Below are 128534 nucleotides of genomic sequence, written 5' to 3' on the forward strand. Positions count from 1 at the left end.
ATTTGACAACGCCATGGCTCAAAAAGAATGAGATCAACATACTATCGATATTATATACAAAAAACAACATAGAAAATTAAAGACTCAACAACACAAACCTTACCAAACACTGAGGTGGTCCCATGTGCTCCGGAATGGTAAGCAGATCCTGCTCCACATGTGGTACCAGTCGTGTTTAAAGTGTTTTTTAACTTTCGAAAACTCTATTTGACATCCAATGAGAAAATGGTTTAAAATTGAACAAGTTTTCACAAGTATTTTATATGATGCTTAATAGCTAGAAGACACATTTGTCTTTCAAAATACAACGTTCTTATACTGATCGTAATGAATCTATGTGGATAAAATTGGTTTTCAATAATGGCTTCCATTTTTACAGCGGATGTCCGTGAGGACTTTCCAGTGCACTGCTATTGTCTAGATTTCCATTACGTAATATTCGTTTTGGGTTTTTAACCGATCTATAAACATGATGAATACGTAGACATCACCAAGTGCAAACTAACATTACTTATCGCTTGTTATAAATTCATTTCTTAAATGAATACTCATCATTTTGATGGACGTGTCCAACATCCACTTGGCCTGCACTATTATCAAAATAATATAGTTCTACAGTAGAATGATATACAAACGCATGAAAATAATATAAACATATAACTGTTATATACAAGTATTAATATAATATATAACTATAAACCAGAGTATACTGATGTGTATCACTAAAATATGATATATATTACGATGAAAACGAATCCCCTTTCATTCATTCGTCAATCACGCACGAACTTGTCCCAGCAAAAAAAATATATCTGTACATTATCCTCACTTGTTGAACCATCCACAGGAACTTGCGGTCATCTGATGTTCAGTAATTCAGTACTTTGATTACTCAATAGTCATTAGAGGTATATTTGTGTTGTCTCCCTTTTATAACAATCTTTGGTTTGTAAACTTTTGTTTTATTTCTATCGGATAACAATTCAACAATGAAAAATCAAATAAATTCAATCTGTGTCATGTTACGGGTATATAAAAACTACTATAGGCTTTACATTCCCAGAAAGAGAGAAAAATATATAAAAAGGCGCTAAGAATATAAAATGAAAGAATTATTTTGTAAATCATCGTATAAAATAAGTAACAGTTTTTCAAAATAGTCCCTTTAGATAGAGTGATCTAGGCGTAAATGTAAGGGATCATGGTTTGTTCCTACACCGGGCTGAATTACGTTCACTATTCACTTTTCACTTTTCACTATTCAATTTAAATAGTGAACTGCGGTTTTTTTTTTATACTATTCACTATTCAAGTTTATTAATTGAATACGTTTGATATCTACATGTATGTATAAAAAAAGAAGATGTGGTATGATTTCCAATGAGACAACTGTCCAATAGACACCAAATTAATGACACAGAAATTAGCGTATGAAGTTCATCAGATTTCAACAATGAGCAAAGCCAATACCGCATGTCAGCTATAAAAGGCCCCATAAATCACATATATAAAGTTAATTCAAACTAGAATACCAACGGCCTTACTTATGAACAAAAGATAAACGAACAATAAGTATGTAACACAGCAAAAAACGACAAGTCAACAACTGAATTACAGGCTCATGACTTCGCACAGACACATATACTAGTATGCAGAATGTGACGGGGTTGAACATATTATTGGGATCCCAAGCGTCCCCTAACCTGAGTTAGTGGTGGAACAGTACAACATAATAACGTGTATACAAATCACTCAAACTTAAATGATTTAGATGGTAAAAACGAATCCGGATCCTAAATTATAAAATGGTGTTCTAGAATATCATACCGCCTACTTTAAAACGTATAATTCGCCTAGTGTTTTTATTTTTGTAATGTAAGTGATTCCCTCTTTCTGTTGAATGGTATAAATCAGAAAATCTCGCACCCGGAATTGTGCTTCAACTTGCCCCTAATCAAAAATGCGTACTAGTTCAGTAACAGGCGCAAAAATGCGGCGGGGTTAAACATGTTTTTGAGATCTGAACCCTCCCCTATACCTCTAGCCAATTTAGAAAAAAAAAACACAGCTATACGCACAGTAAAACGCAGTTCAAAGGAAGTACGAGTCCGATGTCCGAATAGGTAACGAAAGAAACTAAACAAAATCACATCGACGCATAAATTAACAAAGGACTACTAGCACTTACTGACATGCCACCTCCAGACCTCAATTAAACTGATTAAAAGATTTTGTCTCTATCATATGAATATCAAGTACAAAATGAATACAATCAGTGGAGGTCTCATATTTGAATTTGCATAGGTCTCACGGTATATCAGATCATGAAATTATGGGCGATATCTTTTTGCGCCAAAAAGTAACTCATTTGCGCCACAACTTAATTGCGCCAATACTTCTTTTGCGCCACCTTATTTTCAAAACTATAGGTATCATTGGCGCCAATAGAATAATTATCTAATTGCGCCAAAATTATTCATTATTATTTATATATAACAACTAAATGATTGACTTCCCTCCTCCTTTATCCAGGCTTGGGACCAGCAGTTATCCGCAGTTCTCAAAATTTGACGTTCTAATTTCTTGACATTTGTTTCATGAATATGATATAATTTTCTATTCAAAATAATTGTACACGAATCATCTGTGAATAACTTAACACAACACGACTTAATTGTACATCTCCACTTTATTTCTCCAGTTTTCTTTACAAATGCCTGACGGAATTTATGTTCTACAACAATGATGACCGGTTTTCCTCTATCACACTCTTTTTTCTGGAATGCCGGGTATGATCAGACATCTTGACTCGTGAAAAAATATTCTATTATTGCTAAACAATTTATTTTTGTGTGAGTTTTTTTTTTTAATTTAATGAGTGTTCTGTTAAATCTTAAGTGGGAAGGTTAATTGTAGTACATGTATGATATAGGTAAAATATGTACAGGTATGATATAGGTAACCAAATATTAACAGGTAAATGTGGCGCTATTTCATTTCCACTGTGCTTAAACGGCCGTGGGTAACTTAAGTTACCCACAGCCCAAGATGGCGGACTCTAAACTCGTTGAGATGACAGTTGATACGAAATGTACTTTTTGCAACGTTTTTCATGATCTATGTAAGTATTGATAGGATTTTTTAATAAAGAAATCACCTACCATCACTTCAAATTCGTTAATTTTGACTTCACCTTAGCGCAAGGCCACCTTTTAAAAAATGTATAAGATGTCCGTAACTTACAAGTTAAAAATAATCATACTGTCCGTAACTTTTTTTTCGGATGTGGGTAACTTTTTTTCAAAATTGTAAGATTAACAATTTCAACAGTTAAAGGACAATAAACACTATCAAACCCCTTAATTATTACATAGATTTATACAATAGCGATATGCTTCAAACTAAACAAGAGAAAAAGTAAACCAGAGTGTCACGGATTTTCCGTTTAATTTGAAAAAATTATTCCCGGGATAAAACGGGATCTGACGGTACGGCTAAATTTATCTAACATTCTTCTAGCTTTATAGATTGTTCACTGATGAGTCCTTGGCGGAAAAAAATGATATTCTTTCCTTTAAATAATTCTGAATTGTTAGCCAAAAAGGTATGGTCTCTACTATGTCTAGTGTGAATGTAGGACAGAAAGTCACAGGACAAAAAGTCACAGACAAAAAGTCACGGACAAAAAGTCACAGGACAAAAAGTCACAATTTAGTTTTTAGAATATTTTTCTTTAAGCAAGAAAAAATAATTTAAAAAATAAAAGTTTTGTTTTTTTCTTGAAGTGTTAAACCTAAAGCAACTTTGTAATTAAAAATTATTCAATAAATATCAATAATGATCAAATAATTGTTATGAAAACAAGATGTCATCATGACATGGTACTTAAATGGCTTCATGGTGCCAAGAAATATCATTTTTGAATGATTAAAATTTACTATTTTTTTATTTAACAAAGCTTATGAACAATGTCCTACACTTCAAAATGAATAGATGTAATAAAAAGATAATATTTCAAGATCTTTCTTTTATATATTCAAACAATTGTCGAAGGATTAATTGTGACTTTTTGTCCTGTGACTTTTTGTCCTATCTAATTTGTGACTTTATGTCCAGTGACTTTTTGTCCTGTGACTTTCTGTCCGTTTACCGATGTGTTGTTGATTGTGAGAAAAAAAAATGCCAATATCTAGGAGTAGATGGAAGTCTATATTATTGAACATGTGTCAGTTTATTATAGTAATAAAGGTAGATTTTATATCTTCTAACAGTTTCATTGACCTCAGGGGTTCAATAAGATCGGGTATCAAATCATACATATCTTCTTTAGAGGTTTGGACTGATTCATCTGTATTTCTGCTAAGGATTTACCTCTTTGAAAGTTACTGACATCAAGCTAAAGTTACGGACATCCCTATTGGTATAAGGAAAAAAGTTACGGACAAGTTGTTTTGAAGTTACGGACATCATAAGTGTTTTGGCAAATCGCGCTGAACTCGTTTATTTTGTAGTAACTAACCACGTTTTACATTGCAGAGTTTCCCTAAAAGATTTATATAACTTTTTAATTACTGAACATTTCTTTTGTTTTCATGGTATTGTAATTATATAGGAGCAAACTTCCTAACCGAAGCCAGGCGGCTCCATCTTGGGATGTGGGTAACTTAAGTTACCCACGGCCGTTTAAGCACAGTGATTTCATTTATTGGCGCAATTAATACCATCAAAATAAAAGATAGTGGCGCAATTAATACCTTTTCAAAACTGCAATTGGCGCAAATTGATTCTGCCCGAAATTATCATATCATAATATATATTAATTCAATAATCAAAGTAGGAATATCTTGTACAAAAAGCACAATATTATGTTTACAAAATGAACCATTTTCACAAATTGGAACTGCTAGAGAATTACATGTGTGTGTATGATGTGCATAATGCTTCTTAAGTTATTTGCTCGTAAACCGGACCCCTGCTTCTGTTTCGCTCATGTCTACACGAAGTATTAATCAGCGGTTGGCCAGTTTAAGTTGTAACTTCAGCCCCTCGATCTTGCCAAAATCAAAAAAAATATATCTAACCAATACATTCGAATTCCATACTTATATTTTCGGAAGAAATATAAAAAGTTGCTGTCTTCTCAAACAGTGTTCTCTTCACTGCCAAAACAAATTTCCTTTTCGAAATTTAAATATTACTCGATTTTGCAAGTATCTTCTTACAGAATAATCTTAAGAAAAAAATGATATTTTTGGCTCACAGCAAATCCCAAATCTAATTCCTAGTAAATGATAATTTGATATTGACTAAAGCGAGAAGTAGTTAAAAAAAATCATTGCCAGTTTATAGTTATTAATTCCTAAAGCATGTTCATTCGTATGTTCATTAAAAACTGTATCAACATATTCTGAAATGATAAAATTGTGCAAACAATAGTTTCATTAGAAAACAACTTCAAAATTACAACCAGCCATAAATTGGGCGCACGGAGAGTTTTATGATAACCATAAATTATTTACGATGTTAGTTTTCCCTCTTGAAGTCTGACTTTGAGTATTTCATGAATTATTACTGTGTTTCACCTATGTTTGATTATATGACGAATGTGAAACAGATAAACAAACCGACATTGTTTCTTCTGAAGTTATCTTGGGAACTTTTCTCAAGTGTAGTCTTTGTCCTAAAGATAGAAGTCTTTACCAAAAAAACGTGTCTGGGCTCTTCCGTGGTCTTATTCTACTATATGGACAAAATACTGTTACTTGTCGAAACATTTGATTTACTGTAATGAAACTTAAGCGCTTCTGTGGTCTTTTAGGTTGACTTAGCCTGCTCGACTGGAGTGTCGGAAGTCAGGGTTTGATCGTCGACTGGGTCAAACCAAACTCTTTTAAACTGATATTTGAGGATGTTCCTCTAGTACGCAGCATTAAGAGATATGCATCATGACAAGTCGGCTCGAAGACAGAATCATTTGTCTTAAGTATAGGGTTGTGTATGTTCCTGAAGACTAATGCGATATGAGCTAGAAATCCCGTCTCATTATGTCGTTCCAGGTATACTAGTATGCAGGGTATTCCATTCTCATTTACATGTTATATTTCTGAATACGTTTCCCACTAACCGTTAGGCAGCAATTGATAAATCAATAAAGCTGAAGGTCATCGACGACCAAAAGCAAATGTCTCAACATATACAAAGGTTAAATGGAAAATGATTATAATTTGGCAATTTTCAGAATGTACTATAGAAGCCCTCTCTATTTGTACTAAAACGATAGAGATTTCAAAAGATCGGGTTGAAATTTCAAAAACTAGAGATAAAAAAGTTAATGAACCAAGTCACATAATATATATACATGTATAGCATTCAAGAGTCATATAGTTTCTTTTCTTTTTAAGTCTGAGAAATTTGTTTAGAGTTGTATGTTTGTCTATTTAACTTATTAACTTTTTCAGTAACGGGGAGATTTATAGCTCGAAATAGCTGAAGACTGTATGCGGACCTCTATATCTCTTTCGATTGTTTGTTATTTGGGTGACTGTCTCATTTACTTATACCCCTTAATTCAATATACAAATATTCACATTTAGGTGCCATTTCTTGTTGTTTTATTGTGTTATTGCTTTGTTGTCTCATTTATGTCAATCCAAACTTCCCCTTTTAATTTCCTTTGTAAAACACTTGTGTAAACCGAAAATTAATTTTAATTTTACTTCCTTGTAAAAAAAGCTTGTCATAACGTGAGACAAATGGTTCTGATTGTTTGAACTTTATCCCATCGGGACAATATCGAAGCTTATGAATATAAGGAGCTACGGTGTATTCTTCAATAAGCCAGCATCATAACCACACAAAAAAAAAAAAACCATCTTTTTCATATATTCATATTGATGTAGAAGTTAGCAGCAGGCTTCTATAGCTGTAATCCCCAGCCGCTAACCTGTCTCTTTTTCTTGTGCTAATGGTAGCGGCGATGCTAAACTAATTAGAATCTATCCATGATACTCTATGGTCTTTGAATAAAACTACTCTGATTGGCCCGAATTTCGAACATTTATGCTTCAGAGCTATGATTCGGATAATGACATTTACAGATAATCTGATATGACGGAATGACGTACATCCTTAAATGATAATTAGGCAAACTTGGACAACACAGTCCAGACAGATATATTTCAAGCCTTCATCCCCAATGAATGCATTCAACTTCTTTGCATTGCCGGGAATAAAGCCCTTTTGAAAGATACTGGAATTCCTGTGTATTTTTGAAATTCAGCTTATATCACGCATCACATAAGTAATTCCATTTTCTTTAATTATGACTTTACATGCAGTTTGGGATATATTTAGCTATGATATTCGTTTACACTGACTGGAATATAATTTCTTTCTTCTTTCAGGCACATTAAAATTCCCCACTGATTTATAAATACACAGCGTCTGCACAATAATGATACTTTTGCACGACAAGTTTCCTATCATTTTAGAATCAACTTAATTCCTATAAAAATTGATAGAAACCTTCCTCCATTTTAAACTATAATTGTGAGAAGACTGAGTTTATACTAGCTACTGAACAGCTCTAAAGAAAGTCTGTCCTATGAAAATGAAAATGCAATTGCTAAATGCTTTTATAAGGCAGGTATAAGAGGAGAAAATTACAGCCCGTTCTCTTTGATGTTAATATCATAAATTCTCATCTATTACTTTATAACTGTTTATGATATATTGTAAAAAGTACACCCTCCGTACCATAAAGTCTAAAAACTAGCTTAGAATCGTATAAATTACTGGAATTAAAGGAATTAACCTTACCAAGGATATATAGCCCGTAATATCACCAATATAACTAGATTCTCGATTTATTATGTTTGTTATTGCTTTATATAAAAGAAATATTTTCTTTGTAGATTTGAATGGCAATATTTCATCAAGTTAACAAACTGTTTTACAGTTTTGAATATTGTTTTATTTCAATATGAATGAAATAGTTGTGTTACTTCGTATTTAAGTCACTAAGTTGATTATTTTTTTCTCCAATAATTATGCACGTATATAAGGGCAAGCTTAGCCGTGCAAATAAGATTAAATGTCTGCTTACAAAATATGCCATACATTTGAAAATATCAGAATTTTCGTCATTTTGATATTGCGGAAGCTAGTTTTAAATAATAAAAATATTTTGAAGACGTCGAGTTTTTTTGGTTTTTTTTATTTTGTATTTGCAAGGAGCCTGCTTCACTTAAACTAAATAAACTTAGCAGGTATTGTCTATGTTGATTTTTTAGTTTTTTCTCTTTTTTTCCTTCTCATTAACTCCAAAATTAACCCACAAATGTCTAATATCTTTAATTGACCTATCAGAATAAGATTGCAAATAAGACAGTTATCAACGTAGATATATGCATCTTTAGGTTACATTGCTGCCTTCAACTATGAGTCAAACCAACAAAATAAGCAAAATGAAAGACCCCGCTATGATAAAACCTAAATTCATTCAATTGAAAAAGATAAAACTGGCGGCTTTATTTATTTACAAACAATAAACGGAAAAACAAATATGACAGCAAACAACAAATAACACAGAATTAAAGGCTTCTGTCTTGAGACAGGCACATGATAGAACGTGGCACCGTTAAATAGTTTGCGAGCATTCAACTTTTGACAATGGTGTACAGTACAAGCAAAGATCAAACGAAAAAATAACCTTCCTTATAAGACAGACATAAATCACACAAAAAATAATAAATAAAATGACAAAAGAAATAAAGTATCGTTTTGAGAACGCTGTTACAAAAAGCTTCGTCACTACAACTAATGAATTAGGCATGTTTCCCAGCCTAAAATATCAATCAGTACACATCCAATGGATTTAGTTTATAAAAATATCAGTATCACTATAACTAAAGCATGGGAAGGGTGTGAGAAACCCTGAAATAACACTGTAGTGAGAAGAGTGATGATATTGAAGTGTGGAGAGCGACATTACGGTAAAAAGAAGAGTGAAAAAAACTGTGGTGTGTGGAGCGACAACACTGAAGTGTCGATTGGCAACATTGTAGTGTGGAGAGGAACAACACTGTAGTGTGGAGAGGGACATCGTTGTAATATGGGGAGGAAAACAATGTAGAAATTGGCAACACTGCTGAAGGAGAAAACACTAGTGACGATAGGAACAACACTATAGTGTGGAGAGGGACAGCATTGTAGTTTTGAGCATGACAGCACTGTAGAGAGGGACAACACTGTAGAGAGTGGCAACTCTTTTGAGAGAGACAACACTAGTGTGGATAGGGAAAATACCAAAATGTAAAGAAGGACGGCATTGTAGTGTGGAGAGTGGAAACAATATTGAGAGAGACAACACTAGTATTGCTATAGGGACCAAACTATAGTATGGAGAGGAAAAACACTGTATTGTGAAGATTACCAAACACTGTAGTGTGCAAAGGGACAACAATGTATTGTGGAAGGGGTAATATTGTAGTGCAGATAGTGACACACTGTAGTGTGGAAAGTGAAAACACTGTGGTGTGTAGAGCGACAACATTGTAGTGTGGAGGGGGCAACACTGTAATAAATGGCAACACTGTTGAGAAGTATACAACACTTAAATGAGGATCCAGAGGGACAGTATTGTACTGGTGAGAGGTATTCAACACTAATTATGGGGAGATGGACAGAATTATAGTGTGGAGAATGACAACACTGTAGTGTACAGACACTGTAGTGCAGATGGGGGTAACATTGTAGTGTGGAGAGGGAAAACAATGTAGAGAGTGGAAACACTGTTAAAAGAGACAACGCTATTGTGGATAGGGACCACACTATAGTTTTGAGAGGGTCAGCACTGTATTGTGAAAACTAAAAACACTGCAGTGTTCAGATGGACTTTTGTGTGGAGGGGGTACAATTGTAGTGCAGAGAATGACAACACTGTAGTGTGGTGACGGACAACATCGAAGTGTGGAAATTGGCACTGTAGTGAGAAGAGTGACATAACTGTAGTATGGAGAGGGACAGCACGGTAGTGTGAAAAGTGAAAACACTGTTATGTGTAGAGCGACAACACTGTAGTGTCGAGGGGCAGCTTTTTAGTGTGTAGAGGAACAACACTGTAAAGAATGACAACACTGTTGAGAGATATACATCACTTCAATGAGGAGAGGGACATCATTGTAGTGTGGGGAAAGACAACACTGTTGAGAGGTATACATCACTTCAATGAGGAGAGGGACATCATTATAGTGTGGGGAAAGACAACACTGTTGAGAGGTATACATCACTTCAATGAGGAGAGGGACATCATTGTAGTGTGGGGAAAGACAACACTGTTGAGAGGTATACATCACTTCAATGAGGAGAGGGACATCATTGTAGTGTGGAGAGTGACAACACTGTAGTGTACAGACACTGTAGTGTAGAGAGGGACAACATTGTAGTGAGGGGAATGACAACACTGTTGAGAGGTATACAACATCTAAATGAGGAGATGGACAGCATTATAGTGTGGAGAGTGACAACACTGTAGTGTACAGAGGGACAACATTGTAGTGTGGGGAATGACAACACTGTTGTGAGGTATACAACATCTAAATGAGGAGAGGGACAGCATTATAGTGTGGAGAGTGACAACACTGTAGTGTACAGACACTGTAGTGTGAAGAGGGACAACATTGTAGTTCAATGTAGAGAGTGGCATCACTGCTGAAAGAGACAACACTAGTGTGGATAGGGACCACACTATAATGTTGAGAGGGACAGCATTGTAGTTTTGAGCATGACAACACTGTAGAGAATGGCAACTCTTTTGAGAGAGACAACACTAGTGTGGATAGGGAAAATACCAAAATGTAAAGAAGGACGGCATTGTAGTGTGGAGAGTGGAAACAATATTGAGAGAGACAACACTAGTATTGCTATAGGGACCAAACTATAGTATGGAGAGGGAAAACACTGTATTGTGAAGATTACCAAACACTGTAGTGTGCAGATGGACAACAATGTATTGTGGATGGGGTAATATTGTAGTGCAGAAAGTGACAATGTAGTGTGGAAAGTGAAAACACTGTGGTGTGTAGAGCGACAACATTGTAGTGTGGAGGGGGACAACACTGTAATAAATGGCAACACTGTTGAGGAGTATACAACACTTAAATGAGGATCCAGAGGGACAGTATTGTACTGGTGAGAGGTATGCAACACTAATAATGGGGAGATGGACAGAATTATAGTGTGGAGAATGACAACACTGTAGTGTACAGACACTGTAGTGTAGATGGGGGTAACATTGTAGTGTGGAAAGGGAAAACAATGTAGAGAGTGGAAACACTGTTGAAAGAGACAACGCTATTGTGGATAGGGACCACAATATAGTTTTGAGAGGGTCAGCACTGTATTGTGAAAACTAACAACACTGTAGTGTACAGGCACTGTAGTGTACAGACACTGTAGTGCAGATGGGGGTAACATTGTAGTGTGGAGAGGGAAAACAATGTAGAGAGTGGAAACACTGTTAAAAGAGACAACGCTTTTGTGGATAGGGACCGCAATATAGTTTTGAGAGGGACAGCACTGTATTTTGAAAATAACAACACTGCAGTGTTCAGATGGACTTTTGTGTGGAGGGGGTACAATTGTAGTGTAGAGAATGACTACACTGTAGAGAGTGACAACACTGTAATGTGGAGACGGACAACTGTTGAGAGGTATACATCACTACAATGAGGAGAGGGACATCATTGTAGTTTGGGGAAAGACAACACTGTTGAGAGGTATACACCATCTAAATGAGGAGAGGGACAGCATTATAGTGTGGAGAGTGACAACACTGTAGTGTACAGACACTGTATTGTGGAGAGGGACAACATTGTAGTGTGGGGAATGACAACACTGTTGTGAGGTATACAACATATAATTGAGGGGAGGGACAGCATTATAGTGTGGAGAGTGACAACAATGTAGTGTACAGACACTGTAGTGTGAAGAGGGACAACATTGTAGTACAATGTAGAGAGTGGCAACACTGCTGAAAGAGACAACGCTAGTGTGGATAGGGACATCATTGTAGTTTTGAGCATGACAACACTTTAGTCTGGAGAGGGTCATCATTGTGTAGAGAGTATCAACAATGTAGAGAGACAACAATAGTGTGTATAGGGACCACGCTATAGTTAGGAGAGGGACAGCATTGTAGTGTGGAGAGTGACAACACTGTAGAGAGGAATTAACAAGGCTAGACGCCACTGTTGTGTGGAGAAGGACAAGACTGTTGTGTTAAGACAACAACACTATCGTTTTCAGAGGGACACCAATGAAGTGTGGATTGTAACAAACCTATAGAATTGAAAGGAACGCCCTTGTTGTGTGGAAAGCGACAGGCTTTAGTGTGAAAAGTGACAAGACTGTAGTGTGAAGAGTTACAAGACTGTAGTGTGAAGAGTGACAAAACTGTAGTGTGCAGAGTGACAAGATTACATTGTCGAGATAGACAGTACTGTAGTGTTGAGAAGGACAGCACTGTAATATTGAGAGGGACAATAACTACAATATTTGTGCAGTTGCTCTTTTTCTATGAAGTATGAAATGTTTTCCACTGTATTGTTGAGTAGGACAATAACTACAATACGTGTGGAGTGGAAGTGCAACTACAATATTTGTGAACAGGACCAATATCTATATATACATTATGTGTTCGGACGAAAAACAGTTGCAATATGTTTGGAAAGGAACAATACATACACTATTTGTGGAGAGGGACAATAACTGCAATATGCGAGGTGAGGGTCAAGTAATACAAAATTTGTGGAGAGAGGACAGTAATTAAAATATTTGTAGAGAGGGATAATGAAAACAGTATGTGACGAGACAGAAACTAACTACAATTTGTTGAGAGGAACAATAACTACAATATTGGTTGAAATACTCTTATTCGAAATGTGTAAATACTTCATTTTGAGGTCAACAACAAAATATACTGTTTGCAAGACTTTTGACTCAAAATTTTTGAATTTTTCGACAGGTAACTTTTTTTGTGGTATAACATACTGGTACTCGGGAAAAATCGAGTAACCAAAATAAGTAAACTCAAGCAAATAATCGGCGTAGTTTGAGGGAAAAGTTTACTGATTCCTGATGATATTGTCTTGTTAAGAAAACTTTAAACAGTTAATTTCCCAATAATTTATACCGATTGAAAGCTTGATTTTATTTCTTTGTCTTTCTCTTAGTGGACTTTGTACCAGAATGTCCTACTACGGACAAGGTCACCTGTAAAAAAAATGGTACAATCCGAGGTCAAAAGTCGGTAATCTGAAAATAAGCTAATGGTTTTTCACAGAAAAAATCTTGCAGGCTGACATATAGTTATTGTGCATATCAAATTTCACATTTTAGTTTTAAACTATATAAACGGAGGCTTTTAAGCACTTGTGTAGCGTACAATGGTTCATGTGCATCTTCCTCATTGACCACTTCCCATAATATAGTAGACTATAATTTAATTCATGACAAAAAACTCTTTTTAGTTGATTTAGTATTGTTGATATGTATTTTCCCTTTTACAGTTTCTCTCTATCTACTATATGATTTGCCTAAAAACACAAAAGTTGGTTAAAATGTTCATTATAGTGCAATTTGGCCATGCTTGACTTAATACATATAATATTTTCTTGCTTGTTATAGCTTCTGTCTACCTATTACAGTTTTTATGATAATGGGCATAAACCAGAAATGTTTAGATCGCTTGGTCATATGGACAAGAAGAGCTTAAAACTGTTGTTGCATTTACTATTTTGTTCACCTTGAAGGACTTGAAAGTGAATCTAGTCCTCTTTATCAGAAACAAGAATATATAAATAAGGCCGTTAGTTTTTTCGTTTGAATTGTTTTACTTTGTCATTTCGGGACCTTTTATAGCCGACTATGCGATAGGGGCTTTGTTTATTGTCGAAGGCTGTACGGTGACCTTTAATTTCTGTGTCATTTTGGTCTCTTGTTGAGAGTTGTCTCATTTGCAATCATATCACATTTCCTGTTTTTATATGACAATTACAGATTAAAAACCAAACTAACTGCCTCTATTTACATGTATGTACTATATCAATTCAGTATCCTCCTATTCTGAGATTCGTCGGATAGAAATCGATCTTGTTAAAAAAAAGATACAAGCACATCTGTTAACCCGTTTATTGAATTTGTTATATATCTCTATACAAAATCTGTAATAGCTTAACATGAGAAATGATATAAGAACTCTATAAAACAGATCAATATTCATCATTTATTTCGTATTTGGATGTTCTAAAATCAAGCGAGTGCTTGGTTGGTTTTGCGTTTAAAAGGGGAGATTTTCTTGGAATTGGACAATAAGGATAATGCTTGACAACTCCCAGTAGACGGTTGAAAAAAATGAGAAAAAAAATACACCCGTTTGAAATAGATTTTTTAAAAACACCAACCTTACCTTAGTGAAAATTGGAAAACACTACCCAGTTAGTAAGTTCTTATAAGCATATGTTTCAAAACTTTTAGTTATATTTGTGCATCCAGTATAAGCAATGTTAAATTTGATGAAGTCACGATTCTGTTACTTATCTAACAAATGTTTGTTTTTGCTTGTCATCTATTTCAGGACCGTGACATTTTGTGATTCTATCTGCAATTCCCTGATGACGCCAGTATTTTGGTATACAGCATCAATATAAAAATAATGCCAGTGAGACAACTCTCAAGAGATCAAATTTATAACTATAGGTCACTGTACAGCCTTCAGCAATGAGTAAGGCCATACTGCATAGTCGGCTATAAAAGGCCCCGAAATGACAAATTTAAAACAATTAAAACGAGAAAACTAACAACAAAATACCAAAAATGAACTGAAAACAAGTATGTAACACATAATTTTGCATGGGGTCCTGGCTAATCCTTGCGACGCGCAGCTAGATTGGGCCGGATCCCAGGCTTCACATAATTAACAAAGAACAACCAATGAATTACAGGCTCCTTGAAAACACTGACATTTTTCGTTGCGTATCCTTTTATTCCTATTTCTCTGCTATTTTTATCGAAAAAGTTTAGCCTACATTTGCTTCGGGAATTGTTATCGTAAGAATTTGTAATTAGGTAATATCGATTTACATAAACACCATAAAATCAAACTATCAAAAGTGCCGTATCGTGCAAAGAAGTCGGGTGATATCCCAGAGCCTTGTGGAATATGTTAAATACTCCAAGTCATGTTGGAATAGCACTCTAAAATGTGTTCCTAGCTTATCTCCGGTTTTAAGAGGGCAATAAAAGATAGAATTTTGATGAACTGGAGAGATTTAGACCCGGTAATAAAACAATAAATTTCCAACTCGAACCTCTTGTACAAATTCGATATACTTCTAGTGTATAAACAAATACAACTTGTTGACAATTAAATAAGACTGGGCGACAGTTTTCATATCTATGGCAAATTTATTGTTCACACATTTGTATTTCGTGTATTTTCTTTATTATTATTGTCGATCTCAATATTAAATTGAATTTAACATTAATTGTTTTAATATAGAATATTATTTACAGAACATAACAATGTTTTATACAATTATTCATGTAATTGTCTCCCCTTCATATTTCTAATTAATCTCAGTCTTGTCATGGCAACAAAACTCAATCTCTGTGCACATATAGCCATCTTTGTTAAATGAAAATAATCTGGCAAGATGTTGGAAGCTGAGCTCGAATTTTAGCAAATTTCGTTCAATATGATACAATATCTTTATGATTGAATAACATTCGGAGGTTCTCCGGTGTCTACTTTAATGTTTGTCATAGTGTCCGAAACTGAGCTTGTCATGTGATGAGGAGTCTGAATGGGAGATGTTGACACGTGATTATCGGATGGATCGGACATTGGTATTTGCATCGTCACGTGAGGACCCGGATAATCGTCAATAGGATCTTGTTTTATTGTAACCTGCTGCATTGTGGGTGTCTGTGAGCTGTGAACTTGGTGCTGCATGTTGGGAATGTGACCGGAAGTTTCATTGTGATATTCTTCTATTTTGATATCATCACCTCTTTTTTTATTCTGTTTCCGCTCTTTTGCTCTGCGATTTTGAAACCATATTTTAACTTGTCTCTCTGACAAGCCTAGGTTTTGAGCAAGTTCGGCCTTTCGACGAATTGTTATATAACGACTGTAATGGAACTCTTTCTCCAGTTCTAAACGCTGATGGTCACTGTAAACAACCCGATATTTATCTTTGGTTCTGGTCTTTCCTGTAAAAGAAATAAAATAGAAATAAGAATATATTTCTATACATTGTTAATGTTTTTTCCTTTATAGAACGCTAACTTTTTAGAGACAACAAATGGTTAATTTCAGTGTCGGTTTCTGTGTGTTGTGAAATAACACACACTTACATGCCCATATTGGCATAAGTCAAGACCAGATACACTGACGTAAACCATTGTGTGCCTCAGTATTTTCTTGTTGTGTCTTTCTGTAATATACAATTTTTGTATCTATCACTATATCGGGACAGTTTAACATATCTTTTGACCAAGATTTTATTCTGCTTTTGTGGCACCAGTTTTTCTAATACCTTTTAGGGTACCTGCTGGTATGATGTTTCGTTAAAAATCTTAAACTGTATTATAGATAGTACTAGTATAAGATAGTCAAGAATTTGAGCCAATGTTTTAATCACAAAATAGCCATAAAAATATCTTGTGAATATCAGAATTAGCTCTTTCTGTAACGGTGTAAAATACCAAGATTCTTTAGAGTCGAATGGATCATTATAATTTTAATGTACAGAGGAGAAAACAAACGGTTATTACATTATTATTGATGAATATTGTCCATCGTAAAATATATCATAGTTTTACGTCCGGTTTCAGGTATGTCTTTGATGGTCGGGTTTATATACATAAAAAAACACGCCATGAATATTTAGAGATACCGTTTGGAAAATACGGGAATATTTCGGGGATTTGTATGCCCTTTATGTTTTTTTTTAGTTCAAAAATGAACCATTTGATAAAACAATCAAGTGAAGTAAGTTAGAAAGATTCAATTGCCTATAATGGTGTTAATGTTAGATTGGTGTCAAAATTATAATGCCTTTTAATTTATTGCTCGGTGTTTTTTCTATTCTTTTGAATTCGTCTTTCTGACTGGCTAGAATTTTTCATAAGTTTGGAGCAAATCAAATTGAAAAGCAGACACGGTCTAAGTTAGTATCCATGTTCGTCGAACATAAAGAGTCATTAACATTCATTTCAAGAGCCGAATGGCAAAACAAACAGAGAGATGTCTATTGTCCATTGTCATACAATAACTTTTATTTCTGTTTTATTTCTATATCATTGTTTTTTATTTTGTTCTTTTTTTTCTTCTTAGTTAGTTAACATTTAACCTCCCCCTTTAAATGCTTCACAACACGCCCAAAAGACAAATCAGCTATGATTTTGGTATATTTTGTAAAACAAATATAATTAAATCAATCGTGTACCGTGAAACGTTTAATATATTTTCTAAATCAACCTCGTGCTAATAATTCTTTTATTTGATAATAAATAAATTGGAACAAGATTGGCGTTTTTGTTTTCCAATGAATTAAATCATTTGAATAATAAAGTGGTGAATGTTACACTTCTAAGCTAGTGTTTGAAAATAATTTCATAATGACAAGCCAGAAAAAAAGCTTTCCCTTATTTTGAATAAATAAAATATGAATTTCTATCTCCGATGCTCCATTTTTAACAACATTTGTCTCTATCCCTTGTAAATATTTTTTTCATTGCGGAATATTACAAAACGATTGACACAGTCATGCTAATCGTACTAGACTCTTGGTAACAATGAACTTTTACTCGTCCCTAAGTTGATAATCTCCGTAGAAATTGCGCAATTATCTGATAAAAACAGGTGTAAATTGCTTTCATCAAACAATTTAATCAGAAATTCATTGTCCAGACTATTTTCTAATTTGTTGAGGTGCGAGTTCGATTGATTTTCTATCTGTTTGTGTAAGATATATACCGAGGTACTCGGTTTAGTATAAATAAATCAAAAGATATCCCCCATGCGTAATCAAAGACTATGATATCATTTTCTTTTACGTCGCCCCGTTTTTCTTGTAATTTATTAATATAAAATAAAGATTCCTAAATTCTTTCTGCTTTATTCCTGAAAACGCTTGCTTTCTTTAAGCACTCTGTGAACCTGACATGCATATTTCTGTTTTCAATATTTGGGTTTGCACATGGCTGTCTATACTTTTAGTTTAGTCTTCATATGACCTTTGGTGCATTTTTTCCGTCAAATAAAAAGCAACTTGATCATAAAAGTTTGATAACAACATTATTCGGCTTTATTTGTTGGCACAACCCAATATAACCAAATGCGTACCCTTTCAGAAAAAACACGCACCGAACCTATCATTGGTTTATCAAATGTAAAGCTTCGTTTTGAAAAAAAGAATTTGGTTGACAATATTATTTTAAGAGAATTAAATCAGTGTGTTTTACTTGATCTTTTAGTATACAATGACGTACAATGCAGTTTTCTCTTTTATATATATTTTTTTTCTAATATCCTAACTTCTTTTCTGTTACGACTAAAACTTATTATACTAAGTTATGTAAATATATGTAATTTTTGTTTCATCAGAATTTGAAAACCACAAAATCCATTTTAGTAAATTAGTTTATCTATTCTAATTTGTTTTCAATTTACCACCTACAACGAATCCGTTTTCTTATGTCATCATGGTCATTTCAACTAATTGAATTATTTAATTTTTGGGAGATTTTATAACTAATGAACCGTGAAGGCATGAAAGCATTCTCTTTCCCCGTCTATGTTTATGGTCTTAAAATTTGTCATCATAAAATATGTACCGTAAATTTAATTTTTATTGACGGTTTATGTAAACAAATAATCGAAGACCCTAAAAAAATTAAGAATAAAATCATAAAAATCAGTTTTATTGCAGATAAATGTTCATTTGTATTTCAAAACTTTCCGGACAATTACGACTTAATCGGTTTCATTTGGTTATTTTCTCTCATGTAGGTCTTCCAATGTACGTAACTGTACCGTATGTGACAAATGGGTGCGAATTTCTACGCGGCTTTGATGTACGGATATCACCAAACAACGTAATAGACCCGACAAAATCAAGTTAATTCGATTACCAGTACAAAAGTAAATAACACTCTTGTATTTAATTTACACATTAGTAAACATTTTGGTTATTCATAATACATTTATTGTAGTTTTCTGTGGTTCAAAGTTCAACGATACGGAGAACCTTTATTTGAGAATTGTTATAATATAGACTTTTGGCTTATTCCATCTTTTTCATGATCCCGTTGAAGAAAATCGGTTATGTTTATTCTAAATAAGTTTGTCTCCTCTTAAAAGCAGTAAAATAATTTCTGTTTAAAATTCGGAATCGGTAGAATTCTTATGACGTACATAAACCTTTTTTTCCGGAATAAATTTTTTTTTCATTATCCGGAAAACTGACCAGTTCAAGATTTTTTTTAATGGACAACCACATTCTCTGTTTTGCAATAAATGTTACAGAAATTTATAGAATTTGCAGTGCATCCTTTTGAGTGTAATAAGTGTGTTTGTCCGACTTGATACATAGTTAATTCACGTTCATTTGGTCTCGTAAATCTGAATTTATTTATTTTTTAAATCTCAATTTTAATCCAAAAACGACATAAATAGTTTGATATATGTAACATTTAAATTTTCATTAAACTTGAATTTGGACTGATTAATCTGACAGATTTTGATATTGGTTCTCTAATATTGGCAGATGGTGTACCTTCTGCAGACAGAATAAATATTGGCTGAGAAAAAAAATCTTTTTACATAGAAACCTGAATAATTGTATCACCACCAACGAAATACTGAAGGGAAAATTCTAAAGGGGGTTCAATTTCAAATCCTTTCAGCCCGTTCAAAAGTATTACATGAATTGACAATTGTTCAGAGAGAACTTATTTAAGGCAAATAAATCGTCGCGTGGCGGATAAGACTAAGCACCACAAAGATTGATGTTCCAAATTTTCACGACTTCCTATCAGAAATAATAATAGTTTAAAAGGCAATTGGTTATCCCACCGACACCTTCTTTTGATATTAATGAAATAAATTTAAACGGGAACATATCACTTAATCTGTTTTATCAAATCAAAATTCTCTTTTGAAAAACATTATTGATAGATTTAAGTCATTCTTTGATTACAAAATATTCAAAGCTCCAAGTGCGATGATAGGTGATCTATGATATAGACCATGGACCTTCTCCAAGGAATCTCTGGCCGCAAATATTGCAAAATTTTCGTTTGATCAAATATATATATAAGAAGATGTGGTATGAGTGTCAATGAGACAACTCTCCATCCAAGTCACAATTTGTAAAAGTAAACCATTATAGGTCAAAGAACGGTCTTCAACACGGAGCCTTGGCTCACACAAAACAGAAAGCTCTAAAGCTATAATAAATATATAAATGTTCATAATTGCATGCTTGTTCATTCAGAGCGCGTATTATACTACAGCACATCATATGTGAAATTATTCTCGGACAATTTCCCAAACCAAGGAAGAGTACAGCGTTACTTGCTCAAAATATCCAACCCTTTTTAAATATTACGGGGTTTTTATGTAAAAGAAGGGGGGATATATTTTTTTCTTCTCTCGGTTGAAACTTTAATTTTGAAGATTGTATATAAGCTTTTGGTATGCACATGTTTGATTTAATTTCTATTAGTATCATTGGCTAAATTACAATGCCATTATGGATCTTTATTCGTTTTAAACAACCCATGAAGGTGTGAGGCATGCTTAAAATACATATAAACAATACCAAAACACACAATTGCAAAAATTCTATATGTTAAATGTATGAAAATTCAAAATAAACATCTAAAAAAAAAGTCGACCACTTTCAAAATTATTTTAGGTTAGTTTTATGTATTTCAAGTTAAGACACATCCATTCGCAGATGAACAAAATAGCCCTAAGATACCACCATGGACATTTTTTTGAACGAATACACCACCGAATTATTTCAATTTTTGTTTTCGTCTTGCCTATATTTACAGTTGTATACTTAACGTGCTTAACGTAAAGCGGCTAATATTACAAATATAAAAACCTAAGACACTGCATGGCAACTTATATGCACCCTGTTAATAATAATAATAATAATAATAATAATAATAATAATAATAATAATAATAATAATAATAATAATAATTTTGTTTTTAATAAAAAAAATTCAATTGTGGAACTCGTCCACTCAAAGAGATATTTATAAATCATACTATAAAAATACTTTGAGTATAAATGAACCAAAAACTGGTTCAACTGTTTAAACGCTTACAAAGCCAAACATTTTCTTTGATATATAAAATCAGTAGTTCCAAGGTATGAACACCGGTCAGCCTTATTTGTGTATTTCTATACCAACAAATAAATCTTTCGAAATCCGTTTTTGTTTCCATCTTTACGAAATAACACAAATTTTAAGGGTAAATAACAGAGTTGAATTAGTACTTTTGTAAACAAAAAACAGGGATAATTTTCGTTTTGATGAGGGTTTAACAAGAAACACAAATTCTTGCAGAAAGTGGAGAGAAAAAATCCTTTAATATATCTAAACTGCTGAAACAAATATGTGTAAGAAGGAAATATGTGTAAGAAGGAACTTTCTTATAATTGTCCAACTCACCTGGTTGTGGACCCGTTGGAACATAGGAGGTTTTCTTCATCCAATCATACGGGGGTCTTATCTGTTTGTTGGAAGGTGAGCCATTGCTCCCACTGGACCCAGTTGATGTAGTAGGGGACCCCGTGGGCTGTGGTGACGTAGACATATTATTCATGTTTCCATTGCCGCAGTGAGTCTGGACATAATCGTTCCTGTATTGATACATAGCGTTCATGGAATGCGGACTGACAGTACCAGTTGCATTGTTCATTGGCGAATAGTTCATATTTCCCGTCCCATTCCATTCTTCTGGGCGCGTCATACCTGGGCCATACATAGGATAACACTGAGCCTGTTGAAAGGCCGATGATGGGTCAATGTTAAACTGTTCAAATCCATGCGGTTGAGCAGCATAATGTCCATTTTGTCCAACGTATCCTGGAAAATGTCCGAAATTGTAGTTAGCTGGGGGTGATGTTCTAGTCTGATACATTGAATTTGAAGGTGTCTCCTGACACAAAACCATAGTACAATCAAAATACTATCTGTCCATACAAATTTTTAAAATAAGTTCGTTCGAATCGCACAAAATTGGAAATTCACTAAAACACGGCAAAAAACTGTTCCTCGAAATAGATGGATATTTGACAGGTAAATCAATTGCAGACTTTCCTCATTTTCAATTTATTATTACCTGAAATTTGAATGTTGTCAGTTTTATTGATACACAAGAAGTTTATGGATATAAAATGTCATAGTAGAATAAACCACGCCTTCCTCATTATATAGCACTGTTTCATTGGATAAACACCTAACGGCCATATCGTACTTGACCGGAATTTCTTTGATCTGGAACAAATTCCTGATATAATTTTCGGCAATATACCCTATTAACCAAGACTTAAACAATTAATAACAAAATCCAAACCGTTATTTTTTTGTCATGACCGTGTCACATATTACTTAAATACTGTTAAATGATTTAAAAAATAGTATTTATTTAATTACTGTTAAATTATTAATTATATTGTTTGACCATGACAGAGACATATAATTTGGAAATTTTAAAGTGGGTTAAAACAAGGATTTGTATAGTTAGACTATGATGTGTATAGTCTAACTATACAAATCCTTGGTTAAAACTAGTAAAAAATATTCGATATAGTAGTGGTTTTTTTTTTAATTTGTATATAGTTCCGCCTTTGTAAAAAATTTATTAGATGAAAAAATATTATTTTCCAATTTTATTAATAAATAAAAAAAAAAGTTAAATCACAGTGACTGTCTTCAAACACTTTTAACTAGTATGAATAACATGTATTAAAGCGTTAACTTAAAGTAGTTCAGCAAACGTAACTTTTCAACAATAACAAAAAATTCTACTTGACCCCCCCTTTTTTTAAATGACGTTTGGTTTGATTACGCGAGGAGATTATGTGTGCCAATTTTCATGAAAACGTAAATAGTGCAATTTTTTTTTAAATTTGATAAAAATACAGCAAAAATGATGGGTTTTTTTTTCTCCATTCATGAACAATTGATAAATATGAGTTATTTCAGAATAAAAAATGTGTAATTAGAATACTTATAAAACACAGAATATACAAATTATTTAACAAACAAATATTTGTGTTTATCTTAAAACTAAAAAAAGTTATGTAGAAAATACGGCCACAAATCAGAATTTTGAGCAAATATACCAAATTTCTACCTCATTTTACTCAAAAAGTAGCTCTTGAAGGTATATTTTTTATTACATATTCCATTTAATCAGATAAACATAGTCTGCATGGAAATTATTATCAAAATTTAAACACGGGATCAAAACTGTGTCTTGCGCCCTTAAGATGAGAGAGATGCCATGTATAAGATGCGTAGAGAACATTGGTCAGAGAAAGGTAAATATAATTACCATATACTGAAATAACTATAGCACACATGTATAGAGTTCTCTGCCCTAGACGATATGGATAAGGCAAAACGATAAATTATTCCCCCTAAAGATGAAAAGATAACCATAAGGTCAAACAAATAAAGACATGAGATAATATTTAGTACAAATCATAAATACAGGCGAATTGGACACATTTTTTTTCTAAATAAGTTCCTGCTTCCATGGATTTTACACAAAGTCGTAAAAAAGTTGTTCTCTACAGATTTGTTTATATATAACAGTTTGTTATGAACACTATGAGATAGTAGAAAGCTGGAGCAGACGTGGGTTTATATTTGAAATGAAAATGCAACCGTGACACAATACAGAATATACCAGAATGGTAAAAATTTACCAATTTTTAAAGTTCCATTTCATGATTATCTTTTTGTTGTTAAAATTGAAGAAAACTAAATATAAAAAAAGTTCTACATTCTCCTTGTTATTACATTTGAATGAATCAACATGTTGAGCAACTAATATCTTTTTGGTACAAAATGCACCGGTTTGCTACTGTGCTGTAAACAATATCCACTCTCTTCATATTTTCAGCTGGGACCCACTAGTACAACTATTAATATTTATACATGTATAGTATATTAAAACTGACTGATGCCATGAAGCACTATACATATTCATTGTATTTAGAAATATTCAATGCACATGTTAAACCAACGACACATTGAATATATTTTTTCAAACCAAATGTATATTATTTTTTTTGGAACATGTAGTTGTTAGAATATTACTCCCCGAATATACATGTATTTCGAAGATAAAAAATAAATCTCAAATTTAACTCAGATTGAATGGGAGAAATCCGTTTACGCCAAAAATACGTCCTTTTGCTCCACAACTTTTTTCTCCCATGCTACGTTTGCGCAACCCTGTTAAAAATTGCATGTATCATTTGCGCTAAAAATATAACATACGATTGCACCAATTAGAAGAAAATGACTTCCCTCCACCTTCAACCTGACTTAGAACCGGCTGATTACACGGCAAATGTTTCCTTTTCTGAAACATATCTTCTTCTTACTGCTGCTGCTTGGTATACTTCTCAAATTATTGTATGTAGTAAGTTGTAACTTCACTGTATCTATGATGAGTTTATTTATTGTCCAAAAAAACACAAAAATAGAAGGATGAAATGCATATACAGTTTAATGTAATTCTTGTGGAATGCTTATGCTCCATTACTGATACGTATACGTCTACGCGGTTGTTAGTTTCAGCCCATACGCATGGTGTCATCAACTTCTCTTTTGTCATATCTTGTATTAAATATTCAGCAAAGCAATAAGTTTTCTTCTCCCTCTGTACATGGACTGTCTAATGCATTTCAAGTCATTTCTCTTCAGATGTTCATCTACATGGTGAAAAATCTCCGAACATATGATACTTTTTAAGCCAAAAAATAAGAATAAATATATATTTATGACAGATATGTGTACAGGTAAATTGGCTCAAATGAACTCCGAATTCTGGCGCAATTGATACATTTGGAAAAGAACATTTGGCGCAAATAATACCCCTGAAAAACCGTGAGTAATTGGCGCAAAAGGACTGCTGCCGATTGAATATTCTTCATCAGACTTCCGGAAATATAAGCTTAGTGCCTGGAAATTTTAGCAATAACTTAATGCCTATGTGTTAGCTGATTGCTTAGAACTAAAGCTTAATGCATAATATCATTAACATTAACAATTTTTTTTTTAACAAACTTGGATATCGTGTAGTGATTTTTTTATGTAATTCTCATTCCTTCATCAACGCGAATAATTCAGTTACATTCAGCTGCTCAATGGTGGCGGTATCGGACATAGGAAAGTCGACCTAGCTCATGGAGGGATTGACTTATTCAGAATAGCCCTGTAAATAGACAGACATGTTATAAGGTAACGTTGTTTATACAAGTAGTCATTACCAAAGAATGTTAACTGTATTTATTTTGCATGGTTATTAAAACAAAAAGATTTCAAATCAATTTGATGTATGCTTATCAATCTCTTCAAATTCAAAGCGATTTAAAGTTAAAACACTTTAATTATTTGAATGAATGGTGATTTCCAAATACAAGAAACTTTATTTAAAAAAATTACAAACGAATTGAACTTCTCTGTTCTATAAACGTGGAAGTGAAAACGTCTTTATATTATGATAAGATTCTCTTATTAAGTCTTTGATGACCACTGCAAAATTGAATATTAAAATCTTTAAATCAAAATATTTAGGATTGGCCAAGTCTTCCGTAAGATCTACGTCATATTCGTATGTCGTTTGTAATCACTTGGTTTCGGACTACAAAAAGAAATTCAAAACATGTTTGAGTTTATAGTTCTGTTAATTTTTTTTTCACACTTTTTATTGACTCAGGACTCTTCAGTGCTTTCCATAGACCAGATAAGGGCGGGAAGTCTGAATGTTTCCTTTCAAATGTATTTTGTAACACATATACATTTGAATATCTGAAGAAATTTGTATCAAAAACTCATATGATACCAGAAAACTGAAGTTCAATGAACACCCTTAAATAAAAGACAAATCTTTCTATAAACATTTATTTAAACTTCAACAAAACGCTACTTAAAACTTCCTCTTTCCAAAAGATTTTCATCAAATAAAGCGAAGATGGTAAAATTTAGAAATTAAACGGAATATCGGAGTTCCAGGTCTGCAAGCCTGATTTCTTTCAAGATGATACAAGACAAAGCTTTCCAGCAATCCAATGTTCGTATCATCTGTCTTTAGATGTAGTTTAGCTTTGAATACTTAGTTCAGATAATGTAAGGCCATTGAGATTTTCGGATGCAATTAAACAATTATGCCGGGAAAATTGGGGGTTAATTTTGCCATGGAAGATTTCTAATTCTAATTTTTGAGAAAAATCAAATTTCAAATTTTTTAATGGGGTTTCAACCATGCTATGCTTTCAAGAACAAAACAAAAAAACACGCAATTAACTGCATGTATCAGAGTAATAAAATGAAAGCGGAATTAAGTATTTAGACTGAAAAGTTATAAGATTTGTGTAGACGTGGAAAAAAGAATATGTCATGCAGATCAATTAGCGACAGTGTCGATTTGTTTGGTTTTGAATACCTCCTTGAAGTCATAAAACTTTCGCGTCATTTTTTTGTACTCACACTCCAAAATCAACCAATCAAAATGTTTGATTTCATGTGTCGAGCATGATTTTTTTTTCTACGAGTACTGAGCGAAGTTTTATGGAAACTTGTTTACAATATATATTATAAATCAATCCTTAGCTTCAACATGAGAGTGTCAATGTATGCCTTTAATAGTGATAAGTGGTGTACCAATTAGTATCAAATGAATGAGACTTTTGATTACTGTCTGAAAGCTATTGTTGGCACTGAATAAGTCTGCAGTCTGGTATAAAAGTGCTACAAGTAGTTTGGAAGTGGAGATAGAACCAAAATTCAACCATGTGTGCTCATCTAGATTATATGCCATTTTGTCAGAGAATGACAATTTACAAGACACTTGTGTCAAAGGACAAACAAAACGTATACATTTACTAATAGTCGCATGCAAAATGTGTATATGTAGGGTTAGCATATGGTAACGTTAAAATTACGCACCAATATGATCCCCCAAGGACATGAAAACTGAAAGCTGATGTTAATCTGTTTCAAAATAACTATACTACGAAGTCGCAGTCAGCAATGTCTAACAGAGCATGTACATGTACAAAATGTATATTTACTCAATGAATACAGTATAAAAATTACGAGGATCGTGCTTTTTAAGATGACTAAATGATTTTGGAAAGGGATTACTTTAATGCTTTGGTATTCATAATTATAGTTTCTGACTAAATTGTAAAAAAAAATATTTGAACCTCATAGAACGTTAAGACTGAGACTCAGTTTCAGACAATACACACAAATACTTTTAAAAATTATTATCGTTTAAATAAAAATATGCAATTAAAGAACGCAAAATTCATTTGAGTAAACTGGGGAAAATAAACAAAACAAAACAAAACAAAAATAAAATGTAAGTATTTGATGTTGCAAATGGAATTCACAGTACACCGAGAATGCAAAGGGACATTTCTTATATAGGACACCGATTACATACTGTGATTACAGATATTCTTACAAAAACTTGGTAATTGATGAGACTATATATAAAGATGTGAGCACAGAATTATATTTCGACGTATGCTCTTAATCCGGCTTCGAAGAAAGGCATCTTTCATGATGTACATGTAAACAAATGTCTTCTAGAATAAGGAGAAGGATAGTCGATGCGATGTACTATTGCTGAATTATTTTATATTAATCTTGATATATCAATATCATAAACCTTCAATACAAAAAAACAAGATTGCACATGTTGACATGTCTCGCATGCTTTTCTAATTATTGATTTTATGTTGATAGTCCTAAATATAAAGTTTTACAACAAGTATCTTATAAACTTATATTGTCCATGAAAAAAAAGACCAAGGTATGATAAACCAAACATGAAGTGCATGAACACCTTACAATCATTCTATGCATAAACTATAGTTGATCTATTGCTTATGGTCTAAGAAACAAACATAAGCAAGACAATTCACCATTGACCAATGAACCATGCCAGACAGACATACACACTTCACAATCAATCGATGCAGATGTAGTTGCCCTATTGCTGCGTGTTTCGAAGAAACAAACACTGAACTATGAAAATCTAACATCGACCAATGAACCTTACAATGTCCGATGATATCTGCCAGACAGACATATATACACATTATCATCATCCCTTACACCAAATAAAGTTGACCTATTGCTTATATTTTAAGAAGAAGAAAACGAAACACAAGATAATTACTCTGCTCAATGAACCATAAGTTTAATGTCAAATAAAACCTGTCAGACTATTCAAATACTTGGCAAGACTGACTGTACATCATAAACAATATCATACACCAAATATATTTGACCTAATGCACATAGTGTAGAAAAAAGACCAACGCAAAAAAACTGAACTTAACCCACTGAACCATGAAAATGAGGCCAATGTCTGCAGACACCTGCCAGTTGGACATGTACACCTTATAATCATTCCATACACCAATTAAGGAGACAGATTGCTTATAGTATATGATATATCGACTTGACAAAAAATTGACCTTGTTCTCTGATCCATGAAATGAAGTCGAGGTCAGATGAAAACTGTCGGACAAGCATGAAGACCTTGCAAGGTACGCTCATGCTAAATTAATTTAGTTATCTTTTTACTCATAATAAGAGAGCTATTTCAATAGCATAAGTTCTGCCTCATATCTTGTCTTACATCTAGAAATTGACAATGAGGGTCGGTTGAAAACAAAACTTAACGACAAAAGAGATGATTTTACCTTCCCAATTGTGAACTTTCCATTTCTATGTAGCAACATTCCAGCAGCACCTGCATACGTAGTATATACCTCCCAATTGATACGATATTCCCGGGCTTGTATTTCCTATAGTGATGTCCTTGATAAAGGGTTGCTGCTCACAAGGAAGCTATAAAACCAAGAGTTCCAAACCGAAGCACCTGAGATCAACCCGGTTTGTGGTGGGGCCGTTGTCTTGCTTAATTTTAAGTTTTCTATGTTACGTTTTATGAATTAATGTTTATCTGTTTGTCTCTTTATTTATTTAGCCATGTCGTTGTCAGTTTATTTTCAATCTATGAGTTTGACTGTCCCTCTGGTATCTTTCGGCCCTCTTTTCGAATCCCGGCGAGGGCTTACAAAAAATTGCGGAGTCCGATTAAACCAAGGATTTGTATAGTTAGACTTTACAAATCCTTGATAAAACATTGGAGTGTATATATAGTTATAAAAAATGCGTTTTTAGCCGTGTATCACCTTCACTAATGATCATCGAATGGATAGATCTGTCGTAGACTTGTAACTTGTTTAACTTTTCAAAATAACTATTTATGTGACTGTATCCTTCACAATAGATATGTATACCCCCACTTTAAAAAAAAAAGGGGGGTATACTGTTTTACCTCTGTCTGTCCTTCGGTCAGTCAGTCCGTCCGCCCCATGAAAATTTTTCGTCGCATTTTTCTCAGGAACTACAATACAAGGATTTCTGAAATTTGGTTTCAGGATTTATATAAGTCAGCTATACCGTGTGATGCGTTTTCAGATTCATCGCTCGACAACTTCCTGTTTACCGAACACTTGCATATTTTTACACTATTTATATAATCCACCGTTGCGGCGGGGGTATCATCAGTGAGCAGTAGCTCGCAGTTTCACTTGTTAGCTAATCTGTAGTAATTGCCATCTTCATGCCTAATATATCATGTACTGTGTTACAACTCTAGTTTCTACTGAAGAGGAAAGGTTACACTAGGCTACTGAAAGATAAATAAGCCCAGTCTTGGTGACCGTGTTGTCTATATATCATGTATCATGATAATAGTTGAAAACAGACGACCCTCGTCGTATATTTTTTAGAATTTGTTCCTCGAGTGATTATAAATTGTGACTGACATTTGTAAATATTTGTTTATTGATTTTGTTTGTGATTTTTTTATCTGTTCTTGTGAGTAAAATTATTACGGGAAGCAAAACAACCCAATAATAAAGTTTTATATAGAAAAAGGCACATTGTTTAAAATGTTTAATTAACCGAAAATTCACACCGTATTCCATTTATTTTGACTTATTATCGTCTCGAATTCGCATTAGTCGAACCTCGGATAAGTCGAATTATTTCGTATAGTCTCTTCCACCTCAATATAATGAGGTTCTACTGTATATACTTTTGAATTTATAAAAGTTATTATGTTACACATCACCTTCTAGATGCTCCTAGGTCAATTTCAAAGAGCAATTTGTTTTTGGATAAATATATTCTCCGGTTTGGCTAATAGGAAAATCAAAGAACGATAATTGTGTCCATGCACCGTTCTGGTTAATATGTAGTCAAACTATCATCAGTCTATGGAAGGTGCGATACGATAAAAACTTTTCTTATATCAATGAGCGATATTGTCTTATATCAACGAGTTGCATTGTGGGAAATTTCAGACGAATTTTAGCATTTGTACGAAGAAAGGCAGATTTCTCGGTATAAACTAAATGTCTCTTTTCTTAAAACAGGGAAACATTTAACACGACATACGTCTGGTGTATAATTTTCATGAGTTATTTCTGTAATAACAAGCAAGGTGTATTTAAACGAGAATATTGAATTATTGAATAAATGACACATAAATGAACGATTAATCATTTGTAAATGTACACATTCAATAAATATCATGTAGCAAATTCAGTGGAATGCAATTGAGATGAATTCAATTGTTTGCTACGCCAAAATCACCTATAATTCACTGCTATATTTTTAAATATCAATGCGATATTTGTCTTATATCCTAGCGATGATTTTTTAATATCAAAAATTTATGAATGCGATACTTTTCTTATATAACTGCTATAGTTTTCTAATATAAAATGAATACGATGAAACGTCACAATGCATGTCAAGAAAACTGCAAACATAAGTCACAAACTTTGATCATGACCAGTTTAATGTTTTAGGATCAATATCACTAAGATTTCGTAACTGTAACAAAATTAACGCTTACATGAACTTATCATTTCAAAAATGTTTCTTGACCCTATTGATAGTTGAAAGTGTTAATAATCTGTTCAGTCTATTGTTTTCAATCACATTGTTTAGCCGACTAACTAACGTGTTTAACCCCGCAACATAATTTATGTATGTGCCCGTCAGGAGCCTGTAATTCAGTTGTTGTCGTTTGTTTATGTGTTACATATTTGTTTTTCGTTCATTTTTTTTTATATAAATAAGGCCGTTAGTTTTTCTCGTTTGAATTGTTTTACATTGTCTTATAGGGCCTTTTACAGCTGACTATGTGGTATGGGCTTTGCTCATTGTTGAAGGCCGTATGATGACCTATAGTTGTTAATGTTTGTGTCATTTTGGTCTTTCTGTGGATAGTTGTCTCATTAGCAATCATACCACATCTTCTTTTTTATATACAGGATAATAACATAAAATGTAAGAATAATATGACTCATGATGCAGATCTTTGGATTGTGCTTTGTCTTTAGTAGTCATCGTAAATGGTGAAGATACAGATCTATTAGTGTTACTTTACTTATTCATCGTTAATCAACAGTGCAAACAGGTTATTTTTAAATCTAAAAAAAATAAAATATGGAACACAGAACAGTCTTAAGTATTTCTTTGGGAGGGTATTTGTAATTTGTTGCTCTTTTTGCATTCTATAACAGGTTGTAACTCATCATCTTGGCTTTTTGAAATAGGCAAAGGACTTCATTAAAAAAAACTTTACCAACAAGATCAAGTTTTCATGAATAAGGCTTTATTAAAGTAGATTCCATCAAAGCAGGAGAAGAAGCATCTGATTCAGGGCAATTTCATAGTCTTGCAGTCTGAGTGCTTAATCGGTGCCAAAAATGGATGTAATAAGAAGTTGACATATATCCTACAGACCATGCAGACTATGGTTGGGAAATTTCTTGTGGAAAACTTCATCCAATTTTCATATTTGTGCTGTCCTGTTTGTAATCAATTCACGCATTGTAAATCTCAAATTCCTAAAGAAATCGGATGTTTTCACCTAAAATTTCATGCGTACACAAAAAAAAACTATTTTTTTTATAATTTCATTTTATTAAAACTGAATAACATGTTGTAAAACTTTTTATTTGAAATGATTATCATCAATAATGAATGCTTAATAAGCTTTTCCCAGTTTTTCGCTATTTTTGTCAAATTTTGCTATTTTCACCAAAAAAAATACATTTTCCCACTCAGATATTTTGGTAGACTTTTTGTATTTTACAGAGGAAGCCTTTTAGAATTGAAAAATACCAAAAATAATTCTGTTGCAATTTTTTTGAGGTTGGCCACATTTTTCATCTATTTTGACTAGACTATAAGCATTGGTTTAGAGTAAACCATTATAGATCAAAGTAGGTCCTTTAACACGGAGACTTGGTCCACAGCAAACACAACGCTATATAGGAACAAAACATTACTAGTGTTATACCAATCAAACAGGAAAACCAACGGTCTAATTTAAAAAAAAAAAGGAGATTCAAAAGTACAGGTCAGATTTTGTCGAATCCATCTGAACGAGGACAGTATGATTCATCTTTGTCACACGTTAGTTTCATTGTCATCCAATGAAAGACTTCCATACGTGCGTTGCGAGCATATCGGATATATATTATTTCTGTGCGTTCATTATGAAATTTGCTAAATGATATATATGTGAACAATCATTTTGATACTTAGCTATTTGATTACGGCATTGTTTATTAAGCCCTAATTTGATTAGTTTGTTTCCAAAAACTTATTGAGAAATTTGTAAGACGTTACCAAAAACAATTTGAATTTAAGCAATGCTCCTAAAACTGCTAATTTACATACAATACTACTAAGAAGTAAAATCACAAAAATACTGAACACCAATCCGAGGAAAATTCTAAACAGAAAGTCCCTTATTAAATGGTAAAATCAAATGATAAAACACACCAAACGAATAGATAACAACTGTCATATTTCTGACTCAGTACTGGCATTTTTAAGTTTTGAAAATGGTGGATTGAACCTATTTTATAGCGCTTAACCTCTCATGTGTATTACAGTTCCATCAAATTCTGTCATATTTACAACTATGCGTCAACAAAACAGGCATAATAGGTAAAATTGTCAAAATATGGGTACAACAGGTCCGAGAACACAATTAATTCGTAGTGCATTTCTTTTAGAACATAAATGAAAATTAAAAAAATCCCACCTGCGCTTTCTCAATGAAATTTTTACAGTGTGTTGTACTACTTTTGGGACAAATTATATCAAAAATATAGAAAACTTCATCGCCTCTAACTCAAAATATGGACAATTTTGTGTTTAGAGTGTCTTGAAATCTTTTGACAGCTTCCGAAGTGCTAATTTTTAACCTTTTTCAGCTGGACCAAATCACTACTTTCCTGTAAAATTCTGGACCCAAATTTTTTTGCAGTGTAGTTTTAACCCCCTACTTACAATTTGAGGCATTAAACATGGAGAAATAAATTTGGAAGGGGTATAAAAATTATTGGCAAGTAACCCACTGTTAACACTAGGGACTATATTCTAATATTTATACTAATCGGTACTAATATTGATATAACAAAAACACCGCTATGATATTTTAAAAGTATCGCATTGATATTTTAAAAGCATCGCATTGTTTATTTATGTATATAAGAAAAACACAGCACTTCAAATTTTACACGGACATAAACTTAAGCTTCTAACTAACTTCTGAATGTATATTTAGACTCAATTGTTGTTTATATTTGAACAATAAGTTATAAAGTTAGTATTTTCTTAATTTTTCGTTGCCGAAAACAACATTTTCCGCATGGAATGTCTGCATATTTACAATTGATATTAGACAATATCACTCATTGATATAAGAAAAGTTTTTATCGATACGCTTCTTCCATAGACTGATCATAATCTAAAGATTTGTCACGAAAAATAATGAAAAAACAGTTGAGTATATGGCCAACGGGAGGACGGAGTGTGATTGACCTCGAAATTATCTGGTACCCAGTGCACAGTATTGGAGTATTACACAAAATCTTGTCTTTCATTGCTACTTGTTGGTTTGAAAAATAAAGCTATATATCAGTAATTGTTTCGAAAGCGACAACCCCGTCAAAACGGTACATATGGTTTAAATCAAATGGATTCTTCACTTGTTGAATATTTTTTTTCTTTTCTTTCCGCTTCGTTGGTCGGTGGGGATGATACACGGTGTATGTTATGTAAAAAAAGAACAAAATGTAAATACTATAAAGATCTGTAAACGCTGAAAAGATCTCTGCTATTTCCTTATTAAAATGATTTTTTTGGCTTGCACTTCCGCATATTTATTTCCATTAGTAGTGGACGTGTCGAATTTTTGTAACCTAAAATTTATAAAAAAAATCACAATTAATTGCTTGAAAGTATTTTCCTATACTAATGAATTATTGCGTTGTTGAATTATTACTTTTGTATATTTTCTAAATGATACAGTATGGATTTATAACCTTTTCTTTTTTAAAACTACGTAGTGGTAAAAAAAAAAATTGTATATGTTCAATTCTTTATTTACGTTAGTTTATATGTTAACCAAGAGACTGTGAGAAAATTGATAAGACATACTGTATAAAGCAACCAATGAGAAAAATCTAGTTGACTGTAAATTGATTAACATCAAATTTGATGCGGTATTTATTTTTTTGTAAACTGAAAATTCAAACAAACTGTGATGCATTGTAAGATTGTATTGAAACCATACTTTGTTAACAGTAGCATGTTGAAGAAGACAACACCAGGATGTACGCAGGATTATCTTATGTTAATTTTATCGTAAATGTGTCAGGTGTAATTTCTTGACGTTTTTATAATGTTCAGATATTTTTCACCTTTATGAAATATGCAAATTAAAATAATTAATTATTTAATACATACCTGTGACAAAGATGACAAGCTTTCAAAATCTTGTTAACTGGTCAATGCTGCCTTACCTTCAAATTGCCTGACAATACACAGGTATCTGTTATCCGGGTTTTTTTTTCTTTACAAATATTAAATTATAATTTACATGCGAAATATTGAAATTACTTCAGCATTTTGTTTGCCAAAAAAATATAACAATTGTTTTTTTGTTATTTTTTTTTTAAAACAAAACCCAAAATCCACAACAGCTTCAAAAAAACCACGATAACATTATTCATTGATTATCAAATATATTTGTTTCGATAGAAAAGATTTTTCCTTTACTTGACTTTATCTTGTCGCCAGTTATATACAGTCCGCCAAAAGTTAAGCACCACCCTTTTTTTTTATTGCATATATTTTTTTTTAATTTAAAAAATCAATTATTCCACGAAAAAAAGAAAACAATCATATAGCAATTTTGCTAATGTATACCATAAACAAACCAGAAATGTAATTTTAGCCACTTATGAAGATTCCATGCATGTAGGTTTTCTGTTCATAGAAATAGTGTAAATTACACAATTCAGAAACAGAATTTAAGTTTCACTGTGATTTTTTTTTTTACAACAATTGATCACCCAATATTATTAAAATTTTCTACACATAAACTTTGGTATATTCGGCAAATTTAATGTCAATATTTGAGTCAATAGCATGTGTAACAACCTCACTGCCGGTACAGTCTCATAACATGACATATCATTCTCGGTGAAAGCCTTCAAGCTTTAGTTTAGGAAAATCTGTTGCATTAAACAACAAATACCACTTTTAAATCGACAAAATATTGTGAAGGTGGATCTCTGTGATTGATATTTCCGCCAATGGCATCTCAGACATGTTTGATAGGGTTTATTAATGGGGACATGAAAGGCTAAAAAATAGTGTAAATGGCTTGTTGCTCTTTGGACTCGGTTAAAATCCTTGCCCTATGTGTTTTAGCGTTGTCGTCCATGTACAAGGGTCTTGGCAATGTAGACGCAAGTGGGGGATTATTAAAATGAGGGACTACAATGTTTTTAGGCACCAAATCTCTGTATGTCTGTCCGTTTATGTTACCCTTCAGAATATGCGTACCCAGCTTATAAGGGTATAAGAAGCAACCCCGTACTGGAACATCAACAGCACTGAATGCAATCCTTGTGCAAACATTGTTTTTGGTCATAGGCCGTTTTGTTTCCCCGCGAAATTCGTATTATGGCGTCTATACTGGCAGTAAAAGAAACTGAGTACCATCTGAACAATGAGTGTTTTCTAAGCTTCTTATGTTCAAGCATAGATAGTCATTATCCAATTAAAACCTGGCGGTAGAGTGACTACCTGTAAGTTCAGGTCTCTATATACCAAGACTTGCTCTTGTGTTGCCTCTGAGAAGTCGACTGACCAATGTACGAACACTAACACGACCACCTGGAGAAACAGTGTATTTGTAAACGCGCAGATGACCTTTGATAAGAGGTTGCTTGCTGCTTTATCGGAGTTCAATCTTTTTGGTCGTAATGGATTTTCTGAGGGTATGTTGAAGGTAATTCATAACACAAAACATTAATAATTTTTCGCAATAGTTGTAAAAATATTGCCTGTTATATTTCGGTGGTGCTTAATTTTTGGCGGACTGTAAATATAGATCTGCTGTTGTTTTTTTCTATGGTCGGGTTGTTGTCACTTTAACACATTCCCCATTTCCATTTCCATTCTCAATTTTAATTTTACTTTATAGACTTGAGCTGAAGCGCTGGATAACTGTTTGGCTTTGTTGAGTGACTTATAGAATAACCCGAACGGCGATTTGCGATCCGATGTCCCTTGTTTCTGATGGACGAATAGTCCACGAGAGTATTATCAGCTCCTTAGTCACAAGGATTTATAACCAACATTATACACGTCCATGGTAATAACATGATTTATAACATACCTTTTATTAAATCTTCGTTGATAAGAAACTAAGTTTCCGACGCTCTCGAGTTAACCTTGGACGGATTTGGGTATATTTTTTTAGCTCTCTAATAGGTTTACGCGTTATGACGGCTACCGAGAAAAGCGCTAAATGGACGCATGCAAACTTATTAAGCGTTACAATATCTGTAAATCAAATAATATATGCAATAACATATAGAGGGATTTATTTATGTGACACCATGCAATGTGACTATTACCCTTATCGAGTAATTAAATCCTCTTTTTCAAGATGCCAAGCCACTCATCCCTACAAACCCAATTTTCTTACCCTTTCTGGTCTTGAAAGTATAAAAAATTGGAAAATTTGGTTTGATCCCATTGAGATAAGTAGAGACTAAATGATATAGAACTATAACACAACGCACGGCCTGTAACAACGAACAAAATCATAGCCCTTATAAAGCGCGGTATGAAATGCTCCAAAATGACAAGTGTAAAGCAATTCAAAATGGAAAACCAACGGCCTGATTTATGTAAACAATGAATGAAAAACAAATGCGATACACAGCAACAATCGACAACCACTAAGTTACAGCTTCTATAACTTGGAGCAGGCACATATTTAGAATGTGACGGGGTTAAATTAATTTAAAAACCATCCCCTAACCTGGGACAGTGTTGAAATTTTTTTCCTGTGACTTTTTTTCCTAGGGATATTGTGACTTTTTATCCTGTGACTTTTTTTCCTGTGATTTTTTTTTCCGTTTACCGAAATGATACCCGGATAACATAATAATTTCCTAGCTCGACAAACAGCATCTCCGGTCAAACTTGAATGTGCCATCATGTTTGAAATTCACTTTCTTCAGACACCTTAACTTCAAAACGACATCTTTGAGAATCTATGGAAGGATTAAGTTAGGGTTTCGATTAATTTGGGGTAACAACAAACAACATCCTTGTTTTACCGAAACCAATTTTAACAATTTACCAGTAATTAGATATAAGAATATTTTGTAAAGGAGTAGGTCCGTTAAGGACCGATTTTTCCCTCAAATTTCAAGTTATCTGACAAAAGATTTTGACCACTTTTTAAACACTTAAATGTCTATTTCATTTGAATCAATTAGTTTATGTGAAAGATTTGAACTGATTTCGTCATTAAAAACGATCCGATTCAAGCTTAAATATTAAAAATCAACCAAATATGCCGAAAAATGTCACTTATCGGATGGTTTTTGTCAAAAATGAAAGTGGCCGCATCCGTGTTCATCCTCAACCTTTATATATGTTATGTATTATCATAAAATACAACTTCCATTTCAATATTAAGGGTGGACACGTATGCGGCCACTTTCATTTTACACGTAAACCGTTTAAAATTTAACTAAAATGCTTGAATTTTGAAGAATTCAGTAATTTAGCATGACCTTAAGGTGCCAGTACCTTGTATATGTACATTGTATAGTAAAAAATAGGCCATATTTATGTAGCAGAAGCACTCTACTGTTCAATAAATAACTAAAAGTTTACATTTTATCAATTTTGTAAAACTGCTATATTTTGAGGCCAAAAAGGGCTCTTACTGGACCTACTCCTTTATAATAAATAGTTAATTTTTAATTTTAGTAAAACTAAGTCATGTTATTTTACATCATGAAAATAATATTAAAAATAGATAATAATAATTTGAAGATATTTTGATCAGTGGCGGATCCAGAAATTTTCATAAGTGGTCAACCACTGACTGAGCTAAGAGGGGGCCCGCTCACGTCCCGCTTCAGTGATTCCCTTTATATTCCCTAAATCCGCCTCTGTTAATATGAAAATAGGTTAAGTAATGACTAGTAGTTCTTATGCTTAGTAATTCCGATCACATTTTTTAAGCATTTCAAAGTATTAACTAAAAACAGGCTATTTTTTCAATTTGGAATTATTTTTAATAGACAAGAAATAAATTTAGGTGTAAGAACGTTAAAAGGCTTCTAAATGCTAAATGGAAAGTAACCAGTAATTGTTTTAATCATACTTATTAAACTTTTTGTACAAAATCCAACATATAGATAAAAAATATAATTTTAATGAAAATCGTAGCTACTATCCGTTTAATGAAGCTCTGTGTGAGATATAGGATGAGTTACTTAAAGGAGAAGTTAATGACCTTGAAAATGACCACCGTAAAATCATGATCCGATTCTGAGGAAGTAGCGTATTTTCTTCGATATTAAATGACCCTCAACTTGACAAACAGGAGTTCCACTTCATAAGATGTATTTATCATGACACCATGCCTGTTTGAAATACGATGATATAGAGGTTGTTAATTGAATATTAAGTTATGATTAATTTGACGAGGTTTTTTTTATAAGACAGACCACATCTTAAATATATAAACGAAAATGTGTGAATCCAACATTGATATGACAATTTTTTTTAGATAATTTAATAAATTAATGAAAATTTATACTACTGTTATAGACAAAAAGTACTTTGGGTCCTACAGTAAAAGATGTCGGCCAATGTCTTATTCTTTCCAGTGGAAGATCCCAAAATTCAAATAAGTGGGGTCCCAATGACAGCCTAAGAGGGCACCAGTTCGAGTCATGCTTCGGTGATATCATAAGCTATGGTAGTCAAGGTTGTAAAAAACCACCCTCACCATTAATAAACTGGAAAGTCGTCTGATAAAAAAATATCACAAAGGGTAAATAGTCATAGCGGTATTAGGGGTGGGCTCCAATATAAAGATACAAAATTGTATGGTTATCGTATAGACTTTTTACTAACTATACTATGCCGGGTGTCCGCCCTTCAACGGCATCCATTTCAAAATCATTGATTTTGACAACTAAACTTGACTGATAAAACTGGTGCTTAACGTAAATAGATTTCTGTCATGCGAACAGAGATGTATTGACAATAGTGAGACATCTACCCTAGAAATCAAGTCCGGCAAAATAAACAAAGTGAAGAATACCAACTTATCTTCTTCGATATACAAGAGCAAGCTGAAAGTTCAATTAGGTCCATTTTAATAGCTGGAAATAGTGTTAGGTAATATGGGTACGTCTAAACATTGACATAAAAAGTGCACCTGTAAGCACTGGATTTTACATCTACAGCACTTGATTTAGGTATACAGCATTGGATTTTAAATTCTAAAGTGCTTGACTAATGTAAACATCACTGGACATCTACAGCGCTTGACTTAGATATACAGCACTGGACTTCATCTACAGCGCTTGACTTAGGTATACATCGCTTGACTTAGGTTTACAGCACTGGACTTTACATCTTCAGCGTTTGACTTAGGTATACAGCGCTGGAATACATCAACAGCGCTTGACTTGGGTAAATAGCACTGGACTCTACATCTTCAGCGCTTGACTTTACAACTACAGCGCTTGACTAAAGTATAAAGCACAGGGCTTTTCATCTAGCGCTCGACTTAGGGCAACAGCACTGAACTTTTACATCTACAGCGCTCCACTTAGGTATACATCACTGGACTTCTACATATACAGCGTTTGGCATAGGTGTACAGCACTGGACTGTACATCTACAGCGCCGGACTTAGGTATACAGCACTGGACTTTACATCTACAGCGTTTGATTTAGGTATACAGCACTGGACTTTACATCTTCAGCGCTTGACTTAGGTATACAGCGCTGGAATACATCAACAGCGATTGACTTGGGTAAATAGCACTGGACTCTACATCTTCAGCGCTTGACTTTACAACTACAGCGCTTGACTAGTATAAAGCACAGGGCTTTTCATCTAGCGCTCGACTTAGGGCAACAGCACTGGACTTTTACATCTACAGCGCTCCACTTAGGTATACATCACTGGACTTCTACATATACAGCGTTTGGCATAGGTGTACAGCACTGGACTGTACATCTACAGCGCCGGACTTAGGTATACAGCACTGGACTTTACAATTACAGCGTTTGATTTAGGTATACAGCACTGGATTTTACATCTTCAGCGCTTGATTTAGGAATACAGCACAGGACTTTACATCTACATCGCTTGGCTTCGGTGAACAGCACTGGACTTAACATTTACAGCGCTTGACTTTGTTTCTCCAGCAGGTATCCTATATCTTTGCGGATCCCTAAACTTATATAGCACTTAACTTAACATCTACAGAGCTCGACTTCACTGGCATTTGCAGCGCTAGACTTATCATCTTCAGCGCAGTGACATTTATTTTTAGATTTTTAACTTTCACAACCCGGCACAAGTTTTATACATTTTTAACTTCCCGAAATGCAATCAATAAAAAAAAAAAAAATATCTGTTAGAGCACTCAAAAAATTCATTAGTTCAATCTGAATTAAAATTTTATAAACAAAAGAGAACTGAAAGAAAAAGAGTTTATTATCAGAGTTTATGTGTTGTCAACGTATTCTATGCTCAACCAGATGAAGAAACTATCATCACTATATATTTTTCTTTTTTGACCCGGGCAAAATAAAACAAGTTCAAAGTGCATTTTAATCATGATGAACATGATTATGATGTACTGATATCATGATTGAGATGTATGATTAACAGATAAAACATATGATCAGTGTTGTTTAACAAATATCCAGACAGTTAATTGAATGGCCTTAAACCTGTCTGTAACATGATGAACGATTCATGGAATAGCTATTGTTGATATTTAATATTTATTTTAACGCTGCTTTAATAATCTTTTTACAAATATAACCAACATACTTTTTCTTGAGAAAAATCATAAAAGAAAAAAAAGAATAAGCAAAGCATACCTTCTTCTTTCTTTTTTGCACAAATAAACCAACAGAACCGACTACATATTCTCTCTCTCTTACTCTATTTAAAGTTTAGTAGTTGAGTAACTGTCGCGGACGAAAACAATTTTAGTGTTATACTTCTTAAATTTTTGCCAAAAATTAAAGATGAAAATGAAACTTTTAATTTGAGGGAAAACTTGCATATTTGCAGATAAGAAACCAAAAACGAGTTGTGTTTTTGATTATAGTATTCTCGCTTCCATTGACGAATCTATTATCTCTGAAATAAATAAGTTATCTACGATGATGTATAACCTTTAACTGGTTAATGGGGTTACTGTATTGCTCTCTTGATTGAATACACAAAAATTATTCATTAGCAAACTTTCGGACAAAAATTTTGTACGTCATGTGACGTAACGAACTACGAAGTTCTGTAAAACTTGTACCATTACTCAAAGTTATTTATAGTTAGATACAATTTGTATATGTTGCAATATTAATGTTTAAGAGGACGAATATCATTTTGTTTTATCATGTCCAGCGTATAGAAGTTTGTGCGTATAGAATTTTATTCTTTCTTTTATTGTTCTTGGCAAAATCGTCACAAGTAAGCTAATTTATCACATGCTCATTCTAAATCTCTGACAATAAACTATGTAATTATTTAAATGCAGCTTGGAAAAGTATATCACATATATTGTCATAATATTATTGTATACTCTGTAAGTGAGACTACTATCATGTGTTGTAGTAGTCTCAGTCTGTAACTACAGTTATCTGTTGTCTTTTGTTTGTCATATATTGTGTATATTTTGGTTTGCCATAGCATGTATATGCTTCTTGCAAATAAAGTATTCCTTCATTCATAGTTATTAGCTTCGAAAGTTTCAAGCTGAATTAAATAAATAAAATCATTTAGAAAAACATTTTTTTTTGTAACAAATTGATTCCATACAATTGTCAGATTCGATTGAATTTATTTTGAACAAGTCGGTATTTTCAAAGACAATATTCACTAATCAAAAATTTGATAACATGATAGATAGGGAGATTAACATATGATGTACTGATTAAAACATAGGTTTTTATTTACTTTCCTTGTAGTAAAACAATGTCTGAGACACATAATAACCTTGCCTAACTCCCGTCTACCTAAACAATATCGTAACATAGAAATGTTTAGTCCTAACCGTATGTACATGTATAATGAATATAATAATGTATCTTAATCCCGATAATCCATGTGTGAACATCAAAGAGGTTACTATTATTGATGCTTTCTGTTAAATAATTTGTGTATTTGAATACTACTTTAATAAATAAAAGAAAGGAAGAAAAGAAAAAAGAAATTATTTTTATAAGAATTAAAATTAAATATGAAATAAGATAAAAACAAATGTGTTTATTAGAATACTAATTTTGTTTATTCGGATTCAGATTCAATATTCGTGTATTTGAATACTACATAAAGGAATTCTTTAAAAACTACCAAAATAATAAACAAAATAAAAAAAAGTAATTACATACAAATATAAAAATTAAATAAAAAATAGATAACATAAAAAATTCATAAGGATTAAAATTAAATATAATGTAATATAAAAACAAATGTGTTAATCAAAATAATATATTGGCAACAGTGAATAGACTTTAATAATGCAGATTCAGATTTAGATTCTATAATGTATATTCAAATGATTAAGGAAAACAAATCAATCATAATTTTGATTTTTTCTCACGCTTTCACTAAATTTATGGCTTTACGTCAAATTTGCAAATCCGTTCGCTTCCTGAAATGAAGGTTACCTGGTGCCATTAATTTTGTGTATCCCAATTTCCTTGTGTCAAGGAGGTGTTGATGCGGAGGTATGGCTTCAATAAAAACATCTACCTTAGAATACCCCACTGTCAACGAAAAGATAACTAATTAGCAGGTAAATGAATACCTGTGTCATCTTAAGGATGTGAAGTAGGCGCCCTACTGATTTCTAATTATGCAATAAGTGTTAAGTTTCCACCGTAAAAATGTCTTCTTATTATTATCTTGACACGAAAGAAAAATTCATAACAATATACACTACGTCCAAGAAATAGAAAAATAAATAGTAAAAATACATATATTTTTTATAATGAACTTTTATATATGATAATAACGCTTGAACGTATTGAAATAAAAATTCAAATAGTGCTGAAATAAAACTAAATTGTAAAGTACAAATTGTTTCTGTAGGAAAAACAATAAACCTGCACTATATATATCAGAACAAAATAAATAATCGTACAGAAATCAAGCAGTGGCAGACCAAAAATGGCTTAACGTACGGTGACCTTTAGTTGTTAGTGTTTGTATCATTTTGGTCTTTTGTGGATAGAAGTCTCATTGGCAATTATACCTCATCTTTTTTATTAAATATTAAGTTTTATTTATAATAGAATAGAAATGCAAAGGAAATAGGATAGTCATCAATGACGCAAAATCAGTACATACACATCAGGAAAAAAGCAAAGGCACAGCGCTTTTATATCTGTTCTACATCTCTAAGTCATAGTTGGGTCTTCAACATCGCGCACAACAAAATTATCATCTCACTGCAAGTTTATGGCGACCCTAGCACCGGATTCAGAAGAATTCATTGTTAAAGGTATTTTAATAAACTATATGCATTTGTCATACATAAGAATAAACTATCATAAAAAGAGGTTGGTCATAAAATATCTCTTATACGGTTATCCTTAGGTTTAAGTATAATATGTATATTTGCACATATAAGACGTGTGTAAAGCCTGGGAAAAAATACCAATAGATACAATAGAGCATATGATTTCTTTACATCACTTTATATATATAAAGAATAAGGTATATGCATATATAGATATACAAGACACATTTACGTTAGCAAGCGAAAATATATCGTAGCTGCTGTAAATTTTAATCTCTCGTTATGAACATATTTTAACTATTTGCCACTGGACAATAAGCAACCTTCAACCTTTCATATCATTTTATCATTCAATATTGATTCCACATAAATCTCGTATTTCAAATAAAGTGCACATCAATCGATTCTACGAATCCCGCTTGAATTAATAATAATCGCAAAAAAAAACCAATAAATGAAATATATATATAATAAACAATTATTATTATTTTTTATAATAAGTCATAACAGGTAAATGGACTGGAGAAAAAAGTTGAAAATCAAAGAACAATCATAAAATACACAAATTGAATGAATTGATTGATGCTTAACGTTCAGTGGCAAATATTTCATGTACATTCAGGACTAGAACAAATCAACAACAGCATGACTTGACAAATATTTCATATTTTTTATGTCATTATATGACAAAGAACCAAAGTTGCAGTTGGTATTAAATATTTTTTTATGTCATTCTATGATAAAGAACCAAAATGTAGTTGGTATTCCATGATGGACAAGCAACATAATTATATCGCTGAGCAATTGGAAAAAGAGCCAAAAAGATCATCTTCTGTTAAATAAGAATATAAATGAATCATATAAAATTTAAAAGAAAAGATAATCATAAACAAATAAAAAATGAAATGAATGATTTTGTCATGAATATTTATTTCTCACTATCTATGAATAAAATATATATTTAATATGTCACCTTTTTTAAGGAAGTTTGATTATTACATAACATTATACAGTTAAAATATGGAATTTAAATACATCATAAACTATAAAGAATGAAATTTTTTTAAACATAGAGTCTTCAGGAATATATAAAATGAACAATTCATTAAATTAAATATTTATCCCCAAACATTTTTTTTTCTTTGAACTAAAACTTACTAAGCATCACATTGTTTTCTAAAGCCAATAATTAATTTACAAAATGGAAAGAACATTGAAAATATCATTTTCAATTATTATCTTATTTTATTTTTAATCCATAAAATCCTTTAATTATCATTAATATTGTACAATACCCTTTAGGTAATTCAGGTAAACATAACGGTAGTTTATCAAAGAATGCAATCAACCGTGAAATTTTAAAATTGATCATTAACCAATCAAAAGCCAGTATTTTATGATGTCCAATCAATCGTAGGTCAATTAGAACTGCACAGGTCGTAAAGTATAAATTCTGGCAGTGTTACATCTGCAACATCAAACTGATTTTGAATTGTCAAACAATAACTTGTCACTGAATTTGGATTTTATACAACAATTTTATTACTACTGCAATCATGGTGCTTAACCAAGAATCCACACCTACCAGCCAGTTCCAGGAGACCCAGTCAACATCTAGCTGTAGATTCAACAATCCGTTCCAGGGATATTCATCATTTCCAACACCATACATGCCTCAGCTAACAGATTTAAGCCAACCTATTGACTTCTCTCAGTCCAGTCATGACAGATATCAGCCAAGGCCTGTTGAAGACTGGCTTAGTAGCGTATACTACCAGAATACAACAGCTACCTTACCTCACAGTATGTACCACTACCGCTACAACCCATACCAGATGTATGACTACAGCAGCTACGCACAGAACTTCCATCATCAGTATACCACACCTCATCAACCTCAGCCACTGACTCATACCTCACCTGCAGCCTCCATCAGTCCTATCAGCTCTGCTGGAAGTTCCTCACCACAAGATCAGCATCATCCCACTGTAAACTTTGAATGGATGAAACCAACCAGCAGCTTTGGTTCAAGAGGTAAATAATACATTACTATTAATTATTTTTTTTGATAAAAATTAATTATCTTTTTATTAAATATTAAAAAAAATATATATTAAAAAATAATAATTATCATCAGTAAAAAACACAGAAAAAAAATGAACAGAAAAAATATCTTGTGACCTTTTCCGTATCAAAGATCCAAGAAGAAAGCATTATAGACAGAAATATGTACATAAATACTAGTACTGCTAGTTATGTACTTATATTCCTATCAAAAAAGAAAATGATAGGCAAACTGAAATTTTCAATTCATTGTTAAAAACTAATCTATTGCAGGAGTCTTAGAGGTGAAAATTAAACAAATTCAGAAATTAGTACTGTAGTACATATATCCTTACGATTTTGAAATATGAGGCTTTAAGAAGTTAGGGAAGATAACTCAAACTAATTTTCTATATGACAAAATATGACCATACTGTAAATGTAATATTTTCACATTGTATCTTATGATTTTTTTTCTCTTATAGCACCTGGTAAGACACGTACCAAGGACAAGTACCGTGTTGTGTATACTGACTTCCAACGGTTAGAGCTGGAAAAAGAGTTCTGCTACAACAAGTTCATCTCTATCCGCCGTAAATCCGAAATCGCTACCATGCTTAACCTATCAGACCGTCAAGTCAAGATTTGGTTCCAGAACCGCCGTGCCAAAGAACGCCGACAGAAAAAAGAGTTCGACACTATCACAACTACACCACTTGTTACCGATACAACAGAAGATTGTCAGAACACTTTTCTTGAGCAGTCATCGATACCTTCTTCCTCGCCAGTAGAGAAGTTCAGTCAAAGTGCCGCCACAGCTTCCGATTCTAGCTTTCTTCTGACGTCATCATTTCCGTGGAAAGACACCAACAGTAGTGACAGTGACAGTTCTCCATCTTTTATTTTGTAATTTTGTTGACAATTGTAAAACACATCTTAAGTGCTGAAGCAGGACTTGGTCCTAATTATTTTGTTAGTATTAATTGATATTATTGACATTGATATTTGCATAAAGTATATTTTTGATATGAAACATTTAAATATTTATTTTACAGGGTATGTAAAAATGTACAGAATATATTAAGACATTATGATGATGTAGATTTTGTAAATCATTAATTGATAAATTAAGCATAATAAATCATCTGTACTGTCTGTTTGTCAACTTGTGTGTTTTAATACTGATGCGAAATTTCATGCTTTTATTTGAAATGTCCTCTTTTATAACAATGCTGTAGGGTATTCGTCAATGAGACAGCAATCAAACGATACCAATGGTAGTCTGTGTTCTTCATATTGTTCCTTTGTCAGTCTGTTTGAATTTCGATATTACAAATTACAATGACGAAAAGTATATGTGCAGTATGCGCCAATGAGACAAATGGTCGGTTTTTGTTTTTATTTTTCTGTTTAGTGAAAGTCAGCTTTTAGATTTAGTTATCCAAGTATATATCTTTATTTACCAAAGTCATAACAACTATAGGCATACAACATATAAACTACACAAAAATACATAGATAGCAGAAGGTAATGTGTTAAACATATTACATCATGTTAGATCTTAATTTTTGTGCACGAAATATAAATTTACCCAAATTACATAATTCTTTAAGATTATTAGAACTCATTAATTGTATATATTTATACATAGAAGGTTTTCTCCAATAATATGGTTTTATAAAATAAGACCTAAGACCTTGATAAGTAGGACATTTTAAAATAAAATGCATCTCGTCTTCAATGTCGTTTTTACAAAAACTACATATTCTATTACCTCTTGGAATTGCAGAATAGCGACCACATTCTATAGCTAAATCATGACTACTAAGTCTTATTTTGGTAATACATGTCTTATAAATAACTGGTATTGGTTTACATAAATAATTTTGTAAACAAATTTTGAACCATATATCTATAACTTGTACATTTAACTAAATTATTCATTTGGCTGTCAAAATCTTGCTTCAGACAATCAAACAGGCGTTGTTTAATTATCAAGTAAAAACTACTGGAGAGCTTACTATCTAAAAATAAACCTTGATTATACCAAATATCACCTAAACCTATGCTGAGCAACTCATTTTTAATAAAATACAACCAATTTGTCTTATTATTTGGACATTTTTGTAAATCGTCATATAAAAAAAGTAACAGTTTTTCAAAATACAGTTTGTAGTACATAACAGCTTAAACCAGTATTTAAACATTCGACAAGTAAGAAGCTTAGCTAGCTAATAAATCAGGTTCAATTCATCGTTTTCTATATACATAAGGAAATGCCTGTACCAAGTCACGAACCTGGCAGTTGTTATCAATTAGTTTGATGTGTTTCAGATTTCGAATTTGTTTGTTGATTAAGAACTTTCCGTTTTAAATTTCCCTCGGAGTTTAATATTTTTGTTATTTTTCGATGTAGAAAAGTCACACAATTCACACAAAGCAAATACGGGGAACATGTGAATGATAAAACAATCCATCACACACATAGACATATTTCCTTCGTTCTTATTTAATTATTGGTTTCTTTCTCAAGTTCGATTTAAAGAGTGATATTTTCTTGCATATGTCGAGAGTACTACTATAAGATTCCATTCCACAGAAACAAATTATAGAAGGTTCTGTTCAAAGAGCACTTGGTCCTTTTTAAATGTATTTGCAAATATAATCTGTGTGCTATACATCAATAAGACAGCAATGCATCAACACACATAATCGTGTGTGATCTCTTGATGTATCACTAGTAAATATAAAACAGAAAATGTGGTATGATTGCCAATGAGAAAACTCTCCACCCGAGACCAAACGAGCCAGATCTTTTTATAATATTTTAGTGTATTGTTCTTTTATAATATTTTAGTAAAAGGTCTTGTTTAATTTCGATATAAAAAGTGAAATTAACCAAACAGAAATGAGCGGTATACACCAGTTAAGACAGCAATCAACCGATACAAATAATCATTATTGTTCTTGTAATAGTTCTATAATGGAGGTTACAATTAACTTCAATATTAAAAGAGGGACGTAATATACCAGAGGGACATTCAAACTCATAAGTAGAAAATAGACTAACAAAGCCATGCTATATAAACAAAAGTAAAACCAAACAGACAAACAAATAACACAAAACACAACATAAAAAACTAAAAACTGAGCTACACGAACCCCACTAAAAAACTAGGGGTCATCTCATGTACTCCGAAAGGGTAAGTTTAATTGGTTTTGTCACACAAAAAGTGCATTTTACACGTAGAACATATGGAGTCTACGCCAACAAGACAACAATTTAATGATATCGTTAATTTTTTACATATAACAAAGAAATTCGATATGATTGCCTATGTCAGAGACGACTCTTCACCAAATGACAAAGAAAATAACAGCAAGCAATATACTTTTGAATACATAAAAAAAAGAAAATAAGAACCATAGACCACCATATGGCTTTCAACAAATGAGCAAAGCCCATACCCAATCATTAGCTATAAAAGGCACTGACAAATGTAGAACACTTCGAACGAGAAAAAATAACGGCATAATTAATGTAAAAAAATGAACGAAAAACAAATATAAACTCAGCAGCAAAACGACAACTGAATAGTCAATCAGTACTAACATAGTTCAGTTGTAAAGGAAAAGTGTAATTGAATATGGAAGATGTGGTGTTTACGCCAATGAGACACCAATATAACAAAACTTATAATTTGGGTTTAATTTACGATTTTCACTAGTAAAAGTCTGTTTTTAAAGTTGGACATGAAAAGTGCCAATTTACAAAATCGAAATGTTGAAAAAACGTCAATGAGATAACAAATTACAAAACCAATAGCATAGAAAAAAATCATTTAATATGTTTTTTTTAATGATGTGAAATCTCGCCTTGCCTACGAATGAGTATATTAATCGGAAACCATCAACACAAACCGACCGTGCAAGGGCTGAATAGCCAGTCAAGGTCGTTAAAAACTTCCATCATCAACAAACACATTAAAATAAAACAACAGATTTTCTAGTAAGGGATAATTTATACATAACAATGCCTTTTTATATCCACCAAAGGACTAACTGTAGGTCCGATTTTAGCTACTAATTTATAATCATTGTTGTTGTCCAATGGTATATAACATGCTCACGAAAGAAAAAAAGCCCAATCAATTCATCAAATCTTCACATTCCATGGATCAACTGAAAGGGCAGATAATTGAAGTTTAAATACTTAACGGAAATGTCCTAGATATAGACTATCCATTTTGCCTATCACCACACTTGTCATCTATGGATCCTATCGAATCATCGTTGACGATTGGTTTTAATATGAACAACTCCATTCCTCCCAACATTTGAATCGGTCTGAATGCCCCTAATGCATTGGATGCAGTTGATGTGAATAAAGAATGATTATGCGATGTTTACTCAGAATTTGGCATAGAACCTGCGACTCCTCTAAGTTTCGTCATTTTTCTGTTGTTGCATTTTGTCCTTTATTGTGATTTAATTTTTGAAGATTTGTCGATGTAATAATCTTATCTTGCGACTATACCCTCCCCCCCCCCCCCCCCCCACCAAAAAAAATAAACCCAACAGGATTACGAAAAAAGAATATTTCTTTCATATTTTGAAATTTTTTGAAGGTTTTTTTGCTTTTCAAGTAACAAAACTATGTCACTTTTTTGCATGCACATTGCAGTTAGTAAATGCATTCAGAACTAAGGTAAAACAATGTGTATGATTCTGCTTATTCCATCTTTTCTGAAAAAAAAGTAACTAACAGACATTATGACAATAGAACACGCCCCCGTTTTTATATTAAGTATGTACTTGGGTGAGGTTAGGTGAAAATTAATAAATTAAGAAGTTTAAATTGATACTATAAGCTGGTAGAGCATCAATTAAGGATACAAATAAGCTAACAATATTGATAGGTCATGGACCTCCTTTTCGAGATATTCGAGAATTAAAATATGGCGGGAAAAGGCTGACTCAGACTTTTACCCTATATTTGCATTGGTATTATTGGTTCTCAATACAAAAGAAAAAAAATTAAGAATCTACTAAAATTTTGGTAAATGACCTTTCATGTGCTATTTAGTCATATATGAAACAAATAAATGGGTGTTATGGGGCAAAATATTTTACATTGTATTGTATGGAAAATCACCAAGGAGTCCGAACATTTGACACAAATTCCAAAACCTCACCTAAGTACATCCTTAAACCAAAAACAGAATCAGTATTATGTTGGCGTTAATTAGGTCTTTCCACTTTTCTATGGAAAGACCTATTGTTTTTTTTTCTTCCGCCTAATTTTGTTCTTGCGATAAATATTTGATTCGCAATATGTCGCTTAGATATTTGGTATATGATATCGACTAGTTAATGGGCTTTTGAAATTTACCCTATATAAACGAATACTTTTCTTTGTAGGAGTTATCTCCCTTGTGTCTACGACAAATTTATGTTATACAATTGTTCATTATATCCTTCAAATGATTTGTCCAATTTTGACTGAAGCAATATGAACGCTCCATATGAGAGTTATTCCCCTAATGCATTTGATATAAGTGATATGCTTTTCTATCTTGTAAACCATTAGTGAAAGAGACCTAGAATCTTTTGATTTGAGGTCTTTGGTAAAAAAAAAAAGAAAATTAGGTCAAGGCCAAAGGTCGAGGTCATATTCTAATTTTAGATTTTGGCTTATTTTCACTTATTTACAAAAACTGTATAAGATATCAAAAAACTGTTTTTTATACAAATGTTTATATAATATACAACAACAAACAACAGTATACTGATAACAAATTTGTAACGGTGAGGTTGAATTCCCTGTGATTTATTCATCATCCACACAGAAACTTGTCTCAGAAAAAAAGAATCTATGTACCTTAACCTAACTTCCAGGTATAGAGATGTCGGATTTTTTCCCGAGACAAGTTGGTGTGAACATTAACCAGAACTTGCGGTCATCCGCTATTCAGTACTTCAGTACTTTGATTACAGTTTGGTCTTCAGTAGTGTTTTTGATACCACTGTGAGAAGTGTTGAGTGATAACAAACCTTACAAGAATTAGCTTTCTAATAAGCTATGGACTGCTTCGCTCTATCCTAATTTAAGGTAATGTGTGTGCATGTGGTTTTTGATTTATCGCAAAGTTTGAAATGCAAAGCAATAACAAATAATTGTAAAGAGGATCGTGATGCGAAGCAATACATCCTTCAACATTCTGTACGTGCATTTCCCTAGTCAGGAGCTTTAAATTCATTGGTTGTCGTTGTTGCTGTCAGTGGTGTTGTATTGTTATAGCTATATTTTTTTTCGCTTGATTTTGTTTTAATTTTTTGTCATTTCGGCATCTTTGATAGCTTACTACCGGTATACGGTATGGGTTTAGCTCATTGTTGACGGTCAAACGATGCCATTAAAATTTTGGTTTATATCCACGACATTTCTTGTGGATAGATGTCTCGTTTGCCATCATACAACATCTCTTTAAAATATCTTATATTTATCTCCTTCGCGACATTCGAACAGCCGGAACAAACAGTCTTGTTTCAGAAAAGGGAGAAGGTTTGGTACCATTAAACGTTTAATCCCGCTGCAAATGTTTGCACCTGTCCTTAGTCAGGAATCTGATGTACAGTAGTAGTCGTTTGTTTATGTTATTTATGCGTGTTTATCGTTTCTCGTTTTTTATATAAATGAGACCGTTGGTTTTCCCGTTTGAATGGTTTTACACTTAGTCTAGTAATTTTGGGGCCCTTTATAGCTTTTTGTTCGGTGTGAGCCAAGGCTCCGTGTTGAAGGCCGTTCATTGACCTATAATGGTTTATTTTTATAAATTGTTATTTGGATGGAGAGTTGTCTCATTGGCACTCACACCACATCTTCCTTTATCTATTAACACCCAAATGTTTTTAATTTTTGTCCAAATGTTTAAAAACTGTACTCTCAGATATAGTTCAGTTGATGAAACCCAAAAAGAAGAATTGTGGTATTTATAGTTTCGCTATATCACTACCAGATATATGTTTTTGTTGACTTTTAAAAGATTTGTGATAGTGATTCCTTATAATGTAGCTACTATTAAGAGCTTTAAAACTCTCTTCAAATTGTCAGAACTGGATAGGGTGGTACCAGTTCAACGAAGCATGCGGCGAGTTCAAACTTAATAAAAACACATTTATCATTCAACTTTTCATTTGAAGTTTTTGTAGAACAAAGGAGTATCACAAGACATAAAACAAGTTAGTAGTATCCTATAACTTTACTTTTCGCTGTATAGATGATGTTCTCTCAATGAATAATTTCTAATTTGGTGACTGTGATGAACGCATTTTCCCCATCGAACTTGAGATAAAGGGTATAACAGATACAGTTAATAAAGTCTGCCTAATATATTGACTTGTATCTAGACATTCATAATCAGGGTTGGTTGAAAATAAAACGTCATGACAAAAGAGAAAACAAAACGTCATGACAAAAGAGATGATTTAAGCTTCCCAATTGTGAACTTTCCATTTCTATGTAATAACATTCCAGCAGCACCTGCATACAGAGTATATAGCACCCAAATGATACGATATTACCGGGCTTGTATTTTCTATCATGATTTCCTTGATAGAGGGTTTCTTCTCACAAGGAAGCTAATAAACCAAGTGTTCTAAATGGTGAAGTTGAAAGCATCACTTCGTAAATCTTACGGATGTCATCACGAGTTGGTTGACCGTCATGGAACATCCGTTTCACAGATGATAGCAGATTTTTCTTTTTTAGCTGTATATATATGGCGTTGTCGGTTTATTCCCGACTTATAATATGATTTTGAATGTCCATCTGGTATCTTTTGTCTCTCTTTAAAGCTTGACCAACACTGTATTTTATTATAAACTATAATTGTTTACACAAAAAGTCTGTTGTAAATAAAGCTAATAAATTGTAAGGCTAAAAGCGGCGAATTGTTGTTTACTGTACTGAAATTAGAACAGGTACAGTTTGAACCCGCCACATTATGTATGTATGTGCTTGTCCCAAGTCAGGAGCCTTTAATTCAGTGGTTGTCGTATGTTTATGTGTTACATATTTTTTTTCGTTCATTTTTTGTACATAAATTGAGCGATTAGTTTTCTTGATTGAATTGTTTTTTATTTTCATTTCGGGGCCTTTTATAGCCAACTATGCGGTATGAGCTTTGATCATTGTTGTACGGTGATCTATAGTTGTTAATAATGTGTCATTTGGTCTCTTGTGGGGAGTTTTCTCATTGGCAATCATAACCGTGACATCTTTTTTTTTTTATGTAAAAGTAAAAATTGTTGAGTTAGATTGCTGACAAATGAAAAACACAATGTGTATAAAAATAATCCTATAACATCTACACACGCTTAAAAAACACGTGTCTCACGTCTATCTCTAGCTTAGCCTTCCGTGATAAGGTAACACTACGACTATTGAAGTTATATTTTAATATAGCGGATGTGGTCGAGTGGTCTAGAGCGCTGGGCATGAGGCTAAAAAATTGTCAGTAGAAAATCTAACTCTTACACTGTTTGGTGTAATTTTCAGACTTATATATATATGGCCACCGAAAGCTCTTTTTTGAGAGCCCAGGTGGTCGTGTGGTCTAGCGGGACGGCTGCAGTGCAGGCGATTTGGTGTCACGATATCACAGTAGCATGGGTTCGAATCCCGGCGAGGGAAGAACCAAAAATTTGCGAAAGCAAATTTACAGATCTAACATTGTTGGGTTGATGTTTAGACGAGTTATATATGCTTATATATCATGTACTGTAGTACGCCGCTAGATTAAAACTGACGTGGAAAGGTAACATATGGCCACCGAAAGCTCTTTTATTGAGAGCCCAGGTGGTCGTGTGGTCTAGCGGGACGGCTGCAGTGCAGGCGATTTGGTGTCACGATATCACAGTAGCATGGGTTCGAATCCCGGCGAGGGAAGAACCAAAAATTTGCGAAAGCAAATTTACAGGTCTAACATTGTTGGGTTGATGTTTAGACGAGTTGTATATACATTATGTACACAGCCATGTATCACCATCATTGATGGCGATCCGATGGATACATCTGTTGTAGGGTTGTCACTGACTCAGACGTACTTATGAATATAATTATTTTCTGTGACTGTATCTTACATTAATTTGTAGGATCCTTTACTATAGATAATTTAGCTGATCTGTAACAATAACATCTTCATGCCTTATATATCATGTACTGTAGTACGCCGCTAGATTAAAACTGACGTGGAAAGGTAACATATGGCCACCGAAAGCTCTTTTATTGAGAGCCCAGGTGGTCGTGTGGTCTAGCGGGACGGCTGCAGTGCAGGCGATTTGGTGTCACGATATCACAGTAGCATGGGTTCGAATCCCGGCGAGGGAAGAACCAAAAATTTGCGAAAGCAAATTTACAGGTCTAACATTGTTGGGTTGATGTTTAGACGAGTTGTATATACATTATGTACACAGCCATGTATCACCATCATTGATGGCGATCCGATGGATACATCTGTTGTAGGGTTGTCACTGACTCAGACGTACTTATGAATATAATTATTTTCTGTGACTGTATCTTACATTAATTTGTAGGATCCTTTACTATAGATAATTTAGCTGATCTGTAACAATAACATCTTCATGCCTTATATATCATGTACTGTAGTACGCCGCTAGATTAAAACTGACGTGGAAAGGTAACATATGGCCACCGAAAGCTCTTTTATTGAGAGCCCAGGTGGTCGTGTGGTCTAGCGGGACGGCTGCAGTGCAGGCGATTTGGTGTCACGATATCACAGTAGCATGGGTTCGAATCCCGGCGAGGGAAGAACCAAAAATTTGCGAAAGCAAATTTACAGGTCTAACATTGTTGGGTTGATGTTTAGACGAGTTGTATATACATTATGTACACAGCCATGTATCACCATCATTGATGGCGATCCGATGGATACATCTGTTGTAGGGTTGTCACTGACTCAGACGTACTTATGAATATAATTATTTTCTGTGACTGTATCTTACATTAATTTGTAGGATCCTTTACTATAGATAATTTAGCTGATCTGTAACAATAACATCTTCATGCCTTATATATCATGTACTGTAGTACGCCGCTAGATTAAAACTGACGTGGAAAGGTAACATATGGCCACCGAAAGCTCTTTTATTGAGAGCCCAGGTGGTCGTGTGGTCTAGCGGGACGGCTGCAGTGCAGGCGATTTGGTGTCACGATATCACAGTAGCATGGGTTCGAATCCCGGCGAGGGAAGAACCAAAAATTTGCGAAAGCAAATTTACAGGTCTAACATTGTTGGGTTGATGTTTAGACGAGTTGTATATACATTATGTACACAGCCATGTATCACCATCATTGATGGCGATCCGATGGATACATCTGTTGTAGGGTTGTCACTGACTCAGACGTACTTATGAATATAATTATTTTCTGTGACTGTATCTTACATTAATTTGTAGGATCCTTTACTATAGATAATTTAGCTGATCTGTAACAATAACATCTTCATGCCTTATATATCATGTACTGTAGTACGCCGCTAGATTAAAACTGACGTGGAAAGGTAACATATGGCCACCGAAAGCTCTTTTATTGAGAGCCCAGGTGGTCGTGTGGTCTAGCGGGACGGCTGCAGTGCAGGCGATTTGGTGTCACGATATCACAGTAGCATGGGTTCGAATCCCGGCGAGGGAAGAACCAAAAATTTGCGAAAGCAAATTTACAGGTCTAACATTGTTGGGTTGATGTTTAGACGAGTTGTATATACATTATGTACACAGCCATGTATCACCATCATTGATGGCGATCCGATGGATACATCTGTTGTAGGGTTGTCACTGACTCAGACGTACTTATGAATATAATTATTTTCTGTGACTGTATCTTACATTAATTTGTAGGATCCTTTACTATAGATAATTTAGCTGATCTGTAACAATAACATCTTCATGCCTTATATATCATGTACTGTAGTACGCCGCTAGATTAAAACTGACGTGGAAAGGTAACATATGGCCACCGAAGGCTCTTTTATTGAGAGCCCAGGTGGTCGTGTGGTCTAGCGGGACGGCTGCAGTGCAGGCGATTTGGTGTCACGATATCACAGTAGCATGGGTTCGAATCCCGGCGAGGGAAGAACCAAAAATTTGCGAAAGCAAATTTACAGGTCTAACATTGTTGGGTTGATGTTTAGACGAGTTGTATATAGGTCTAACATTGTTGGGTTGATGTTTAGACGAGTTGTATATATATATATATATATACAACTCGTCTAAACATCAACCCAACAATGTTAGATCTGTAAATTTGCTATTCATCCCTCGCCTGAAGTACGCCACTAGATTTAAACTGACGAATGACTGTATCTTACATTAATTTGTAGGATCCTTTACTATAGATAATTGAGCTGATCTGTAACAATAACATCTCAATGCCTTATATATCATGTACTGTAGTACGACGCTAGATTAAAACTGTTGAGGAAAGGTAACACACGGCCACCGAAAGCTTTATTTTTTGTGAAGCCAAGGTGGTCGTGTGGTCTAGCGGGACGGCTGCAGTGCAGGTGATTTGGTGTCACGATATCTCAGTAGCATGGGTTCTAATCCCGGCGAGGGAAGAACAAAAAAATTGCGAAAGCAAATTTACAGATTTATCATTGTTGGGTTGATGTTTAGACGAGTTGTATATTTATGTTCCGGACCATATGAGTATTTGGACCATACGCGTATGGTCATTACCATATGGGTATATGTTACTGCTTTCTTTTAATACTTCTAAACTCTTCATATTATGATAAAAAGATTTGGTAAATAAAAATAAAAAAAGTTTCACAAAGTTTACTTTACTATCTTGTCAAAACTATATAAAAAAAAACCAAAAAAAACACATTATATACCGATGGTCATTACCGATGTCCATTGCCATTTTGTTATACGGGTGAATAGCAATATTTCCACTAAAATAATTTAATTCCGAAAATCTTTTACTGTTTCTGTAACCAGAAGTTACTGGAAAGTAACATAGTTTAAATTAAATGTCTTGTGAATATGATGTATTGTAGTCATTTTGCGAGATTTGAGATCTAGTAAGAACTTCTTAAAAACACCGTAGAGATCAGAATGGTCAAAGACCTCGGTATCACTGTACGCAGCTGCAGAAAGGCTAGCTTTTCACGCGCAAACAAAAGGTGTAACTGAAAAGGATCGAGCACTACCAAGACTCGCAAATGCAAAAAAACAAAAACAAAAATAACATGATACCACGTGGTAGTAAATGTCAACCAAAGCCTACATGCAAGAATGTAACTAGCGATGAAAACTAACTATGGGCTGGCATCAATATTTAATTTTTACGTAATCTTTGAATTATAAAATTAACAAACTGTCATGTAACCATCATTGTTTTTGAGATAAAGTTTTTGTATTATTGAAACGTTTATAATGTAATTTGAAACAAGAATGTGTCCACAGTACACGGATGCCCCACTCGCACTGTCATTTTCCATGTTCAATGGACCGTGAAAATTGGTAAAAAATATAATAAGGCATTACAATTAGAAAGATCTTATCATAGGGAACATGTGTACTAAGTTTCAAGTTGATTGGACCTCAGCTTCATCAAAAACTACCTTGACCAAAAACTTTAACCTGAAGCGGGACATACGAACGAACGAACAGACAGACGGACGGACGAACAGACGAACGGACGCACAGCTCAGAAAACATATTGCCCCTCTACTATTGTAGATGGGGCATAAAAATACCTAAATGGTCTAAATACTCATATGGTCCGGCCCATTTATAACCAAACGAGTATTATACTCATAAGGTCCGATCATACGCGTACGGTCGGACCATACGAGTAGGCGCATATGGTCATGACCATACTCGTATGGTCCAAATACTCATATAGTCCGGAACATATATATATATAATCACATGAAGATCCTTGTGATCGAACAGGATTGTACATGGCAAAATAGGCAAAGAGAAAATCGGGAGAAGATTTGGATAAAAAAGTATATTTAAACAAAACGCATTTGTCTAACAGGTCGACCAACTGATGTTCTTTAACCCTGCTGACTGCCATTGGCGATTGCAAAATAAAATTGATCACTAGATGTAACAAAATGGATCTTAATATAAATTTAATACTAAACAGAAAACAATTAACTTGTGGACACGATTTTATGCCACAAACATAAGGTGCTCATATTTTTTGTACACCAGATCCGGATTTCGACAATAAATGTCTCTTCGGTGATGTTAGGGATCGAAACGGTGTTTGGGAGGCCATATAAAATGTACCCTCATTTTTAGATAGACTCTTGAATTTTAAGAGTCAATATAGGATGAACGGATCATATAAACCGGAGGGGAAATATGATACAAGCCCAAACGAAAAAATATAAACGAGTCTAAATTGAAAACTAGGTTCAAACCTATGATTGTGTTGGATAAAAAAACCGCAATTTTTATACGTGTGCATGTAAAACAAATTTCGTTGTAGAAGGGTCTAAATACAGCACAAACAACATTTTCCGAAAGACCATAAAAGGTGCAAAGGTATATTTAAACAAAACGCATTTGACTAAATATACTTTGTCAGTACATATTTAGGACGAGTTGCAACTCGTCTAAACATCAACCCAACAATGTTAGATATGTAAACTTGCTTTCGCAATTCTTTTTTCTTCCCTCGCCGGGATTCGAACCCATGCTACCGAGATATCGTGATACATAATAGCCTGCACTGTAGCCGTCCCGCTAGACCACACGACCACCTGGGCTTCACAATAATAAAGCTTTCGATGGCCGTGTATTACCTTTCCTCGTAAGTTTTAATCTATCGTCGACTCGTACACCTTTTTGATAAGGTATATAATGCATGGAGATGTTATTGTTAGAGATAAGCTAAATTATCTAAAGTAAAGGATCATTCAAATAATGCAAGATAGTCACAGAAAATAATTATATTTATTAGTACGTCTGAGTCAGTGACAACTATACAACAGATTTATCCATCGGATCACCAGCAATGATGGTGATACATGGCTGCGTACATTATGTATATACAGCTCTTCTAAACATCAACCCAATAATGTAAGATCTGTAAATTTGCTTTCGCAAATTTTTTGTTCTTCCCAGCATTAATATTACTTTATAGGAGTAAAACGAGCAGGACAAATTTAAAACATTAATTTAATAATATAAAAGTTAAATTCATTAAAATCATACACGATAACAATTGAGAAACAATAAAACTACATACAAAATAAAACATGAATGACAATACAGTCACTACACTATAATGTGCAAAACTTTAATATATTCACATTTTTTCTTAAAAATTTGTCGATTTTGATAATATGATAAATTTAACCTACAAACTTTTGCCCAAATTGAATAGGGATATCTGCCCATGTATTGTGTAGCTGTAAATCATAAAATTTTTGAATTCGATTTTCCAATTCCAAATAAGCTGTTTCTAGTAACTCCAAATTCCTAAAAAATCCCCAATTTTCAATCATGTATACAGCTGAAAAATGTTGTCTAGCCTACTGACTCGACAGTCAATACGAATAAGTTATATATTTTTTTTTAATTTTTCTTCCTGTCTTTGCGTTATAACGCAAAAATACCTTTTATACATTACATAAATTAAGACCGATTTGTGCATCAGAAAAGTATATAATTTAACAAGAAAATAGATATAGTATAGTATATAGGCATATTTAATTAAATGATCAAAAATAATGTCATACAATTGTGAAACTTCAAATAACTATTCTTTGTCTAAAATAACATCTATATAATGCAAATACATGTATAACCTCATTTAACGTACCGATTTCTGTTTTGTATATTTAGAATTTCAAATTGTACGACTCTACCTTAGGAAAATTCACCATTTTCGTTTTCTGCATGTTGATTTTCAGTTTTCATTGTTAACAAGAATTAAAAAAAAAAAATGTTCATGTAAAAATAAGAAAATGTGATATGATTGCCAATGAGACAACTCTCTAAAAGAGACGAATATGACACAAAAATGAACAATCATAAAATGCAAATCTTAAAACGATTCTGACATCAAAACTATACATACAACGTTTTTAAAAAAGATGTAAACATTTATAAAAAGAAAAATCCTTTCTACAATATATTCTACAACTTTATAGCAACTGTAGTTCGAAAGAAAGTCTTACATGTATAATTTAAACATAATATAAAAATAGTAAAATTAAAAATGTCAGTATGTTTCTTCCATTTGTGACAGAACATTTCCCCCAAGTGGAATCAGAAAGTAGGAGGGGACTTTTGTCGAGTGAAAGGAAAAATAATTAAGGAACATAACATTTTATATAATAATAATAAAAAAAACCCAAGCCAGCATCATAATGCTGGTTGTAATATTTTCCCAATATTTTTTCTTTCATGATCCCTGTAATGTATTTCTCCCACCAATGATTTGGCTAAGGGAACACCCATATAACTTCAGAGGTGGGTTATAAAGTGTGTTGGAAAAACGGTAGTTACTTGTAGTCTTCCGACCTTAAAAGATACCAGAACGGCATTCCCATCTCCTGTTCCCTAATCTATGTTTTTTATTCATGTTTCTGCATTTATCGATATATTTATTATTATTAACATCAATAGTAACAAAATAAATTTTCATATGACCAAGTAGGTCAGATATCAAAACTTTTCCGTTACCTGTAGCAGACGATTCGAAACACCGCCTCTATCTAAGAATCGATTAAGCTCTCAATAAGGATAAATTTTTTTAAATCATTAAGTATTCAGAACTGTTTGCCGACGACTTATTATAGAAACTTCTACCAGCTCTAACTCAAAATATTGACAATTCTGTGGTAAGGGGGTGTAAAATTCAGTTTGCTAGCTTTAGACGTGATAAAATTGGAACTTTTAGAATTGGACCAATTCACTACTTAAAATAAAGATTCAGCACCCAAATTTTTTTGACATGTTATTACATCCCCCTACTTAATATTGCATGCATTTAATATCAAGAAATAAATTGGGAAAGTGTATAAAATAAAACATGCAAGTTATACACTGTTTACACTAGGGAATATATTCGTAAGACAACGAAAAACAAAGGACGATAACTGTGTCCTTGGACCATTACTTATCGCTTGTTTTAAATTCAATATTTCAATGGATGCTCCTAAAAATATTTTTTCAAAACACTAATTAATAATATGAAAATGTTTTGTCGTTAGATATATATATAAAAGTAAAAAATCATTGATCATTTCTATTCACACGTACCGGGAAATTGTGTTTAAGCTCGCGGACGAATATCCCAAGAACGTTTTGCGACACTCCCGGCAAGAACCGTAACTCTGTAATTGTTTTAGCGGGGAAATATAAATAACTTCTCATATCCAATCTTTTAGAAAAATCGATTTTTTTTACAGAAGAGTGTCCACCATGCACTTGCACTGCAAGTATTATTAGAATAGTAAAATAGAATGTTATACCAATGGATGAAAATAATATATACATGCAACTGTTATGTCAATTTAATAACACACCAGTATATACTCTGGGACTATTAATATATTAGTTAAATAGTCCCAGAGTATACTCATTTGTACCACTACAACATTACAGTTATTACGGTGCGGTTGAATTTCCTGTCATTTATCATCCACGCATGAACTTGTCTCAGAAAAAAGTATATCTCTGTACATTAACCTCAATTTCAGGTATATTAATATAAATTACACTACACTAGTTGTCAATATGAAAAAAGTGCAGGAACAGTCGTTATCACCAAGAGCAGATTGTTTTGAATTGTCTGATTTTCATTTCACTGATATATCTCTTCATATCCTTACTATTGTCTAAACAGAAAATTTTATAGCTTTATATCTATCTAGATAAAGGCGTCACTGATCCTGTTTTAATAAGCGAATCTACCTCACTTGAGTTACCTTTTTTATCAACAACATTAACAACTGCTCCTTTCGCAATGGATAAATGTAGTGTCCTTATTAACAGCACTTACTGCTAAAAGAGGGACGCAAAATACCAGAGGGACAGTCAAACTCATAAATCGAAAATAAACTGACAACGCCATGGCTAAAAATGAAAAAAAACCCAGACAAACAATAGTACACATGACATAATATAGAAAACTAAAGAATAAGATCTCAGGTGCCCCGGAAGGGTAAGCAGATCCTGTTCCACATGTGGCACCCGTCGTGTCGCTTATGTGATAACAAATCCGGAAAATAGTCTAATTCTGTAGGTCACATTCATGAAATGAAAGGGGATTGTAGTTGCGACGTAAGGAGCATAGCCGATATCATTTGTGAAACTGTAATTCCATAACGGTCAATCAACTGGTGATGGTGTCCGTAAAATTTAGGAAGGGATGTTTTCAACCTCACCATTTGGAACTCTTGGTTTTATAGCTTACTTGTGAGCAGCAACCCTCTAACTAAGATGAGGGCAGTCTTTCTATATTCATCAGCAGCATTTACATGTGTTCTGCAAAGATTTGTCATCTTTATCAGTAGCAATTGCTCCTTTAGCAATAAGTAAATTTACAGTCTTCTCTTTACCAGCACTTGCAGCTGATATGAGAGCAGTGTTTCCATATCTATCAACAGCATTTACATCTGCCCCTCTAGAAATAAGGACAACTACAGTAGTTTCATGACCAGCCTTTGCCGCTTCAATTAGAGGAGTTCTTCCATCTTTATTCGCATGATTTACATCAGCTTCTTTTGCAATAATTGAATTTACAGTGTCTGTATGACCACGCCTTGCTGCTAACATGAGAGCCGTGTTTCCATTTTTATCAGCTGCATTTACATCTGCTCCTTTATTAATGAGTAAACTTACAGTGTCTGTATGACCACGCCTTGTTGCTAATATGAGTGCAGTGTTTCCATCTTTATCAGCAGCATTTACATCTGCTCCTTTAGTAATGAGTAAACTTACAGTGCCTGTTTGACCACGCCTTGTTGCTAATATGAGTGCAGTGTTTCCATCTTTATCAGCAGCATTTACATCTGCTCCTTTAGTAATGAGTAAACTTACAGTGTCTGTATGACCACGCCTTGTTGCTAACATGAGAGCCGTGATTCCATTTTTACCAGCTGCATTTACATCTGCTCCTTTAGTAATGAGTAAATTTACAGCGTCTATATGACAACGCCATGTTGCTAATATGAGTGCAGTGTTTCCATCTTTATCAGCAGCATTTACATCTGCACCTTTAGTAATGAGTAAATCTACACTCTTTATATGACGCAAATATGCTGCATGCACGTGAGCAGTGCTTTCAATTTTATCAGCAGCATTTACATCTGCTCCTTCAGTAATACGTGAATCCCTTGTGTATATATTGCCATGTAATGCTTCTAGCATTAAAGCAGTTATTATATTTTTATGAGCAGCATTTTTATGAGCTCCTTTAGCGTTAAGTAAATCTACAGTGTCTGTTTGTCGCTGCCATGCTGCAAACGCGAGAGCCGCGATTCCATATTTATCAGCTGCATTTACATCTGCTCCTTTAGTAATTAGTAAATCCACAGTGTTTGTATCTTGACAAAATACTGCATATTTAAGAGCAGAGATTCCATTTTCATCAACAGCATTAACGTCCGCTCCTTCAGTAACAAGTAAATCTACAGTGTCTGTATTTCGTAGCAACGTCGCATACATCAGACAAGTCTTTCCAAATTTATCAGCAGCATTCACATCTGCACCTTTATTAATAAGTAAATCTACAGTTTCTTTATACCGACGTTGTGCTTCAAACATGAGAGCAGTGAGTCCATTTTTATCAGTTGTATTTACATCTGCTCCTTTAGTAATGAGTGAATCTACAGTTTCTGTGTACCCACCCAGTGCTCCTAACATGAGAGCAGTGATTCCATTTTTATCAGCAGTATTTATATCCGCTCCTTTAGTAATGAGTAAATGTACAGTTTCTGTAAATCCATGCCATGCTGCTACCATGATAGCAGTGTGTCCATTTTGATTAGCAACATTTACATCAGCTCCTTTGTTAATAAGTAAATCTACAGTGTTTGTATGTCTTTGCAATGATGCTTGCATGAGAGCAGTTTTTCTATCTTTATCAGAGGCATTTACATCTGCTCCTTTAGTAATTAGTAAATCTACAGTGTTTGTATCTTGACAAAATACTGCATATTTAAGAGCAGAGATTTCATTTTCATCAACAGCATTAACGTCCGCTCCTTCAGTAACAAGTACATCTACAGTGTCTGTATTTCGTAGCAACGTCGCATACATCAGACACGTCTTTCCAAATTTATCAGCAGCATTCACATCTGCACCTTTATTAATAAGTAAATCTACAGTTTCTTTATACCGACGTTGTGCTTCTAACATGAGAGCAGTGAGTCCATTTTTATCAGTTGTATTTACATCTGCTCCTTTAGTAATAAGTAAATCTACAGTTTCTGTGTATCCAAACTGTGCTCCTAACATGAGAGCCGTGTTTCCATCTTTATCAGCAGCATTTACAGCTGCACCTTTAGTAATGAGTAAATCAACAGTGTGTGTATGTCCATGCCATGCTGCATTCGTGAGAGCCGTGTTTCCATCTTTATCAGCAGCATTTACATCTGCACCTTTAGTAATAAGTAAATCTACAGTTTCTGTATATCCAAACTGTGCTCCTAACATGAGAGCCGTGTTTCCATCTTTATCAGCAGCATTTACATCTGCACCTTTAGTAATAAGTAAATCTACAGTGTTTGTATGTCCATGCAATGATGTTAATATGAAATCAGTTTTTCCTTCTTTATGATCAGCGATTAAATCAAGTCCTTCAGTAACAGGTACATCTATAGTGTCTAATTTGTCATTGAATGTAGCTAATATGAGAGCCGTGTATCCATCTTTATCAGCAGCATTTACATCTGCACCTTTAGTAATAAGTAAATCTACAGTTTCGGTATGACGCAGCAATGCTGCATACGTGAGAGCCGTGATTCCATTTTTATCAGCACCATTTACATCTGCTCCTTTAGTAATTAGTAAGTCTACAGTGTCTGTATACCCTTTACGTGCTCCTAACATGAGAGCCGTGTTCCCATCTTTATCAGCACCATTTACATCTGCACCTTTAGTAATAAGTAAATCTACAGTTTCTGTATGACGCAGCAATGCTGCATACGTGAGAGCCGTGATTCCATTTTTATCAGCACCATTTACATCTGCATCTTTAGCGATAAGTAAATCTACAGTGTCTGTATGTCCATGCCATGCTGCAATCGTGAGAGCCGTGATTCCATTTTTATCAGCACCATTTACATCTGCTTTTTTAGTAATTAGTAAATCTACAGTGTCCTTCCAACCTTGTCTTGCTGCTAATCCAAGAGCAGTGCTTCCATTTTTTGAAGGAGCATTTACTTCTGCTCCTTTAGTAATGAGTAAATCTATAGTTTCTGGATGACGCGTCAATACTGCATGTATGAAAGCAGTGTTTCCCATTTTATCAGAAGCATTTAAATTTGCTCCTTTAGTAATAAGTAAATCTACAGTGTCTGTATTTCGCAGCATAGCTGCATAAATCAGAGCAGTGATTCCGTCTTTATTAGCTGCATTTACATCTGCTCCTTTACTAATAAGTAAGTCTACAGTGTCTGTATACCCTTGACGTGCTCCTAACATGAGAGCCGTGTTTCCATCTTTATCAGCACCATTTACTTTTGCTCCTTTAGTAATGAGTAAATCTATAGTTTCTGGATGACGCGTCAATACTGCATGTATGAAAGCAGTGTTTCCCATTTTATCAGAAGCATTTAAATTTGCTCCTTTAGTAATAAGTAAATCTACAGTGTCTGTATTTCGCAGCATAGCTGCATAAATCAGAGCAGTGATTCCGTCTTTATTAGCTGCATTTACATCTGCTCCTTTACTAATAAGTAAGTCTACAGTGTCTGTATACCCTTGACGTGCTCCTAACATGAGAGCCGTGTTTCCATCTTTATCAGCACCATTTACTTCTGCTCCTTTAGTAATGAGTAAATCTATAGTTTCTGGATGACGCGTCAATACTGCATGTATGAAAGCAGTGTTTCCCATTTTATCAGAAGCATTTAAATTTGCTCTTTTAGTAATAAGTAAATCTACAGTGTCTGTATTTCGCAGCATAGCTGCATAAATCAGAGCAGTGATTCCGTCTTTATTAGCTGCATTTACATCTGCTCCTTTACTAATAAGTAAGTCTACAGTGTATGTATTCCCTTGACGTGCTCCTAACATGAGAGCCGTGTTTCCATCTTTATCAGCACCATTTACATCTGCACCTTTAGCAATGAGTAATTCTACAGTCTCTGTATGACGCAGCAATGCTGCATACGTGAGAGCCGTGATTCCATTTTTATCCGCTGCATATACATCTGCTCCTTTACTAATAAGTAAGTCTACAGTGTCTGTATACCCTTGACGTGCTCCTAATATGAGAGCAGTTTTTCTATCTTTATCAGCAGCATTTACATCTGCACCTTTAGTAATGAGTAATTCTACAGCCTCTGTATGATGCCGCAATGCTGCATATATGAGAGCAGTGCTTCCAATTTTATTAGCAGCATTTACATCTGCTCCTTTAGTAATACGTAAATCTATAGAGTACAAATTGCCATGCAATGCTGCTAGCATTAGAGCAGTTTTACCCTTTTCATCAGTATCGTTTTCATTAGCTCCTTTAGCAATAAGTAAATCTACAGTATCTGTATGTCGCGTCCATGCTGCATACGTGAGAGCCGTGATTCCATTTTTACTAGCTGCGTTCACATCTGCTCCTTTACTAATAAGTAAGTCTACAGTGTCTGTGTGTCCATACCATGCTGCTAATATGAGGACAGTTTTTCCATTTTTATCAGCAACATTTACAGCCGCTCCTTTAGTAATGAGTAAATCTACAGTGTCTGTCCGTCCATGACGTGCTGCTAATATGAAAGCAGTGTTTCCATCTTTATCAGCAGCATTTATATCAGCTCCTTTAGTTATAAGTAAATCTACAGTGTTTGTGTGTCCATGCCATGCTGCTAATATGAGAGCAGTTTTTCCATTTTCACAAGCATCATTGATATCCGCTCCTCTAGTTATTAGCGCATTAATATAGTCTGTACGACCAGCACTTGCAGCAATTATAAAAACAGTTTGTCCATTTATATCAGAAGCAGTAACATCCGCTCCTTTTATATTAAGTAAATCTACAGTGTCTGTATGACCACACGTCATTGCCAACATGAGGGCAGTATTTCCATCATTACCAGCAGCATTTACATCTGCTCCTTTAGTAATAAGTAAATCTACATTCTCTGTATGTCCATGCCATGCTGCAAATATGAGAGCAGTGTTTCCGTCTTTATTAGCAGTATTCACATTCACTCCTTTAGTAATAAGTAAATCTACATTCTCTGTATGCCCATGCCATGCTGCTAATATGAGAGCAGTGTTTCCGTCTTTATTAGCAGTATTCACATTCACTCCTTTAGTAATAAGTAAATCTACATTCTCTGTATGTCCATGCCATGCTGCTAATATGAGAGCAGTGTTTCCGTCTTTGTCAGTAGTATTCACATTCACTCCTTTAGTGATAAGTAAATTTACGATGTCTGTATGACCATGCTCTGTTGCTGATATGAGAGCTGTTTTTCCATCTTTACTGGCAGCATTTACATTTGCTCCTTTTGCCATCAGTAAATTTGCAGTGTCTTTAAGACCATTCTCTATAATTAATATGAGAATAGTATTTCCATCTTCATCAACAGTATTAACATCAGCTCCTTTTTTTATAAGAACGTCTAAGATATTTGTATGGCTATCAGTTGCTGCTAGTTTTAGAGCAGCGTTTCCAACATTTCCAGCAGGATTTTTTATATTTACATTAGCCTTTCCTATGTTACCATATTTCAGTGCCAATAAAATAGCCGTTTTTCCATGCATATCTTTCTCGTTAATTTCACATCCAAAAGATATAAGCAATTCTGCAGTACTTTTACAGCCCATAAAGCATGCCCACATCAGACATGTCCATCCCATCTTGTCAACTACATGTACGTTTGCCCCTTTGGACAGAAGAAAACTTAAAATATTAGTGTGACCATGTACACTTGCATACATTAATGCAGTTATCCCGCTCATATCGGTTTGATTGATATTTATATTCATATGCCTTTCTAAAATTAACTCTGCTATTTTCAAAATTCCATGTTTACTCGATAGCATCAATGGGGTTATACCATCTTTATTACAGAGACCAAAATCAGCTCCTTTATTTATCAGAAAATTAACAATTGTTACTGAGTTATCCGCTTCGCCCATGCCGTTTATTGCATACAATAGAGGAGTCCATCCTTTATCGTTAGTTTGGTTTACATTAAATCCTTTAGTTAAAATGTACTTCACTATTTCAGTACACCCAGAATAGCATGCTAACATAAATGCATTTCTACCATCCTGCTCATTAACAAGCAAGTTTGACCCCACATCAATGAGATATTTTGCTGTATCATAATGTCCATTATAAATGGCCCAATGCAGAGGTGTGAATTCCCTGGCATCTGTTTCATCCAACACGTCTCCTCTCTGTATGAATCTTTTAACCATACAAAGTTTTCCTAAGGAACTTGCACCAATCAGTGGAGAAACATTTTTCTCAATGAAAAGACATTTGTAAAATTTTTCAAGGTTATCCATTAGGGCTCCATTTTCTAATAGCAAGTCTATAATTACACTATGATTTCGTCTTGTAGAAATGTCATTATGGCTATCCGAAAAATGACACCCTTGTAAAGCCATAATCAAAGGAGATTGATTATCATCGTCAAGTTTGTTTACGTTTGCCCCTTCACTTATAAGCAACTGCACTATAATATCATCTCCCCTTTCACAAGCCCCAACTAACGGTGGATATATGCTTAAATGATCTTCATTAATATTATCTGTCCTCTTGATAATGAAATGCACAAGGTCTGAGTATCCTTTCAAACATACTAGGTATGTAAGAGTTTTTCCGTTTGTATCTTGTGCATGCAACAGGGTTTGCATCTTGTCGTTTGTAAGTAGTTGCAGATGACCAATAAGTTTCGATCTGAAAACTTCATATTGCATTTGCCTGTTGCAAACTATATCATATATTTTGCCATTCCTTAACATATCAACAATTCTGTCAAAATAATCCTGTTCGTTGTTCTTTTCAATCATTATTTCAAAAGCTGCACGGTTTTCAGGTAAATAAAAACCTTTCAGCTGCATTCTACAACATATGATATCATCATCTGCAAATTTTAACAAACTTTTTTGAAATTTTCCACCAAAGTAACAACATAAAAAGTCAAACATTTTGTCATGAACTGCATGATAAGCAAAGTTATTTGACTCAGTCTTATCTTTCTTTTGCGTTACCCTTAATTCCAAGTACGTTCCTAGAAGTGTTTTCAACTCATGAATAACAAAATCAGTTGGTGTTCCACGTATGACATTACAGCTATCAAATATGAGTTCAAGTGTTTGTCTGAACTTTGTATCACGAATGGTACTTTCAAAAATGCAACCATTGAAGACAACCAGTAAGAATAAAGCACACAGCTTTGTCTTATTCTCTTGGACATGCATTTCATCTAATTCTTGTGTGTACATTAGAAATGGATTTTCAAAATATTTCAAAGCATTGGTATTTGAATTTTGTGAATAAAGCCAACAAAGAAGAGGTAAATATTCATATTTGTCGAGGCTTTGGGCAATTTCCATGACAACATTCTCTGGGAGGTATGCTTTAGCTATTTCTAATTTTATTTTTGATGGAAGAAGAAACGCTCTTGATGATAAATCACATACATTCTCTGAAAATATGCTAATTCGTTTAAACTGGTTTTCTTGAAAAATCTGAAGACGCAATGTTGCCAATATTTTTGTTTTGCCCTCCTTCAAAATTTGGTCAATGTCACCTAAATATTTTGTCCACTCTTCAACATCATACTGGTTTATTACATATTTTCCACACACATCGTCAATTACAAATATTTGATATGCTTCAGCATTATAGTGGGTTACAATGTCAGAAGGATTTTTAAATGGTATAATAGTATATTTTAAGTCACCACTTTGCATTAATAGAGCAACATGATGAATTGTTGCTGATTTCCCAATTCCTGGCTTACCCGTAACTGTGACAATGTTTTCTGTATGTAGAATGTTAGAAATATATTCAGATGATGGTGTTTTTACAAATTTCTCTTCCTTATCTTTCCACTCCTTTAACACCAGTTTGTGAATTCCTAAAATAATGAAATAACTATTTGAGTTATTATATATATATACTTTTCATGTTTTACATCATGTCATATGTGGTTTGGGTAAACAAAAGGGAGGTACAAGACTTCAAAAACCTTTCCCATAAGAAAGTGTCTTTTTGTATGTCTAACAACAAAATAGTATACATAGGATAATGGACAATTAATGAGGACGAGGTAGAAAATTCTTAGAAAACAGAAATGCACATTCAAAACAATTCTCTAGATCGAGAGTAAAGGTTTGTCATTTTTATGAGAATCACAGAACAATACTAGTTATAAGATGGTTACTCAATGAACCACGTAAGCGAGATACAGTTCAAATTGTCGTAGAGTAAAGTATTCGAGTTTGAATTATTAATGATGATGATGCAAACGGCAAATGTGACTTGGACATCTCTTACCGTCAAACGCTCGAGAACAAAAGTTTCAAAACCTAAATAAATCAAACTTTGTAGAGCATCTAACAAGGGAATCAAAGCTATTTACTCTGTCTACTGGCTGAAATTAGTCTGAAATACAGTTACATTATTCATAAATGAAAGTGAACGGCTTATTGCAATGGAAAAAAAACCGGAAATAACAAAAACTGTCAACGATAGCAGGTTGGGTAGTATTGTAAATTTAAATTATAGCCACAAAACCATGATGCTCTTACGAGCCTTACCGACCACCTGTCATGTGTATGAATTAAAATAAGATTATTAAATTCTCTTTTAATTTGATAAATACAAAAAATGGTAGAAATAATAATCCAAGGTCTAAACCTCTTATTAGGACTCATTATGATTTTAACCTGTTGTCTAATTTGTAGCTTATTTTGCGGATTTTTTTTTTTATTGACAGAATCTCTAAATTTTATACTTTTTGCACAGTTTCGACTTATCTATAATTACTTGTAGGTAGATAAGTGGCCAATAAACATTTAATTTGTGAAAATTCGTCATTTAGTGACAAGAACTCTCTTAGAATTTTCTGATAATGTTTTAAATAGGAAGTATGTGGATCTTGGCATCCTGGGCAGTATTGCCCTTGTCAGATTTTTTCTATCTAATAAAGTTTGCAAGATATCTAAGTCGACAAAAGAAATGTTACCCTTTAAGTTTTTTTTAGTCTATCTGCAGCCTTGGTAGTCATGTTTTAGACTGGCCTAGTAAAAAAACCCAGATGGCTTCAATTTCAGCAAGTATGACATGCATGATATATATTTTTTTCATCCACGAATTATAGTGAACTAATACCTCACTTTCAAGATCTATTGACAAACCAACAAACAGGACTGGGCATAAATGGTTAATCCTTCATACCCCCACCATCTAAAACGTCACTTGTTAGGGATATATATAAAACCCTCACTGTTTATATGTACCGCATCTCATAATTTTTCCTATATTTTACTTTACATTTCTCTCGCTTTATATTACGAATGTACAAGTAAAATTGTCGGACAATCTATGAGTCAGAGGCGGGTCCTTGTGAGGGTGTAATGGTCGTAAGCTCCTCATTAAAAGAAAAAATATCGTAATTTAATAATATTGTAAAAAATATGGCAATTTATCAAATTCATTAATTAAACATACAAATCATACTCTTTAGCTGTAAAATGTGCATGCTCCAGGTCAGGGACAGTTACATTATTACATCTCACAATTATTTTATGTTTTTAAAGCATAACAAGAGTCCATTTTTGTTGGCCTAGCTTTGCTCGGCGAAAACTTTCTATTTACACACAACCTGCTTGTCTTACTAAAATAAATGGTTTGTTACACATTCAGGCTTGAATGATTTGTCCATGTTAAAAATCTCACATCATTTCATGATGAAGAAAAGCAATAATAGCGTGTATATGTTTTGATTTTGTGTCAGGATTCTGTTTACTATATTTCATTCTATTCATTGATGATATACATTTTATTAAAATTAAGTAAGTCAATTAAGGCTTTGATTTTGTAACTATTGCCGGTTTATTTTACGACCATTCTGTTAATGAACAAATTCCTGGATATTTTACCAATACTGAGCTACCTCTTATTTGTTATATTTACAAGAAACTTACCCGGAAATTTGTGTTTAATTATAGTCAATTGTGTAAAGATGTTAATATCAGTGAAAATACACCTACTTCATTGCAGTAATTCCGAATATATTTATAGACCCATTTCCCATCTTATAACAGGAGATCTTAACATCGTTCAAGACCGAGAGTTAAAATCTTTCCTCAGTAAAGGACCTAAATATAGTCCCTCGTCAATTATTAATTGGAATGAGTGTCGTAATATCATCCACGACTCACTCCACACTGTATGAAATTGATAAAACGGGAAAAAGCTGACACAAAATCTTTGGACTCTCTTTTTACTTCACTAATGAAGATAGTTGATATACGTATTCAACATTTTAAAGAACATTTTACTATTAACAATAACCACAATAAACCTATTTCTCGTATCAAACATTAACTAAAAGAACTAGCCAAGGAATTTGTTTTTATCCCGGCCGATAAAGCTGCTAATAATATTATTATTGTTTGACGTACATTTAAATTTGAGGTTCTGAAAAAGGAAATCACCAATTCACCAACATTCCAACTGACTCCATTTTCAGAAAACGAAATCTGTAACAAACATAAACTTTTAGCCTCCGCTTTACAAGCAGAGCCAAATACAATGAAAGTCCCAACTATGTATTGGCTTCCGAAGCTACACAAAACCCCTTACAAATATAGATTTATTTCGTCTTCAAGCCATTGTTCAACTACTAAATTGTCTATTCTTCTTACCAGCACACTTGGTACAATTAAAAACCTTATAATAAATTGTTCAAATAAGGCCTTCGAAAATAGTAGAATAAATTACTTTTATAGTGTCAAGAACTCGTTGGAAGTACTTGATAAATTGCATGCTTATATTGGTGATTTTGAATCTGTTCAAAGTTTTAATGTTCTACCCTGTATACCACATTGCCTCACATTCTCATTAAGAAAAAATTCACACACCTAATTAAATGGGCATTCAAAAAATCAGAATGTGAATATATATGTTCAAACTCTTTTAGGTCATTTTTTAGTAGAACTATGTTAATTGGACATGCTTTGATACTATATATGCCCTTGAATTTTTACTAGATAACATTTTTGTTCGCTTTGGGGATTCCGTATATCGTCAGATTATCGGAATTCCAATGGGGACTAACTGTGCACCACTTATTACGGACCTCTTTTTGTATAGTTATGAGTTACAATTTATGAAAAAAATAAGCAAAGACCCATCAAAAAAACATCTGATAAACAAATTTAATAATACTTTTAGATATTTGGATGATATTATGGCTCTCAATAATGACGACTTCAGTATGTATATTAATGAAATTTATCCTGCTGAACTTACTTTAAAAAAAGCTAATACTAACAATGACCACTGCCCTTTCCTCGATCTTGATATCTATATCACTAACGGAAAGCTGAATACTAAAATTTATGATAAAAGGGATGATTTTTCATTTCCTATCGTTAATTATCCGTTTTTAGATGGTGACATTTCCTTGTCACCATCTTACGGTGTTTATATATCTCAACTTGTACGATTCGTGTATGTAACAGTTTTAGATTTTAACGAGAGAAATTTATGTATTACTGAAAAAATATTACACCAGGGTTTTCGATATCACAAACTAGTCAAAACATTTACTAAATTTTATCATCGGTATAAAGACATCATTCGTAAATATAGCTCAACATGCAGACTTCTTATACGTTCAGGTATTTCACATCCATTTTTTTATGGAAATATTCTTTATAAAGCACAAAGTGTCAGTATTCACCTCAGAAACTTAAAAAAACTTTGAATATACTTATTAAGAAGGGATATAATTACGATACTGTTGTCAAGTCAAGATTGCATATTTTGGCGTTAATATTGAGTCACTGATAAGGTCTTTGCGTCGGAACTAAACACATTTATTATAAAAACAGTTGTTGGCATGACACGGGTTATGTTCTTCTCATATATGTTATGATGGTGTGATACTAGACCCCTAACGGTAAGGATTGTGCCTTATGTTCATATGATGAAATCATAATCTTTCAGTCAGTTTAATTGAAGTCTGGAGCTGGCATGTCAGTTAACTGCTAGTTGTCTGTTGTTATTTATGTATTATTGTCATTTTGTTTGTTTTCTTTGGTTACATCTTCTGACATCAGACTCGGACTTCTCTTGAACTGAATTTTAATGTGCGTATTGTTATGCGTTTACTTTTCTACATTGGTCACAAGTTAGAGGTATAGGAGGAGGGTTGAGATCACACAAACATGTTTAACCCCGCCGCAATTTTGCGCCTGTCCCAAGTCAGGAGCCTCTGGCCTTTGTTAGTCTTGTATTATTTTAATTTTAGTTTCTTGTGTACAATTTGGAAATTAGTATGGCGTTCATTATCACTGAACTAGTAAATATTTGTTTAGGGGCCAGCTGAAGGACGCCTCCGGGTGCGGGAATTTCTCGCTACATTGAAGACCTGTTGGTGACCTTTTGCTGTTGTTGTTTTTTATTTGGTCGGATTGTTGTCTCTTTGACACATTCCCCATTTCCATTCTCAATTTTATTACTTGTCTTATTAAAATGAATGGTTTGTTGCACAAGCATGTAAACAGAAAAATAATACTCAGCATTCATGTACCTCTTACATATCTACCTTAACTGAAAAAAATACTAGTATTCTAATCAGCTCGCATGATAAAAAAAAATTTCTTTGCCAAGCGCAGCTGATCGCAGCTGGAAACGATATCCTCAAAGATATGGTCAAAATCTCAATTCAAATTCAAATAAAGTTTGCAGCCATAATTACCCATTTAATAATTTAAAAGCAGTGTAAAGGAGGTCATCAAATTTTACTTAAAAGTAATTTTCCATTAACATTCTTGTTTTCCCCTTTTTTGTCCCTTATTCCTAAAAGATTTTTTTTATATCAAATTGGTAATCTGTCATATCGAACTGAGAATATGTTAGATCAAACTGATAAACTAATAATTTGTTATATCAAATTTGAAAAAGAAAATTAGCATGGCCCTAAATGGCTTCTGTAAAGTTGGCCTATAAAACATTGTTCTGTTGATCTTTTTGTTATTTTGTTTTTAACACTCTAACTGATCTTGTATTGCACCTATATATTATATTATTGGAAAGAGGAACTAGTGTACTATAAAAATATGCCTGTCGTCAGGACTTGATATGGTCACATTTTTTAAAAGTTGAGGTCAAAAGTAATATATAAATAGTTATCAAAGGTACCAGGATTATAATTTAGTACGCCAGACGCGCGTTTCGTCTACATAAAACTCATCAGTGACGCTCATATCAAAATGTTTATAAAGCCAAATAAGTACAAAGTTAAAGAGCATGGAGGATCCGAAATTCCAAAAACATGTGGCAAATACGACTAAGGTAATCTATACCTGGGATAAGTAAATCCTTAGTTTTCGAAAAATTCAACGTTTTGTAAACAGGAAATTTGTAAAAATGACCACATTATTGATATTCATTTTAAAACCGAAGTTTACTACTGGGCTGGTGATACCCTCGGGGACGAAACGTCCACCAGCAGTGATATCGACCCAGTGGTGTAAATAGTTATCAAAGGTACCAGGATTATAATTTAGTACGCCAGACGCGCGTTTCGTCTACATAAGACTCATCGTGTAATTTTTGATTTTATAAAAATGGATAATTACCACGTGAATCACTGTTTACATTTACTCGGAAGAAATTGTTCCGAGTATTCTTTATTTTGATTGGTTAATTTGTTACTTGGATACAGGAATAGTTCGGAAGGTAAAAATCTGCTAGGAATGCAATTTATGTTTATTTTATTGTTTACTGTCCTAAGAAACCAAATATACACATTTTGACACTTAGACATGTTGCGGTCTTAAATTTGTACTCCATTAGCTTTGCCCTTGTAACCTAAGATTGCGCTTTATATGATATCTTCAGAATGTATCGCTTTATATTTTTGAATGCAAATAAGTCAAATAAATATTTTTAGCAGGATTTTATATTATAATTTGGCATTAATTACATTTAATGATGCCAGTATGGCTAGAAATTTATACCCTGCTTGAGAGCTTCTAAACCAAGGTTAGGTATGCTATTTACAGCAAAATTGACCTATAAGTACTTGCAAGTACCTAAAAATTGTACAATTTGTCCTCTTTTATGGTAAATTTATGATTTTAAGTAAGATAAAGGGAAAGATTTTAGAAATTTACCCCAAAAATGAGACAGACTTGAAGTTTTTCACTTAACTGCTAACCTTCATAAAATCTTTATTACTGAACCAATTTAAAAATAATAAGGTACCTTTTTCATCGTAACAGCTAGTAGAAAACAGAAAATAAAATAAAACTTAGAGACAAGAGGGGAAAATTTTCACCTTATGTAGCACTCCACAGTTAGGTGTGTAGTTTCGCATTTTGGCCCCTGTGAATTTTTCAAACATGAGAGCTAGTGTGCAATAAAATTCATTTTTGGATAGCTGAGTATTAAAATAGCCTTTGTATTGGGTTTATATGAACATCAAGGTTATGTTATGTATGTAATATAGGTTGTTTTCTGTATGACAGTCCGTATTTGCATGTCCCTACCATACATTGGTCCGGCAATTATTGTAATGTTTTTTTCCAACTTTTTATCGCATGAACTTTGTGATTGGATTTTACGAAAAACTGAGGCGAAAGACACCCATTTTTTATTTGATCATTAGGAAGATTTAGGAAAACAGTTTCTAAAAAGGTATCACTAAAAGGCATTGAAATTCTAGTTTGATCCACATTTTGGGAGGAAATGTGACATGTTCACCCCCCTTTTTAAAATATTTTATGGAAAATAAATGCAGAATGTTTTCACGAATACACATAAAAGGAATTAGTTTTCACCCTTTATTTTTTGAAAATCAAAACTATGAAAGATACTGATTACAAATATATGCACATGTACAACACAAACAGTAAGGTTAATGTATTATAAATCCATGAATAGGAGATGTTCAAACATTTCGTGGCTCATTTTTAATTTTATTTTCTAACTGTGGAATGCTACCTTATGGCACATCAGAAAGCACAGAAATGCACTTTTTAAGATAAAAATTACCACAAAACTTTAGTCTGTTGTGTTCTTGTTTTAGTTCGGAATGTAAAAATCTGCTAGGAATGCAATTTATGTTTATTTTATTGTTGACTGTCCTTAGAAACCAAATATACACATTTTGACACTTAGACATGTTGCGGACTTAAATTTGTATTCCATTAGCTTTGCCCTTGTAACCTAAGATTGCGCTTTATATGATATCTTCAGAATGTATTGCTTTATATTTTTGAATGCGAATAAGTCAAATAACCAGTTTTATTTGCTACTTAAAAATTAAGCGGAATAAAATAATTTAAGACAGCAGAGAAGATAATTCTGTTTAATTGGTTATTACTAACCGACTTAAATAAAAGAGTGAGCTATTATTACTGTAAATGTATAATGTCTCTAGTCTGGTCAAAGGGTCAGAGTGTCCTTCTTAATTAAACGATAAATTGTTGAAATTAGATAACTTGTTTTCACGTGCAGAGAAATTTCTTTTATGAACAATGCATGACCGGATATCATCTTTCTTATTGGTCAATGGCATTGCGGGTCAGCACGAGTTCACGTGTAAGTGCATTGTGGTCACTTCCTTTTATCATCAGCATTTGATGTGTTAACTTGTGATTTTTATCAAACAATTTGTTCAAAATTATATGTGATTTTGTTTTTTATTTTATGGATGATTTTGGACTGGAGTGATTTCATTTTAGCTATTTCAGGTAAAATCGAAGTATACTTTTTATTTTTAATCTATTCTATGCTTACATTTTGAACAAACGTACAGTTAATTTTTTTTTAACCATCCTTTCATTCGGATAAAACTTACTATTTAGATTTATGCCAAACATGAGCAGTTGGTCAAATTCATTTCTTTATCAAAGAGATATTGGGTCAATTTGATTTTCATGTGGGTGGCGACACTATGAGTTTGTGATCAAAATTTAATTATTTATCATTTATCTGATGATTAACTTGATTGTAATTTTACAAGTTACTGCATCCTTTACAGCATCATAATGTTTGCAGAACGTATATCCGCCTTCTGTATTTGTAAGATACATGATTCGTTTAAATTTTACTACAATTAAAAATTGGATTATTGCATAACGATATTTATACCATACAAACTCGTAAATCTCGTCACGGCAGTTTGGTTTGAGCTTATCCTAATTTTGCAAGTTAGCATAATCGCTATAATTGTTAGTATTCTAATTTATGCAAGTGTACCTTGTTTGCTTTATGTGATCGGTATAAAAAGGATATGTCTCTTACCTATATGTTTACCGCAACCCAATGCTTATTTATTACGAACCAATTTACCTGTCTTTGCCTGTTTTGGGTAATGTGGACGATATTTAAATTTTCGCAGAGGGCGTGGTTGCTTGTACTTATGTCCTCTGTGTATTATTTTTGCAAATATTGTAGTATGTAGTGGGTATTGTTTTATGCTTCGTCATGAAACTCATGCTGCTTCGGTTTTACAGAGGTCGTAGTAGCTTGGTCTATGATCTCTGTATTGTTTTATGCTTCGTCATGAAACTCATGCTACTTTTTCAGAGGTCGTAGTAGCTTGGTCTATGATCTCTGTGTATTTGCTTTTGTAACTTTTTTAGTTAATATGTAGTGGGTTTTGTTTTATGCTTCGTCATGAAACGCATGTTATATTTTTGCAGAGGTCGTAGTAGCTTGGTCTATGATCTCTGTATTGTTTTATGCTTCGCCATGAAACTCATGCTAAACTACATTTAATTATTTTTTCGTCATGGTGATTGGTTTGGAATAAATTAATTTTGTAATCAATTCTTTAACTTCATACAAAATTGACAGTATTTTGATACATGTTTGTCAGTTTGTAATACATGTTTTATTGTATTATTTTATTTATCTTTACTAGTATAATTCATGTAATTGATATAGTTTGGGTTGCGATGAACGTAATTGATAATTTTTATGCCGATACTTATGCACTGTAAGGTCGTTTGCTTTTTTCTATATACTAGATTTGTTAATAAAAATAACATTGGAAAAGACATATATAGATATAAACTGATGATATTTTAAAGTTCATACTCTTCATTTAATACATGATAAAAACATCTTTTTTGTTTAATGGTTGATTATTAAAGAAGAGAAACTTTGATAATTTAATTATCGCATATTATTCCTTAACATGCGTTATGTTTGTGGTCCTTGAGTAAGACCAGGTTTGTTTTTAATGAGAATTTAATTTTTATCCATTATTTTATGTTCTTTTTTTGTTTGTTTATTTCATGCCTTGACTATGGACGAAGAGAGCTAGGAATGGAATTCATCTACGAAAGAACTTTCCCCATTTAAGGACGTGTGCAATAAAGCGTGGTATCAAAAACTTCCATATACTTTCTTTCGCCAGCGGTATGCCATAAGTCCGATAATACGAACATACGAATATTGATGGGTTGCTGTTTCACTGACATTAAGGACACATACCTAATTTCGTGATTAGAATTTTGATCCAGAGTGCGAGTCGTATCAACATTGACTAACCAAAGCCTTATTGACTGTTTTATAAATACAAATTTACAAAATACGACTTCGATCAGCATTTTGATACACAACTGGACCCTAGTTACGTTGAAAGCTCAAAGCACCTAATGTTATTCCATCATCTCTTCAAAGTTGACTATGTCGTTAATTGTCCAGGACTCTCGTTACTTAAATACAGCACTTAGTTTAAGAGGAAGGAAAATAAAACAAAAAAAAGACTTCTGCCGCAGTTCATGGATGGAATGGTCCTAATAGTATTCGTGATTCAAGGATTGAAGTCAAATACGTTTATAGATTTTAACGGCTAAAAAGAATAAATTTAGTATCAGAACTTTATACTTCAGCTGTTGCGGGTCAGTATTACCTGCCAAAACATTGTGATCTTTATTTCAAACCATCGCAACTGTCTTGTTTTGGGTCAGCATTGCCTGCCAAAACGTTTATTATCTTTATTTCATATAATTACAACTGTCTTGTTTTGGGTCAGCATTGCTTGCCAAACATTTTATGATTTTTATTTCATATAATTACAACTGTCTTGTTTTGGGCCAGCATTGCCTGCCAAAACGTTTATTATCTTTATTTCATATAATTACAACTGTCTTGTTTTGGGTCAGCATTGCTTGCCAAAACATTTTATGATTTTTATTTCATATAATTACAACTGTCTTGTTTTGGGCCAGCATTGCCTGCCAAAACGTTTATTATCTTTATTTCATATAATTACAACTGTCTTGTTTTGGGTCAGCATTGCTTGCCAAAACATTTTATGATTTTTATTTCATATAATTACAACTGTCTTGTTTTGGGCCAGCATTGCCTGCCAAAACGTTTTATGATCTTTATTTCTTATAATAACATTTGCCTTGTTTTGGGCCAGCATTGCCTGCCAAAACGTTAATAATTTTTATTTTATATAATTACAACTGTCTTGTTTTGGGTCAGCATTGCTTGCCAAAACATTTTATGATTTTTATTTCTTATAATTACAACTGTTTTGTTTTGGGCCAGCATTGCCTGCCAAAACGTTTTATGATCTTTATTTCTTATAATTACATCTGTCTTGTTTTGGGCCAGAATTGCCTGCCAAAACGTTTTATGATTTTTATTTCATATAATTACAACTGTCTTGTTTTGGGTCAGCATTGCCTGCCAAAACGGTTTTTATCTTTATTTCACATAATTTCAATGTATCATGTTTTGGGTCAGTATAGCCTGCTAAAACGTTTGTGATCTTTATTTCATACAATATATGTCTTTATTACCGCCCTCCTCATGCTTTCTTTACACATTGTTCGAATGTCAATGGGATCATTCGGTAGGCTCGGTTTAACTTCCTATATGTATACATGAATAATTCGTAATTCATGTTTTGGTTTTAAATGTTGCCGTGCTTATTCATACTAATTATTCAAATTATATATATAAATCGACTTAATGGTTTATTCCAATGTTGTCTAAATGCTATGGTCTTTAGAGATAAATCCATCACAAACCAAAGTTTTTATATTTAACTAAACTGGTTATTAACTAAATTGGTTTTTTTTCTTTTCTTTTGGTTAAATGTTTATAGTATGTGTCAAAAGCTATAAATATTTACTCGGTTAAAACATCACTTAAAGCTGGAATATTATAATATTCATTTTACAAATTTATTTACTACTATACAATATAAACCTTTTAAATGTATTGCATTGGAATAACAGTTTGTTAAAATAAGTTCTGTCGCATGCCAGGAAGGAATGAATTTATTTTATGTTAGGTTGAAGTAAGTTTGGTGTATTCCTCCTTTTTATAGTGGTGTTATCGATATAAATTATTACTATTAATATTGAATGGTGATGTTCACCAGTCACTAAATTTCTTAAAAGCTGTATATTAAGAATTGTGACTAAAACTTTTCTTTTTACCGTATCATGAGTTACGAAAATTATTTCTATAGTCTCATATCAATTCGGATCACAACAAAAATAACTGAGAGTTAAAAAAGGTTTACAGTAAATACTTATTTACTAATTTTAATTTGAAAATGTTTACCCTCTGGAATCCACCCCGCCATATTATGTATTTATGTGCCTTTCCCAAGTTAGGAGCCTGTAGTTCATTGGTTGTCGTTGGCTTATGTGTTACATTTAAGTTTTTTGTTCATTTATTTTTTGAATTTTTTTTTATGTAAATACGGCCGTTAGTTTTCTTGTTTGAATTGTTTTACATGGTCATTTTGGGGTCTTTAATAGCTGACTATGCTATATAGGCTTTGCTCATTGTTGAAAGCCGTGCGATGACCTATAGTCGTCAATTTCCGTGTCATTTTGGTCTCTTGTGGTGAACTGCCTCATTGGCATCATACCACACCTTCTTTTTTTATATTTATACATTTTCGATTGAAAAATGTCAAGTGTAGTTTGGGAATCCTTTGCTCATGGTCTCTTACAGAAATAGTCAGATATAAAACTTCGTATTTAGGAAGGATCCAGGGCTTTGTAAAAATATACTTTAGTTTTGTTTGAATTTTTAAAATTAAAAATATAGTTTCGGTTAATCAAAGTGCTAATTGTCTGTACTAAAATATATAAAGGATTCTATATTTAAATGTCTGGATGTAAGAAGAAATATGAATTCTGAATCATACTTACATTGTAACTGCGATTCTATTGTAATTAAATTGCTGTGATCCTGGTCGGAATAAGATTTACACCTTTAATCATTTTTACCAGTAAAAGATAATTTTGAAATAATATCTTGGTATATGAAAATAGGAACTTTTAATATTTCTGCTAAATGTGGAAACGTTTTACATAATAAAGTGATATGTGTTTGGTGTACATGTATGTGAATGTAATTTTTTTTTCGAGTCATATATAATTGTATTCACGTCGCCAGAGTCCTCGGGTGGGGGATCCACTCTTTTAGCCCTAGAGTGGATTTCACATCCACTCTTTCAGCCAAAGAGTGGATTTGTGGCAGGTTTTTCTCCCCACCTTTGCTATTCTTTGTCATTTATTCAATTGACATGATATTAGTTGATGTAATTTCGTAGTAATTATGTATTATTATTTCATATTAAATATGAACTTTTATGTCAAATGTTTTATTTGCAAAATGTATTTTTTGCATTTTATGATTTTGAATAAATGACCTTTTTTCGTCAGTTTAGTTTTTATATCATATAGCAAATCAAGCTCAGACTCTGGTTTGTGTATACGTATTATGTTTATGGTATCTAGCTGTCTGTCTTAAAAATATGTTTAGCAGGATTTTATATTATAATTTGGCATTAATTACATTTAATGATGCCAGTATGGCTAGAAATTTATACCCTGCTTGAGAGCTTCTAAACCAAGGTTAGGTATGCTATTTACAGCAAAATTGACCTATAAGTACTTTCAAGTACCTAAAAATTGTACAATTTGTCCTCTTTTATGGTAAATTTATGATTTTAAGTAAGATAAAGGGAAAGATTTTAGAAATTTACCCCAAAAATGAGACAGACTTGAAGTTTTTCACTATGAACCAGCATTAATTTTTAAATCACTTTTTGTCGTGTTTCAACATCAACTGCTAACCTTCATAAAATCTTTATTACTGAACCAATTTAAAAATAATAAGGTACCATTTTCATCGTAACAGCTAGTAGAACACAGAAAATAAAATAAAACTTGAGACAGGAGGGGAAAATGTTCACCTTATGTAGCACTCCACAGTTAGGTGTGTAGTTTCGCATTTTGGCCCCTGTGAATTTTTCAAACATGAGAGCTAGTGTGCAATAAAATTCATTTTTGGAACCTGAGTATTAAAATAGCCTTTGTATTGGGTTTATATGAACATCAAGGTTATGTTATGTATGTAATATAGGCTGTTTTCTGTATGACAGTCCGTATTTGCATGTCCCTACCATACATTGGTCCGGCAATTATTGTAATGTTTTTTCCAACTTTTTATCGCATGAACTTTGTCATTGGATTTTACGAAAAACTGAGGGGAAAGACACCCATTTTTTATTTAATCATTAGGAAGATTTATGAAAACAGTTTCTAAAAAGGTATCACTAAAAGGCATTGAAATTCTAGTTTGATCCACATTTTGGGAGGAAATGTGACATGTTCACCCCCCTTTTTGCAATATTTTATGGAAAATAAATGCAGAATGTTGCCACGAATACACATACAAGGAATTAGTTTTCACCCTTTTTTTTGAAAATCAAAACAATGAAAGATACTGATTACAAACATATGCACATGTACAACACAAACAGTTAGGTTAATGTATTAGAAATCCAGAAATAGGAGATGTTCAAACATTTCGTGGCTCATTTTTAATTTTATTTTCTAACTGTGGAATGCTACCTTATGGCACATCAGAAAGCACAGAAATGCACTTTTTAAGATAAAAATTACCACAAAACTTTAGTCTGTTGTGTTCTTGTTTTAGTTCGGAATGTAAAAATCTGCTAGGAATGCAATTTATGTTTATTTTATTGTTTACTGTCCTTAGCAACCAAATATACACATTTTGACACTTAGACATGTTGCGGTCTTAAATTTGTACTCCATTAGCTTTGCCCTTGTAACCTAAGATTGCGCTCTATATGATATCTTCAGAATGTATTGCTTTATATTTTTGAATGCGAATAAGTCAAATAAATATTTTTAGCAGGATTTTATATTATAATTTGGCATTAATTACATTTAATGATGCCAGTATGGCTAGAAATTTATACCCTGCTTGAGAGCTTCTAAACCAAGGTTAGGTATGCTATTTACAGCAAAATTGACCTATAAGTACTTTGAAGTACCTAAAAATTGTACAATTTGTCCTCTTTTGTGGTAAATTTATGATTTTAAGTAAGATAAAGGGAAAGATTTTAGAAATTTACCCCAAAAATGAGACAGACTTGAAGATTTTCACTTTGAACCAGCATTAATTTGTAAATCACTTTTTGTCGCGTTTCAACATCAACTGCTAACCTTCAAAAAATCTTTATTACTGAACCAATTTAAAAATAATAAGGTATCATTTTCATCGTAACAGCTAGTAAAACACAGAAAATATAATTAAAATTGAGACAGGAGGGGAAAATTTTTACCTTAAGGTAGCACTCCACAGTTAGGTGTGTAGTTTTGCATTTTGGCCCCTGTGAATTTTTCAAACATGAGAGCTAGTGTGTAATAAAATTCATTTTTGGATAGCTGAGTATTAAAATAGCCTTTGTATTGGGTTTATATGAACACCAATGTTATGTAATGTATGTAATATAGGCTGTTTTCTGTATGACAGTCCGTATTTGCATGTCCCTACCATACATTGGTCCGGCAATTATTGTAATGTTTTTTTCCAACTTTTAGTTGCACGAACTTTGTGATTGGATTTTACGAAAAAATGAGGCGAAAGACACCCATTTCTTAAATGATCATTAGGAAGATTTAGGAAAACAATTTCTAAAAAGTTTACTCAAAGGCATTGAAATTCTAGTTTGATCCAAATTTTGGGGGGAAATGTGACATATTCACCCCCCTTTTTGCAATATTTTAGGGGAAATAAATGCAAAATGTTGCCATGGATAAACATAAAAGGAATAAGTTTTCACCCTTTCAACTTTTAAACATCAAATCTATGGAAGATACTGATTACAAATATATGCACATGTTCAACACAAACAGTTAGGTTAATGTATCAAAAATCCAGGAATAGAAGATGTTCAAACATTTTGTGGCTCATTTTCAATTTTATTTTCTAACTGTGGAGTGCTACCTTATGGCACATCAGAAAGCACAGAAATGCACTTTTTAAGATAAAAATTACCACAAAACTTTAGTCTGTTATGTTCATGTTTTATTTCAGAAGTTAAAAAATCTGCTAGGAATGCAATTTTTGTTTATTTTATTGTTTATTGTCCTTAGGCAGCAACCATTTGATTTTCTGGGGAGGAGGGGGGGGGGCTATGTTTTTTATTTGCAAAAAACAGTTTGTTACCAGGTTTTGGTGAAACCCTGACAAAAAACAATTGTTTGTTTCACCCTCAGCTGCCAGTATGTGTAATGCTAAAATTGAAAGAAAAAAATTGTTTTTGGTTTGTCGCTTAAAAAATAGATTGTTCTTCGCCAAAGGCGAAAAAAAAAGTTTGCACAAAAAAAACCCATAGCCCCCCCCCCCCCCCCCCCCCCCAGAAAATCAAATTTTTGCTGCCTTAGCAACCAAATATACACATTTTGACACTTAGACATGTTGCGGTCTTAAATTTGTACTCTATTAGCTTTGCTCTTGTAACCTAAGATTGCGCTTTATATGTTATCTTCAGAATGTATCGCTTTATATTTTTTAATGCGAATAAGTTAAATAAATATTTTTAGCAGGATTTTATATTATAATTTGGCATTAATTACATTTAATGATGCCAGTATGGCTAGAAATTTATACCCTGCTTGAGAGCTTCTAAACCAAGGTTAGGTATGCTATTTACAGCAAAATTGACCTATAAGTACTTTCAAATACCTAAAAATTGTACTATTTGTCCTCTTTTATGGTAATTTCATGATTTCAAATAAGATAAAGGGAAAATTTTAGAAATTTACCCCACAAATGAGACAGCCTTGAAGTTTTTCACTATGATCCAGCATTTATTTTTAAAACACTTTTTGTCGCGTTTCAACATCAACTGCTAACCTTCATAAAATCTTTATAACTGAACCAATTTAAAAAAAATTATTGTACCATTTTCATCGTAACAGCTAGTAGAACACAGAAAATATAATAAAAATTGAGACAGGAGGGAAAAATTTCACCTTAAGCCAAATAAGTACAAAGTTGAAGAGCATTGAGGATCCGAAATTTAAAAAAAATGCCTGGGATAAGAAAATCCTTAGTTTTCGAAAAATTCAAAGTTTTTTCAACAGGAAATTTGTAAAAATGACCACATTATTGATATTCATGTCAATACCGAAGTGTTGACTACTGGGCTGGTGATACCCTCGGGAACGAAACGTCCACCAGCAGTGGTTTTGACCCAGTGGTGTAAATAGTTATCAAAGGTACCAGGATTATAATTTAGTACGCCAGACACGCGTTTTGTCTACATAAGACTCATCAGTGACGCTCATATCAAAATGTTTATAAAGCCAAAGAAGTACAAAGTTGAAGAGCATTGAGGATCCGAAATCCAAAAAGTTGTGCCAAATACGGCTAAGGTAATATATGCCTGTAATAAGAAAATTCTTAGTTTTCGAAAAATTCAAAGTTTTTTTAAACAGGAAATTTGTAAAAATGACCACATTATTGATAGTCATGACAACTCCGAAGTGTTGACTACTGGGCTGGTGATACCCTCGGGGACGAAACATCCACCAGCAGTGGTATCGACCCAGTGGTGTAAATAGTTATCAAAAGTACCAGGATTATAATTGAGAACGCCAGACGCGCGTTTCGTCTACATAAGACTCATCAGTGACGCTCATATCAAAATGTTTATAAAGCCAAATAAGTACAAAGTTGAAGAGCATTGAAGATCCGAAATTTTAAAAATCTGTGAAAATTTGGGAGGGTTTCAATTTTGACATTTTTATCTACTTCTAAACTCTACCTAAATACAAAAAATACTGTTTTGGCTTCAGTAATGATGATTATTATATATTAACCTTCATCATTGAGATTTTTTTATCAAAAAAAATTCCTAAAACGACGTTTTATAAACAAAATTTCATAAATTAAGTTTTCAACCTATGAAAAGTTTAGAGCACCTTAACCTTATGACAACTTTCAATTTCAGGTAAAAATAAAGTGTCATGCAGTACAATACTTTACACTATTTTTTAACATATCATATTGTGAAGTATCAAACCAAAGCAATAGAACACTACTGTAACAGTCAAATTAACCTCAAATTGAATTTGCGGATACTTCAGGTTTTTTTTATAGACTACTCGTTGCTTTTTTTTTTTTTTTTATTACAATTATTACTGCTTCTGTACTATTATTTGTTGTTGTATATTTTACTCTGGTTAATTTCTATTACATTATAGGTTTTGTACCTATATCCCCCTTTTCCCCCTCTCAACGTACCACAAACTTCAAAAGTATTTCATATAAAAAAAGAAGATGTGATATAATTGCAAATGAGACAACTCTCTAAATGAGACATAAATTAACAATTAAAGGTCCCGTACGAACTTCAGCAATGAGTAAAATTCATACTGCATAGTCTTCAATTCCCGAAATGAATACTAGTAATGTAAAACAAACGAAAAATCTAACGGCCTGATTAATGTATAAAAATATATAAGAAAGAAACAAATATATTATATAGAAACAAACGATAAACACTACATTACCGTCCCGTGACATGAAACAGACACATATAGAATGTCGCGGGGTTTAAATTTAACTCTCCCCTAACCTGGGGGCTGGGACCGTGTGTTCTAGTGCAACAAGCTTTATACCAAATCAACCGTAATATCCATCATCTTCATTTTCAGTAACCGTCACAAGACATGTTTTAATATTTCTACACAATTCATTCATGGCAACAGATCTGTACATGAAAGGTTGTGCTCAAAGCAAACACGTTTTCTTGAGTTTTTCTTTACGAGTACAGACAAGGTATTGTAAGAAGTTCGAAGACATTTATTCCAAAAAATTACCAGCTTCAAACCATCCTTATCAATTCATCCAAGATTTAACAGAGATCTAAAAGTGGGTTTAGAAAGATTGCTTGTATTGTAATAGAAAAATGCAGTTTATTTTATTTCATATAGTTTATTAGTTAATGTATGCGGGTTCTACTTTGTAAACTATTTTACATAAAATTATTGTCTAAATGTTCTATACATTTTTCAAGCGTTGGAAACTTCAAATATGTCAAATAAGCACTTTTATAAACTATTGAACTTGTCTGGACAATGAGACTGCAGCAGTTACCAAATTATATATATGTCTAGTAAAGTTATAAAGAGCATCTTAAAAGTTCGGACAACGGTCAAGCGACGTCTGCAACTTTATTTGTGTATTATACATTTTGTCGATAACTCATAAATCATACATTCTTTTGTTTGTTACTTGCTAGGACATTCAGAACTTAGTATATAAACTTATGAAGCCGCTATGAAATCAATAGCGAGTTTCTTGATATTCTAGGTGTCAGTCGATCCCGGCCTGTCTCTACATCGGCAATAAAGCCCGGCCTGCCTCTATATCGGCAGCAATGCCATGCACCAACCTTGGCATTGTCCACGACTAGTTTCCCCCACATCATGTAAAGACCCAGAACCAGCTCTCACAGATGTAGTTGGTCTATTGAGAGTCTGTCGGGAATCAACACAACGGCTAATTTCACATATACAAACTATCCATATACCATTCACATGGATAGTAATGTCTTCCAATTTATTGTTATAATATATGGTTAGGACCCGGTCTATTATTATGTGTTATAATATATGGCGGAGGAAATTATAAAGCTGACACCAACATTTACTTCTACAATAACTGAAGGACGAAATTTAAACGCTAATACCAAACATCGGCATCCAGACCGTACAGCATGCCACAGAAACTAAGACAGTGTTTCGACAATTCGAACCGGAATATTAACAGCTGAACATTAGTTTTGTACCTTTCGGACTATTCAATTTAACTTTTGTTTCCAGTTAGTGATTTATTTGTGACTTAATCAGAATGCACAATTGTACAATGATATCAACCAGAGAAAGAAAACCAGAATCAAAGAACATTATAATGCATAATTTTCCAAGAACCAAGAACTGTTATCAACATCAGTGACATTAAGAACTCTAAAGTTATTATAGTTGTGTTTTTTTTTTATTGTAAACATATATTTTCATGAAACTGTGAGTACATCAAAAGTTTATTTTTAAAATCCAAATTTTTAATTTAAAATTTTCAGCTATGAAACAAAATATTCATTTCATTTCACAAACCATATTGCGTTTCATGTCTTGAAATTTTAAGCAAAAGTTGACTTTAATACTTTAAAATAAGTTATAAAATTATATTTTGACAAAATGTTGTAAGCTTTATTCATTTAAATCATCCATTGAATAACTTTTCAGACTGATGTTAATTAGAACTTTGTTTGTACATAAAAAATGTATTTCAAACGCATGTCAATATTAATATTTGCAATCAGTCGTCTTTAAGATTAGGTTCAACTTCATAAAGGGTTACGTAAAGTAAATATCCTTGTTTGTAAGTTACCAATTAGGAACAAGTTAGTCAAATTCTTGTTGCCGTTTACTGTACATTTTGGAAAAATCAGAGTTATAAAAGTTTAATTATACATATATAGGCAAGCATAATGCTCAGGCTACCTGAATAGCAGGAACGCCACAAATAATAGATAATGGGTCACCCCAGGAGCAGGGACGCCACAAACAATTGACAAAATGTGTTACCTCAGAAGAAGGGACGCCACAAATAATAGATAATGGGTTACCTCAGAAGCAGGAACGCCATCGAAAATATATGCATGGGTCACCTCAGGAGCAGGGACGCCACATATAATTGACAAATAGGTTACCTCAGGAGCAGGAACGCCATCAAAATGATAAGACAGTAACTTAGAGACTAGATTAAGCAAAATCAATTTCTGTTTAAGGTTTATTCAAGTGTATTCATCCTACATATATTTTTGCAACATTTTGTTTAAACACTTTGCATATATTTTTATTAATTTTCATCAACTGTAAAGATTAACGTTCATTTGTAAGCATGTGGGTAACAAACTTCGAAGAACAACGATTTATAATTAAGACTTAATGATATTTTATCACCATAACATCAATTAAATCAAAAACAATTTAAAGAATAAAACACCAATTAATTAGTATGACTAAGGAAGTCTAAACAATAAAAAAAAGAAAGAAAAAAAAAAAAGAGAAAAATATTAAAAAACAAGTTCAAGTTTTTTTTAACGCTTAAAATCAAAAACTAAAGGCTATACTTTTATATATCCATTGGTTTTTCATCACTAAATTGCTTGTGTTCTATATTGTTTTGAGGTTTAAATATGGATATTGATTATTTATTTACATTAATAATTAAAAGTTATAAATCCATTTTCAAATTAATATAGTAAACATACAATTGTACACAATTTCTACCAAGAGCAAGGATTCAAAATTAATACCAAAGTATTGTAACTTCATAAACACCAATTTATTTTAAAAAATTTGGCATAGAATAAAAAAATAACACATTTAACATGAAATTTCAAAAAGAAAATAAAAACAAAGAAAAAAATATTAAATAAAGAAAAAAATATTGCTTTATTATTGCGTTTTATTGTCTGTTAATATATTTAGATTGGTGGAACAATCTCTTTTTCAAAGGAAGAGCGATTATTGTAATAGAAAAATGCAGTTTATTTTATTTCATATAGTTTATTAGTTAATGTATGCGGGTTCTACTTTGTAAACTATTTTACATAAAATTATTGTTTAAATGTTCTATACATTTTTCAAGCGTTGGAAACTTCAAATATGTCAAATAAGCACTTTTATAAACTATTGAACTTGTCTGGACAATGAGACTGCAGCAGTTACTAAATTATATATATGTCTAGTAAAGTTATAAAGAGCATCTTAAATAAATAAATACTACCGCTTTCCCTATAATTTGATGTTTTATAACAAAAAAAACATACACAAACAAAGTATATGGCATATATCAGTGCACTTTAATTAAAAATATGTGTATATAATAGCGAAAAAGGTAGTCATTCCATATATCAGTTTTTTACGCCATTCTTTTTCCATTGATTTCTTAAGGTTTTTTTAATATTTTGGTCCGATATTTTATCACTATTAAATTAGTTTTATGAAATGCTTTTATGGGATGATTTGTATTACTACTTTAAAGAAGAAACTCTATAGTTTGTGTCTGAATTTGCAAATAAAATTACCTCAATTTTAAACAGTCAAAACTTTGCAAATTTTATAGATTAGAAGAAAATAAAATAATGAAAAGAATATTTTGACATATAAAAATAGCTTCAGGAAAAACTATTTCAATTAAATGCAAGCAAACATACACAATTTTCCTTTTTGAAAAAGGGGGTTTGAAACTCACCAATATACTACTAGTCATTTAAACGACTTTTTAGAAAAATATGACCGTACGAAATTCTGACGACAGAGCAAAAACTAAAGAAGACATATTTGTCTTTAAGTTAAGACCATTTTTAGCCATGTGTTATTTGGGGAGATTAAACTCGCGATCTAGACGACTTTTTACACTTCTGTGACCGCACCATATGTAAATTGCTCATTTTATACTTTTAATAGTGTGGATAATTGTTTTACATTTATGTCAAATCGGTGAACATTAATTTGACAGCTAGTGCCCTTGTAACAGTTTCGTTTCTATACATGTATTGTTTGGTAGACTACTTTTTTTTTCGTAGTTTTTTTGGTGTTTTGTCATTTTCTCTTCTGTTTTTTAGGTTTGATTGTTACGGTTTCTTCTCCATTCATTTTGCTTCGTTAAAACAATAAACACAAGCAATGAAAGAAAGTCATATTAAGGAATTAATTCTTACAAGCAGTTCAATGATGTATTCGGTGGAGCGGACTTAATTGTAAATATTCGTGTAGATACATGTCGTATAAATTTTTTTCGGCCAAAACGGGCCAAGTGAGCTTTTCCCATTACTTGACGTCCGGTGTCCGTCGTCGTCTGTTAACTTTTATAAAATTTCGTAAGGGTTCTACAGAACCCAGTGTCTCGCCTACTTTTCCTGTAACTCCCAGGCTCAACAAAAATGAGGAAAACAATCAATAAAAATATTCCTCTTGATACTATCTTTTGATTGTAAGAAGCTTCTGTCCAAGTTTGGTAAAAATTTGAGGATAGTTTATGAATCGAATAAATGTTTTAAAAACTTCAACTGCAGACTGACTGTATGTAATGTTAGCTGGAAGAAAAACTAAGTCCATTTATAAGTAAAATACAGATACACAGGTACCAAATATTAACAAAATTTCCTTTCTAGATACTACAGTACTAGCTTTTGATCATAAACAAGTTTCTGTCAAAGTTTGGTACAAATTTAAAATAGTTTAAAAAAGTCATTAATTTTTTTTTCTAATTTAACCACAGAGTAAATGTGTTGTTACCTGGCAGAAAACCTAAGTCCATTTAAAAGTATAATACAAAAAAAATGAATTTATTTTTTTACAAAATTTACTTCTAGATACTATCTTATGATCATAAACAAGCTTCTGTGTCCTCAATGCTCTTCAACTTTGTATTTATTTGGCTTTTCTTAACTATTTTGATCTGAGCGTCACTGATGAGTCTTATGTAGACGAAACGCGCGTCTGGCGTATTAAATTATAATCCTGGTACTTTTGATAACTATTCTGTCCAAGTTTGGTACAAACCCATGACAGTTAAAGAAAGTTATTAAAATTTTAAAAACTTTAACCACAGCGTGAATGTTATGTTTCCCCGCAGAAAAACTAAGTCCATTTATAAGTAAAAAACAGAAAAAATGGAATTATATTTTTTACAAAATTTACTTCTTGATACTATCTTATGATCATAAATAAAGCTTCTGTCCAAGTTTGGTAGAAATCCAGTACAGTTTAAGAAAGATATTCAAATTTTTAAAAACTTTAACCACAGAGTGAATGTAATGTTTCCCCGCAGAAATACTAAGTCCATTTATAAATAAAATAAAGAAAAAATGGAATTTTATTTTAACAAAATTTACTTCCGGATACTATTTTATGATCATAAACAAGCTTCTTTCCAAGTTTTGTAGAAATCCAGTATAGTTTAACCCCTTCCTGTTCCCATCGGTACTCTGGTACCGATGGGCTATATTTTTGGGTAACTAACTTGCGCAAAGTATTGAATCTTTGACATTTGTTGACGTACAGAAGTGGTTGATGGCTCAAATCAATCCCCTATATCACAGCTGTGTGATTAGTGGTGCCTTAAACTTCTTCCGAGTACGGTTTGGTATCAAATCGCCCCTAACGGACAACGTTTTCTCCTGTAAAAACCGTGTGTTTTTTTTTTAATTTGAACTTAATATTTCCGTCGAGTATGGGAAAATAAACTGTTGATTTTAGGAGCAATATGACTTTTTTTTATCAACTTCGCCGTGTATTTTTGAAGGAAACTATTCAAAGTATGATTAAAACTTGTACTTAAGTGAAAAAAGTGATTGAAAGTGTACCAACGCAATCATTTACTTGAAATGCACTCTCAATTTGTGGTCATTTCTTTCCAAATTAATTGAAAAAAAGACAAAAAAGACAAAAAGTCATGAATTTTTTTTTTCGAAGTTGAAATAGATGTAACAGAACATTGTTTCTGAAGTGCCTGGTTATGGAAATGTCGAAAACACTTTTGTTCAAATAAAGAAACCGGTAAACGTCTAGAAAAAAAATGGCAGACTAAAGTATGATATCATCCTATATTTGCTCAAAATAATGGGTTTTAAAACAATTCTTTATTATATCGAGACTTAATTTTAAAACGAAAACAGTAAACAGGCTGATTATTTGATTACTTTCACTTCGTTGCTTTATGAAAGAGTTAAGTATTAAAATTTCATTATTTTAAACTGGAACTCCCGTGGTTCAGTGGGAAGCTGCACTAGCCCACGGCAGGAAGATTGCATGTTCGAACCTCAAAGCCGGAGGTGAAAAAATAATTTCCTATATTAAATGAAACTTAACTTAACTTAACTTTACTTTCAATTTCAAAAAGAGGGTCATAAATACATACAAAAGTCAACTTAAAAACAATGTTTGTATGTATTTAAAGAATGTGTGTCCTAATTGCACCCCCCCCCCCCTTAAACTAAAACATCATAGGCCCAAAACACCAAAGTAATTATTGGTCATTCATTGAATCTTTACTTTCAATGTCAAAATTCTATGTGCTGCTTGGAAAAACATAATTTCAGCTAAAATTTGTGTCAAGTATAAGATTTTTGACCAAAAAACGGCTGAAAACCGTTATTTTGCATGTTGCGGGCATCAACGTTTGGGGGCATATAGCACGTATTTCCTCCAACTATACCATAATGGTAACTTTCCTGTGTCTATAAGACTTAGGACATTGCTTTGACACTAAAACTTTATCCTATTAGCCCTTATAAAAGTCTCAACACGACCTTTTTCGGAAGACTTTTGTATTTTTTTACTTTTTTTTCGCAAGTCACGTGACTTTTGGACAGATAACACGTGACTTCAAAAGACAAAATTTCTGATATATTATATTTTTTGAAATATTTTATCAATTATCTCTCAAATGGACCTGAAACGACCTTTATGTAAGCCTCAGTGCGAATGCTATATGCGATTGAACTTTGATAGTGTCTTTCCATAAGTTTACGTCCAATTTGGACGTGAAAGGGTTAAGAAAGTTATTAAATTTTCAAAAACTTTAACCACAGAGTGAATATTTGTGGACGCCGCCGACGACGACACCGACGACGACGGAATGTAGGATCGCTTAGTTTCGCGATTTTCGACTAAAGTCGAAGGCTCGACAAAAATCTTCTTGTCTGAAACTACTGGGCCAAATTTAACCAAACTTGGCCACAATCATCATCATTGGGTATCTAGTTTCAAACGTGTCCGACGACCTCACCTGTCAACCGACATTGACCGCCATGGCTAAAAATAGAACATAGGGGTAAAATACAATTCTTTGCTATATATCTCTGAAACTAAATCATTTAAAGCAAACCTGACATGGAGTAACAAAATTCATCAAGTTTATATCTATCTTCCCTGAAATTTAAGTTGTTGGCCAAAAATTAGTTATCTTAAGGATTTTTTTTGCAGTTTTTATACGCCCGTCAAATTTTGACGGGACGTATTATGGTATACAAATGTCCGGTGTCCGTCCGTCCGTCCGTCCGTCTGTCCGTCCGTCTGTCCGTCCGTCTGTCCGTCCGTCCGTCTATCCGTCCGTCCGTCTGTCCGTCTGTCCGGCGTAAACATGTCGCACCGTAACTTGAGAACGACTTATCCAAATTTCATGAAACTTAACATAGTTGTTTCTTATGATGGTCAAATGATCTGTATACTTTTTGATGAAATAAGATTAAAATTTTTTGAGTTACGGAACTTTGTAACTAAAACAGGGGTGTGTTTTTTTCACATGTCGCACCGTATCTCAAAAACGATTCTTGATTATGGCTCAAAACTTTAAACACTTCTTAGTTATATTAATCTTAATATCTGTATACTTTTTGGTGATGATTCAAAATTTTATTTTTGAGTTATTGAGTATTTTGTAAAAAAGGGGAGGGTTTTTTTTACATGTCGCACCATATCTCAAAAACGATTTATGATTATTACTTAAAACTTTACACATGTCTTTGTTATATTAATCTAAAGATCTGTATACTTTTTGGTGATGATTCAAAATTTCATTTTTGAGTTATTGAGTATTTTGTAAAAAAGGGGGAGGTTTTTTTTACATGTCGCGCCGTATCTCAAAAATAATTTATGATTATTGCTTAAAACGTTACACACTTCTTTGTTATATTAATCTAAAGATCTGTATACTTTTTGGTTTTGATTCAAAATTTTATTTTAGTGATATTTAGTTTTTTGTAAAAAAAAACAGGGTTGGGGGTTTCACATGTCCCGCCGTGTCTCAAAAACAATATATGGTTATTGCTTAAAACTTTCTCAGAAACTATTTATGATTATTGCATAAAACTTCCACACAAGACGTCGGATGTATCATGCGCTCATGGCGCAGCTGTTTATTGGTAATTAATTTGAATATTATCACAGATATAAACCAGATGCTCCGTAGGGCGCAGCTTTATACGACCGCAAAGTTCGAACCCTGAAAAGTTGGGGCAAGTGTGGACACAACATTCAAGCTTAATACAGCTCTGAATATTGATGGTGATTAAATAGTTGAAACAACATAGGTTTCTGACACAGAACGAATGTGGTCTAAGAACTTAAACTTAAAAACTTAAAAAATTTAAATTGGACATTTACCTATAATGGTCCAATATCCAATATCTAAATACATGGTTAGGTTCAGCATATCAAAGAACCCCAAGAATTCAATTTGTGTTGCTGAAATTGAATAAACTTCAAATGTGTACCCTTTAGACCTCAATGTGGACCAATTTGATAACCGGGCCCAAATATCAAAAATATAAAAACATGGTTAGATTCAGCATAGATGTTATATAAAAAGAAACATATATTCAATTTTTGTTGAAAGGAAACAAAGTTTAATTTTGGACCCCGATTTGGACTAACTTGAAAATTGGGCCTATAATCAAAAATCTAAATATGTGTTTAGATTCAGCATATCAAAGAACCCGTAGGATTTAATTTTTGTTGATATCAAACAAAGTTAAATTTTGGACCACGATTTGGACTAACTTTAAAACAGACCCCATAAGCAAAAATCTTAATACATGTTCAGATTTAGCATATCAAAGAACCCAAAGAATTCAATTTTTGTTAAAATCAAACTAAGTTTAATGTTGGACCCTTTGGACCTTAATGTAGACCAATTTGAAAACGTGACCAAAAATTAAGAATCTACATTCACAGTTTAAAAAAGTAGAAATTTTGAGTTTATAAGTCGAAATTTCGAGTTTAGAGAAGTCAAATTTCGATTTTAAACTTAAGTTTCGACTTTTTAAAATCACCGAAATTTCAAAGTTTTCTAAACTCGAAATTTCAACTTCTTTTAAACTAAAAATTTCGACAGTATTTATACGTTTGCGTTTATCACCTTCACAGTCATTTATATCAGCAAGCCGAGAGCCATATACATCATAAACTTGATAAGCTTATTTTAATAAACTCAACTATTTTGAAGAGGTTATTTTAGATAGAAAATCTGTTTTTGCCGAAGAATAAATAAAATATGTTTCACGTTCAAATACATATTTCAAGTCTGGACTTCAGATTTGTGTATCAAGACAACCCCGTTATTCTGACACACCTATATAACGACATACTTTTATTCAACAGTCTAATATATAAAGACAAGGGTTAATTCTTATGTAGACGAAACGCGCGTCTGGCGTATAAAATTGTAATCCTGGTACTTTTGATAACTATTTACACCACTGGGTCGATGCCACTGCTGGTGGACGTTTCGTCCCCGAGGGTATCACCAGCCAAGTAGTCAGCACTTCGGTGTTGGCATGAATATCAATTATATGGTCATTTTTATAAATTTTCTGTTTACAAAACTTAGAATTTTTCGAAAAACTAAGGATTTTCTTACCCCAGGAGTAGATTACCTTAGCCGTATTTGGCACAATTTTTTTGAATTTTTGGTCCTCAATGCTCTTCAACTTTGTATTTATTTGGCTTTTTAACTATTTTGATATGAGCGTCACTGATGAGTCTTATGTAGACGAAACGCGCGTCTGGCGTATAAAATTGTAATCCTGGTACTTTTGATAACTATTTACACCACTGGGTCGATGCCACTGCTGGTGGACGTTTCGTCCCCGAGGGTATCACCAGCCCAGTAGTCAGCACTTCGGTGTTGGCATGAATATCAATTATATGGTCATTTTTATAAATTTTCTGTTTACAAAACTTAGAATTTTTCGAAAAACTAAGGATTTTCTTACCCCAGGAGTAGATTACCTTAGGCGTATTTAGCACAATGTTTTGGAATTTTTGGTCCTCAATGATCTTCAACTTTGTATTTATTTGGCTTTTTAACTATTTTGATATGAGCGTCACTGATGAGTCTTATGTAGACGAAACGCGCGTCTGGCGTATAAAATTGTAATCCTGGTACTTTTGATAACTATTTACACCACTGGGTCGATGCCACTGCTGGTGGACGTTTCGTCCCCGAGGGTATCACCAGCCCAGTAGTCAGCACTTCGGTGTTGGCATGAATATCAATTATATGGTCATTTTTATAAATTTTCTGTTTACAAAACTTAGAATTTTTCGAAAAACTAAGGATTTTCTTACCCCAGGAGTAGATTACCTTAGCCGTATTTGGCACAATTTTTTGGAATTTTTGGTCCTCAATGCTCTTCAACTTTGTATTTATTTGGCTTTTTAACTATTTTGATATGAGCGTCACTGATGAGTCTTATGTAGACGAAACGCGCGTCTGGCGTATAAAATTGTAATCCTGGTACTTTTGATAACTATTAATAGTTGTGCAATAAGAATGCCAACTTGTAGAGTTAAATCAATCTTCCAGAAAAAAGAACCAACATTTCCAAATTCCAAAACTAGAAAACTGAGCAGCTGATTGGTCGTCCTAAATAGACAGGGCATTTTTTTAACATTTATTTACGGAGCGCCGAATGGGACTCTTGTGATTTTGTACAAAATTCAATTCTGTCATAACAAAATCATTTTTGTCTCACAAAACTATGTGATACAGACTTGTGTTATGAAAACTTCAATTTTGTGATGACAAAATTCATTTTTGTAGACAAAATTCGACATTACAAAATTCATTTTTGTCATGACAAAAGTCAATTTTGTCAAAAAAGTATGCAAATACGACAAAATTCATTTTGTGACGACAGAATTCAATTTTGTCTCACAAAAACTGTTTTGTTAGAAAAAATTAACAAAATTCAATTTTGTCTCAATTTTGTGAGACAAAATTAACAAAATTGAATTTTGTCAATTTTGTCTCACGAAAGTCAATTTTGTCTCACAAAGGTCAATTTTGTCTCACAAAAGTCAATTTTGTCTCACAAAAGTCAATTTTGTGAAACAAAAGTCGATTTTGTATGCAAATTAGTTCACAAAATCCAAACTAAACTAATTTGCATACAAAATTGACTTTTGTCCCCTAATTTTCAAATTAGGTAACAAAAGTCAAGCCTGTGTAACAAAAATGAATTTTGTCATGACAAAAGTGACTTTTGTTCACTGATAAATAATTTTGTATGACAAAATTTTAAATTTGTAGTATGTTACAAATTTTGTCAAACTGAACTCTTTTTGTTGAACAAAAGTCACTTTTGTCCGTACAAAATTGAATTTTGAGTACAAAACCACAAGAGTCCCATTATTTACCATTGTTTAAACAAGGCAAAGTCAGTGACTTGCTTTTGGCAAACAAACAGGCCTTTTAAACTTTGATGCTAAATGTCCTCAGATCTGACGATCCTATGACAGTGTCGGGGAAACTAAAACAGGGATGAAACTCTTCAATATTAATTGCTATTAATCCATATCTTAATTTAAGAACAAAACCAATTTCTGAATATAAATTGCCAAAATGTGTGGATGACGCTTTGATAATTTGCATCCATGTCTACCCCTTTCTAAAATTGTAATAGCTGTGTTTGAAAACCTAGCATCAAAGTTTTAAAAGGACTTAGAAAAAGTCAAAATTTCGAGATTTCAAAGTCAAAATGTTAAGTTTAAAATAAAAATTTCGAGATTTAAGTTCAAAGTCGAAATTTCGAGTTTAAAAAAAGTCGAAATTTTGAGTTTAAAAGGGAAATTTCGACTTTTTATACAGTCGAAATTTCGAGTTTTTAAAAAGCCAAATTTCTACTTTTCCAAAAGTCGAAATTTCAAGATTTTAGGAAGACAAAATTACAAGATTTTAGAAAGTCAAAATTTCAAGATTTTAGAAAGTCAAAATTTCAAGATTTTAGAAAGTCAAAATTTCAAATTTTAGAAAGTCAAAATTTCAAGATATAGTCAAAATTTCGGGATTTGAAAAGTCAAAATTTAAAGATTTAAAATGTCAAAATTTCGACTTTGAAAAAACGTTCAATGCCAATTTTATTTTTCTAAGTCCCTAATACTCTTCCGTACAATATCAAAATATTTTTGAAATCATAATGAAATCAGTACGGACGTATCTGCGCTAAAATGACTATACCTTCTAAACCTGTCTATTTATCAATAAAGTGTATACTATTTAGAAAGGATTTAACATACTATTCAATATTATTTTTGCAATTTCTTGGGTCAGGTAAAAGCTCTCATTGAATGTTATTGTCATTTCAAATCAAACTTCATAACTGCAGGCTAACTTTGTCCTTACAAATATAATAATTAAATGACTAAATTTAAGATAAACATTAGAATGCCGGTATTTCAAAAAAAAATATTGGGTTAAAAGAGAAATAATGTAACATACCTTCACACCTGCAGCTGCCTAATTGTTCTTGAATTTTCGAACTTTGGACAGTTACTTCATCCTTTAAAGTGTCCTGTTTCAATTTAACTGTATTTACGTCTCTGTGGATGCTTGCAGTTGTGACAGTGATTTCTTCCTTAAATGCTATCTGCTCAGTTTTTACTGAAGTTATATCCTCCTGGAATTGTACAGCCTTCTTTTTAAATATCATCTGATCATCTTTAACTATACCAAGGTCTTTTTGAATTTCTGAACTTTGGGCTGTAACTTGCTCCTTAAATGTGTTCTGGTTCATTTTAATTGCATCTATGTCTTTTTGTATGTCTGTAGCTCTGACAGTGACTTTTTCTCTAAAAATCGTTTGCTGAGTTTTGATGGATGATAAATCCACGTTGACAATTGCCACAGTCTCCTTTAATTTGTTCTGATCATGTTTAACTTCACCAAGGTCAGTTTGAAGATTTGTTATCTCACTACGAAACTCTGTAAGATTTTGTCTAACATGTATAACTACATCTTTGTTCAGATTCATTTGGCTCAAATCATCACATTTAGTTCTGTATCCAGTTCCCCCAAGACTACATACTGCCTAAAATAATACAGATGTATTTATAATTAATATCTTTTTTTTTAGTGCAAAGTAATGACAATGACCCTCAACTGTCCTATTGATGTTTTTTGACCCACAGTTTTGGATATTCTCTTAAAGCAAATTGTTTAAGTCAAAGATCAGTTTAAAACTGGGTTAGCAAAAAACGTAAACACTAACAGTTCAAAGTTCAGTACAATTTATCGAATGCATTAATTTTTTTTTTTCATTATCATCCATTCATTAATTGTTTTGCCCATTTAGCATATTCCTGGATAAAAATGTTTGCAAATAACTACATTAATAACGTTCACAACTTTACCCTAGTCACATATATAAATGAGTTTCCTACAATCTCATTTTTCATTGAGAACAAAATAATATTATGGGGAAATCTGTAGCCCTAAAAAAGTTTGATTGAATGTGGTTCAGTAGCTTGAGACAAGGACTTTGAAACTCTCAACTGTATTTCAAAATGCATACAGCGACCCTGTGCATTGGCCATGTTTTATTGCTGTCATAAGTAACATAACGTCCTTTTTCTAAAAAAAATAAAATCGGAAGGTACCAAGACCTTGTTGATAAATATTCCGTATCAACTTCACAGATAATACACGATGGTATTGATGTTTAGATTCCGCGTACTGATGTTGTATATCATCTTAACAACGTGTTATATTGATCTTTCATTTGGTTTTGTTATATTATTAATATTACTTTTACTGTTGGATTGTTTTATGTGATATCCATTTAACGAAGCTCGGTACTTAAAAATTCCGTCAAAGTGTTTGTATTATCTTTCATTTTTTGCTGGTGTGCTTTGGATATGCGACTTTTTGTGTTTCTTTTGTTCTTATGGCGACTCTGTACTTTAAAAGATCCCGTCAGTATGATATTGTTCTATTATATGCCATTATGCTTCATATATTTCTTTTATGAATTAGAAAATACGTTGAACCACAAACGTCAAAATTATTCAATCGCGTAGTTGAATGAACTATTTGTGGATTCTTATAAATTCTATAACTTTTGGACTACTTTAAATCTCGGTCTATTTCTGAAATTAATTCTTACATACTTTTGATTTTTTAACCTTGCATGCTAACATTGCCCATGTGAACTTTTAAAATTGTTTGTAAACATTGAACGATAAAAATATGCGACGTATATAATTTTCTTACGTCAGACACGCGAATCTACGGAAGCCGATAAGGGCCATTCAAAAAAAAACTTCGAAATAACATGTCTTTATTACGACAACGCTATGCCGTAATTTCGACATAACATGTCGTTGTTTTCTGTGTTCTACTAGTTGTTGCAATGAAAATGGTATGCTAGTTTTTAAAATTGGTTCAGTAATAAAGATTTTATGAAGGTTAGCAGTTGGTGTTGAAACGCGACAAAAAGTGATTTTAAAATAAATGCTGGATCATAGTGAAAAACTTCAAGGCTGTCTCATTTTTGGGGTAAATTTCTAAAACTTTTCCCTTTTTTTTATTTGAAATTATAAAATTACCTTAAAAGAGGACAAATTATACAAGTTTTAGGTGTTTGAAAGCACTTATAGGTAATTTTTGCTGTAAATAGCATACCTAACCTTGGTTTAGAAGCTCTCAAGCAGGGTATAAATTTCTTACAGTACTGGCATCATTAAATTTATTTAATGCCAAATTATGATATAAAATCCTGCTAAAAATGTTTATTTGACTTATTCACATTCAAAAATATAAAGCAATACATTCTGAGATTATCATATAAAGCGCAATCTTTGGTTACAAGGGCAAAGCTAAAGGGGTACAAATTTAAGACAGCAACATGTCTAAGTGTCAAAATTTGTATATTTGGTTGCTAAGGACAGTAAACAATAAAATTAACATAAATTGCATTCCTAGCAGTTTTTTTACCATCAGAACTAAAACAAGAACATAAAAGACTAAAGATTTGTGGTCAATTTTAACTTTAAAAGTGCATTTCTGTGCTTTCTGATGTGCCGAAAGTTTTCCCCTCCTGCCTCAACTTTTTTTATGTTTTCTGTGTTCTACTAGTTGTTGCAATGAAAATGGTATGCTAGTTTTTAAAATTGGTTCAGTAATAAAGATTTTATGAAGGTTAGCAGTTGGTGTTGAAACCCGACAAAAAGTGATTTTAAAATAAATGCTGGATCATAGTGAAAAACTTCAAGGCTGTCTCATTTTTGGGGTAAATTTCTAAAACTTTTCCCTTTTTTTTATTTGAAATTATAAAATTACCTTAAAAGAGGACAAATTATACAAGTTTTAGGTGTTTGAAAGCACTTATAGGTAATTTTTGCTGTAAATAGCATACCTAACCTTGGTTTAGAAGCTCTCAAGCAGGGTATAAATTTCTTACAGTACTGGCATCATTAAATTTATTTAATGCCAAATTATGATATAAAATCCTGCTAAAAATGTTTATTTGACTTATTCACATTCAAAAATATAAAGCAATACATTCTGAGATTATCATATAAAGCGCAATCTTAGGTTACAAGGGCAAAGCTAAAGGGGTACAAATTTAAGACAGCAACATGTCTAAGTGTCAAAATTTGTATATTTGGTTGCTAAGGACAGTAAACAATAAAATTAACATAAATTGCATTCCTAGCAGTTTTTTTACCATCAGAACTAAAACAAGAACATAAAAGACTAAAGATTTGTGGTCAATTTTAACTTTAAAAGTGCATTTCTGTGCTTTCTGATGTGCCGAAAGTTTTCCCCTCCTGCCTCAACTTTTTTTATGTTTTCTGTGTTCTACTAGTTGTTGCAATGAAAATGGTATGCTAGTTTTTAAAATTGGTTCAGTAATAAAGATTTTATGAAGGTTAGCAGTTGGTGTTGAAACCCGACAAAAAGTGATTTTAAAATAAATGCTGGATCATAGTGAAAAACTTCAAGGCTGTCTCATTTTTGGGGTAAATTTCTAAAACTTTTCCCTTTTTTTTATTTGAAATTATAAAATTACCTTAAAAGAGGACAAATTATACAAGTTTTAGGTGTTTGAAAGCACTTATAGGTAATTTTTGCTGTAAATAGCATACCTAACCTTGGTTTAGAAGCTCTCAAGCAGGGTATAAATTTCTTACAGTACTGGCATCATTAAATTTATTTAATGCCAAATTATGATATAAAATCCTGCTAAAAATGTTTATTTGACTTATTCACATTCAAAAATATAAAGCAATACATTCTGAGATTATCATATAAAGCGCAATCTTTGGTTACAAGGGCAAAGCTAAAGGGGTACAAATTTAAGACAGCAACATGTCTAAGTGTCAAAATTTGTATATTTGGTTGCTAAGGACAGTAAACAATAAAATTAACATAAATTGCATTCCTAGCAGTTTTTTTACCATCAGAACTAAAACAAGAACATAAAAGACTAAAGATTTGTGGTCAATTTTAACTTTAAAAGTGCATTTCTGTGCTTTCTGATGTGCCGAAAGTTTTCCCCTCCTGCCTCAACTTTTTTTATGTTTTCTGTGTTCTACTAGTTGTTGCAATGAAAATGGTATGCTAGTTTTTAAAATTGGTTCAGTAATAAAGATTTTATGAAGGTTAGCAGTTGGTGTTGAAACCCGACAAAAAGTGATTTTAAAATAAATGCTGGATCATAGTGAAAAACTTCAAGGCTGTCTCATTTTTGGGGTAAATTTCTAAAACTTTTCCCTTTTTTTTATTTGAAATTATAAAATTACCTTAAAAGAGGACAAATTATACAAGTTTTAGGTGTTTGAAAGCACTTATAGGTAATTTTTGCTGTAAATAGCATACCTAACCTTGGTTTAGAAGCTCTCAAGCAGGGTATAAATTTCTTACAGTACTGGCATCATTAAATTTATTTAATGCCAAATTATGATATAAAATCCTGCTAAAAATGTTTATTTGACTTATTCACATTCAAAAATATAAAGCAATACATTCTGAGATTATCATATAAAGCGCAATCTTAGGTTACAAGGGCAAAGCTAAAGGGGTACAAATTTAAGACAGCAACATGTCTAAGTGTCAAAATTTGTATATTTGGTTGCTAAGGACAGTAAACAATAAAATTAACATAAATTGCATTCCTAGCAGTTTTTTTACCATCAGAACTAAAACAAGAACATAAAAGACTAAAGATTTGTGGTCAATTTTAACTTTAAAAGTGCATTTCTGTGCTTTCTGATGTGCCGAAAGTTTTCCCCTCCTGCCTCAACTTTTTTTATGTTTTCTGTGTTCTACTAGTTGTTGCAATGAAAATGGTATGCTAGTTTTTAAAATTGGTTCAGTAATAAAGATTTTATGAAGGTTAGCAGTTGGTGTTGAAACCCGACAAAAAGTGATTTTAAAATAAATGCTGGATCATAGTGAAAAACTTCAAGGCTGTCTCATTTTTGGGGTAAATTTCTAAAACTTTTCCCTTTTTTTTATTTGAAATTATAAAATTACCTTAAAAGAGGACAAATTATACAAGTTTTAGGTGTTTGAAAGCACTTATAGGTAATTTTTGCTGTAAATAGCATACCTAACCTTGGTTTAGAAGCTCTCAAGCAGGGTATAAATTTCTTACAGTACTGGCATCATTAAATTTATTTAATGCCAAATTATGATATAAAATCCTGCTAAAAATGTTTATTTGACTTATTCACATTCAAAAATATAAAGCAATACATTCTGAGATTATCATATAAAGCGCAATCTTTGGTTACAAGGGCAAAGCTAAAGGGGTACAAATTTAAGACAGCAACATGTCTAAGTGTCAAAATTTGTATATTTGGTTGCTAAGGACAGTAAACAATAAAATTAACATAAATTGCATTCCTAGCAGTTTTTTTACCATCAGAACTAAAACAAGAACATAAAAGACTAAAGATTTGTGGTCAATTTTAACTTTAAAAGTGCATTTCTGTGCTTTCTGATGTGCCGAAAGTTTTCCCCTCCTGCCTCAACTTTTTTTATGTTTTCTGTGTTCTACTAGTTGTTGCAATGAAAATGGTATGCTAGTTTTTAAAATTGGTTCAGTAATAAAGATTTTATGAAGGTTAGCAGTTGGTGTTGAAACCCGACAAAAAGTGATTTTAAAATAAATGCTGGATCATAGTGAAAAACTTCAAGGCTGTCTCATTTTTGGGGTAAATTTCTAAAACTTTTCCCTTTTTTTTATTTGAAATTATAAAATTACCTTAAAAGAGGTCAAATTATACAAGTTTTAGGTGTTTGAAAGCACTTATAGGTAATTTTTGCTGTAAATAGCATACCTAACCTTGGTTTAGAAGCTCTCAAGCAGGGTATAAATTTCTTACAGTACTGGCATCATTAAATTTATTTAATGCCAAATTATGATATAAAATCCTGCTAAAAATGTTTATTTGACTTATTCACATTCAAAAATATAAAGCAATACATTCTGAGATTATCATATAAAGCGCAATCTTTGGTTACAAGGGCAAAGCTAAAGGGGTACAAATTTAAGACAGCAACATGTCTAAGTGTCAAAATTTGTATATTTGGTTGCTAAGGACAGTAAACAATAAAATTAACATAAATTGCATTCCTAGCAGTTTTTTTACCTTCAGAACTAAAACAAGAACATAAAAGACTAAAGATTTGTGGTCAATTTTAACTTTAAAAGTGCATTTCTGTGCTTTCTGATGTGCCGAAAGTTTTCCCCTCCTGCCTCAACTTTTTTTTATGTTTTCTGTGTTCTACTAGTTATTACAATGAAAATGGTATGCTAGTTTTTAAAATTGGTTCAGTAATAAAGATTTTATGAAGGTTAGCAGTTGGTGTTGAAACGCGACAAAAAGTGATTTTAAAATAAATGCTGGATCATAGTGAAAAACTTCAAGGCTGTCTCATTTTTGGGGTAAATTTCTAAAACTTTTCCCTTTTTTTTATTTGAAATTATAAAATTACCTTAAAAGAGGACAAATTATACAAGTTTTAGGTGTTTGAAAGCACTTATAGGTAATTTTTGCTGTAAATAGCATACCTAACCTTGGTTTAGAAGCTCTCAAGCAGGGTATAAATTTCTTACAGTACTGGCATCATTAAATTTATTTAATGCCAAATTATGATATAAAATCCTGCTAAAAATGTTTATTTGACTTATTCACATTCAAAAATATAAAGCAATACATTCTGAGATTATCATATAAAGCGCAATCTTTGGTTACAAGGGCAAAGCTAAAGGGGTACAAATTTAAGACAGCAACATGTCTAAGTGTCAAAATTTGTATATTTGGTTGCTAAGGACAGTAAACAATAAAATTAACATAAATTGCATTCCTAGCAGTTTTTTTACCTTCAGAACTAAAACAAGAACATAAAAGACTAAAGATTTGTGGTCAATTTTAACTTTAAAAGTGCATTTCTGTGCTTTCTGATGTGCCAAAAGTTTTCCCCTCCTGCCTCAACTTTTTTTATGTTTTCTGTGTTCTACTAGTTGTTACAATGAAAATGGTATGCTAGTTTTTAAAATTGGTTCAGTAATAAAGATTTTATGAAGGTTAGCAGTTGGTGTTGAAACGCGACAAAAAGTGATTTTAAAATAAATGCTGGATCATAGTGAAAAACTTCAAGGCTGTCTCATTTTTGGGGTAAATTTCTAAAACTTTTCCCTTTTTTTTATTTGAAGTTATAAAATTACCTTAAAAGAGGACAAATTATACAAGTTTTAGGTGTTTGAAAGCACTTATAGGTAATTTTTGCTGTAAATAGCATACCTAACCTTGGTTTAGAAGCTCTCAAGCAGGGTATAAATTTCTTACAGTACTGGCATCATTAAATTTATTTAATGCCAAATTATGATATAAAATCCTGCTAAAAATGTTTATTTGACTTATTCACATTCAAAAATATAAAGCGATACATTCTGAGATTATCATATAAAGCGCAATCTTTGGTTACAAGGGCAAAGCTAATGGGGTACAAATTTAAGACCGCAACATGTCTAAGTGTCAAAATTTGTATATTTGGTTGCTAAGGACAGTAAACAATAAAATTAACATAAATTGCATTCCTAGCAGTTTTTTTACCTTCAGAACTAAAACAAGAACATAAAAGACTAAAGATTTGTGGTCAATTTTAACTTTAAAAGTGCATTTCTGTGCTTTCTGATGTGCCATAAGGTAGCACTCCACAGTTAGAAAATAAAATTAAAAATGAGCCCCAAAATGTTTTATCATCTCCTATTCCTGGATTTCTAATACATTAACCTAACTGTTTGTGTTGTACATGTACATATGTATGTAATCAGTATCTTCCATAGATTCAATTTTCCAAAGTTAAAAGGGTGAAAATTAATTCCTTTTATGTGTATCCCTGGCAACATTCAGCATGTATTTACCATAAAATATTGCAAAAAGGGGGGTGAACATGTCATATATCCCCCCAAAATTTGGATCAAACTAGAATTTCATGCCTTTGAGTGATACCTTTTTAGAAACTGTTTCCTTAAATCTTCCTAATGATCAAATAAAAAATGGGTGTCTTTCGCCTCATTTTTTCGTAAAATCCAATCACAAAGTTCGTGCGATAAAAAGTTGGAAAAACACATTACAATAATTGCCGGACCAATGTATGGTATGGACATGCAAATACGGACTGTCATACAGAAAACAGCCTATATTACATACTTTATATAACCTTGATGTTCATATAAACCCAATACAAAGGCTATTTTAATACTCAACTATTTAAAAATGAATTTTATTGCACACTAGCTCTCATATTTAAAAAATCCACAGGAGCCAAAATGCGAAACTACACACCTAACTGTGGAGTGCTACCTTAAAGTGAAATTTTTCCCCTCCTGCCTCAACTTTTTTTATGTTTTCTGTGTTCTACTAGTTGTTGCAATGAAAATGGTATGCTAGTTTTTAAAATTGGTTCTGTAATAAAGATTTTATGAAGGTTAGCAGTTGGTGTTGAAACGCGACAAAAAGTGATTTTAAAATAAATGCTGGATCATAGTGAAAAACTTCAAGGCTGTCTCATTTTTGGGGTAAATTTCTAAAACTTTTCCCTTTTTTTTATTTGAAATTATAAAATTACCTTAAAAGAGGACAAATTATACAAGTTTTAGGTGTTTGAAAGCACTTATAGGTAATTTTTGCTGTAAATAGCATACCTAACCTTGGTTTAGAAGCTCTCAAGCAGGGTATAAATTTCTTACAGTACTGGCATCATTAAATTTATTTAATGCCAAATTATGATATAAAATCCTGCTAAAAATGTTTATTTGACTTATTCACATTCAAAAATATAAAGCGATACATTCTGAGATTATCATATAAAGCGCAATCTTTGGTTACAAGGGCAAAGCTAACAGGGTACAAATTTAAGACCGCAACATGTCTAAGTGTCAAAATTTGTATATTTGGTTGCTAAGGACAGTAAACAATAAAATTAACATAAATTGCATTCCTAGCAGTTTTTTTACCTTCAGAACTAAAACAAGAACATAAAAGACTAAAGATTTGTGGTCAATTTTAACTTTAAAAGTGCATTTCTGTGCTTTCTGATGTGCCGAAAGTTTTCCCCTCCTGCCTCAACTTTTTTTATGTTTTCTGTGTTCTACTAGTTGTTACAATGAAAATGGTATGCTAGTTTTTAAAATTGGTTCAGTAATAAAGATTTTATGAAGGTTAGCAGTTGGTGTTGAAACGCGACAAAAAGTGATTTTAAAATAAATGCTGGATCATAGTGAAAAACTTCAAGGCTGTCTCATTTTTGGGGTAAATTTCTAAAACTTTTCCCTTTTTTTTATTTGAAATTATAAAATTACCTTAAAAGAGGACAAATTATACAAGTTTTAGGTGTTTGAAAGCACTTATAGGTAATTTTTGCTGTAAATAGCATACCTAACCTTGGTTTAGAAGCTCTCAAGCAGGGTATAAATTTCTTACAGTACTGGCATCATTAAATTTATTTAATGCCAAATTATGATATAAAATCCTGCTAAAAATGTTTATTTGACTTATTCACATTCAAAAATATAAAGCGATACATTCTGAGATTATCATATAAAGCGCAATCTTTGGTTACAAGGGCAAAGCTAACAGGGTACAAATTTAAGACCGCAACATGTCTAAGTGTCAAAATTTGTATATTTGGTTGCTAAGGACAGTAAACAATAAAATTAACATAAATTGCATTCCTAGCAGTTTTTTTACCTTCAGAACTAAAACAAGAACATAAAAGACTAAAGATTTGTGGTCAATTTTAACTTTAAAAGTGCATTTCTGTGCTTTCTGATGTGCCGAAAGTTTTCCCCTCCTGCCTCAACTTTTTTTATGTTTTCTGTGTTCTACTAGTTGTTACAATGAAAATGGTATGCTAGTTTTTAAAATTGGTTCAGTAATAAAGATTTTATGAAGGTTAGCAGTTGGTGTTGAAACGCGACAAAAAGTGATTTTAAAATAAATGCTGGATCATAGTGAAAAACTTCAAGGCTGTCTCATTTTTGGGGTAAATTTCTAAAACTTTTCCCTTTTTTTTATTTGAAGTTATAAAATTACCTTAAAAGAGGACAAATTATACAAGTTTTAGGTGTTTGAAAGCACTTATAGGTAATTTTTGCTGTAAATAGCATACCTAACCTTGGTTTAGAAGCTCTCAAGCAGGGTATAAATTTCTTACAGTACTGGCATCATTAAATTTATTTAATGCCAAATTATGATATAAAATCCTGCTAAAAATGTTTATTTGACTTATTCACATTCAAAAATATAAAGCGATACATTCTGAGATTATCATATAAAGCGCAATCTTTGGTTACAAGGGCAAAGCTAATGGGGTACAAATTTAAGACCGCAACATGTCTAAGTGTCAAAATTTGTATATTTGGTTGCTAAGGACAGTAAACAATAAAATTAACATAAATTGCATTCCTAGCAGTTTTTTTACCTTCAGAACTAAAACAAGAACATAAAAGACTAAAGATTTGTGGTCAATTTTAACTTTAAAAGTGCATTTCTGTGCTTTCTGATGTGCCATAAGGTAGCACTCCACAGTTAGAAAATAAAATTAAAAATGAGCCCCAAAATGTTTTATCATCTCCTATTCCTGGATTTCTAATACATTAACCTAACTGTTTGTGTTGTACATGTACATATGTATGTAATCAGTATCTTCCATAGATTCAATTTTCCAAAGTTAAAAGGGTGAAAATTAATTCCTTTTATGTGTATCCCTGGCAACATTCAGCATGTATTTACCATAAAATATTGCAAAAAGGGGGGTGAACATGTCATATATCCCCCCAAAATTTGGATCAAACTAGAATTTCATGCCTTTGAGTGATACCTTTTTAGAAACTGTTTCCTTAAATCTTCCTAATGATCAAATAAAAAATGGGTGTCTTTCGCCTCATTTTTTCGTAAAATCCAATCACAAAGTTCGTGCGATAAAAAGTTGGAAAAACACATTACAATAATTGCCGGACCAATGTATGGTATGGACATGCAAATACGGACTGTCATACAGAAAACAGCCTATATTACATACTTTATATAACCTTGATGTTCATATAAACCCAATACAAAGGCTATTTTAATACTCAACTATTTAAAAATGAATTTTATTGCACACTAGCTCTCATATTTAAAAAATCCACAGGAGCCAAAATGCGAAACTACACACCTAACTGTGGAGTGCTACCTTAAAGTGAAATTTTTCCCCTCCTGCCTCAACTTTTTTTATGTTTTCTGTGTTCTACTAGTTGTTGCAATGAAAATGGTATGCTAGTTTTTAAAATTGGTTCTGTAATAAAGATTTTATGAAGGTTAGCAGTTGGTGTTGAAACGCGACAAAAAGTGATTTTAAAATAAATGCTGGATCATAGTGAAAAACTTCAAGGCTGTCTCATTTTTGGGGTAAATTTCTAAAACTTTTCCCTTTTTTTTATTTGAAATTATAAAATTACCTTAAAAGAGGACAAATTATACAAGTTTTAGGTGTTTGAAAGCACTTATAGGTAATTTTTGCTGTAAATAGCATACCTAACCTTGGTTTAGAAGCTCTCAAGCAGGGTATAAATTTCTTACAGTACTGGCATCATTAAATTTATTTAATGCCAAATTATGATATAAAATCCTGCTAAAAATGTTTATTTGACTTATTCACATTCAAAAATATAAAGCGATACATTCTGAGATTATCATATAAAGCGCAATCTTTGGTTACAAGGGCAAAGCTAACAGGGTACAAATTTAAGACCGCAACATGTCTAAGTGTCAAAATTTGTATATTTGGTTGCTAAGGACAGTAAACAATAAAATTAACATAAATTGCATTCCTAGCAGTTTTTTTACCTTCAGAACTAAAACAAGAACATAAAAGACTAAAGATTTGTGGTCAATTTTAACTTTAAAAGTGCATTTCTGTGCTTTCTGATGTGCCGAAAGTTTTCCCCTCCTGCCTCAACTTTTTTTATGTTTTCTGTGTTCTACTAGTTGTTACAATGAAAATGGTATGCTAGTTTTTAAAATTGGTTCAGTAATAAAGATTTTATGAAGGTTAGCAGTTGGTGTTGAAACGCGACAAAAAGTGATTTTAAAATAAATGCTGGATCATAGTGAAAAACTTCAAGGCTGTCTCATTTTTGGGGTAAATTTCTAAAACTTTTCCCTTTTTTTTATTTGAAATTATAAAATTACCTTAAAAGAGGACAAATTATACAAGTTTTAGGTGTTTGAAAGCACTTATAGGTAATTTTTGCTGTAAATAGCATACCTAACCTTGGTTTAGAAGCTCTCAAGCAGGGTATAATTAGACAATATACGTATAGTGTCTTGAAATATGAAATTTATTTGTATGAGGCTTAGAAACGGGAAAATGCGAGGTTCTACCGAGCATTTTCCCGTTTCGTGCCGAATACAAATAAATTTCATATTTCAAGACACTATACGTATATTGTTTTTATACTGAAATCGAAAATAAAAATGAAAAATGAAAAAAAACATGTAACAAAAATTGTTATAAAAAGTGTTTGGAATTTCCCTCTTGAGATACCATTTTGGGGTATTTCCCTAAGAGCGTAGTCCAGGTGCTAAGACATTGGCGTATTAAGGAATTAGAAAGGGAAAATGAACTTAATTAATAACATTTGATAAACATGATATAAAAATAACCAATTTGAAGACATAAAAGTTTAAATTGAAAAAAGTTTGACCATTGTTACTTTACGTTGTCATGGTCGTGACGTGATGTTGTTGATGAAATACAATAAGGAGGCGGGGCTTATAGGTCAGTTGGGGTCATTGACGTATAAAGCTAACGTTTATACGTATAGCTTTATCTGTACAGTAAACTAGCTGATTGCAGTATAAATTTCTTACAGTACTGGCATCATTAAATTTATTTAATGCCAAATTATGATATAAAATCCTGATAAAAATGTTTATTTGACTTATTCACATTCAAAAATATAAAGCAATACATTCTGAGATTATCATATAAAGCACAATCTTTGGTTACAAGGGCAAAGCTAAAGGGGTACAAATTTAAGACAGCAACATGTCTAAGTGTCAAAATTTGTATATTTGGTTGCTAAGGACAGTAAACAATAAAATTAACATAAATTGCATTCCTAGCAGTTTTTTTACCTTCAGAACTAAAACAAGAACATAAAAGACTAAAGATTTGTGGTCAATTTTAACTTTAAAAGTGCATTTCTGTGCTTTCTGATGTGCCATAAGGTAGCACTCCACAGTTAGAAAATAAAATAAAAAATGAGCCCCAAAATGTTTTATCATCTCCTATTCCTGGATTTCTAATACATTAACCTAACTGTTTGTGTTGTACATGTACATATGTATGTAATCAGTATCTTCCATAGATTCAATTTTCCAAAGTTAAAAGGGTGAAAATTAATTCCTTTTATGTGTATCCATGGCAACATTCAGCATTTATTTACCATAAAATATTGCAAAAAGGGGGGTGAACATGTCATATATCCCCCCAAAATTTGGATCAAACTAGAATTTCAATGCCTTTGAGCGATACCTTTTTAGAAACTGTTTCCTTAAATCTTACTAATGATCAAATAAAAAATGGGTGTCTTTCGCCTTATTTCTCGTAAAATCCAATCACATTTAGTTCGTGCGATAAAAAGTTGGAAAAAAACATTACAATAATTGCCGGACCAATGTATGGTATGGACATGCAAATACGGACTGATATACAGAAAACAGCCTATATTACATACATTACATAACCTTGATGTTCATATAAACCCAATACAAAGGCTATTTTAATACTCAGCTATCCAAAAATGAATTTTATTGCACACTAGCTCTCATATTTAAAAAATCCACAGGGGCCAAAATGCGAAACTACACACCTAACTGTGGAGTGCTACCTTAAGGTGAAATTTTTCCCGTCCTGCCTCAACTTTTTTTATGTTTTCTGTGTTCTACTAGTTGTTACAATGAAAATGATATGCTAGTTTTTAAAATTGGTTCAGTAATAAAGATTTTATGAAGGTTAGCAGTTGGTGTTGAAACGCGACAAAAAGTGATTTTAAAATAAATGCTGGATCATAGTGAAAAACTTCAAGGCTGTCTCATTTTTGGGGTAAATTTCTAAAACTTTTCCCTTTTTTTTATTTGAAATTATAAAATTACCTTAAAAGAGGACAAATTATACAAGTTTTAGGTGTTTGAAAGCACTAATAGGTAATTTTTGCTGTAAATAGCATACCTTGGTTTAGAAGCTCTCAAGCAGGGTATAAATTTCTTACAGTACTGGCATCATTAAATTTATTTAATGCCAAATTATGATATAAAATCCTGCTAAAAATGTTTATTTGACTTATTCACATTCAAAAATATAAAGTGATACATTCTGAGATTATCATATAAAGCGCAATCTTTGGTTACAAGGGCAAAGCTAACGGGGTACAAATTTAAGACCGCAACATGTCTAAGTGTCAAAATTTGTATATTTGGTTGCTAAGGACAGTAAACAATAAAATTAACATAAATTGCATTCCTAGCAGTTTTTTTACCTTCAGAACTAAAACAAGAACATAAAAGACTAAAGATTTGTGGTCAATTTTAACTTTAAAAGTGCATTTCTGTGCTTTCTGATGTGCCATGAGGTAGCACTCCACAGTTAGAAAATAAAATTAAAAATGAGCCCCAAAATGTTTTATCATCTCCTATTCCTGGATTTCTAATACTTTAACCTAACTGTTTGTGTTGTACATGTACATATGTATGTAATCAGTATCTTCCATAGATTCAATTTTCCAAAGTTAAAAGGGTGAAAAATTAATTCCTTTTATGTGTATCCATGGCAACATTCAGCATTTATTTACCATAAAATATTGCAAAAAGGGGGGTGAACATGTCATATATCCCCCCAAAATTTGGATCAAACTAGAATTTCAATGCCTTTGAGTGATACCTTTTTAGAAACTGTTTCCTTAAATCTTCCTAATGATCAAATAAAAAATGGGTGTATTTCGCCTCATTTTTTCGTAAAATCCAATCACATTTAGTTCGTCCGATAAAAAGTTGGAAAAAAACATTACAATAATTGCCGGACCAATGTATGGTATGGACATGCAAATACGGACTGATATACAGAAAACAGCCTATATTACATACATTACAGAACCTTGATGTTCATATAAACCCAATACAAAGGCTATTTTAATACTCAGCTATCCAAAAATGAATTTTATTGCACACTAGCTCTCATATTTAAAAAATCCACAGGAGCCAAAATGCGAAACTACACACCTAACTGTGGAGTGCTACCTTAAAGTGAAATTTTTCCCCTCCTGCCTCAACTTTTTTTATGTTTTCTGTGTTCTACTAGTTGTTGCAATGAAAATGGTATGCTAGTTTTTAAAATTGGTTCTGTAATAAAGATTTTATGAAGGTTAGCAGTTGGTGTTGAAACGCGACAAAAAGTGATTTTAAAATAAATGCTGGATCATAGTGAAAAACTTCAAGGCTGTCTCATTTTTGGGGTAAATTTCTAAAACTTTTCCCTTTTTTTTATTTGAAATTATAAAATTACCTTAAAAGAGGACAAATTATACAAGTTTTAGGTGTTTGAAAGCACTTATAGGTAATTTTTGCTGTAAATAGCATACCTAACCTTGGTTTAGAAGCTCTCAAGCAGGGTATAAATTTCTTACAGTACTGGCATCATTAAATTTATTTAATGCCAAATTATGATATAAAATCCTGCTAAAAATGTTTATTTGACTTATTCACATTCAAAAATATAAAGCGATACATTCTGAGATTATCATATAAAGCGCAATCTTTGGTTACAAGGGCAAAGCTAACAGGGTACAAATTTAAGACCGCAACATGTCTAAGTGTCAAAATTTGTATATTTGGTTGCTAAGGACAGTAAACAATAAAATTAACATAAATTGCATTCCTAGCAGTTTTTTTACCTTCAGAACTAAAACAAGAACATAAAAGACTAAAGATTTGTGGTCAATTTTAACTTTAAAAGTGCATTTCTGTGCTTTCTGATGTGCCGAAAGTTTTCCCCTCCTGCCTCAACTTTTTTTATGTTTTCTGTGTTCTACTAGTTGTTACAATGAAAATGGTATGCTAGTTTTTAAAATTGGTTCAGTAATAAAGATTTTATGAAGGTTAGCAGTTGGTGTTGAAACGCGACAAAAAGTGATTTTAAAATAAATGCTGGATCATAGTGAAAAACTTCAAGGCTGTCTCATTTTTGGGGTAAATTTCTAAAACTTTTCCCTTTTTTTTATTTGAAATTATAAAATTACCTTAAAAGAGGACAAATTATACAAGTTTTAGGTGTTTGAAAGCACTTATAGGTAATTTTTGCTGTAAATAGCATACCTAACCTTGGTTTAGAAGCTCTCAAGCAGGGTATAATTAGACAATATACGTATAGTGTCTTGAAATATGAAATTTATTTGTATGAGGCTTAGAAACGGGAAAATGCGAGGTTCTACCGAGCATTTTCCCGTTTCGTGCCGAATACAAATAAATTTCATATTTCAAGACACTATACGTATATTGTTTTTATACTGAAATCGAAAATAAAAATGAAAAATGAAAAAAAACATGTAACAAAAATTGTTATAAAAAGTGTTTGGAATTTCCCTCTTGAGATACCATTTTGGGGTATTTCCCTAAGAGCGTAGTCCAGGTGCTAAGACATTGGCGTATTAAGGAATTAGAAAGGGAAAATGAACTTAATTAATAACATTTGATAAACATGATATAAAAATAACCAATTTGAAGACATAAAAGTTTAAATTGAAAAAAGTTTGACCATTGTTACTTTACGTTGTCATGGTCGTGACGTGATGTTGTTGATGAAATACAATAAGGAGGCGGGGCTTATAGGTCAGTTGGGGTCATTGACGTATAAAGCTAACGTTTATACGTATAGCTTTATCTGTACAGTAAACTAGCTGATTGCAGTATAAATTTCTTACAGTACTGGCATCATTAAATTTATTTAATGCCAAATTATGATATAAAATCCTGATAAAAATGTTTATTTGACTTATTCACATTCAAAAATATAAAGCAATACATTCTGAGATTATCATATAAAGCACAATCTTTGGTTACAAGGGCAAAGCTAAAGGGGTACAAATTTAAGACAGCAACATGTCTAAGTGTCAAAATTTGTATATTTGGTTGCTAAGGACAGTAAACAATAAAATTAACATAAATTGCATTCCTAGCAGTTTTTTTACCTTCAGAACTAAAACAAGAACATAAAAGACTAAAGATTTGTGGTCAATTTTAACTTTAAAAGTGCATTTCTGTGCTTTCTGATGTGCCATAAGGTAGCACTCCACAGTTAGAAAATAAAATAAAAAATGAGCCCCAAAATGTTTTATCATCTCCTATTCCTGGATTTCTAATACATTAACCTAACTGTTTGTGTTGTACATGTACATATGTATGTAATCAGTATCTTCCATAGATTCAATTTTCCAAAGTTAAAAGGGTGAAAATTAATTCCTTTTATGTGTATCCATGGCAACATTCAGCATTTATTTACCATAAAATATTGCAAAAAGGGGGGTGAACATGTCATATATCCCCCCAAAATTTGGATCAAACTAGAATTTCAATGCCTTTGAGCGATACCTTTTTAGAAACTGTTTCCTTAAATCTTACTAATGATCAAATAAAAAATGGGTGTCTTTCGCCTTATTTCTCGTAAAATCCAATCACATTTAGTTCGTGCGATAAAAAGTTGGAAAAAAACATTACAATAATTGCCGGACCAATGTATGGTATGGACATGCAAATACGGACTGATATACAGAAAACAGCCTATATTACATACATTACATAACCTTGATGTTCATATAAACCCAATACAAAGGCTATTTTAATACTCAGCTATCCAAAAATGAATTTTATTGCACACTAGCTCTCATATTTAAAAAATCCACAGGGGCCAAAATGCGAAACTACACACCTAACTGTGGAGTGCTACCTTAAGGTGAAATTTTTCCCGTCCTGCCTCAACTTTTTTTATGTTTTCTGTGTTCTACTAGTTGTTACAATGAAAATGATATGCTAGTTTTTAAAATTGGTTCAGTAATAAAGATTTTATGAAGGTTAGCAGTTGGTGTTGAAACGCGACAAAAAGTGATTTTAAAATAAATGCTGGATCATAGTGAAAAACTTCAAGGCTGTCTCATTTTTGGGGTAAATTTCTAAAACTTTTCCCTTTTTTTTATTTGAAATTATAAAATTACCTTAAAAGAGGACAAATTATACAAGTTTTAGGTGTTTGAAAGCACTAATAGGTAATTTTTGCTGTAAATAGCATACCTTGGTTTAGAAGCTCTCAAGCAGGGTATAAATTTCTTACAGTACTGGCATCATTAAATTTATTTAATGCCAAATTATGATATAAAATCCTGCTAAAAATGTTTATTTGACTTATTCACATTCAAAAATATAAAGTGATACATTCTGAGATTATCATATAAAGCGCAATCTTTGGTTACAAGGGCAAAGCTAACGGGGTACAAATTTAAGACCGCAACATGTCTAAGTGTCAAAATTTGTATATTTGGTTGCTAAGGACAGTAAACAATAAAATTAACATAAATTGCATTCCTAGCAGTTTTTTTACCTTCAGAACTAAAACAAGAACATAAAAGACTAAAGATTTGTGGTCAATTTTAACTTTAAAAGTGCATTTCTGTGCTTTCTGATGTGCCATGAGGTAGCACTCCACAGTTAGAAAATAAAATTAAAAATGAGCCCCAAAATGTTTTATCATCTCCTATTCCTGGATTTCTAATACTTTAACCTAACTGTTTGTGTTGTACATGTACATATGTATGTAATCAGTATCTTCCATAGATTCAATTTTCCAAAGTTAAAAGGGTGAAAAATTAATTCCTTTTATGTGTATCCATGGCAACATTCAGCATTTATTTACCATAAAATATTGCAAAAAGGGGGGTGAACATGTCATATATCCCCCCAAAATTTGGATCAAACTAGAATTTCAATGCCTTTGAGTGATACCTTTTTAGAAACTGTTTCCTTAAATCTTCCTAATGATCAAATAAAAAATGGGTGTATTTCGCCTCATTTTTTCGTAAAATCCAATCACATTTAGTTCGTCCGATAAAAAGTTGGAAAAAAACATTACAATAATTGCCGGACCAATGTATGGTATGGACATGCAAATACGGACTGATATACAGAAAACAGCCTATATTACATACATTACAGAACCTTGATGTTCATATAAACCCAATACAAAGGCTATTTTAATACTCAGCTATCCAAAAATGAATTTTATTGCACACTAGCTCTCATATTTAAAAAATCCACAGGGGCCAAAATGCGAAACTACACACCTAACTGTGGAGTGCTACCTTAAGGTGAAATTTTTCCCGTCCTGCCTCAACTTTTTTTATGTTTTCTGTGTTCTACTAGTTGTTACAATGAAAATGGTATGCTAGTTTTTAAAATTGGTTCAGTAATAAAGATTTTATGAAGGTTAGCAGTTGGTGTTGAAACGCGACAAAAAGTGATTTTAAAATAAATGCTGGATCATAGTGAAAAACTTCAAGGCTGTCTCATTTTTGGGGTAAATTTCAAAAACTTTTCCCTTTTTTTATTTGAAATTATAAAATTACCTTTAAAGAGGACAAATTATACAAGTTTTAGGTGTTTGAAAGCACTTATAGGTAATTTTTGCTGTAAATAGCATACCTAACCTTGGTTTAGAAGCTCTCAAGCAGGGTATAAATTTCTTACAGTACTGGCATCATTAAATTTATTTAATACCAAATTATGATATAAAATCCTGCTAAAAATGTTTATTTGACTTATTCACATTCAAAAATATAAAGCAATACATTCTGAGATTATCATATAAAGCGCAATCTTTGGTTACAAGGGCAAAGCTAACGGGGTACAAATTTAAGACCGCAACATGTCTAAGTGTCAAAATTTGTATATTTGGTTGCTAAGGACAGTAAACAATAAAATTAACATAAATTGCATTCCTAGCAGTTTTTTTACCTTCAGAACTAAAACAAGAACATAAAAGACTAAAGATGTGTGGTCAATTTTAACTTTAAAAGTGCATTTCTGTGCTTTCTGATGTGCCATGAGGTAGCACTCCACAGTTAGAAAATAAAATTAAAAATGAGCCCCAAAATTTTTTATCATCTCCTATTCCTGGATTTCTAATACATTAACCTAACTGTTTGTGTTGTACATGTACATATGTATGTAATCAGTATCTTCCATAGATTCAATTTTCCAAAGTTAAAAGGGTGAAAATTAATTCCTTTTATGTGAACCATGGCAACATTCAGCATTTATTTACCATAAAATATTGCAAAAAGGGGGGTGAACATGTCATATATCCCCCCAAAATTTGGATCAAACTAGAATTTCAATGCCTTTGAGTGATACCTTTTTAGAAACTGTTTCCTTAAATCTTCCTAATGATCAAATAAAAAATGGGTGTCTTTCGCCTCATTTTTTCGTAAAATCCAATCACATTTAGTTCGTCCGATAAAAAGTTGGAAAAAAACATTACAATAATTGCCGGACCAATGTATGGTATGGACATGCAAATACGGACTGATATACAGAAAACAGCCTATATTACATACATTACATAACCTTGATGTTCATATAAACCCAATACAAAGGCTATTTTAATACTCAGCTATCCAAAAATGAATTTTATTGCACACTAGCTCTCATATTTAAAAAATCCACAGGGGCCAAAATGCGAAACTACACACCTAACTGTGGAGTGCTACCTTAATTAAGGTAAAATTTTTCCCCTCCTGCCTCAACTTTTTTTATGTTTTCTGTGTTCTACTAGTTGTTACAATGAAAATGGTATGCTAGTTTTTAAAATTGGTTCAGTAATAAAGATTTTATGAAGGTTAGCAGTTGGTGTTGAAACGCGACAAAAAGTGATTTTAAAATAAATGCTGGATCATAGTGAAAAACTTCAAGGCTGTCTCATTTTTGGGGTAAATTTCAAAAACTTTTCCCTTTTTTTTATTTGAAATTATAAAATTACCTTTAAAGAGGACAAATTATACAAGTTTTAGGTGTTTGAAAGCACTTATAGGTAATTTTTGCTGTAAATAGCATACCTAACCTTGGTTTAGAAGCTCTCAAGCAGGGTATAAATTTCTTACAGTACTGGCATCATTAAATTTATTTAATACCAAATTATGATATAAAATCCTGCTAAAAATGTTTATTTGACTTATTCACATTCAAAAATATAAAGCAATACATTCTGAGATTATCATATAAAGCGCAATCTTTGGTTACAAGGGCAAAGCTAACGGGGTACAAATTTAAGACCGCAACATGTCTAAGTGTCAAAATTTGTATATTTGGTTGCTAAGGACAGTAAACAATAAAATTAACATAAATTGCATTCCTAGCAGTTTGTTTACCTTCAGAACTAAAACAAGAACATAAAAGACTAAAGATTTGTGGTCAATTTTAACTTTAAAAGTGCATTTCTGTGCTTTCTGATGTGCCATGAGGTAGCACTCCACAGTTAGAAAATAAAATTAAAAATGAGCCCCAAAATGTTTTATCATCTCCTATTCCTGGATTTCTAATACATTAACCTAACTGTTTGTGTTGTACATGTACATATGTATGTAATCAGTATCTTCCATAGATTCAATTTTCCAAAGTTAAAAGGGTGAAAATTAATTCCTTTTATGTGAACCATGGCAACATTCAGCATTTATTTACCATAAAATATTGCAAAAAGGGGGGTGAACATGTCATATATCCCCCCAAAATTTGGATCAAACTAGAATTTCAATGCCTTTGAGTGATACCTTTTTAGAAACTGTTTCCTTAAATCTTCCTAATGATCAAATAAAAAATGGGTGTCTTTCGCCTCATTTTTTCGTAAAATCCAATCACATTTAGTTCGTCCGATAAAAAGTTGGAAAAAAACATTACAATAATTGCCGGACCAATGTATGGTATGGACATGCAAATACGGACTGATATACAGAAAACAGCCTATATTACATACATTACATAACCTTGATGTTCATATAAACCCAATACAAAGGCTATTTTAATACTCAGCTATCCAAAAATGAATTTTATTGCACACTAGCTCTCATATTTAAAAAATCCACAGGGGCCAAAATGCGAAACTACACACCTAACTGTGGAGTGCTACCTTAATTAAGGTAAAATTTTTCCCCTCCTGCCTCAACTTTTTTTATGTTTTCTGTGTTCTACTAGTTGTTACAATGAAAATGGTATGCTAGTTTTTAAAATTGGTTCAGTAATAAAGATTTTATGAAGGTTAGCAGTTGGTGTTGAAACGCGACAAAAAGTGATTTTAAAATAAATGCTGGATCATAGTGAAAAACTTCAAGGCTGTCTCATTTTTGGGGTAAATTTCAAAAACTTTTCCCTTTTTTTTATTTGAAATTATAAAATTACCTTTAAAGAGGACAAATTATACAAGTTTTAGGTGTTTGAAAGCACTTATAGGTAATTTTTGCTGTAAATAGCATACCTAACCTTGGTTTAGAAGCTCTCAAGCAGGGTATAAATTTCTTACAGTACTGGCATCATTAAATTTATTTAATACCAAATTATGATATAAAATCCTGCTAAAAATGTTTATTTGACTTATTCACATTCAAAAATATAAAGCAATACATTCTGAGATTATCATATAAAGCGCAATCTTTGGTTACAAGGGCAAAGCTAACGGGGTACAAATTTAAGACCGCAACATGTCTAAGTGTCAAAATTTGTATATTTGGTTGCTAAGGACAGTAAACAATAAAATTAACATAAATTGCATTCCTAGCAGTTTGTTTACCTTCAGAACTAAAACAAGAACATAAAAGACTAAAGATTTGTGGTCAATTTTAACTTTAAAAGTGCATTTCTGTGCTTTCTGATGTGCCATGAGGTAGCACTCCACAGTTAGAAAATAAAATTAAAAATGAGCCCCAAAATGTTTTATCATCTCCTATTCCTGGATTTCTAATACATTAACCTAACTGTTTGTGTTGTACATGTACATATGTATGTAATCAGTATCTTCCATAGATTCAATTTTCCAAAGTTAAAAGGGTGAAAATTAATTCCTTTTATGTGAACCATGGCAACATTCAGCATTTATTTACCATAAAATATTGCAAAAAGGGGGGTGAACATGTCATATATCCCCCCAAAATTTGGATCAAACTAGAATTTCAATGCCTTTGAGTGATACCTTTTTAGAAACTGTTTCCTTAAATCTTCCTAATGATCAAATAAAAAATGGGTGTCTTTCGCCTCATTTTTTCGTAAAATCCAATCACATTTAGTTCGTCCGATAAAAAGTTGGAAAAAAACATTACAATAATTGCCGGACCAATGTATGGTATGGACATGCAAATACGGACTGATATACAGAAAACAGCCTATATTACATACATTACATAACCTTGATGTTCATATAAACCCAATACAAAGGCTATTTTAATACTCAGCTATCCAAAAATGAATTTTATTGCACACTAGCTCTCATATTTAAAAAATCCACAGGGGCCAAAATGCGAAACTACACACCTAACTGTGGAGTGCTACCTTAATTAAGGTAAAATTTTTCCCCTCCTGCCTCAACTTTTTTTATGTTTTCTGTGTTCTACTAGTTGTTACAATGAAAATGGTATGCTAGTTTTTAAAATTGGTTCAGAAATAAAGATTTTATGAAGGTTGGCAGTTGGTGTTGAAACGCGACAAAAAGTGATTTTAAAATAAATGCTGGATCATAGTGAACAACTTCAAGGCTGTCTCATTTTTGGGGTAAATTTCTAAAACTTTTCCCTTTTTTTTATTTGAAATTATAAAATTACCTTAAAAGAGGACAAATTATACAAGTTTTAGGTGTTTGAAAGCACTAATAGGTAATTTTTGCTGTAAATAGCATACCTTGGTTTAGAAGCTCTCAAGCAGGGTATAAATTTCTTACAGTACTGGCATCATTTAATTTATTAAATGCCAAATTATGATATAAAATCCTGCTAAAAATGTTTATTTGACTTATTCACATTCAAAAATATAAAGCGATACATTCTGAGATTATCATATAAAGCGCAATCTTTGGTTACAAGGGCAAAGCTAACGGGGTACAAATTTAAGACCGCAACATGTCTAAGTGTCAAAATTTGTATATTTGGTTGCTAAGGACAGTAAACAATAAAATTAACATAAATTGCATTCCTAGCAGTTTTTTTACCTTCAGAACTAAAACAAGAACATAAAAGACTAAAGATTTGTGGTCAATTTTAACTTTAAAAGTGCATTTCTGTGCTTTCTGATGTGCCTTAAGGTGAAATTTTTCCCCTCCTGCCTCAATTTGTTTTATGTTTTCTGTGTTCTACTAGTTGTTACAATGAAAATGGTATGCTAGTTTTTAAAATTGGTTCAGTAATAAAGATTTTATGAAGGTTAGCTGTTGGTGTTGAAACGCGACAAAAAGTGATTTTAAAATAAATACTAGATCATAGTGAAAAACTTCAAGGCTGTCTCATTTTTGGGGTAAAGTTCTAAAACTTTTCCCTTTTTTTTATTTGAAATTATAAAATTACCTTAAAAGAGGACAAATTATACAAGTTTTAGGTGTTTGAAAGCACTTATAGGTAATTTTTGCTGTAAATAGCATACCTAACCTTGGTTTAGAAGCTCTCAAGCAGGGTATAAATTTCTTACAGTACTGGCATCATTAAATTTATTTAATGCCAAATTATGATATAAAATCCTGCTAAAAATGTTTATTTGACTTATTCACATTCAAAAATATAAAGCGATAGTCATTCTGAGATTATCATATAAAGCGCAATCTTTGGTTACAAGGGCAAAGCTAACGGGGTACAAATTTAAGACCGCAACATGTCTAAGTGTCAAAATTTGTATATTTGGTTGCTAAGGACAGTAAACAATAAAATTAACATAAATTGCATTCCTAGCAGTTTTTTTACCTTCAGAACTAAAACAAGAACATAAAAGACTAAAGATTTGTGGTCAATTTTAACTTTAAACGTGCATTTCTGTGCTTTCTGATGTGCCATAAGGTAGCACTCCACAGTTAGAAAATAAAATTAAAAATGAGCCCCAAAATGTTTTATCATCTCCTATTCCTGGATTTCTAATACATTAACCTAACTGTTTGTGTTGTACATGTTCATATGTATGTAATCAGTATCTTCCATAGATTCAATTTTCAAAAGTTAAAAGGGTGAAAATTAATTCCTTTTATGTGTATCCATGGCAACATTCAGCATTTATTTACCATAAAATATTGCAAAAAGGGGGGGTGAACACGTCATATATCCTCCCAAAATTTGGATCAAACTAGAATTTCAATGCCTTTGAGTGATACGTTTTTAGAAACTGTTTCCTTAAATCTTCCTAATGATCAAATAAAAAATGGGTGTCTTTCGCCCCAATTTTTGTAAAATCCAATCACATTTAGTTCGTGCGATAAAAAGTTGGAAAAAACATTACAATAATTGCCGGACCAATGTATGGTATGGACATGCAAATACGGACTGTCATACAGAAAACAGCCTATATTACATACATTACATAACCTTGATGTTCATATAAACCCAATACAAAGGCTATTAAGGATGTTTGCTACTCTGTTAAAAAATAACAAACTTTTCGAAAGACTATAATGAATTGAAAGTATATAAATAAAGAAATTAAAAAAGAAGAAAAAAATGGAGGGTCTGTGTACTCGTTT

At 32.5% G+C, this 128534-nt stretch overlaps 3 protein-coding genes across 3 annotated transcripts; 1 reads left to right on the plus strand and 2 right to left on the minus strand.

Moving 5' to 3' along the window:
• Positions 1-14221: 14221 nt before the first annotated feature.
• Positions 14222-22474, minus strand: LOC134695904 (homeobox protein CHOX-CAD-like). The gene is made up of 2 exons (XM_063557387.1): positions 21756-22474; positions 14222-16272 (listed from the first exon to the last, which is right to left on the minus strand). Exons 1-2 carry the CDS (start codon positions 22258-22260, stop codon positions 15770-15772), a joined length of 1008 nt encoding a protein of 335 aa, XP_063413457.1. The 5' UTR covers positions 22261-22474; the 3' UTR covers positions 14222-15769.
• Positions 22475-46019: 23545 nt separating this feature from the next.
• Positions 46020-47659, plus strand: LOC134696187 (homeobox protein CDX-1-like). The gene is made up of 2 exons (XM_063557845.1): positions 46020-46579; positions 47074-47659. The coding sequence occupies exons 1-2, from the start codon at positions 46102-46104 to the stop codon at positions 47496-47498; spliced, it is 903 nt and encodes a 300-aa protein (XP_063413915.1). The 5' UTR covers positions 46020-46101; the 3' UTR covers positions 47499-47659.
• Positions 47660-64108: 16449 nt separating this feature from the next.
• Positions 64109-103636, minus strand: LOC134697519 (uncharacterized). The gene is made up of 3 exons (XM_063559799.1): positions 103592-103636; positions 102681-103269; positions 64109-71907 (listed from the first exon to the last, which is right to left on the minus strand). The coding sequence occupies exons 1-3, from the start codon at positions 103634-103636 to the stop codon at positions 64109-64111; spliced, it is 8433 nt and encodes a 2810-aa protein (XP_063415869.1).
• Positions 103637-128534: the final 24898 nt, after the last annotated feature.

This window comes from Mytilus trossulus, chromosome 14 (assembly GCF_036588685.1).
Source record: "Mytilus trossulus isolate FHL-02 chromosome 14, PNRI_Mtr1.1.1.hap1, whole genome shotgun sequence".
In the NCBI taxonomy this organism is placed as follows: domain Eukaryota; kingdom Metazoa; phylum Mollusca; class Bivalvia; order Mytilida; family Mytilidae; genus Mytilus; species Mytilus trossulus.

What these genes read in the sequence shown, in the direction of transcription:
- LOC134695904 (XM_063557387.1), bottom strand. Translation starts at nt 22,260, where the DNA reads ATGGTTTTGTGTCAGGAGACACCTTCAAATTCAATGTATCAGACTAGA. An exon ending in TCCAACGGGTCCACAACCAG is followed by an intron (nt 16,273 to 21,755) that starts GTGAGTTGGACA and finishes TTTCTTTTACAG; the next exon opens with GAAAGACCAGAACCAAAGAT.
- LOC134697519 (XM_063559799.1), bottom strand. Translation starts at nt 103,636, where the DNA reads ATGAAAAATGAGATTGTAGGAAACTCATTTATATATGTGACTAGG. An exon ending in CATTTATATATGTGACTAGG is followed by an intron (nt 103,270 to 103,591) that starts GTAAAGTTGTGA and finishes GTATTATTTTAG; the next exon opens with GCAGTATGTAGTCTTGGGGG. An exon ending in AGGCAGCTGCAGGTGTGAAG is followed by an intron (nt 71,908 to 102,680) that starts GTATGTTACATT and finishes TCATTATTTTAG; the next exon opens with GAATTCACAAACTGGTGTTA.
- LOC134696187 (XM_063557845.1), top strand. Translation starts at nt 46,102, where the DNA reads ATGGTGCTTAACCAAGAATCCACACCTACCAGCCAGTTCCAGGAGACC. An exon ending in CAGCAGCTTTGGTTCAAGAG is followed by an intron (nt 46,580 to 47,073) that starts GTAAATAATACA and finishes TTTCTCTTATAG; the next exon opens with CACCTGGTAAGACACGTACC.